This window comes from Salmo salar, chromosome 18 (genome assembly GCF_965601325.2).
Source record: "Salmo salar chromosome 18, fSalSal1, whole genome shotgun sequence".
Taxonomy (NCBI): Eukaryota; Metazoa; Chordata; class Actinopteri; order Salmoniformes; family Salmonidae; genus Salmo; species Salmo salar.
This window is the reverse complement of record NC_138308.1, coordinates 24,657,678-24,785,000: the sequence shown is the minus strand read 5'-3', so window position 1 is coordinate 24,785,000 and position 127,323 is coordinate 24,657,678. Positions and strand designations below refer to the sequence as shown.

The window sequence follows — 127,323 nt, the reverse complement described above, 5'->3', positions numbered from 1 at the left end:
CTCTCTTCTCTCCTCTATATCTCCTCTCTCTCTCCTTTCTTCTCTCTCTCTCTTCTCTCTTTCTTCTCTCTCCTCTCTCTGTTCTCTCTTTCATCCCTCTCTCTATTCTCTCTCTTCTCTCTCTCTTCTTCTCTCTCTCTTCTCTCCTCTCTCTCTCTGTTCTCTCTTTCTTCTGTCTCTCTCTCTCCTCTCTCTCTCTCTCCTATTATCTCTCATCTCTCTCTTCTCTCTCTATCTTCTATCTTCTCTCTCTCTTCTTTCTCTCTCTTCTCTCTGTCTTCTATCTCCTCTCTCTTCCATCTCCTCTCTCTCTTCTCTCCTCTCTCTCATCTCTCTTCTCTTTCTCTTCTCTCTTTTTTTATCTCTCTCTCTTCTCTGTCTCTTCTCTCTCTCTGCTCTCTCTCTACTCTTTCTTCACTCTCTCTCTTCTCTTTCTCTCCTCTCTCTTGTCTGTCTCTTCTCTCCTCTCCCTCTCTCTCTTTCTTCTGTATTTCTTCTCTCTCTTCTCTGTCTCTCCTCTCTCTTATCTGTCTCTTCTCTCCTCTCTCTCCTCTCTCTTATCTCTCCTCTTCTCTCCCCCTCTCCTCTCTCTCTCTTCTCTTCTCTCTCTCTTCTCTCCTCTCTTCTCTCACTCTCTCTTCTCTCTCTCTTTTCTCCTCTTCTCTCCTCTCTTCTCTCTCTCTTCTCTCTCTCTTCTCTCTTCTCTCCACTCTCTCTTCTCTCTCTTCTCTGTCTCTCCTCTCTCTTATCTGTCTCTTCTCTCCTCTCTCTCTCCTCTCTCTTATCTCTCATCTCTCCCTTCTCTGTTTCTCTCCCTTCTCTCTTTCTCTTTTCTCTGTCTCTCCTCTCTTCTCTCCTCTTCTCTCCCCCTCTCCTCTCTCTCTTCTCTCCTCTCTTCTCTCCTCTCTTCTCTCCTCTCTTCCTCTTTTCTCCTCTTCTCTCCTCTCTTCTCTCTTCTCTCTCCTCTCTTCTCTCCACTCTCTCTTCTCTCCTCTCTCTTTTCTATTCTCGTCTTATTTAAGTAGGTCTATCATGTTCAATTGGACAAGTGTTAAAGTTGTTGCTGGTGTTATAGACAATATGAAAAAGCCTATGCACTATTTTTTTGTGTCTCCTACATTGTCATATTGGGTATAGAAAATGACATACATTAGCCTACAGTGGCATATGTGGAAAGTTTCCAGTCTTTTAAGGATTCCTACCTTCGGAAACAAATATGCCAACAACTTCTAGGGAGTATGATGTCATTACGAACATGTCAGACACATTTTGCATATTAAGACCAAAGATCATCTCCATTATCAGGAGACAGTGTCCCCTGTGACAGAATAGCAATTAGCTCTACTTGCGTGAGGAGCAGTCTCATTACCTGTGTGTCATAGTGGACGTGCAGGGCTTGAGACAGTGTTTAAAGGGCTTCCCCTTGCTTTATCACTATCTACCACAGCCCTTGGATCAACAACCCTGTCACATGTAAACCTACAGACATCAGCCAGGTGTCATTTACACCAACGGAGGGCAGCTTGCTGAGAAGAGAGGAAGGGGTTACTGTCCCAAGATGATCCCTTCAATACAGTGGGGTCTTGAGTAGGTGGAGAGATATGTCATACATATTTTCAGTCTATACATATGGGCAACCCATAACTCAAGATTCACAAATGATTAATAGCCTATCTAATGAACCTCCTATACACTGGCTACAAATGGGCCAACTTTAAATAGACAACTCTAAATGGACAACTCATGGCACTACATATATAGTGCACAAATCATTTATAAACAGTCATACTACATAAAGGATGCTATAGGCTAAGGAATATGTCTTATAAAGCATCCTGAAGCACATGCCTAATTTAGGGTTTATGAAGGCTTCATGAATGTGTTGTTTACCTATACGTATTTTTCAACAATAACAAAAAAACATGTACGTAGATAAAGCACTTCGATCAATTCAAGTTTCCATTTTTGCAAAATGTTAGCCCAGACTATAAAAGGATATAGAACGATAAATGGCTATAGAATGATAAATTAATATACTTAATTTAACCAACTGATCCAACTTTCCTAAGGAACGCTCCACTCTAAACCACAGTGCCAAACGGAAGTCGCTCGTCTCGTATGTTTCTGTGTGGGCTTCTTCCTTGGCACGACCCGATATTTCATGAACCCCAATTTAGCGGATGTATTCCATATAAGTAAAAAGAGGGTGTCGTCTATTAAACCGGATAAATCCATTTTTGGTGAAGTGTTACCGGAATTCCTGCAAGCTTTTGGCAGCATACCGATTATTATATTGATAATAAAATAGGCCATACATGTGTTAATATTTACTCAACTTAAACAGGCTAACAACAACGATGCAAAAATATAAGTAATTTTGGTTATGTATTTTTTTTATTCATTGACAAGTGTTCTTTGATGTCGTCATCAAGCCTGAGGCCCAACCCTAGCCCAACCTTTTCCCTTATTAACCACCAAGTCCTTGTATGGTCAGTGACGTTCGGGACATTCAGAGACTCCCTTTAAATGCATATTACAATATTGCATCCCCATAATATATCGAGATGAGATGATATTTCCCATGCGTAGGGGACACATTATGATATGGCAGTGAATACAGCATTAGAGAGTTTTTACCATGACAGCTGAAGGTTATATACTGTGTGCGTAAAGGCGCGTAAAGGCTTGAAGCGCACAGTCTTGTCAAAAAAATGACAGCTAAAACCATTGACAAAGTTTGGTTACCCACCAGTAGTTTTATACGAGACATTCAAGAGGTAATCTATTCAATGGAAGAGGAAATATCCGCATCATTGCCAGAGACGGGAACTGGGTTAAAAGGTGAGTCATATTGGAAACAGCGCGGCCAATTGGGTGAAACCGAGGGGGGTAAGAATTCATTTAATATATTTTTGTTAAATATTCATTTCTATTTTGCTGTTATGGCCAATAGAAAAGAAGCCATATGTCCTCATCAACTTTACAAAAACTTTAGGATTAAAATGCATTATTAGTCATATTTGAAATTATCCTAAATTGAGGATAATCCATATTATTGGTCAATATTAATCAAGTAGATGGTCTGCTATGGTAAATCAATGTATTTTTTCTAAATCGTTATGTGACTTCAAACCTCCTACATACCCATTACAAAACCACAAAGTGGTGCGCAACCGCGCGAAAAACAAAAAGCGTTAAAGTAAAAACCCTTGCGTAAAAGCAATAATCAGCGGTTTTTGGACACATAACTAACATTTATTTTTCTTTGCTTCGCAGGTGACTGTTTTAGTGAAGAAAAGGGCACCCTCGAGTTGACTTACCACGGCAACTTTACGCAGCCACCGCGCACTCAGGCTGTGGCATACACCGGGAAGTTCTCGATCAATTCTAGAGGTGTAGGAGGATACTGGAGTCCCGGGGGTGCCATTAACGTAGCTAGTGCTGACATAAGGGTGGCAGCTTCGTCCCTGGTGTCTGCTTTGCCCTCGTCTGAACCACCAAACCTTTACGCAGGAACTGTGAGCTGCACCATGGCGCAGAGTCAACACGATATAAACCACATGTATGCTACGCCGTCTTACTCTTGTACCGGGGAAATGTACCAGGATCAATCAACCTACCTGGCAACGTCGACCTGTCCCATGTCTTATCCACAGCCGTCATACTCATCCTATACATCACCAAAGTCGACAGTGGACAGCGCACTCTTAAACATCATGCCTGACTACAGCGGGTTCTTCCAGCCAAACTGCCAACGAGACATCCAGGCATTTCCTGACAGGAAAGCGTTACCATATTCACTGGACTCTCTGAGGGCTCCACCACCTCTGACACCTCTGAACACAATAAGGAATTTTACGCTTGGGGGACCTGCGACAGAGGGCCCCTGTCCACCAAATCCCTATAACACTCCGAATTTACCCCTGAGGCCAATATTGAGACCGAGAAAGTATCCAAACCTCCCAAGCAAAACGCCTGTCCATGAGCGACCATACCCTTGCCCAGCAGAGAGCTGCGATAGGAGGTTCTCGCGGTCGGACGAGCTGAGCAGACACGTCAGGATCCACACAGGGCACAAACCCTTCCAGTGTCGGATCTGCATGCGCAGTTTCAGTCGCAGCGACCACCTCACTACACACATCCGGACACACACTGGAGAAAAACCCTTCTCCTGCGACCACTGTGGAAGAAAGTTTGCCAGGAGTGATGAAAGAAGGAGACACACGAAAATCCACTTAAGACAGAAAGAGAAAAAGTCATCATAATGAACCAGGCAGAATGTTTTTTAACATTCAGATAAATGATGTTTCCCTGCAGCACCAAGTAATTAAATAATATCCTAATCAAACATTCACACAGAATTTAGCAGACTAGGGTTAATTAGGGTGACTAATGCATTTGGATATATGGTGCTGAATGAATAACAACATAAACGGACGGAGCTATCACATTTATATTAGGTATAGAATACATTTTTCATAACTTAACTGTAAATGTGCACAAACACAAGTGCTCAGTATAGAAAGTGTTTAAATAGAGTAGGTGGGGAAATAGTCACAGAGATGCTGAATAACAGGCAAGCAGCAAGACTCAGCTCCAACACTGAGGGGTATCAGCCAGCAAGTAGCCTCACTTTTGCCAGTGTTGAGAGACTTCCCACAATAGATGAGACCATGATGGGTATTCCTGCATTATAGCTGGAAAAGGAGTGCCATGACCAATATCACCGAGCTGAGTGGTCTGGCCAGGGGCGTGTGTGTTCTGTATATTATCCTCACATCCAGTTTTGAGAGTGGGGGGTTAGAGTCCCATGTGTAAAAACTGGATCCCTGTACTGTCAAGAGAGACAATTAAGAACTGAACTGTTTAAGTTTTCATTTTTTTAAATCTCCTGTTACTTGTTGGATGAAGATGAAAGTAAAATCTGTGTAAGATCATTACAGAAAGTAACTAAGGGGAAATACGTTTATTTTACATGCGTCATTTTACGTGTTTTTACACACTGAGCATTGTTCTTTAACTGACTTGATGCTTCTTGCAATAAATGTAGAATGTGTTGTCATTGGTGACAAAGATAACTGCTTGTTTGTGTGTTTGTTCATTGTTTCACAAATGCATTCTTAAACCTAATCCAAATTAAATAACCGGGCAAAGGACATGGTTTATTATTTAAAAAAAGAAATCCACTTTGTGTTGTAGAATGTTTTTTTGTTGTCTAATTTTGGTCATTTGAAAGTAGACTATAGGCTACTGTATAGGTCAAGGTTTATGCTGTAAAAACTCCAACTGTACAGTGAGCTACGAGTCACATTGTCCTTCTGAGGTAATACCCAGTATGTCCACAAGAGGCCCCTGGGCCACAAGCAATGAATTCAATAGTGCTCTCCTAAAAGCACAGCACATTGAGCCAAGCTCCCAAAATGATGAAGCAAGCAAGGTTAGTATGGGTTTTAAGTTTAATTAGGGAAGCTCAATTAATGAAGCAATTTATAAAATGGTCATTCAGTAATCCATGTCCCATGGGACTAACTCAAATAATGGAGTTTGATCCAATCGAAACATGCTTAGAGCAAATCATGGCTTTTGACATTTTAAAGTGCTTGAACACCACCATTTAGTCAGTGCATTTTTTTTTTTATCTACCTTTGTTTTATTTTGAGTAATGTGTATGGTTTCAGTTCATTTCAAGACATGAAATGCTTATCAAAAATTCACATACATTAGAGATGATGTGCAAAGATCACAATTTATCAACTGCTTAAGTACTTTCATTACAGGCAGAATGCTTAGTCCAACTTAGGATAAGTGCTTTTAGCTCACAAGACATGTTTTCCCATTACACAGCACTGTGACACATCCCATTCCATAATCCATCACTGTAGGAATCATGATCGTCACACATTTACATATTGTTTTCACATGGTCCTGAGAATCAATGGTTCACAAATCAATTCAGCGTTCATAGCTAGTGCGCTTCAGATCTTCACTTCAGGGCCGGGGTATGGTTCACCACCACACCAGAATTCAGAAGGTTGGGATACTTCCATCAGCCAAACTTCTTTTTGACCCTCTGCCTTTTTGTCCTCAGAATCCGAGGCAGACTGCAGAACTTTGTAATAATGACAGTCTCTCCCGTCGTCTGGATCATATGGGGGTGCCAAAATATCGAGGAAAGCGGTGGGCCCATCGACTGCATCGATTTGGTGAAGGTTGTTTCGGTCAGGGGTCAAGATACACGGTCCGCTTTCTTCTGTAAACTCCCCGACAGACCCGAGTATCGACCTCAGCGCACCTCTCTGAAAAGGTAGCAGGGGAGGGTTGAACTGCGTGTCACTGGCCACGCTAGTTGATTTGTCCAACCTGTCAAAACAGGTGATCCTGACCTTGCCATACAAAACTTTCAACATTCCGTACATTCCCGGGTGGTCGTGCAAGGGGATGGAAGCACCGCTCTTTAGCAGAAACACCCCCATGCTGAATTCGTCTGTCTCGCATATGTGCATGTATGTGACCGGGGGGTTGTGTGGCAAAGGCGTAGAAACGCTGTCAACTTTCCTTGGAGCTATCTTCAGATCCGCAGCTCTGATTTCGGTCATGAGGCTTTGGAGTTTACATTGATTACCCAAAAACGCTTTATCACCGAATGAAGACGGGGTTCTAAAAGTTACAAGCGCCTGTCTAGCAATTTTCTGTACGATGGAGGTCATGTTGTCTCGAAGCATGATCGCTAACTAGCCCGTGAAGCGCTGTCCTGTAATTCTACACAAGTCTCGCGCTTGCTAGCTTTAGCAGCAGGCAAGGGCTTCAAGCACAGCTGCCGATGATTCTGCCTGCCTCTCTCTCCTTGATAATGATTGATTAAACCCAGTGAAATATGACAACTTCACATTCAAATGAATAAAAAAATAAAGAAGAAAGTCTAATACAATTTTAAGTGAGGGGTACACTGCCTGGCACAACCGCAAATGTATCTCCCATCACACCATTCATGGATATCTTTCACACACGTCCGCAAAGAAAATGCTTCGTACGTAACGCGGGGCATCATGGGAAATGTGGTTTAATAATGGACTGTATTAGTATTTATCTTCCCCCAAAACACATAATTATTAGATAAAAAAATAATGCATATGAAATGTGTATGCTATTTTTTATGATACTGTTTTCAATTACACGTCTTAAATAATATATCATTGTGAGAGATAATACTATTACTTAATTATGTACTACAATAACCAAAATACCATTCCTCATCTCATTAAAGGGGAACAGCAGTGAGGTTCTTGACCTTTCTACGTAAGTTTACTGATTCTGGACCATACAGAGAGCAGCAGTGCCAGCAGTTTAGTATGAGTACGCCTACCATATAAGGCCTACCATATAAGACTAAACTCGTTTATTATTCTATCAATGGAAAAAGCTGAGCAGCATTAGACTTTGAAAGAATGGTAGAATTTCCTCCGGAAAATAAGAGGGTCTATTAATCTCACCCAGCAGCAAGCCCAATGTAGGTTATGACAACCGAATTGCCTTTTAACAATTTGGCCACCCAAATGTATTTTATGAATCATGTGTGACCTGTCGTGGAAGCTATTTTGCATGTTATCTAAAAAGAGTGACAGATGGTGGCACATTTGGTAATCGTTCCTCATCAGGTTGTTTTTTGTTCTTTCGCTCCAGAATTCTCAATATTCAGAGCACGCACACACACACCCATGACAGTCAACTTTAAAATCTAAAAATAGGATACACTCATGTATAGGAAATTAAACAAACGCCTCCGTCCATTCCCTTGTTCCTCTTCTTCTTGGCTCCCAGATCAGCGTATTCCAGCAACAGATCATTTTATGCATAGCCTAACCACATTATAAATGGGTTTTGCACCCTTGATTGAATAGGTTGATACCCTATTTGGGGTTTGTGTGAGGTATCAACTCAATGGAAGCAGGTGGAAACTCTGGAGAGCTAAATTTAAAGCAAAGCTTAGCAAGAAGCATAGTTAAAGCAAGAGGACTCTGTCATGCCTCCTTGCTTCCATTGTGGTGTTTCTGTCCAAGCAAAACAAGCACGATTTATATATGCAAGAAGCTGTTTATTTCTGGACTTGTTTTGCCAGCAAACCCCACACGCCACTTGTATATTTATCACTGTGTCTTAGAAATTCTGCGAGAGCAGCAGTAGCATCTTTGAAAACAACATCAAGGTTATGCTTCTGGGCCTGCAATGAGTTGTGGAGGACTCCACTTGGCTTGATTTGTTGTGAAACAGCAGTATGGTAATAGGGCATTGTTGCAGTTAAATTACATAGGACTATTTGGGGTTTGATCTTAAACAGATATCCACTGTGCTTTGGCAAGACTAGCCTATATCCCCAAAAACTCTTCACATCAAATGCTACACTTGGGCAATAAACAGGATTGATGTTTTCCAGAATCACTCTCAAGGTCATGATGGATATAATGTGCTTAGAGTTGTCGGGTCTCTCAAACCAGAGTCAATGTGTGCTCTCCCGACACTCCGCTGGGTATTTGCAGGAAGCAGGGCTGTTGTACAGTCTCCACACATGCTATCTTATCCCTAAGGATGAATAAGGAGTGGCTAACTGCTAACTGACACAGTCTTATTAACAACTTCTACTTATAGCCCCAATCTTTGTTAGTGAACAGTTGGTCCCAACAACAGCATTTTTTTTATTTTATTCATTTAACCTTTATTTTTGCCTATGCAAGTCAGTTAAGAACAAATTCTTATTTTACAATGACGGCCTACCCCGGGCCAAACCCTCCCCTAACCCGGACGACGCTGGGCCAATTGTGTGCCACCCTATGGAACTCCCGATCACGGCCGGTTGTGATACAGCCTGGGATCGAACCAGGGTCTGTAGTGACGCCTCTAGCACTGAGATGTAGTGACTTAGACTGCTGCGCCAATCGGGAGCCACTATAAGGTAGAGGGCTTGAGAGGACCGATCAGTTATTATTACACTGACATTGTATTATTACACTGACATTGTACTATTACACTGACATGGTATTTTTACACTGACATGGTATTATGACACTGATACTCGGGGCAACATCAGTTGACAACATTGGTTTTGTCTCCTTCTGTTACCACAGTTTATATGGAACATATCAATTGTAGATACAGTGCCTTCAGAAAGTATTCAGACCCCTTGACTTTTTCCACATTTTGTTACGTTACAGCCTTATTCTACAATGGATTAAATAAACAAAACAGCTGAGCAATCTTTACACAATACCCCATAATGAAAAAGCAAAAACACGTTTTTGGAAAAACAAAAATACCTTATTTCCATAAGTATTCAGACCCTTTGCAAGGAGACTCAAAATTGATCTCAGGTGCATCCTGTTTCCATTGATTATTCTTGAGATGTTTCTACAACTTGATTGGAGTCCACCTGTGGTAAATTCAATTGATTGGACATGATTTGGAAAGGCACACACCTATATAAGGTCCCACAGTTGACAGTGCATGTCAGAGCAAAAACCAAGCCATGAGGTCAAAGTAATAGTCCATAGAGCTCCGAAACAGGATTGTGTCGGGGCCCAGATCTGGGGAAGGGTACCAAAAAATGTCTGCAGCATTGAAGATCCACAAGAACACAGTGGCCTCCATCATTCTTAAATGGAAGAAGTTTGGAAGCACCAAGACTCTTCCTAGAGCTGGCCGCCCAGCAAAACTGAGCAATCGGGGGAGAAGGGCCTTGGTCAGGGAGGTGACCAAGAACCCGATGGTCACTGACAGATCTCTAGATTCCTCTGTGGAGATGGGAGAACCTTGCAGTAGGACAACCATCTCTGCAGCACTCCACCAATCAGGCCCTTATGGCAGAGTGGCCAGACAGAAGCCACTCCTCAGTAAAAGGCACATGACAGCCCCCTTGGAGTTTGCCAAAAGGCACCTAAAGACTCTCAGACCATGAGAAACAATATTATCTGGTCTGATGAAACCAAGATTGAACTCTTTGGCCTGAATGCCAAGCATCACGTCTGGAGGAAACCTGGCACCATCCCTATGGTGAAGCATTGTGGTGGCAGCATCATGCTGTGGGGATGTTTTTCAGCGGCAGGGACTGGGAGACTAGTCAGGATCGAGGCAAAGATGAATGGAGCAAAGTACAGAGAGATCCTTGATGAAAACCTGCTCCAGAGTGCTCAGGACCTCAAGTTCACCTTCCAAAAGGACAACAACCCTAAGCACACAGCCAAGACAACGCAGGAGTGGCTTCGGAACAAGTCTTTGAATGTCCTTGACTGGCCTAGCCAGAGCCCAGACTTGAACCCGATCAAACATCTCTGGAGAGACCTGAAAATAGCTGTGCAGAGAAGAATGGGATTAACTCCCCAAATACAGATGTGCCAAGCTTATAGAGTCATACCCAAAAAGACTCTATGCTGTAATCGCTGCCAAAGGTGCTTCAACAAAGTACTGAGTAAAGGGTCTGAATAATTATGGAAATGTGATATTTCAGTTTAGAATTTTTTCTAAATTAGTAAAACATTTCTAAAAACCTGTTTTTGCTTTGTCATTGTGGGGTATTGTGTGTAGGGAAAAATCTATTTAATACATTTTAGAATACAGCTGTAATGTAACAAAATGTGGAAAAAGTCAAGGGGTCTGAATACTTTCAGAAGGCACTGTAAATCAGATAAAAACAACAACTCATTGACGACAAAGTATTCTAGGGTGAAGGGGGGCAAAATCTTGCATGCACTACATTCTGTCAACAGAGAAACATTTGAAAAACGCTATTGAATGCAAAAAAAGTCATATTTGTCATCACTGATTGTCTTTCTGACTTTGTTTCATGCTTAAGAATCCAGCCCACTGGTTTCATAAAGCCCCTTAATGTGTTTACACAGCTTCCAAGGAAAACAAAGGTTCTGGCCGGAGCCTTGGATCCAAGCTGGCCTTTCAGGGAGAAAAAGAGGAAGAGGGATAGAGAGAGGGAGGCGGGGAGAAGATTGAGCTTAAGATTTGGTTTGCAAGTGCAGGGCCTCCTGGCCCCAATCCACTAACAGCTCATTCTCTCTGCTTGTTTCCTCTCGACATAGGGTCCCTGCACTGTGACCAGGGGACTCCGAGGACTTGGGCTCTGTTACTAATGGGGCTTGTTTCCTATTTGAGAGTTTTATTATCTCTGGCAGAGGAATATTCAAACATTCTCGCTGGCCAGGCCCACTGACTTCATATGCTCGATTTCATATTGTCCGTTTGAGTTCGTGTTACAGGGTGAAAAGTTATGATTGAGCAGATATTTAGACTTAACCAAGGTGGCTTTATGAATCCTATAGTCAAGGTGACATATAAATAAAATTATAAATACAGAGCCAACGAGATACTGATATACACTATACACTACATTACCAAAAGTGTGTGGACACCTGCTCATTGAACATCTCATTACAAAACCATGGGCATTAATATGGAGTTGGTCCCCTTTGCTGCTATAACAGCCTCCACTCTTCTGGGAAGGCTTTCCACTAGATGTTGGAACATTGCTGTAGGGACTTGCTTCCATTCAATCACAAGAGCATTAATGAGGTCGGGCACTGATGTTGGGCGATTAGGCCTCGCTCGCAGTCGCCGTTCTAATTCATCCCAAAGGTGTTCGATGGGGTTGAGGTCAGGGATCTGTGCAGGGCAGTCAAGTTCTTCCACACCGATCTCGACAAACCATTTCTGTATTGACCTCGCTTTGTGCACAGTGACATTTTTATGCTGAAACGGCAAAGGGCCTTCCCAAACTGTTGCCACAAAGTTGGAAGCACATAATCCTATAGAATGTCATTGTATGCTGTAGCGTTAAGATTTCCCTTCGCTGGAACTAAGGGGCCTAGCCCAAACCATGATAAACAGCCACAGACCATTATTCCTCCTCCACCAAACTTTACATTTGGCACTATGCATCAGGCAGCGTTCTCCTGGCATCCTCCAAACCCATATTTGTCCGTCATACTGCCAGATGGTGAAGCGTGATTCATCACTCCAGAGAACACGTTTCCACTGCTCCAGAATTCTCCAGCCGACGTTTGGCATTGCGCATGGTGATCTTAGGCTGTGTGATCTTAGGCTTGGCCATATAAACCCAATTCATGAAGCTTCCGACAAACAGTTATTGTGCTGGCGTTGCTTCCAGAGGCAGTTTGGTAGTCGGTAGCGAGTGCTGCAACCGAGGACAGATGATTTTTACACGCTAGGCGCTTCAGCACTCGGTGGTTCAGTTCTGTAAGCTTGTGTGGCCTACCACTTCGCAGCTGAGCCGTTGCTGCTCCTAGACGTTTCAACTTCACCATAACAGCACTTACAGTTGACCAGGGCAGCTCTAGCAGGGCAGAAATTTGACGAACTGACTTGTTGGAAAGGTGGCATCCTATGACAGTGACACGTTGAAAGTCACTGAGCTCTTCAGTAAGGCCATTCAACTGCCAATGTTTGTCTATGGAGATTGTATGGCTGTGTGCTTGATTTTATACACCTGTTAGCAACGGGTGTGGCTGAAATAGCCAAATCCACTTATTTGAAGGGGTGTCCACATACTTTTGTATATATAGTGTATGTTTAGAATGTCACTTCCAAATGGACTGCATGAGTTTCAGTGCACACAAATCAAGTCCCTGTTAAATGTATGAAGCAGAGTTGAGATGATAATGTCAACGGCTGGCATATGGTGAAGGTCCAGCGATAAATGGTAACACCACACAATCAACTTACTGTTGTCAAGCAATGTGTAGAAACATAACCTATTTACATCCCATTTCTGTCAATCAACATGATTTGTCATCAGGAATGTTATTATTAGTTACGGTTAGCCAATGTGTTGGTACATCATTCGTGTGTGTCATCGGTGCGTGTGTGAGGGGAGAAGACAGGATTAAAAATAAGTGTTGGGTGAGTAAACAGCTAAATGTCCCTCATCCGAGCCACACATGACTCTTGGATAGAATGATGAACATGGTCAGTTCCTTTTTTCACATTGGAAAGCAGCAGCGGTATTACTAATACTCCTCGTAATAACAAGTTATGTAATTTGTCTGACAGGTATTCCATTTTCATGTACACATGTTCTATTCTCTAATAATCAATCCACTAAGCATTGGCTTTCATTTCTGTTCAATTTATACTGAACAAAAATATAAAAGCAACATGCAACAATTTGAAAGACTTTACTAAGTTACTGTTCGAAAAAGGTAATCAGTCAATTGAAATACATTTATTAGGCCCTAATCCATGGATTTCACATGACTGGGAATACAGATGTGCATCTGTTGGTCACAAATACCTTAAAAAACAAATGGGTGGTAACAGTATCTCTGTGCTTTCAAATTGCCATCAATAAAATGTAATTGTGTTCGTTGTCCGTAGCTTATGCCTGCCCATACCTTAACCCCACCATGGGGCACTCTGTTCACAATGTTGACATCAGCAAACCGCTCGCCCACACGACGCCATACACGTGGTCTGCGGTTGTGAGGCCGGTTGGACGTACTGCCATATTCTCTAAAATGACATTGGAGGCAGCTTATGGTAGAGGTTAACATTAAATGAACAGCTCTGGTGGACATTCCTGCAGTCAGCATGCCAATTTCACACTCCCTCAAAACTTGAGACATCTGTGGCATTGTGTAGTGTGACAAAACTGCACATTTTAGAGCCTTATATTGTCCCCAGCACAAGGTACACCTGTGTAATGATCATGCTGTTTAATCAGCTTCTTGATATGCCACACCTGTCAGGTGGATGGATTATCTAGGCAAGGAGAAATTCTCACTAACAGGGACGTAAAGAAATTTGTGCACAACATTTTAGAGAAATAAGCTTTGTGTGTGTATGGAGAAATTTGTGGATCTTTCATTTCAGCTCATGAAACATGGGACCAACACTTGTTCAGTGTAGTTTGAAAGGTCAACCTGATACATAGAGGTTGACATCAGCGAAGAATCCACTGCATCCATGATGCAACAATTAACAAAATGTCCACATAGTTTTAATGATGACAACTCAAAATGTAAGTATTGCTCATCTCTACCATATCAGTGTTCTGTATTGTGTTGAGAACAAGCCAGTTGTGAGCTGTCATTTTCCAAACACTAGTTTTCGATGAGAGATACAGTGTGTAAGTCTTGGAGGATCATATCATTCATTCATTCATTCTGCACCAGGCCAACAGCCATCCCCACAGATTTTAAAGATCTCACCCTGACCTGTGAACTTCCTGCCTGGACAATTGCAAAGTTTTTTTCTTTCTCTTTTCTATGATCCATCCACAACACTTTCATTCATTATGAGATTTTGAACTTGCCAACCTTTTCATGGGAACTGAGAGAAAGGAGAGGGGACTGTCTCACCAATTGCCCCCCCAAAAGGGACAAAGCAGCCCCTCATAAGAATCTCATTCAAAATGCAGTTTTGTGAATGGATCAACAATTATAGGGCATTCAAGGGTTCGTTTGGAAACAGTGTAGAGTAGGCAGATATGAATCAAATAGAAAAAGTCTACAAAGGACTTGCCTACCATGAATCCTGTCTTATTATGTTCTCGCAATGTTGACAGTATTGCAATTACAATGTAGCAACTACAGTGCATGCTATATGATTTTATGGGGAAAACTCTCTTACTCAAAGTTCTGTCACTCAAAGAAGGGGGATGGATATATATTTTTATGTAACATTTTGGATATTTAATTTCAGGTTTTCACAATCTACCAAAAATCTTTGTTAGTAGGGTATGGGTACGAGTATATCAATCTTTGCTAGTCAGGTACATTATTATAACTGTAGCAGGGGAGACACTCAGTGGGCACCAGTGAGTATTGCATGTTTATGTGGCACTTCCAAAAACAACCATTTGTGTGTGTTACAGGCCAAGGCTTCCCAAACTCGGTCCTGGGTCACCCAAACTAGTTTTTTGGCCCTACACACAGCTGATTCAAATAATCAAAGCTCAATGATGAGTTTGAATCAGCTGTGTATAGGGCAAAAAACTAGGACTAGGGCTCCAGGACCAGGTTTGGGAAATCCTGTTATAGGATATGTTTTTATATATTCCCAAATAATATGTTCTGATAAACTGACATCAACTTCTAATAATCATGACTTCCCAATGCCTCTTAATTACACACTATTGTGGTCATTTAATAATTAAAACAGTGTTCATACATTCATTTTTGTTATTTCATGTGACAGCTCATTACACACACACACACACACACACACACACACACACACACACACACACACACACACACACACACACACACACACACACACACACACACGCGCACGCGCACACACAAACTCCTTGGTGTGCATGGATGACCAAAGCTCCAACCACTACACACAGAATATGAAAGGGCACTGGACAAAGGGCTGACGTCAAATGAACAGTATTTTGTGACGCACTGTTCAAGTGAAATGAGAGCGACCTATTAATTCTCAACAAGACTAGCCTGTTCTCTCCATCTCCAACCTTTAAACTACTCACAGATTTGCATGCAGGATGAAAGATTTCAATTTCCACTCTATACACTTCTGTGAATGATCATGCTTAAGTGCTTTATTGATGTAGAGTAATATGGTGTTTCAAGTACAGTAGTAGCTTAATATCCCACCATCAACACTGCTCTTGAATCTCTAAATGTCACCAAAGATGACTGAAAAGACAGAAATAAATCCACACTACAAAAACTACATAGGGAGAACAACCATATGCTATGTATACAGGAAATCAATCATTTTCACATCTGAAAACAAAAGTCTGAGTAATTTGTTCTTTAATCTTCATGTCACACATCAAACCATCAAGTTTAAACAAAAGTAGTATAATTGTTCACAGTATTGCATTTTGCGCAGTGTTAGACTACAGTGTTTCAAGTGAAGGCACAAAACAAGATACTATTCTTGCAAATAAACCCGCCTACCTACAAACATAAACCAGGGAGACTAGACTTGAAATATAACAGTAACACATAATTAAACTAACTTTATCTCTGGTCATATTCAACACCTGAATCCTCCTCTCTCTTTCTGATTGTCTAGTGCTAGCAACAATCTCCTTATGAGACCCATAAGCCCCAAAGTGCTCTTTACTCAATTGTGCAACTCTGTTGCCATTAAAATAAACCTTGTTCTGCTACAAAAGTACATAATGCATTTGCTATATAAGGAGCATGCTCTCACAATAGACAATAGCTATGCACCTAATGCAAATGACTTTCAAAATGCAAAAATAGACAAAGGTAACGAACTGAACACCTGCAACAAAAACGTATTTGAAGCACACACAAAGTCACTATATCACAGTCTTGAATCTGATTCAATGTATAAGCAATCCGTTAACCACTTTTGATGACTTTTTCCAGGGCCCTCTATGCATTGTCAAAATCAACATACGAGACTCTGATCTTGTTCAATAGACATTCCCCATGATCTACAATACGTAAACTTCCAGTGTGAATGGCCGGTGTGCCACAATTTCATTATGAAATGTCAGAAAAATATCCAAATGAACAGTATTGCTCAACATTCAATATCAAAGCCAAAAAATAGGACTTTGTCTACACAAGGATTGCTGCCAATTTGCAGCAGGTAGCCTAGCGGTTAAAGCGTTGGGCAAGTAATTAAAAGATCACTGGTTCAAATCCTGAGCCGACTAGGTGAAAAATCTGCTAATGTTCCCTTGAGCAAGGCACTTAACCCTAATTGCTCCTGTAAGTCAATCTGGAAAAGAACGTCTGCTAAATGACGGAAATGTAACCAAATTGTATCTATGATCCTATGCTATCCATTCATGTTTTTGGTATCTTTATATATGAGAATTAACCATTGATATCAGGCCACACCCGGCCATGATTATAGACACCGGTGTGTCCTTTGACACTATATAAACTAGTCACCCCGCAGTGTTTGTCATTATACCCTGACGAAGACAGCTTGTCTGTCAAAACGTTGGTTATTAAATTATTGCATCTGAGCTCCTAGAGTGTCCTTTAATTATTCAAGTGTTCTACTCCGCTAGCCAGCATCTCACCTAAATAGGTGTGCGTTTCTTTCACCTCTAAATGACGTAAATGTAACTATAAAGCTATGTCAATTCCAGTCAATTTAGGAGTTCCATTTTGAAAATAAAATAATTTTTCAGAATTTAGACTTCAACCGTGGTCTACACAGCAGCACCAAGTAAATAACAGTAACTATAAAAAGATTGGGTATATTCATGCATTTGCTACATTGCCTTCATTTCCCCATAAAACTACATTTCACTTTGAGACATCCAGTAGCTCTATAGAAAATATCAACAAGATTAACAAAACATACAGTTACAACAAATACCAAAGAGATATGTTTTATTTTGATTTCTTTCTAATATATTCTCATGGTTTGATGGAGTGCAATGACTTGTAAACATCGATACTACTATATCACAGCAAATTAGGATGCATGATTTCATAAAACAGGATTTCATTAAAATGTACCCTAACATTTTACTTGACACTCAGTGTCATAACACGATCATAACCATGTCATAACATTGTCATAACATATTTAGACCTGTTGTAACATACAGTGCATTCGGAAAGTATTCAGACCCCTCGACTTTCCCCAAAAATGTTACGTTACAGCCTTATTCTAAAATTGATTAAATGTTTTCCTCATCTATCTACACACAATACCCCATTTTAGAATAAGGCTGTAACCTAACAAAATGTGGAAAAGTCAAGGGGTGTGAATAGTTAAGAATAAGAACACCTCCTCCCAGCTACTCACTGCACTGAGGATAGGAAACTCTGTCACCTCCGATAAATCCCCTATAATTGAGAATTTCAACAAGCATTTTTCTACGGCTGGCCATGCTTTCCACCTGGCTACCCCTACCACGGTTAACAGCACTGCACCCCCCACAGCTATTCGCCCAAGCCTTCCCCATTTCTCCTTCTCCCAAATCCAGTCAGCTGATGTTCTGAAAGAGCTGCAAAATCTGGACCCCTACAAATCAGCTGGGCTTGACAATCTGGACCCTTTCCTAAAATTATCTGCCGAAATTGTTGCTACCCCTATTACTAGCCTGTTCAACCTCTCTTTCGTGTCGTCTGAAATTCCAAAAGATTGGAAAGCAGCTGCTGTCATCCCCCTCTTCAAAGGAGGGGACACTCTTGACCAAAACTGCTACAGAACTATATCTATCCTACCCTGCCTTTCTAAGGTCTTCGAAAGCCAAGTCAACAAACAGATTACCGACCATTTCGAATCCCACCGCACCTTCTCCGCTATGCAATCTGGTTTCAGAGTTGGTCATGGTTGCACCTCAGCCACGCTCAAGGTCCTAAACGATATCGTAACCGCCATTGATAAAAAACAATACTGTGCTGCCGTATTCATTTACCTGGCCAAGGCTTTCGACTCTGTCAAATCACCACATCCTCATCGGCAGACTCAATAGCCTTGGTTTCTCAAATGATTGCCTCGCCTGGTTCACCAACTACTTCTCTGATAGAGTTCAATGTGTCAAATCGGATGGCCTGTTGTCCGGGCCTCTGGCAGTCTCTATGGGGCTGCCACAGGGTTCAATTCTTCAATTCAATTTCTCTGTATACATCAATGATGTCGCTCTTGCTGCTGGTGAGTCTCTGATCCACCTCTACGCAGACGACACCATTCTGTATACTTCTGGCCCTTCTTTGGACACTGTGTTAACAACCCTCCAGACGAGCTTCAATGCCATACAACTCTCCTTCCGTGGCCTCCAACTGCTCTTAAATACAAGTAAAACTAAATGCATGCTCTTCAACCGATGGCTGCCCGTACCTGCCCGCCCGTCCAGCATCACTACTCTGGACGGTTCTTACTTAGAATATGTGGACAACTACAAATACCTAGGTGTCTGGTTACACTAAGCTCTCCTTCCAGACTCACATCATACATCTCCAATCCAAAGTTAAATCTAGAATTGGCTTCCTATTTCGCAACAAAGCATCCTTCACTCATGCTGCCAAACATCTCTCGTAAAACTGACCATCCTACCGATCCTCGACTTCGGCGATGTCATTTACAAAATAGAATCCAATACCCTACTCAATAAACTGGATGCAGTCTATCACAGTGCCATCCATTTTGTCACCAAAGCCCCATATACTACCCACCACGGCGACCTGTACGCTCTCGTTGGCTGGCCCTTGCTTCATACTCGTCGCCAAACCCACTGGCTCCAGGTCATCTACAAGACCCTGCTAGGTAAAGTCCCCCCTTATCTCAGCTCACTGGTCACCATAGCAGCACCCACCTGTAGCACGCGCTCCAGCAGGTATATCCCTCTGGTCACCCCCAAAGCCAATTCCTCCTGCCAAAGACTGGAACGAACAATAAAAATCTCTGAAACTGGAAACACTTATCTCCCTCACTAGCTTTAAGCACCAGCTGTCAGAGCAGCTCACAGATCACTGCACCTGTACATAGCCCATCTATAATTTAGCCCAAACAACTACCCCTTCCCCTACTGTATTTATTTGTTTATTTATTTTGCTCCTTTGCACCCCATTATTTCTATTTCTACTTTGCACTTTCTTCCACTACAAATCTACCATTCCAGTGTTTTACTTGCTATACTGTATTTACTTTGCCACCATGGCCTTTTTTGCCTTTACCTCCCTTATCTCACCTCATTTGCTCACATTGTACATAGACTTATTTTTCTACTGTATATTTGTTTTACTCCATGTGTAACTCTGTGTTGTTGTATGTGTCGAACTGCTTTGCTTTATCTTGGCCAGGTCGCAATTGTAAATGAGAACTTGTTCTCAACTTGCCTACTTGGTTAAATAAAGGTCAAATAAATAAAATAAATAAATAAATAGTTTCCGAATGCACTGTATATAGCATTATTTTATGGCTAGTTATGACACCTACATAACAGTGTCAAAACCCACCACACAAGGCAAAACATTCTGTTACACCCGAGCCTACATGTCAACAGTATATTTATGTTACAGTGTGTATACATGCGTTTTTTAATTGACCATATCAAAATTATCATTGTAATTGCTCTGTTGCTGATGACTGGGATGGATGCAGGAGCAGATTTCAGGAGCAGGACAAGACACCCACGTTTTGACTGATGACTGATATAAGGTAATGTACGTGATAGGCCTATCTTGCTTATATGAGTCTGATGGTCATAATGCTTTTTGACAGTGTCATAAAGTGTATTTTCTTAGTCCAAGTAAAGTGACACAGGATGCTCATAATGCTTCATGAAATTGTCAAAGTGTATTTGTTGAAAAAACATGACCGTAAAAAATGTATAACAACAACAAAGTATCAAACTAAAGGGAACTTCTTGGCAGGTTAAAACAAATTTGAATAAGGCAATATGTCACAACAGGTGTAAATATATGGGTCAAGACAGTTTTATGACCACATTATGACAGGTTATGACAAGTTATGTCAGCTGTTATGACATTATGACTGTGTTATGACACTGGGTGTCAAGTAAAGTGATACCAAATGTATATTTTGCTTCATTCATCTAGTTTCCATTTATTTTTTACAAGAGAAAGGATGACCCTTCACACTTCAATTTAAATGTTGTTTTTTAATATGTGTGCTTGTTAGGCCTGAAACAAAAAAACTGCCTCTGACCTACCAGATCAAAGTGTTTTGGTTGATGGAAAAAATCTCAGGCCTTTAATTCAAAGTATGCATCTCTGTATATTAAAAAAGAGGACCGTGATATGGAACCTTAACGCCTGTTATGAAATATGACAAGGCAAGCATGATCAGCCTGTTGTTGACAACAACAGCTTTAGGCTCTGTGCTTGGCAGACACAGCTGCATGCTCAGGTACCAGGGTGTTTTCATTTCATAGACTTCTACTGGAACTCACTACTGTTCCTCAGTTCACAAACCTAGGCCTACAGTATATGATTTGTGAATAATTTAATTACACTAATATATACGGTTAGGTGCAGAAGCGCAATATAGACCTGTAAACCTGGGCTGGAATAAAATACTACTTTGTATCAGCTGTTTTGTGCCCATCTAGTAAAAACATTTTTTTAAACATTGTGTTTTCTTAGATTGACACTAGTCAACAGTATGACTTAATACTAATTAAAAGAAAAACAATAAGGATCAGAAATACCTATCCATCAAGTTACTACAGTACTTCAAAAGTTGCAACTAGGACAGTAGATGCCTCTAGGACAAGAGACTTCATTGACTACATATCAGCGGTCAACACCATAGAACCCTCCAAGCTCATCACTAAGCTCAGGTCCCTGGGACTGAACACCTCCCTCTGCAACTGGATTGACTTCCTGACGGGCCGCCCCCAGGTGGTGAGGGTAGGCAACAACACATCTGCCATGCTGACCCTCAATACAGGGGCCCCTCAGGGGTGCATGTTTAGTCCCCTCCTGTACTCCCTGTTCACTCACGACTACGTGGCCGCGCCCAACTCCAACATTAAGTTTGCTGATGACACGATAGTGGTTGACCTGATCACCGACAACGATGAGACAACCTAGCGGGCCAGGAGCTTCAAGTTCCTCGGTGTCCACATCACTAAGGAATTATCATGGTCCATACACACCAACACAGTCGTGAAGAAGGCAAGACAACGCCTCTTCCCCCTCAGGAGGCTGAAAAGATTCGGCAAGGGCCCTCAGACCCTCAAAAAGTTCTACAGCTGCACCATTGAGAGCATCTTGACTGGCTGCATCACCGCTTGGTATGGCAACTGCTTGGCATCCGACCACAAAGCGATACAGAGGGTAGTGCGTACATCCCAGTACATCACTGGGGCCAACCTCCCTGCCATCTAGAACCTCTATACCAGGCGGTGTCAGAGGAAGGCCCTAAAAATTGTCATAGACTCCAGCCACCCAGGTCAGATTGTTTTCTCTGCTACCGCATGGCAAGTCTGGAACCAACAGGACCCTGAACAACTTCTAACCCAAACCATAAGACAGCTAAATAGTTAGTTAAATAGTTAGTCCGGGTAGCTATTGATTATCTGCATTGATCCTTTTTGCGCTCATCACATACGCCTCTGCTACCGTTTATCATCTATCCTGTTGCGTAGACACTTTATCCATACCTATATGTACATACCTACATCAATTACATTGTACCCCTGCACATAGACCCAGTACTGGTACCCTGTGTATATAGCCAAGTTATTGTTACTCATTGTGTATTTATAAATGTTTCTATTATTTCTTTTTTCCCTCTCTGCATTGTTGGGAAGGGCCCTGAAGTAAGCAATTCACTGTTAGCCTACACTTGTTGTTTACGAAGCATGTGACAAAATAAGATTTGAGAATGGAGCAAAAACCAGCGTACACATGGCCATAAAGACTTTGATGCAACCCTGCTCAGTATTAGCTATACATTGAGTAAATACATATCATATATTACATTCATTTGTCGGCCCTGGTCAGGTTACCTAGTCCTCAAATCCAGCTGATTTGCTGCACTGGGTCCAGACTTCATCTCTGCGATCAGGTCTGAAGTAGCCAGAGTGACCCACTTTCCGTCCTACCTGGGAGGGGTGCGTTCTACCTTCCTGGGGACAGGACTGTGACAGCTGACAACCCGCTGACCTAGAATCAGAGGACAGTTCAACAAACGTCAGACACGAAACCAATGCTTCAACAAACAGCAGGCAACGATGACAGACTCAGGATTAGTGGAGAAGATAAAACGTCTCATGTGTAGAATCATTACTAATGAATGAGGCTGACAAAATCTCATTGGTGACAAGGGATCCATATGTATAATTTATATGTAACCATGTACTAACCTTTGAAACTGGAAATGTAGGATTATAATCAAAGTGAGACACTAAGCCATGGTCAAAAACACATGGGCCTACTATGGAAAGTGTAGATCATGTATATCAACAGTAAAACATCTAGTTCACAAACTTGCCTGCTTTTGGGGATTCTATGAGGTCTGTTTTCAGCTGTCTGGTGCTGCAGGGGAGATGAAAAGGATGTCAGGTATTTATACTGTTTACACCCAAGCGCAAAAGCTGATATTATCCAGTTCTGAAATGTTTGGTAAACTATCATGTTTCCCTTTTTTAGATCAGTAGGGAGGACGGAAGAAAACACATTTGAAAGGCTATCTGTATATTCTGTTTATTGTGACAGCACCATTTCACAGAGTCAAATTCCTGTATAGGCAAATGTATTTGGCAAATAAAGGTGATTCTGATTCTTCTCAATTCCCAAACTGAATCTGGGATGCCAATTAGGATCAACAGTTCTCACGAGGGTTCAAATGTGTAACAATTATGATATCTTCTACTCTCTCCCTGACAGTCTTTCCATGGCCATGCATGACAAGCGTAAAACCAAAAATGTAATAACAGCTACCACAGAAAATATATTTGCCATTGTAAACATATTGCCATCAGTAGTAGGGAAAAAGGCTTGATATTGTACAGTACCATGTAATCTGTGTAGTTTGGTGGACTGGGGGAGCTCTGATAGTACTCCAGTAGCCTCTCAGCCAGGGCGATGCGTTTGAGCAGGTTCTCAATGAAACTTCGGATCCGAACTTTACCACATATCTCATGCTGGGTGGCAGCCTCAAGGAAATTCTGAATGGTGATGACTTCTCTATAAAAAATTTTTTTTTTTTTTTTTTAAAAACGATACAAAATGAAAACATGAAGGGAACAATGAGGAGAGTAGCTAGTAACATACTAAAGAATGTTGCTACTGCAATGATTACAGTCTTACTCCACTTGCAACAGCAACAATATAAGGAGTTACCAGATTAGTGTATTGGTAACTGTTGTCTGGCATTTGACCTCATGGTTAAGATTGTGACTAAAAATACAGTAAGTAAAGGTTTAGGTTAAGATTGAGTTACTGGCTCAGACACTCACTGTTCTCGCCTCTCCAGCTCATACTCTGACTCCTTCAGCTGCTCCTTCAGCGTGGCAATCACCATCACGGCCACGTCCACCTGCCGGCTCAGCGCCCTCTCCTTCTCCTGTACCTCCTGCCTCTCCTGCTCCAGGTGCTGGAAGAGGGCACGCTCACACAGCAGCTCTGTGTCCGTCTTGGCAAGCTCCGTGCTGACCCTGTGCAGCCTCCTCTGCATGGTGCTGTCCACTGCTCGTAGGACCTTGGCCAGCCTACACTGGAGCGACATCTCCTCGGTACAGACATTCCGCTCTGGAAACACTACCTCAAGCTTGCTGCCTGGGTCTGGAGGTTCGTCAAATAGAAAGGGGGAAGGGATATGATCTGTCCCAGGGCTGGACTTGTGGATTTTGAGACCATCTTTACTGGCCTCTTCCTCCTCCGTCTTTATCTCCTCAGCTGCCTGCGTCCCCACACTAGGCATACGACACCCCTCTATGCAGATAGTGACCTCTCGTGTGTCACTCAGGGAGCGTCCGTGCAGGGCTCTCTCTGGGTGAGAATGCCCCCTGCGGGTCGGAAGGCTCAGCTCGTGCATGGTGTGGTAGTAGCTGTGGCTGTATTCCAGGTGGGCTCTCAAGGAGGCCAGACTACGGAACCTCTTATGCTCCCCACACCGAGGGCACCTGAATGGGAGCTGGGGGTCAGCAGATGCCCCACAAGCCTGCCCATTCTCAGTGAAGAGAGAGGTCATCCTGGCACATACCTTCTGCTGCATTTCTCCTACGACCTGGAAGCCAAACACATAACGGCTGATATGACTTTGATATAAGTAATCCAACTACAGCAGACTTATGATAAGGCTAACACCTCATGCATACAGCACTCAGCTATATTACTGCAATGGATTAATATTCATATTATAGTAGGCTATTCTATCAAATCAATCCTACATTTGTTTGAATCAAAACCATTGACTATGTTTGTCCCTATAAAGATGCTCTTCAATCAATGTCACCTAACCGACAAATACCGTCGTAAAATAAAAAGGCCTGCAGATCCCCATCAACAACCAGCCAACAATAGATGACAGTGACAGTAATATGGGTTGCTGTTACCTGGTCTGAGCATTTCATAATATTCTGTATGTAAAAAATTCGAGACACTCCATTTTAGTATATGTTGCGATTTGTATGTATTAATTTGTGGATGTCCATCACCAATTTCGTATATGTTACAAATTACAATTCGTATAATGTTACGAATTTGTAAAACGTATGGTATGTTACGAATTCTAGTTAGGTGACTAGTTGGCTAACATTAGCTAGCTGGCTAACTTTACCTAGTCTAGGAGTTCGAAATCGGGGTTAAGTTTAGGAGTTAGGTTAAGGGAAGGGTTAGAGAAAAGGGTTATGGTTAGGGTGAGAAGGGTTAGCTAACATGCTAAGTAACTGCAAAGTAGATAAAAGTAGTAAGTAGTTGAAAACTTTAAATGCTAAAGATGTCCGTGATGAGAGTTGAACTCGCAACCATTGGGTTGCTAGACGTTAGCTATACAGTGGGGGGAAAAAAGTATTTGATCCCCTGCTGATTTTGTACGTTTGCCCACTGACAAAGAAAGGATCAGTCTATAATTTTAATGGTAGGTTTATTTGAACAGTGAGAGACAGAATAACAACAAAAAAATCCAGAAAAACGCATGTCAAAAATGTTATAAATTGATTTGCATTTTAAAGAGGGAAATAAGTATTTGACCCCCTCTCAATCAGAAAGATTTCTGGCTCCCAGGTGTCTTTTATACAGGTAATGAGCTGAGATTAGGAGCACACTCTTAAAGGGAGTGCTCCTAACCGCAGCTTGTTACCTGTAAAAAAGACACCTGTCCACAGAAGCAATCAATCAATCAGATTCCAAACTCTCCACCATGGCCAAGACCAAAGAGCTCTCCAAGGATGTCAGGGACAAGATTGTAGACCTACACAAGGCTGGAATGGGCTACAAGACCATCGCCAAGCAGCTTGAGAAGGTGACAACATTTGGTGCGATTATTCGCAAATGGAAGAAACACAAAAGAACTGTCAATATCCCTCGGCCTGGGGCTCCATGCAAGATCTCACCTCGTGGAGTTGCAATGATCATGAGAACGGTGAGGAATCAGCCCAGAACTACACGGGAGGATCTTGTCAATGATCTAAAGGCAGCTGGGACCATAGTCACCAAGAAAACAATTGGTAACACACTACGCCGTGAAGGACTGAAATCCTGCAGCGCCCGCAAGGTCCCCCTGCTCAAGAATACATATACATGCCCGTCTGAAGTTTGCCAATGAACATCTGAATGACTCAGAGGACAACTGAGACAACTGGCCTCCATCAGTCTTAAATGGAAGGAGTTTGGAACCACCAAGACTCTTCCTAATGCTGGCCGCCCAGCCAAACTGAGCAATCGGGGGAGAAAGGCCTTGGTCAGGGAGGTGACCAAGAACCTGGCCATCACTGAAGGAGCTCCAGAGTTCCTCTGTGGAGATGGGAGAACCTTCCAGAAGGACAACTATCTGCAGAACTCCACCAATCAGGCATTTATGGTAGAGTGGCCAGACAGAAGCCACTCCTCAGTAAAAGGCACATGACAGCCAAAGGCACCTAAAGGACACTCAGACTGTGAGAAAGAAGATTCTCTGGTCTGATGAAACCAAGATTGAACTCTTTGGCCTGAATGCCAAGAGTCACGTCTGGAGGAAACCTGGCACCATCCCTACGGTGAAGCGTGGTGGTAGCATCATGCTGTGGGGAGGTTTTTTAGCGGAAGGGATCGGGAGACTAGTCAGGATCGGAGGAAAGATGAACGGAACAAAGTATAGCGATGCTTGATGAAAACCTGCTCCAGAGTGCTCAGGACCTCAGACTGGGGCCAAGGTTCAACTTCCAACAGGACAACAACCCTAAGCATATAGCCAAGACACCGCAGGAGTGGCTTCGGGAAAAGTCTGTGAATGTCCTTGAGTGGCCCAGCCAGAGCCCGGACTTGAACCCAATATAACGTCTCTGGTGTGATCTGAAAATAGCTGTGCAGCGACATTCCCCATCCAACCTGACCGAGCTTGAGAGGATTTGCAGAGAAGAATGGGAGAAACTCCCCTTGATACAGGTGTGCCAATCTTGTAGCGTCATACCCAAGAAGACTCAAGGCTTTAGTTGCTGACAAAGGTGCTTCAACAAAGTACTGAGTAAAGGGTATACTTATGCAAATGTGATATTTCCATAAAAAATGTTTTGTTGTAAAACCTGTTTTTGCTTTTCATAATGGGGTATTGTGTGTAGATTGATTAGGGGGGAAAAATAATTGAATCACTGTTAGAATAAGGCTGTAACAAAATTTGGAAAGTAAAAGTATGAATACTTTACGAATGCACTTTATTTTGACTATTTTCTACATTGCAGAATAATAGTGAAGACAAACTATGAAATAACACATACGGAATCATGTAACCAAAAAGGTGTTAAACAAATCAAAATATATTTGAGATTCTTCAAAGTAGCCTCCCTTTGCCTTGACAGCTTTGCATACTCTTGGCATTCTCTCAACCAGCTTCATGAGGTTGTCACCTGAAATGCATTTCAATTAACAGTTGTGCTTTGTTAAGTTAATTTGTGGAATTTCTTTCCTTCTTTATGCGTTTGAGCCATATTTCGTTAAAGACGAAGTATATACTATGCCAAGAACAGCTTAAATAAGCAAATAGAAATGACAGTCCATTATTACTTTAAGCCATGAAAGTCAGTCAATACGGAACATTAAGAACTTTGAACGGTTCTTCAAGTGCAGTCTCAAAAACCATCAAGCGCTATGACGAAACTGGCTCTAGTGAGGACTGCCACAGGAAAGGAATACTCTGCTGCCGAGGATAGGTTCATTAGAGTTAGCGGCATCAGAAATTGCAGCCCAAATAAATGCTTCAGAGTTCAAGTAACAGACATCTCAATATCAACTGTTCAGAGACTGTGTGAATCAGGCCTTCATGGTCAAATTGTTGCAAAGAAACCACTACTAAAGAACACCAATAAGAAGAGACTTGCCTGGCCCAAGAAACACTAGCAATTGGACATTAGACTGGTGGAAATCTGTCCTTTGGTTTGAGGAGTTCTTATTTTAGATTTTTGGTTCCAACTGCCATGTCTTTGTGAGACGCAGATTAGATGAACGGATGATCTCTGCATATGTGGTTCCCACCATGAAGCATGGAGGAGGAGGTGTGATGGTACTTTGCTGGTAACACTGTTTGTGATTTGTTAAGAATTCAAGACACACTTAACCAGCATGGCTACCACAGCATTTTGCAGTGATACGCTATCCCATCTGGTTAGCGCTTAGTGGGACTATAATTTGTTTTTCAACAGGACAATGACCCAAAACACACCTCCAGGCTGTGTAAGGGCTATTTGACCAAGGAGATTGATGAAGTGCTGCATCAGATGACCTAGCCTCCACAATCATCCAACCTCAACCCAATGGAGATGGTTTGTGATGAGTTGGAGCGCAGAGTGGGAACTCCTTCAAGACTGTTGGAAAAACATTCCAGATGAAGCTGGCTGTGTGCAAAGCTGTCAAGGCAAAAGGTTGGCAACTTTGAAGAATCTCAAATATAAATTATATTTTGATTTGTTTAACTTTTTTTTGGTTACTACATGATTTCATGTGTTTCATAGTTTTGACATCCTCACTATTATTCTACAATGTAGAAAATAGTAAAAACCTTGAATAGTAGGTGTGTCCAAAATTCTGACTGGTACTGTATGTGTATTTTAATGACATTCTGCGATTGTCATTAGGCCTACACTTGTAGCCTGAATTGGTGCATCCACTGTTGTCCATGGGCACCTCGGTCTCGGCCGCTTATCTCCGCTTTGTCGACCGTGAGCGTCTCAGCCACTCATCTCCACCTTGACAAAATGTAAGTGGTGTCCTCAAACCACAACGCAATTTGGTGCATATACCACCCAGTTTCCATTCAATTTGCAAATTTTTCATGAGGCTGACATGCAGTAATGTTCAATAATGGTGTAGTAGCCTATTTTTTGAGGCATGTATTAATTGTGATATGCTCATGTTTTACCGGTAAGGTGTACCCCCACTATTAATTTGCAGGGACACAATACCAGACCACCTTACTTTCACCCCTGGTCTTATGTAAGCTTACCAAACTTATCATACTAATTTGAATTACCCGGATGTACGTTTACTATGTTACGTCTAGTCTATGAGATCAGGCTGGGTTGACAGCAGACTCAAGCACATGCAATTCAAGTATTTAGCTAAGCAATGATACATAACGGCATTCAATATTAACTGTGTACAATAGCTTATGTCGTACATGTAACAGGTAATGTTTTATGTAGGCTAGTTATTAGCTAACGCTGCTAGCATCTCTTCCTACCCCATGCATGGCTCACCAGGACTAGCTAGCTAGCCAGGCGGCTGCTGCCGATACATAGCCCCATATGGTGTTTAATAAATGTACAACATGATCTATTTTAAGCTGTGTATACATGTAATCTCGTGTGCATATAGTTTACCTGTATTTGAATAACAGTGTCATGCCAAAAAAAGAATTCCCCCTGCGAACGCTTTTGAAAATGTTAGTCAGTGAGAGTAATGAGCACAGCCTCCCCAACTTCCTTTATAGTAGACGCGTCTGGGAAGCTGCGGAGGGAAAGAATACTAGCTAGTGACGATCAGCTACAAAATATCAATGGGAATGTTGCTAGTAAATTGCTACAATGTCGCGTTTAATGGATACTGAAACAGAACAGTAGCGTTGCACATGATGGCATATATAACGGCGCAAAATAAGTTTTTGTTGAATGGAATAAATAGTCATGTAATTGTACAAATTGCCAACTAAGTTAATAAATAAGTAATTGTAAATTATTAACTGTCAGGCCATTGAATTATTATTGTTGTTTGTATCCCATAATGTGCAGCTCAGACAATTCGGCGTGACCACTCTCTGAGACAGACGGGGTATAAAATCAGACCATATCTTGGTAAAATGCATGAATCAATGTAATGTTTCACTTATTACTTGGAGGTAAAACACATACAGAGAATTTCAAACACACGCCACTGTTGTGGTTATCAGACATCCTAGAATCGAATTTGAAATTCGAATTTGAAAATGGTAGAATCCAGTTTTGTTTGGCAGCGGAACGCGTCATCACTGAATTGATAGGAAAAGCACTGGGGGCTTGTCTGGACGAATGGCGAATATGGACTATCAGCGGGACGTTCAAAATTTCAGGAGAAATGCAAGTGCTAGGTCCTCGTGTTCCTCTCTCGCAATGGAGATAAAAAGAAAGAAGATAAGTGAGAGCACTGTGTTCTTGCAATCAAAGGTAATGTGCCAGTTTGTTTGTTGTCAACCGATTAGCTAACTACTAGGCTAGCAAACTGACGTTTTTCTGTAACTGATGCCTGTCTAACGAACGCGTCAGCTAGCTAACGTTAGCTAACAACTAACGTATCCAGCTGAGTTTACGATTTATTCTACATAGCGTTACAGTAGTGTTATAATTTGCGCTCCAGCTAACTAACGTAAATGCCGAAATATTAGTGGTTCGCTAACTGTTCCGATGCTTTCTTTTATGATCACTGATTTTGTAAAACACTGGCCTCCATTCAATCTATGTGATACGTTACTAAATCCACTCTGGCCCTGTCCAGAAACAACCCAGCCTCGCTGTAGCCAAGTTATGTCATGTTAAACGTCATCTCCACGATATGTGGAGTTTCACTTGGCTACATAGCCTGTCTAGGCACTTATACTGACACTTATAGAGATGTATACTTCCTTCTGATAGTGGCTATTTCTGAATAGGACCTAGCTAGCAGCAGTGGTGTAAAGTACTTAAGTAAAAATACTACTACTTAAGTAGTTTTTTTGTTGTTGGTATCTGTACTTTTACTATTATTATTTTTGAGAACTTTTAATTCCCTACATTCCTAAATAAAATAATGTGCTTTTTACTCCGTACATTTTCCCTGACAGGCAAAAGTATTCATTACATTTTGAATGCTTAGCAGGACAGGGAAATGGTCCAATTCACACACTTATCAAGAGAACATCCCTGGTCATTAATACTGCCTCTGATCTGGTGGACTCACTAAATACATCATTCATTTGTAAATTATGTTGGAGTGTGCCCCTGTCCATCAGTAAATTAAAAAAAGGAAATGGTGCTGTCTGGTTTGCTTAATATAAGGAATTTGAAATGATTTATACTTTTGCTACTTAAGTACATTTATCAATTACATTTACTTTTGATACTTAAGTATATTTAAAACCAAATACTTTTAGACTTTTACTCAAGTAGTATTTTACTGGGTGACTTTTACTTGATTCATTTTCTATTATCGTATCTGTACTTTTGCTCAAGTATGACAATTGGGTACCTTTTCCACCACTGGCTAGCAGATTGTATCGGGCTATGTTGTTAAAGGTTGGTCGAAAAATCTCTGCTACGGCAAATAGCACCTGTCCTGTGACGGCTAATGGAGCGTCACATAGCCCGTTACAGTATGTTAGCTGTATAGATTGGACCCTTTTCTCTCCTACATAACTTTTCAGTGGCCATGAAGAACACTTCTGCTTTGCATGTTTATCGAAACGTTCATTTTTTTTTGCTCTATTAACAAACGAATGTTCTTGCAGGCAAAATGCATGAAAATGTCTACATATGAAAGACACTCATGAAATTAAAGAGGACATGAATTTGTTGTACATAAGACAGATTTCTAAGAAACTACAGGTGACAAAATAGAGGAGAAAGAGATTCAGGCTAAATAATCAGAAAACAGTGTACTATTTATAGCCTATACTTTCTTTAGCCTCTACCCACCATCAGATGTCTGTGGTGTAAACAGAAATTACAACAAATGATTTTGTCCTTTAATAAACGTCATCATAATCCCTATGTTAATGGTTTATTTGTTGTCTTTCCTCTTGTGTTCTAGCAAAGACCACCCAACATGCCATGCACATCAAACCCTGTCAATCTTTTGTCTGCCCAACCATACATTTGTGTCATGTTTTGAGTTTCTTTATTTCAGAGGGATTAAATTCTGTTTCAAATGAGTGTTTTCGAACCATTTAACATTCTTCACATTTTGTCTTTGCTCTATTGACTTGCCTTCCAGTATCCCTCGTTCATCAAGATCTGTGTCCTCCCCCCTCTCTCACCCAGAACCCATCACTGTCTCCTGTCTGTGACATGTCACATCCTTTAGCTAGAGGATATCACCAAACTCCTTAGCTACCTGTCTCCTGTGAATCCACACTATTGTAATTCACTCTATTACTATGGTGTTATCCCCCTCCTACAGGACACTAACATGCAGGAGAAGATAGACTTTGAGATCCGCATGCGGGACGGGGCCTACAAGCTTCTGGTGGCCAGCACCAATAGAGAGCAGATCCTGATTGCCTCCAAGAACCTCCTGACCTGCAACACTCGGGTCAAGGCCTACATGACAGAAATGCACAAGGAGAACCACGATATGAGAGTCGCATCTCAGAGGTAAAGATATCGAACCTTCTATTGTCTGGTTATGTGTGTTTTGTTTGTGGAGTCATGCTCCGTAAGTGAAGTTGAATTTCTAATGTGTTTTGTGTGCCATAGATTATCAGATCGAGTTTCAGATGATCGTGTGGCCTGCAGAGGAAGAGTGGCCTTGTCTGGTAAGATCCTTCTCTTTTTTTTGTCAGAAGGGAACAAGGGCTTTCCTGTATCATACGTTTCCTTTTGATATTCATGAAGATCATTAGATATTTGAGCCGAGCCGCTTGTCTTATCACTGTTGTTGGAAAGTATACTGGGATTCTTCCATTTACTGACAGGTTTGTCTTTGTCCTCCACTGTAGGGCTGCGCATACCGTTGATGTGGAAAGACTCTGACCACTTTAATAACAAAGGGAGTGAGTAGATTGTCATTTATAGTTTTCAGTGAAGGAAAAGGAAAGCAACATAGGAGAAACTGACGCTCTGGAAATTCACTTCAGTTCATTGAGACTGAACCTAATAACTAAAGCAATTCTCATATACAAGCCATGTCCTTGCCAATATTCAAAATATGTATTCTGAGTCTGGATGTAGTTATGGTTGTGAATCCTGGTTTTAGGCACGCGGCGGGTTGCCATCTTCTGCCTGATGAGAATTGGATCTGAAGTTTTTGACACTGAGATGGTGGTTGTGGACAGATCGATGACCGATGTTTGTTTTGAGGGTGTAACAGTTTTGTAAGTATTCACCACAAATACAAACTCATATTGTTGAAATGGGATACCTTGGTTCTATGCCTATGGGACCCTATCATCTTCTCTCCAGTCTCTTGTTAATGATGCACTCCGGGATCCAAATTTTGTAACGTATTGCATAAATTGGATTCGAAACATATCAAACGAATTACAAAGTTCGTATGATATCATACAAATTGCAAAATTCGTAACATATCATACAAAATGGATGACGTAGTACACAAAAAAACAGGGACCACTTTTGGCTTGTGAGCACCACTATCAAAACTACTGGCTGAAATTATACAAAAGTTTGAGAATGCATCTTTAAGTGTTCTGAATTCGACATTTCCCTACTGATTGACAGTAACAGTGTTGGGCCTGCCTTCGAGCTGAAAGTGGAGCTGTATAGCTGTGCCATAGAGGAGGAGACCATCCTGGTCAACACCCCAAAGAAACTGGCCAAGAAGTTACGCAGCTCATTCGGCAGGGCACCTGGGAGGAAACTCTGCCCCCTGCTTGAAGCTGGAGACCCCGATGCTTTCCTGCAGTCCAACCCAATACCCCTGTACGTGAGCTGTACAGTTAAGGCCCAGAGTTTTCCCTGGTCAGGAACAACGTTGGGTGCTGATTATATGTAATGGGTAGGGCCCAGATTTACTGTACTGTAGTCACCCCTTTTGGTTTAGCAGTTGTTGCCTTTTGCCTAGTCAGTCATCTGGTTAGTCTTGTATGTTAAATCACTTTGGGTCTCTGTCTGTCCTTCCTAGGGGGGCAAGGTACAGCCTGCTGGCGTACACCTCTCTGGGCTTGGCCTGGGCCGATGGGGGCTTCCAGTCCCATTCTCTCATAGTCCTCCAGGATGGTAAGAGCAACACTTCATTGGACATTCCTATATACCGCTTTGCGTTAAAGATACATTTCATTGCATGTTTTTGGCTTCAGAAAGGATTGTCACAATATGTCTTGTTTGGACTGTTTTCTCTTTAGCTGAGTCGTCCTCCTGGCTGCCCCTCTATGGGAACCTCTGCTGTCGTCTAGTTGCCCAGCCCGTCTGTATGACCCAGGACATGATGAATGGCTATCTGATTCAGCAGGTGAGCTAACTGTTATCAACTCTCTGACTGCTCCCTGACAAACTATAGAGTACCCTATCTGGCCCTGCCAGTCAAGCCCTGATAAGTAGAGCTAAAACCTTCTTTAGTCATCTAACATACCATTCTATGGCGTAGATGATTAAACCAATGTCTTACCGTAGCTCAACACATAATACCCATAATAAATAATAATTGTCTTCTATTCCAGCAAAGTGTGGAGGGGCTGTCCCGGTACTGCAGCCTGTACTGTGTGCTCAGGGCTGGGAGTCTGTTCTGCTACTACACCCCTGAGGAGATTACTGCCAAGGTGGAGCCCAGCCTTGTCATACCCACCAACAAGGTAGACGTTGCCATGGTAACCGACCCAGATGATTGTGATAGAACAGCACATAACTGTTAGTTTTCAGTTTTTCATCCCTTGGCTCTCCTGCTGTTTCTCTGTCCAGGACACTAGGATCCGTGTGGTGGATAAGGGCCCTCAGAAGAGGTCCAACAGTCTGACCATCACCAACCCAGTGGTGGGGGGGGCTCTGACCAACATCTTCACAACTGACAGCAGGGAGGAGCTGGAGGACTGGATGGAAGCATTCTGGCAGCACTTCTACGACCAGAGTGAGTGTTTGGAAGAGTTAGCAAAAACCTTAATCTCATGCTGTTACTTTCACAGATTTAATCCAAATTGTATATCTCTACCCAATGCTCTGATCTGATTTATCTTCTCTCCCAGGTCAGTGGCAGCACTGCTGTAGTGAGCTGATGAAGATTGAGGTTACGTCACCAAAGAAACCCCCACTCTTTCTCACCAAACAGGCTGACTCTGTCTACAATGACCTGAGTAAGTCCAGTGCCCTGAACCTTTGACTACATATTGTCTTAGATTTTTCTGATATGCAGTTTTGGGTGAGAAAATACGACTTACTTATTTTTCAAATGAGCCCTGCAATAAACACAAATTAAATATAAAATGCAGTCAATCAAATAATAAAGAAATCAAATATTAATACAATCCATCACATAATCAAATAATCAGTCAGATCATGTGAACTCCTCTGAAGAGGTCACTAATTAAGTTTCTGTAAAACTGCCTTACAGAAACCAGTGTTGGCACCTTTTGGCTGTCAGACACTATTTATATACTATATGATTCATTTAGTCAATTTTCCCTTTTGTTCTAAAGGTATAAATTCTCCTGGGAAGTTTGAGAGTATCACCGACATCATCCACAACAAAATCGAGGAAACAGGGGGCCACTTCCTCATTGGTGAGGAGGAGGCAAGGGAGCCTCCTAAATGGTCTACTCTGTTTGACGGGTCCATCCCCATGGTGGTGCAGAAGAGTGTTTTGTCTCCGGGCAAAGAGAGTCCCAGCCCAACTCCCAGCGCTGTCTCCAACGGCAACAAGAAGAGGCGTGCCCCGCCCCCACCTGCTGACAAGCAGCCTTTCGGCCTCCCGCCAGCCAGACCCCCTCCTCCATATCAGGAGAAGGAGAACGTTAGGGCGCGAACCAAGACGGGACGACCCTCGCTGGATGCCAAGTTCTCTGCCATCATCCAGCAGCTGCAGAGGAACCCTGGTGGCCTGTCCAGAAAGAACGCCCCCCTGGGCCAGATAGAGCCTCCCCAGCAGGACTTGGAGTACCCCCAGACTCCTGATGTCCCCCCCAGGCCTGCCCCCGTCCCTGCTCCACGCAACAAACTGAGCAAGTCCTTTAGGGAGAAGATGAACCCTAAAGCCTGGTGACTGACTGAACAAGGGACCTCACCTGGGACTAAAGACTGAAGCCAGGGTCGCCAGTGGCCCAAATATGCCTTTTAACCTTTACTAATAGGACCTATTTGGGTGTTTTTAGGGACATTTCTTAATGACTAAGCAACCTTCCTTTAATGAAACTGTCTTATTCCAATGTGTGTCCAATTACTCACTGTAGGAATATTAGCATGTATGGACTGCAAATACACTTCTGAATGTGGGACCTTAGGGATAAATAATGTTCTCTTGGTTCTTTTGACATGGTGTACCTAACCACTATGATAATAGACTATGATAATAGTCCTTAATGCATTGGCCTTTCTAACCAGAATATATCACTGAAACAATATATATTGAACACTTATCAGAGACACAGCGAATAGTGGATCTAATGTAAGCATTGCATGAAATGATTTTTTGGCCAGTAGAGGAGAAAATGATTTCAGTTTTGCGCTGCACTCAATATAAGCAGTGGCCTGAAGATTGAAATGGGACATGACACTTTCTAGCGGCCCAAACTAATGCACAGTACACTGTGGCCTGAGCCAGTTTTCACTTTGTTTTCTATTCTCTTTTTAATAAGTAGAGCGACAATGGGTTTTAAGGAACTGTTTTGGAATTGTAGACGTATCATTATTGTACCAAATAACTAGCAATTTATTTAGTAGTTAGCACTTGTTTAGTAGTTAGGCTAGCATTTGCTAAAATACACAGGATTTCAAAGCACCTTGCTGTTTGTCGTTTTTTAATACAATTTAAGTATTCGTTAACCATATTCGGTGGAATATGTTTAAAGTTAATGGTTATACTAGAGATTTCTGATTTGTTATTGTTAAATGTGTATTGTTGATGGTCTGTGTAGCCCTAACGTATTCGATTCTTGTTTCCCTCTCATATACTGTAAGATATCTAACGGTCTTTGATGTTGTGGATTAAAACCCATTTCTACTACTTTTTAAAATGTTTTTAACTTTTTGTTGATTTGGTCCAACTAATGCTTAATGTGAGCTTTGACTTTAGACTGTTGACGGTCTTGTGCCATTTACCAATGTAAAAACTAGTAACCAAAATATCCTCCGTCATAGTGGAGTTGTACCAGTAGGTGGCGGTAACACCTTAAGCAGGCTAAGCACATCCACACACTGCAGCAAATGCCGTATAATCAGTTCTGGGTAACGTGACTCAAATCACTTTTAGAAAGGGCAGACTCACTAATGTAACATTGCATATAACTATCTGATATAAATGACCACTGCAGTCTGTTTTAATGTGAATAATACTGCTTGTCCTAGATAACAGCATTTGAAGATAACACCCAATATCAGCTAATACCATTCTAATATAAGGACACTTCATCACTCCCTAATCCGACCTAGGTCTGTACTTTTAGAAATACCGAGAATATCTCTCAACTGAAAACATATTACCAGTCTGCATACAGCCACTATTAATGGAAACACAAAACCTTTCTTTGAATTATTAGCAACCTTCTGTTCCAGACATACTGTCAGCAAATTGCATTAAGATGTTATGTATATGACCAACACTGGTAAAACGCCTTGGAATAGATTTGTAGTTGGGTCTACATGACATTTCAATATTTCACAATGAATCTCAGGAAATGAGTTCCATTTCCCAATCCCACCCATCTGTGGTATAGTACCACCACAATTAAGGGGAGAAAGACATTCGTAGATAGTAAAATATTTTAATTAAATATACAGAGGATCATATAATACAAAATGTTTTTCTTGTTTGCCAGCTGAATCATTGGTAAACAGATGGCACATAGTATCAAAAACACTTTAAAGAAAAACAACATGGAAACAATGTGGAAAACAAGAACACAAAACAAGCAAATAAAAAAGTCCTAACTTTAGTGTTCAGATCTAAATGTAAGGTGACCTGTGACATCTAGATTGTGTAACCAGCTGTATGCATTTATACTATTTACAGATTATAACATATTACACATGATAACAGACAGTCAAAAGTCAACAGTATTTACATTATTAAAATGTCAGACAGAGAAAGATGCCAGAGAATGGATTTGAATGTTAAGGAACTTAAACGTCAGTTACTGACGCTGCTGAGGCAAATATGACATTAAGAGCATGTAATTGTGAATGAATGTTTATCTTAAAGGAAAAAACTCCACCCAAAAAACTATATTTTGCTATTTGTTTCATTAGTCCATTGTTGATATAGTCCCAAAATGTTTTGCATTTCAGCAATCAAGTTTTCAAGATGTATAACATTAAAAATACAGAAATACGCAGCATCATATGATGCGAAATGCATCATAACGGCTGTATTCCTGCATCTTGCAAGTTGTATATCTTGAAAACGTGATTGCTGTCATGCAAAACATGTTGGGACTATATCAACAATGAACTAATGAAACAAATAGCAAAATATAGTTTTTGGGTGGAGTTTTCCTTTAAGTGTCTGCTCAATCTCAGTCGATTGGCTTTAAAACAAATTTAAACAGCAAATGTGTTACCTATATTTCACATGTTCCAAATACCCATTAAAAGCAGTTATGATGGTTGTTAACCCAGACCAGGTGCTATTATTCCTCGGGCGCTACACGCTGCCTTTTGATCACTATGTCTGGCAGTGGCACATAAATCTATTATAGTAGCCATTCTCTACACCAGTGCTTAACTATCCCTGTGCTAAACGGTAACTATGGTACTATACAATTACAGTCCAATGAGTTTGTACTGCAATGTGATGATAGAATGGAACCTTATAACTGTAATAATAATAGATTTATTTTATATAGCGCTTTCCATTATACAGATAATCTCAAATACGCTTAAAAACAAAAAACTAAAGTACATGCAGTTCTTGGGCTGGACAATGGTCTTCAACAGAGGCTGGCGCGTCCAGGTCACATCCAACTCCGGTGGGCTGCACATACTGTAGGCCAAGCCTACAACAGTCTCCTGAAAGTCAGTCATGATAGAAAACTAGTGCTGCAACCCCTAATCGAAGATTAAGAAAGGCACAGATATTCACAAAGCAATAATCTACAAGACACATTCGTATTTATCATGCATTATGCTGTTGAATGAAGGAGGCGCAGTAAACAGCCTTAGACCAGTGATGTTTCAGAGCTATGTCAAGATAAGAGCTGTCAGATGTCACAGTAGGCAGCATCAGTGACTCATGTTAAGCGCAGTATAAATACCTTCTGTTCAATATATTAATGTATCTGGGTCACTTTCCCACCTCTCAAGGGTCAACAAAACATTTTGAGAGAATGTTCCTGACAAACGATACGACTTGCCTTAAAAACAACTGATGAAAAACGTCAAATGTGGTTTCTTCACAGCTTGGGTGTTCTGATGAAAATGAGCTGTTATCTACATACAATACCTCAGCACCTTGTGGTTTTGTACAGCACCTTGTTTTAACACAGTCATTTCTAAGACGTGTAGTGGTCTAATACATGAACACAAACAGGCCACAGCACCACACTAGAGAGCTGTAAACAGATCCAGAACATTGATTGAAGGTGGAGTAGCCGAATGCTTAACAGTTGCATGAACTTTTCCGATGGTAAATCTTGTGAAAATAGTTTATTTTAGATAGTCCCCTCATGTTTTTAAGTGTTTCAACCTGATAAAAATCCCCAGAACACATTTGGAGGATGAAGTTGTCGCATTGCAGTGATTTGGAATCCAATCCTTTGGAGACCCAGCAAATATGATTATCCCCCTGACATGCATGCCAATGGCTTTTCTCTGTCTCCCTCCACACTCAAAGATAATAAGAACCTGACTGTTGAGTGAGAGAAACAACCTGGTTGGTGAACACAAACACTACATAGAGTGCAAATTTATCCAAAGTAACTAAGTGGTGATACAGTGCAAAAAACAAAAAATACACAAAAATGGAACTGTGTGCCTGACTAAAGAGTTAATCCACCATCTACAGTTAATCAGTGTTGTCATGCTTACTGAAGAATAGAACACTAGATCCCCTGTCCCAGGGTGAGACGGTTAAGCTCCATGTGGGTCCATCTGTTAGAGTCTGGTGCTGGGGTGCATGGAGGACAGCTGTGGGTGGGTGAGGGTGGACAGGGGGTACAGGTGGTGCAGGAGGTCCCCGTACAGGGCCGCCCCCCCAGGGTGCCTGTAGAAGTGGTGGGGGCTGGGCTGGGAGGCCATCAACTGCCTCTGTAGCATCATGGAGTGGAAGGCTAGCGGAGGGACCAGAGGGGACACGGCTGTCTGGCTCTTCAGGTACTGGAGGTTGTGATGGAGGGCGTCCTGCATCCCGGGGTACATCCCTGGGTAGAAGGGCGCGTGGGGAGGGTAGGTGTGGCCCTCGGGAATGTGGCTGTGGAGGTGGAAGTGGACGGCGTGCGCCGGTTCGGCTGGTTTGAGCTCCTCTCCCTGTGGGTCGCCTCGGCGGACAGAGCCGGCGGGGTGCATGGGGGTCACCACTCGCACCTTGCGGTCTGGCACCCCCTCGTTCTCTAGTTCCCCCAGGCTTCTCTTACTGGGTCTAGAGGCACCAACAGTTTCAGCGTGGCCTTTAGGGTTGAAGAAGGGCTGAAGGGGTTCCAGGTGTTTGGTGGTAGATATAGTCATTGGAGGGACTCTGCACGCTTTGGGGTGACAGTCTAAACTCTGGTGCATCATGGGATACGGGAGACCACAGAAAGAGGGCTTTGTGAAAGACATCCTTTGAGAGACAGGCTTGGAAATACTGAAATCTCGAGGTTCCTCTTCCATTAGTCTATCCCCATGTGTTTGTGTCCTCTCAGAGAAGTGGGGAGCTCTGTAAGTCAAACATTCTCTGTCAGAATTGTTTGAGGTGAATACCTCGCTGCTCTGGCGTTCCCTGATAAAATGTCCATGTTTGTCTCTGTTGGGATAGCTGTCCATTCGCTCTTGACTCAGACAGTTCTCTGTCTGCCGGTAGAGGTTGTGTAAGTGAGGGGAGGAGTAGCAGTCACCTGCGTAGCCTGGTGGTGCCTGACTGGGCTGCTGCTGGTGCATCCGTGTCTCCCCTGCGTTCTCCTCTCCATCCTGGGTCTCAGTCCTGTGGAGGTAGGGGTGCCAGGGGGGGTGGAGCTGGGGCTGGAAGTGGCTCACTCTGCAAGTGAAGGGCTCAGACAAATCCCCCAGAGGACTCCTCTCTTGCTGGGGTTTGATGCTCTGGGCGTGCTGGATGACAGAAGGCCTGAAGATGGGAGCCATCTCTGGGCTATCTGGCAGGGAGTCCTGCCTCAGTTTCACCACCTCTTCAACACAACTGTCGTTCACATCACCCACGCTGGCTGACGGAGTGGGAGGAGGAAGAGGAGGGGAACTGAACGAGTAATGATTTGTCTCACAGACTTGGGAGAGGAGCTTCTTCTTGGCTAGTGGAGACATGACCCCCAGGTTGTCCTTTGAGTACGCTGTTGGCATGGGCATGTGACACTGATTCATCTCTTTGTTTTTACTGGGGGAGTCCTGTTTGTCTGTGATTAGCTCTGTGGAGTACTGCTGCAGTGGGGGTGGGCTCTGCTTACACATGGGCAGCACCTTCCCCACCCTCCCACCATGTCCATAACTGTGACTGTCTGTGTCTTTAGCTACCGTAATGTCAGGTTTGCTTGTGTCAGGTAGACTGCTATACCCAGGTTTACTGTTGTTGTCCCAGTGGTATGGATATGGGGTCTTAGACAGGGTTCCATCAGCTTCGTCCCTTTGCTCAGGGTTGAGTTTGTCTGACTGTGGCTGGTGGGGATGTCTCCACTCGGACAGTGGAGACAGTTCACTGTGGAGGACAGGTGTGGCTCTGTGGCAGTCTGCGTTGGGGGGATTCAGGCGCGATGTTTCCTCCTCGCTCAATGTCTCCTCTTTCTTCAGGGTGAGTTGTAACTCCTCCTCTTCAGGCTCTTCTCTGGGCAGAGGATCCTGCTTAATGGCTGCTGGCTCCTGGTTGTCCCCTTTCTCAGATACCTTAGTGGGAAAACACATGCCATACTGTTATTCTTTTTTGTGTGTACTTTTTACTCCTTTTTCTCCTGAATTTCGTGATATCCAATTGGTAGTTACAGTCTTGTCCCATCGCTGCAACTCCCGTACGGACTAGGGAGAGACGAATGTCGAGAGCCATGCTTACTCTGAAACACGACCTTGACACACTGCTTGCTTAACCCGTGTGACACAGCCTGGGATCGACCCCGGGGCTGTAGTGACACCTCAAGCATTGCAATGCAGTGCCTTAGAGAACTGCACAACTCGGGAGGCCTCCATACTGTTATTCAATACATAGACATGATGCGTGTGTGATGTTAGCATATGTTATCTTTTCTAAGAAAGAGTGTGTGTGAACCAGTGTTTGTGAGAGCCTGAGACAGACGGACAGAAAACTAGTGGGACTGACCTGTGAGAGTTCCTGGCTTTTTGCAGTGTCCCCTCTCTCCCTCTTCTTCCTGGCCCCCTGCCTCTGGTGTAGTCCACCTTTAGGTCGTTTCGCTGTGACCCCTTTGTGTTTGGCACCCCCCTCTTGGGCCCCATGCTCCTGTTTTTTGGGTTTTGCTGAGGGGAGGGGTTTGTCTTCCTCTCCTTTGGTGTGCCTCTCGTAAGGTAGCAGGAGCCTGGAAAGGTCAGAGTGGAAGAGACTGAGTTAACCTAAATCTGACACAAAGTTAATATGGATTTATCACCTCTTACCCTGCCCATGTAGCTGCAACGTAACATGTCAAAGAATCAACAAGTCTTTAAAGATTCATGTTTTTTTTCTTTTATATTTTTACCCCCAATTTCGTGATTACGATCTTGTCTCATCGATGCAACTTCCCAACGGGCTTGGGAGAGGCAAAGGTCGAGTCATGCGTGCTCCAAAACATGACCCGCCAAACCGCGCTTCTTAACACCTGCTCGCTTAACCAGGAAGCCAGCTGCACCAATGTGTCGGAGGAAACACCGTTCAACTGACTACCGAAGTCAGCCTGCAGGTGCCCAGCCCACCAGAAGGAGTCGCTAAAGCGTGATGAGCCAAGTAAAGCCCCCCCGGCCAAACCCTCCCCTAACGACACTGGGCCAATTGTGCACCGCCCTATGGAACTCCCGGTCAGTAACGACACCCAGGCTGTAGTGACGCCACAACACTGCGTTGCAATGCCTTAGACCGCTGCGCCACTCGGGAGGCTAAAGATGAATGTTTACATGCAAACCACCGTGGGTCTGGGAATAAAAAATAAATCAATTTATAAGATAACTCCCCCACACAATAATGAAAAGCTCCAACTTATATTGGAAGAGGACATTCGCTCTAGGAAGTTATATTAAGATTAAATGGATACTTCGGGAGTTTGTCAATGAGGCCCTTTATCTACTTCCCCAGAGTCAGATGAACTCGTGGATACCATTTTTATGTCTCTGCGTCCAGTTTGAAGGGAGTTGCTAACTAGAACTAGTGCAATTGCTAACTAGTGTTAGCATAATGCTAACAGTTATTACTTCCAGTTATTGCACTAACGCTAGTTAGCATTGGCTTGCGAAACTACCTCAAACTTAATACTGGACACAGAGACATAAAAATGCTATCCATGAGTTCATCTGACTGGAGAAATAGATAAAGGGCCTCATTGACAAAATCCCGAAGTATCCCTTTACCAGAGATGCTAGGCCTACAACTGTGGCGTAGACAAAGACACATAACTTCAACCTTCATTTTGACACTTGACTGACCAGAGTACACAGTGGTGGTGGATGTGAGTCAGTTAGCATAGACTAGAGAACATGCTGCAACACAGAGCTGGTATGTGCTGAGAGAGCTGGGGAGCCAACTAACACCTGGCACTGAGCCAGCAGATGAGGCAAGGCAGAGGCCCCCAGTCAGGGCTTGTTAATCTTTACATCACATTACCGTGGAAACGGTTAACACACTACAGCTGCTAGACTAGAGTAACTAAAGAACCATCCATTCTGACTAAGCTGTGCTGTTGATGAGACTAATTACAGGGTGGATTGTGACATGAAGGGGGTTATTATTCCCAAGATCTTTTCAAATGTGTGAAACAAAATATGAACCAACAAAAATACTGAGAAAAACATGTTGAATAATACTGTACAGGTGGAACACCACAAAACAGAGTATCAAATATTAAACAGAGGTAGTAGCAACCAGTGATGGAATGTTCAATATTATTTGGAAAGCCTCGCCCATAACTTTAAGGCCAGCTATTATAACAACAATCCAAATGCTATTTGGAAATAACTTCGCAAACCTTCTCAAGGCATAGAATTATTCTCATGTGTGCACATAAAGTTGTTGCTCAATTTCCTCTTTAAGGGACATTGTGGTAGAACAAACAAGGAATCATGCATGAGTGGTTTGCTTCTTCTTCACAAAGAGAAATGCCTTTAAGAGTTGAAGTGGCTCAGTGGGAATTTAGTTATTTTTTCTACAAACCAAACTGCTGGCAGCAGAGGCAGTAAAACTACATTTCATACAGCTGGCACCAGGCCCCAGGCCAAGAAAGGAAATATACAATTAAATGTGACTTATTTGAAAGAGGGAGAGGGAGGAGAGAAGAAAAGACAGATGTTAATGTAGTGAAACAATTATTCACCATAAACCACTGCACCGTTGAGAAATAATGTGGTGAACTCGACGTGACTAACTATATAAATAGGGTGAGGAAAATAGTGAGTAATTTCATATACACACTGTCGAGCTGCTCTCACGTTTCCAATCTGTGAGGAAACCATCTGCTGTAAGATTGAATACCATGCCATGCTAAGTTTGGCACCTAGCAATACCAATTATAAATCAGTATCTATCGGCAGACATGGATGAGAATGACATAATCCGGCATTTTTGTGTTGGGAGATGAAGACCCATTGTCTTATATCTGGGTAAGAACATGACTGCTTTTCCCTATATCAATTCTCAAGAATGCCATTGAGAGGTGAAGGTACCGTCCATACTGGTGTGGTTATCACACCTCGGTGGAACATTCTCCTAAAGTCCATGTTACATCACACAAAGTGTTAAACTCAATATTCCAGACACAGTATCTTGTCATTTAAATTTTATTCTGAAATTAACTAAAAATAACAATGTTCTTTTGGCACGACAGGGTGCTTGATTCTTTTCTGCTTCTCTGTTGCTGAACAGTTAACTATGAAGAGTCACACTATAAATAGCACCCGCTCTGTAAAAGACTCACTGAGAGAATAAGTACAGGGAGAGCATATAACATTCTCCTGATCACATAATACAGTAATGGTAATACAATATGACTTATGTAATTTCCTGAAAGCAGGGTGCCTGGGACAGTCTACAATCGAGAGGCCATGAAAGGAATTCAGTCCCCTATGAAGGCTCTTTGGACACTAATAGGTTACATTTATGTAAATATAGGGATTTCTCTTATATAAATCCTTGGTGGAGTTCAAAGCAGAAAATGTGTCTCTGAGGAACACTTCTAGTAATGAATATGACACAATATCAAAATCAAATGCAAGGTATTTTCTTGCACACTAGAGGGCAGAAAGAGCACAACATGACAGACATGGAAAAGTCAATGAGGGAATAACTCAATGAGGGAACAAGAGCTTACATTTTGGCGAGGTCAATAAATACTTAACTTCCGGTTGTGGCTATTGAGCCTTTCTTTACATGAGCAGCCATTTTCCATGATGTTCATAGTACATTCCAGTATGCAACCTAACCAGTAATAAAAAATACAAAAGTTAAATAGGCAAAAGAGACAGACAGGTCTTTCTCTTTCATATTGGAATGTAATTAGGCTACAACTACATGTCTTAATATAATGTAGGCCTATTATTGTAAGATTCTTTGGAAATCAATACAATTGTAATTCAGTGACAAATTCAATTAAGCATGTGCGTCCTATTAAAATAATGGATTTACATGCCAAACAAGCAACTAAGCAATAACATTATGTTTTTAAAAACAATAAGCTGGTCTTTCATCTGAGTTAAAGGGGGATTGGTTTGTGGAATCCAGGAAAGGCCAAGTCACCAAAGTGGTGGAAAACCCCTGCAGACTATTCCATTAAGCACTTTTCCTGGTGCTGAAATTAATTTGAGCTGGCGCTCTGTTTATTTCAGAGGCTTTCTTAAAGGCCCAGAGCAGCCAAAATCATGATTTTATATGTGTGTTTTACATATACAGAACAGTCAAAAGTTTGGACACACCTACTCATTCCAGGGTATTTCTTTATTTTTTACTATTTTCTACAATGTAGAATAACAGTGAAGACATCAAAACTACGAAATAACACATACGGAATCACGTAGTAACCAAAAACGTGTTAAGCAAATCAAAATATATTTTATATTTGAGATTCTTCAAAGAAGCCATCTTTTGCCTTGATGACAGCTGTGCACACTCTGGGCATTCTCTCAACCAGCTTCATGAGGTAGTCACCTGGAATGCATTACAATTAACAGGTGTGCCTTGTTAAAAGTTCATCTGTGGAATTTATTTCCTTTTAATGCGTTTGAGACAATCAGTTATGTTGTGACAATGAAACAAAGAGAAGATAGCCCTATTTGGTAAAAGACCAAGTACATATTATGGCAAGAACAGTTCAAATAAGCAAAGAGAAATGACAGTCCATCATTACTTTAAGACATTAAGGTAAGTCAAACTTTGAAAGTTTCTTCAACTGTCTCTCATGAGGACTGCCACAGAGGATCAGTTCATTAGAGTTACCAGCCTCAGAAATTGCAGCCCAAATAAATACTTCAGAGTTCAAGTAACATACACATCTCAACATCAACTGTTCAGAGGAGACTGTGTGAATAAGGCCCTCATGGTCAAATTGCTGCAAAAGAAACACTACTAAAGGACACCAATAAGAAGAAGAGACTTACTTGGGCCAAGAAACACAAGCAATGAACATTAGACTGGTGGAAATCTGTCCTTTGGTCTGATGAGTCCAATTTGAGATTTTTTGTTCCAACCACTGAGTCTTGGTGAGATGCAGAGTTGGTGAACGGATGATCTCTGCATGTGTAGTTCCTACCATGAAGCATGGAGGTGTGATGGTGTGGGGGTGCTTTGCTGGTGACACTGTCTGTGATTTATTCAGAATTCAAGGTACACTTAACCAGCATGGCTACTACAGCATTCTGCAGTGATACACCATCCCATTTGGTTTGCGCTTAGTGGGACTATCATTTGTTCTTCAACAGGACAATGACCCAACACACCTCCAGGCTGTGTAAGGGCTATTTGACCAAGAAGGAGAGTAATGGAGTGCTGCATCAGATGACCTGGCCTCCACAATCACCCAACATCAACACAACTGAAATGGTTTGGGAGAGTGATGGAAAAGCAGCCAACAAGGGTTCAGCATATGTGGGAACTCCTTCAAGACTGTTGGAAAAGCATTCCACATGAAGCTGGTTAAGAGAATGCCAAGAGTGTGCAAAGCTGTCATCAAGGCAAAGAGTGGCTACTTTGAAGAATCTAAAATCTAAACTATATTTTGATTTGTTTAACCCTGTTTTGGTTACTACATGATTCCATATGTGTTATTTCATAGTTTTGATGTCTTTACTATTATTCTATTATTGTATACAACCGTTCAAAAGTTTGGGGTCTCTTAGAAATGTCCTTGTTTTTGAAAGAAAAGCAATTTTTTATGTCCATTAAAATAACATAAAATTTATCAGAAATACAGTGTAGGCATTGTTAATGTTGTAAATGACTATTGTAGCTGGAAAGGGCTGATTTTTAATGGAATATCTACATAGATGTACAGAGGCCCATTATCAGCAACCATCACTCCTGTGTTCCAATGGCACGTTGTGTTAGCTAATCCATGTTTATCATTTTAAAAGGCTAATTGATCATTAGAAAACCCTTTTACAATTATGTTAGCACAGCTGAAACTGTTTTTCTGATTAAAGAAGCAACAAAACTGGCCTTCTTTAAACTAGGTGAGTATCTGGAGCATCAGCATTTGTGGGTTCAATTACAGGCTCAAAATGGCCAGAAACAAACTACTATCTTCTGAAACTCGTCAGTCTACACCAGTCTCAACATCAACAGTGAAGAGGCGACTCCGGGATGCTGGCCTTCTAGGCAGAGTTCCTCTGTCCAGTGTCTGTGTTCTTTTGCCCATCTTAATCTTTTCTTTTTATTGGACAGTCTGAGATATGGCTTTTTCTTTGCAACTCTTCCTAGAAGGCCAGCATCCCGGAGTCGCCTCTTCACTGTTGACGTTGAGACTGGTGTTTTGCAGGTACTATTTAATGAAGCTGCCAGTTGAGGACTTGTGAGGCGTCTGTTTCTCAAACTAGACACTCTAATGTACTTGTCCTCTTGCGCAGTTGTGCACTGGGGCCTCCCACTCCTCGTTCTATTCTGGTTAGAGCCAGTTTGCGTTGTTCTGTGAAGGGAGTAGTACACAGCGTTGTGCGAGATCTTCAGTTTCTTGGCAATTTCTCGCATGGAATAGCCTTCATTTCTCAGAACAAGAATAGACTGACGAGTTTCAGAAGAAAGTACTTTGTTTTTGGCCATTTTGAGTCTGTAATCATATCAAATCGAACCCAAAAATGCTGATGTTACAGATCCTCAACTAGTCTAAAGAAGGCCAGTTTTATTGCTTCTTTAATCAGAACAACAGTTTCAGCTGTGCTAACATAATTGAAAAAGGGTTTTCTAATGATCAATTAGCCTTTTAAAATGATAAACTTGGATTAGCTAACACAATGTGCCATTGGAACACAGGAGTGATGGTTGCTGATAATGGGCCTCTGTACGCATGTGTAGATATTCCATAAAAAATCAGCCGTTTCCAGCTACAATAGTCATTTACAACATTAACAATGTCTACACTGTATTTCTGATCAATTTTATGTCATTTTAATGGACAAAAAAATGGCTTTTCTTTTAAAAACAAGAACATTTCTAAGTGACCCCAAACCTTTGAACAGTAGTGTGTATATATATATAATTCTCAGTGTATATATATATATATATATATATATATATATATATATATATATATATACATACATACATACATACATACATATATATACACACTGAGAATTCAAAAAACACTGAGAATTCAGTGAGAATTCAAAACATTAAGAAATCTCTTTCCATCACATATACTGACCAGGTGAAAGCTATGATCCCTTATTGATGTCACTTGTTAAATCCACTTCAATCAGTGTAGATGAACGGGAGGAGACAGGTTAAAGAATGATCTTTAAGCCTTGAGACAATTGAGACATGGATTGTGTATGTGTGACATTCAGAGGGTGAATGGGCAAGACAAAATATTTAAGTGCCTTTGAACGGGGTATGGTAGTAGGTGCCAGGCACACCGGTTGGTGTCAAAAACTGCAATGCTGCTGAGTTTTTCATGATCAACATTTTCCCGTGTGTATCAAGAATGGTCCACCACCCAAATAATATCAAGCCAACTTGATAAAACTGTGAAATATATTTATAAACTGGGTGGGTTCGAGCCCTGAATGCTGATTGGCTGACAGCCGTGGTATATCAAACGTATAACAAGGGTATGACAAAACATTTCTGGTTACTGCTCTAATTACGTTGGTAACCAGTTTATAATAGCAATATGGCACCTCATATGACGCAACGCGGAATGCCTGGATACAGCCCTTAGCCGTGGTATATTGGCCATATACCACACCACCTTGTGCCTTATTGCTTAATTATGCCATGGCATTGTTGAATACTCCTTTCTGATTGGCTTGAAGGGCATTCTAGAGTGTGCATTATTTCCCTATAATGCACGATAGATTTCAATGGCTATAGTTAATTTTTACAAGTTTTGTTTGCGCTGCTTTTGAAAGCAAAAGTCGAATTGAAAACAGTATTGCGTTTGCTGAATTTGATTTTCATAACAGTTTGGTTAGCTAAACTAGTCTGTTTGTTTGGTTACCACGGCAACTACTGTAGCTACACTACATGGCCAAAGGTATGTGGACACCTGCTCGTCGAACATCTCATTCCAAAATCATGGGCATTAATATGGAGTTGGTCCCCCCTTTGCAGCTACAACAGCCTCCACTCTTCTGGGAAGGCTTTCAACTAGAAGTTGGAACATTGCTGCAGGGACTTGCTACCATTCAGTCACAAGAGCATTAGTGAGGTGTTGGGCGATTAGGCCTGGCTCGCAGTCGGAGTTCCAATTCATCCCAAAGGTGTTCGATGGGGTTGAGGTCAGGGCTCTGTGCTTCAGAACTTAGTGGTCCTGTTCTGTGAGCGTGTGTGGCCTACCACTTTGCGGCTGAGCAGTTGTTTTTCCAAGACATTTCCACTTCACAATAACAGAACTTACAGTTGACCGGGGCAGCTCTAGCAGGGAAGACATTTGACGAACTGACTTGTTGGAAAGGTGGCACGTTGAAAGTCACTGAGCTCTTCAGTAAGACCATTCTACTGCCAATGTTTGTCTATGGAGATTGCATGGCTGTGTGCTCAATTTTATACACCGATCAGCAACGGGTGTGGCTGAAATAGCCGAATCCACTAATTTGAAGAAGTGTTCACATACTTCACCTGGAATGCTTTTCCAACAGTCTTGAAGGAGTTCCCACATATACTGAGCACATGTTAGCTGCTTTTCCATCACTCCGCGGTCCAACTCATCCCAAACCATCTCAATTGGGTTGAGGTTGGGTGATTGTGGAGGCTAGGTCATCTGATGCAGCACTGCATCACTCTCCTTCTTGGTCAAATAGGCCTTACACAGCCTGGAGGTGTGTTGGGTCATTGTCCTGTTGAAAACAAATGATAGTCCCACTAAGCGCAAACCAAATGGGATGGCATATCACTGCAGAATGCTGTAGTAGCCATGCTGGTTAAGTGTACCTTGAATTCTAAATAAATCACAGACAGTGTCACCAGCAAAGCACCCCCACACCATCACACCTCCCCCTCCATGCTTCACTATAGGAACTACACATGCGGAGATCATTCGTTCACTTACTCTGCATCTCACAAAGACACAGCGGTTGGAACCAAAAATCTCAAATTTGGACCCCTCAGACCAAAGGACAGATTTCCACCAGTCTAATGTCCATTGCTCGTGTTTCTTGGCCCAAGCAAGTCTCTTCCTCTTATTGGTGTCCTTTAGTAGTGATTTTTGTTGTTGCAGCAATTCGACCATGAAGGCCTAATTCACTATGTCTCCTCTGAACAGTTGATGTTAAGATGTGTCTGTTACTTGAACTCTGTGAAGCATTTATTTGGGCTGCAATTTCTGATGCTGGTAACTCTAATGAACTTATCCTCTGCAGCAGAGGTAACTCTGGGTATTCCTTTCCTGTGGCAGTCCTCATGAGAGCCAGTTTCATCATAGCGCTTGATGGTTTTTGAGACTACTTGAAAAAACGTTCAAAGTTCTTGAAATTTTCCTGATTGACTTACCTTCATGTCAAGTAATGATGGACTGTCATTTCTCTTTGCTTATTTGAACTGTTCTTGCCATTATATGTTCTTGGTCTTTTACCAAATAGGGCTGTCTTCTATACAGTGAGGGGAAAAAGTATTTGATCCCCTGCTGATTTTGTACGTTTGCCCACTGACAAAGAAATGATCAGTCTATAATTTAAACGGTAGGTTTATTTGAACAGTGAGAGACAGAATAACAACAAAAAAATCCAGAAAAACGCATGTCAAAAATGTTATAAATTGATTTGCATTTTAACGAGGGAAATACGTATTTGACCCCCTCTCAATCAGAAAGATTTCTGGCTCCCAGGTGTCTTTTATACAGGTAACGAGCTGAGATTAGGAGCACACTCTTAAAGGGAGTGCTCCTAATCTCAGTTTGTTACCTGTATAAAAGACACCTGTCCACAGAAGCAATCAATCAATCAGATTCCAAACTCTCCACCATGGCCAAGACCAAACAGGTCTCCAAGGATGTCAGGGACAAGATTGTAGACCTACAAAAGGCTGGAATGGGCTACAAGACCATTGCCAAGCAGCTTGGTGAGAAGGTGACAACAGTTGGTGCAATTATTCGCAAATGGAAGAAACACAAAAGAACTGTCAATCTCCCTTGGCCTGGGGCTCCATGCAAGATCTCACCTAGTGGAGTTGCAATGATCATGAGAACGGTGAGGAATCAGCCCAGAACTACACGGGAGGATCTTGTCAATGATCTAAAGGCAGCTGGGACCATAGTCACCAAGAAAACAATTGGTAACACACTACGCCGTGAAGGACTGAAATCCTGCAGCGCCCGCAAGGTCCCCCTGCTCAAGAAAGCACATATACATGCCCGTCTGAAGTTTGCCAATGAACATCTGAATGATTCAGAGAACAACTGGGTGAAAGTGTTGTGGTCAGATGAGACCAAAATGGAGCTCTTGGGCATGAACTCAACTCGCCGTGTTTGGAGTAGGAGGAATGTTGCCTATGACCCCAAGAACACCATCCCCACCGTCAAACATGGAGGTGGAAACATGCTTTGGGGGTGTTTTTCTACTAAGGGGACAGGACAATTTCACCGCATCAAAGGGACGATGGACGGGGCCATGTACCGTCAAATCTTGGGTCAGAGCCTCCTTCCCTCAGCCAGGGAATTGAAAATGGGTCGTGGATGGGTATTCCACCATGACAATGACCCAAAACACACGGCCAAGGCAACAAAGGAGTTTTTTAAACAAAGAAAAACCCTAGAATGAGTAAGTGTGTCCAAACTTTTGACTGGTACTGTAGGTTTGAATAATACCCCAAAAATTGTGAAAAATATGATAATGCCCTTTTAATGAAAGAGCTATTTGAAAAGACCGCCTGACAGTTCAGCCTGTTTTGGTCGGACGGAGTTTTGGCCTGCCTTGTGACATCACCAGGCGATAGATTAGTTAATAGAACAATAAGAAAGAGAGTTTCAAACCTCTCTGCCAACAGCAAGTTTTCAGTTTTCCCCTCCCCACTCACTCCCAGACAATCCTAGCTAAATTCTTGTTTGAGAAATTGCTCTTTACTAAGACACTATTTTTGTTTCTTTTTGAACATTTTAATTAAAAAACGATCACAGTAAGGTACTTAATTGTTACCAAGACATGATTTTTAGATAAAAAAACCGCTGCATTTGACCTTTAATTCATTAAAGGAATCATATCTTGAGAGTTGATGGACAGGCCCATAGGCTGCCAAATAATTTACAGGAAAGAATGATTTGTATTACAACCTCAGGAAGAGAAGAAGAAGTAAAAGAAATCGAATCCATATTCATCATCACCATGTGTTATGATTAGGCTGCTTCAAAGAACTGGCAAAACAATAACTCCTGTCTGTGCAAATGCAAATATCGATCTTCAGAGCCAAATCAGAGTGGGATAAACGGTCATTGTTCCCTCAGCTCGGGAAAGATTTGGCTCCAAAGCCTTTCTTTTGTCACTTCAAGTGATCCTGATTCATGCCGTTAAACAGGGCGTTGAAGGAATACTAAACTAGGGCCTTTTGTCCAGTCTAGAAATACCAGATCTAAAAGTGACCTTTACCATTCCCCTAAGGCTAAACTGCATTAAACTGTCCACAGCAAACCTTAATCATGACAGGTGTTGAGCAATGGACTGGTAAGTGTTTGGATTAACTGCTAGATACTGTATCATGTCTGCAGTTCACTATGTGGAATATTATGTTCTTTGATCCAATCTCAACATTAGGACCAGATTTATAATATGATGAAAAGTCTGTTCATCATTAAGTCCTATATGAAGAAATATCTAATTAACTGTTCCTAAGCCAAAGGCAAGAATGCAACAACAACAAATCCTCTGACTTGTTATCAGTATTTCTGAATGTCTAACTGCGCAAGTATGGCACCATTTGCAAGCCCCTAATTGCAAAAAGCACTAGGTTTAAAAGCCTAGTATATTTCATGTGGGTAAGTTATTTCTTTATTATGGCAGGTGGATGAGGGAGAGCAATCAAACGTCATTCATCTGAGTGCTATCACAGCTGTAATCTGTCCCGTAGGTTTTTCCTATAGCAGGTCATTTAATCAGGCTGTTACAGCAATGTGTCTTTTTAAACTCATGTTGTAAGATTCGTAACTAAATAATATGAACACCATGGCATAGCCAAAGAGACCAGTGTGTTGCATAGAGGAACTAGATGCAACGCTGAGCAAGGGCTTTATTTAGGATTGAGTCTACTCTAACATGATCCACGGGGTGGCGACTGGCCAAGGTTTTCCAATTTGTTATGAGCCTATACACTAAGGGATATATTTTCAATCTGAGGTGCAGCTTGAGTGAGTGCAGAGGCACACCAATACCACGAGGAATACATACAAGAATCAATAATATCGTCTGCAATGTATCCAAAAGAAACAAACCCAGCATCCAAACCAAATAAATATTTACAATCTAGTGTGCACATCTGGTATTCATCAGTTAATAACTGAAATTAGCTGCTGTATTAAAAAAGAATGAGTGGAATTCCTTGTTCTTTGTTATACTCGGTACAACCTCTGAGAAAATTATTCTCAATTGCCTCCACTGTTGCCATGGATATTTCCCCCCTGCAATTACATAAAAATGCCTATGCACGGCAGGCATTAATTCTGCATTAACACAGGAGCTATTAGAGTAACAACATGTACGGTATAAATGTACTGTTTCTGTAGCAGCAGCAGCAGCTCACATAGAAAGTGAGAGCTTAAATAACTAACGGCAGCTAAAAGGCATTGACCTGTATAATCAAAGAATTAGCATGAAGTGACATGCAGGGAGAGAATGCAGCAGTCTATTTCAAGGTTATTGATGCCATCTTTTCATGACCTCATTTTTAATTCAGGGAGCTGAGCTCTGACAGCTAATCTTGGGAAACGGTTTAAATAAATATCATTAAAGCTTTCCCAGCTGGAGCTTTAGACCTTGGGTTGGATGTTAAATATTGATTTTTCCCTTTAAGCTAATGAACAGTAGAATGGCTGCAATGAGCAACTTTCCAAATGACAAGTACCTCAGGTTATCTTGTGTTCTGTTCGTTTTATGTTCTCTACTGCCCGCTGCTCAACACCATAAATACAGTCATTATTTCCATCTTTATCATTCAAAATAATGTCTCCAAGGCAACCGTTTCAGATGACTTCCATTGAAGAGGAAAATGGATAATGTGGATCATTTCAAATTAGAGTCAGGGCTTGGGGACATTCAAAGTCCCGAACAAAAGACCAAGATGAGTGCGTTCAGTTAATCTAGTGCAATTACAACCGAAATGTTCCAATACCAAATCAAAAGACGTTGGGAGAAATGCTGCATGCTCCAGTTTAAATTCCTCATTGTGTTTTCAACGCTGAGTAATCATTAAGAGAAATAAAAGATGCCACCAGGGACCAAACATATACTTCACCAAACCCACAAATGGGGTCATTTATCATACACTTCCAAGGGAGAGAGAATAGCTTTGTTTGCTGAGCTAATACAATGAGGTTAATTGCCCTCCTAGCTACTGGAATAGAGAGCCTCAGCTAAAATTCTCATCCCATGGTCTGTCTGGATTCAGCTGAGATTTCCCGCTCTCTTTCTGACAGGGTGATATTCACTGCAGTGGAGATATTATTGGTTTGTATTGATTCAGCACAATTTCCCTGCTTTCTGTGGCTCTATTGAGAAAGGCCAGCAGTAACACTTCACTGGTCCCCTCTAGCCCCCTGTGCTGTGTGCTGTGCTGACACTGTCTATACCAGTCCTCCTAACCATGCAGGGCTGTGAAAGGGCTTTTAATGGCAGAGCAAATACAGCTCCTTCTGGCTGCGCAAGAGGTTTAAAGCTGCAGTGCTATTTTATATAATTCAAATACTGTATCCAATTTTGTATGCACTCGTACATAGAGCATAGATAAACCTACACATAATGACTGAGCAATTCAGCCTGACTTTGTTTGTCATTTGCCTAGGTTTATACACATACTCACCCATATGCATGCATGATATTGCTCTGCATGCCCCTCTTTTGACAGGTAAATCTGTTCCATAGCATTGCGGAGGCATGAAAATATCAGCCTGGGGGGGGGGGGGGACGACGGTTCAGAGACGACTAGCCGTAAGAGGAAAGCTTTATGAAAGAGAGGTTATCTTGTATTAAGCACGCAGCATTTGTTTAACCTTGAGAATGTGTGTGTGCATGCATAATATCCTCCAGTCTCCCCCAGGATCATATCTGTTTGCTGTTTGCTTTGGTTCAGGGACCCTCTCAATAATAAAGGCTGGTTAGAGAGAGATGTGTGACTGGTTTGGTGAATATAGTTGTGCTCTGTGTTAGTATGCATGGAGCAGCAGGGTGAGAGAGTGTCTGTGGGCACGGCTTAGGACATCATGTCGAGATAGGAAGGAAGCCTTACTTCCCTAAGCAAAGTTGACATGCACCTGATACTGAGGCTGAGAGTAGCATTCCTCTTCCTCCACTGCATTAGGAAAATGGGACAGCGCTTTGTTAATAACTCACCTCTCGTAGTGTCTTCGTGTGCATGTGGCGGCACTTGTGCTTCCTGGGTTACCACCCAGCTCATCATATACATTTTTCCACTGTCGGCGAACTGTGATCTGAGAGAGAGAAACTGATTTTTATAACGCTGTATCATATAACATAATAAAATGCTGTAACAACATCGTTATAGATGCTAGTCATTTCTCCGACGTGAGTGGATAACATTAACAAAGTTATTCAGTTTGCTACAGAGACTATAACACTACTGTAATGCAAAACCATCTCCATAACATGCCGCCAGCTGTAGCTGGCAACCACCGTCTGTACCACAGCAAGGGACAGAGGGAAAAGTACAGTACAGTGGTATATATGCATTAAGATGCCAGAGTGACGAGTTACACCATTAAATATATACTCAAACCAACCACACAACTTCCTGCTCACAAAGACAGCAGCAGGCATGAAAGACTGATAATCATCCGCAGATAAAAAGGCTTTAAAAGGAAAAACATCCCGATTACATGACTAGTTTCCTGTTTATAGTTTGCGGCTCGTCTGTCTGTATGACTATATGTGGCAAATGAACTAACCGGCATTCGCAATGCGTTTACTCTTCACATCAAAAGACGTAAAAATGTTGGAAACACTTCCCACATTAGTACTGAACAAATGTGGAGTAGGCTGCCAAGTGAAATGTCCCTGCTCTGCTGTCTCACTGTGTATAATAGTGCACTTTATTTTAGAGCCTGAACATGGGAAAAAATGACAGACTTCGCCAATTTCCTTGACATGGGAGAGTAACATGTGTTTTCCACTTAGAGGGGGTTTAAAACAACGGCATCATTTTGCAAAATGTGGGCCTGACCAAGATTTTTGGAGAAAAACACGACTGAGGCAGCCTAAAGAAAATAAAAGTTAAGTATGGAGCAGGACATATGTAAACACTTACCAACTCATATCCTCCGAGTTTCTGAGCAGCTTGAAACATAGTCCAAAGGTTTACTGTTAGAGGGACAACAAACAGGGAGATCAATGGTATTCAGCTAGATCACCACATACAAAGATACTGTCACATAGCTACATAAACTACAGGTAGATACAGCCTGACACCTAGCTAGCTCTTGTAACAATTCAGCTGAAGGGGATTTGAATAAAGACCATTATGAGCATCTGGTAATACTTAACATTTTAGCACTCATTAACAATGTTGGCACAAATGCAAATGCAATTTTGCATAGAATTTTACATGCGAAGATCCAATGACAGACGATATCAAATTGATTATAGGTATTGTGCAAAATAGTGATTATAATCAAAATACAACAAAGACAGTATATTTCCCTGCAAACAATTAACCCAGGTTATTGTAAGATTTTCCAAACGATGACATTGGTATCTGCTTTCTGTAACATCATTGTTTAACATTTTTATATGAAGACCTATAAATAAGGAAGGCTCGCCTAGGGAGAAATCCATCAAAATTCAATCTCTGCGTACACAAAGGCTTGCATTTGTCAAAATGGCATTTTCCTATCTCCGCATTTGACAGCATTGATTTTTCCTCCCTGCTCTTCCGTGTCTGTTGTCAATGCACTGGGAGAATTACAAAGGAAGCTGGTGGGTTCTATTTGAACTGCAGAGAGTAGTATTGTGTTTTGCAACTGGATAGCAGCTATGGCTTATTAATGGGGTTGTTATGCTTCGGCTGTAATTACCACAACAGTGAGCAGAATTAGGAAGGACAGAAAAGGGAAAGAAAATGGGAGAATAGTTCTTTCTTAGATGACTTGCTCCCTGTTTTTTCTCTAATTCACTCTATTCAACCTGGCATTATCACAACGATAAGCATGACAAAACACAATGTACACTAAAACAGACATTCAAACAGGCAAATTAGAAACAAGGCATAAAGAACCTCTCTAAAGGCAGCCTGAAATAATGCGCATCCCCTCCCCGCCGCCCCACCCAACAACACGCATACCAATTCCCTAACTCCCCACCCAACAACACGCATACCAATTCCCTAACTCCCCACCCAACAACACGCATACCAATTCCCTAACTCCCCACCCAACAACACGCATACCAATTCCCTAACTCCCCACCCAACAACACGCATACCAATTCCCTAACTCCCCACCCAACAACACGCATACCAATTCCCTAACTCCCCACCCATCAACACGCATACCAATTCCCTAACTCCCCACCCAACAACACGCATACCAATTCCCTAACTCCCCACCCAACAACACGCATACCAATTCCCTAACTCCCCACCCAACAACACGCATACCAATTCCCTAACTCCCCACCCAACAACACGCATACCATTTCCCTAACTCCCCACCCAACAACACGCATACCAATTCCCTAACTCCCCACCCAACAACACGCATACCAATTCCCTAACTCCCCACCCAACAACACACATACCAATTCCCTAACTCCCCACCCAACAACACGCATACCAATTCCCTAACTCCCCACCCAACAACACGCATACCAATTCCCTAACTCCCCACCCAACAACACGCATACCAATTCCCTAACTCCCCACCCAACAACACGCATACCAATTCCCTAACTCCCCACCCAACAACACGCATACCAATTCCCTAACTCCCCACCCAACAACACGCATACCAATTCCCTAACTCCCCACCCAACAACACGCATACCAATTCCCTAACTCCCCACCCAACAACACGCATACCAATTCCCTAACTCCCCACTCTCCAATTTGCGACCAAGGCCATTCAAAATGTGCAATGTGATGTCAAACTGTACCAACCTTGACACACACTCCCAACCCCCTCCCTGTCCCATTTCTTCCTCACACTCACTTCCATCGCACATTCAGAATATGGTACCAACACTGGGAATAGCTGTTTACCCAACTGAATGGAAGATAATGAAACCTCTTTTTGTCATGTGACCTTTTCTTCCTCTGAAGTCCATTTATCTTACGTCCTGTGCAGCATCCAGGCAAACTGCTAAAGCTAAATAAAAGAAAATAAGCCTCCTTTCTGGTGGAACAGATAAGAAACTTTGAGCCAGAGCTATAGCCTTGCACTGTGTAGAATATGCCGTTCAAATAAAAGGGGATAGATTGAAAGATTCATTTACAGTATTTTGCCTCTATCTACGCTGCGCTGTCTGCCCTACATTGTGCATTAGACGAAGTGGAATTGGTAGCTCTGTGTGCATTTCAGAGCCAATGGCTTAGAAAGGAAGATGTAATTGAATGGCTTCTGTTAACAATCACACAAAACGTGTAGGAGGCACATCAAAAGAGGACAGGAATACATGTGTATACCGTTCAACAATCCAGTGCTTTTAAACAGTCGTTATCTTAATTATAAACCACTCATGAAAGAAAATACCAGAAACACAATTTCCATAATAGGAAAGTTTTGCTTTGATAAATGAGGCTATTGCAGTGGCTGAAAGGAATAATGAAAGCTGATTGCGTCTGAGCATATTTTGAATTAGTTATGTTTTTTTTAAACAGTCATGTTGCCAAGGACGAGTTTAAACTGCATTATTGGGGGCTTTAATGAGAAAAGCATTATGATGTTGCTTGGTTTGTAATTCAGAACATGTACTGTATGTAAAACAGTTGGCATTATGCCTCGATACAAACGATGCTGCAGACTCAGTAACTACCGTATGCATGCATACTGAGCCACTCTCATACCATCTCAACCACAATGACCTACTTAAGAACTGCATCTTTGGTGTGCAGATGACATCTCTTTCTAAATATATACATGGGGTTATTTGTGAACCCGGAACTTACATTAATGTAAAACTTGTATAGAGAGAGTAACGTACAATACAAATTGCGTATTTTCGTATAGAGTGAATGCACCACAATGACGCATGGCTGTGCCAAGAAAATAATATTGAATGACCATTCTTGTATGGTTCTATATATAAGATATCATCTTCCCTAGCATGTGAAGCCTCATTGTTGAAACATCTGAGCGAGATGTGTTGCATGCGACGCTCTGACAGTGTGAGTAGAACCCTTATGAATGCACATATAATGCTTTTGACAGGTGTGTGAAGATCATATATCCAAAGCTTATATGAACATAAAATAAATATATTTCACTCACTCTGCTTAAATCCCAGGAAGGGGATCCTCTCAATAGGTGTGTCCCTCTCTTTCATGTACTTGTATAGGGCTACTAGGAAGGCCTGCTCGTCTGCACCACTCTCTTCTGATTGGTTCTCTTCTGGTTCTTCTTTCTCCTCCTCCACCTTCTCCTCCCTCTCCACCTTCTCATGCTTCTCCTTCCTCTCCACCTTCTCCTCCCTCTCCACCTTCTCCTTCCTCTCCACCTTCTCCTCCCTCTCCACCTTCTCCTCCCTCTCCACCTTCTCCTCCACAGATGCCTTTTTACAGATCCTGGGTTTGGCTGTTGTGCCCTTGCTGGTAGGAACTGTTATCTTGCAGTTAGGTTTTACCTGTAGGAAATAAAAGAGTGGAAGATGAAGGGCTTACACTCGACGTGAAGTGTGTGTGTGTGTGTGTGTGTGTGTGTGTGGGTGGGGGGGGGCTATTTAATAATTCTGTCAAAATAATTATATCCCCCACTGAAAAAAAAAGATGTCATCCATACAAATTGCGACATTTAAAAATTGAATTCAATCAATATGAAGTAAACTGAAGTGAATGGCGAAGGTGCATAAAGATGGAGGAATTCAGATATTTATGGTAAGTACATGGTGGCCGCCATCTTTATGCATGTCCGCAATTGAATCAAATGTTAGGTGGGTTGTATACCTTGGTGGGAGACTTGTTCTCTAGGGTGCTGGGTTCTTGGGGCCCCTGAGGCCCCTGACTGTGACCCTGGGAGTCCCTTCGCTGGGACACTGACAGCTTCTTCTTCCGTGGCCGACCCTTCAGGTTAGGGGCTGAGAAGATGGGGGAAAAACACACGCTGGTTAGTATCCTAGAGGCAATGTTTCTGGGGAAAGGAAGGCAACCACACACAGAGCCCAGGGAAAGAAGACAAGCAAGCTGATTCTTCTGGATCATTTGTGTAATAAGCACTTAGCAAATAAACATTTCCTTTCTATGTTGCAGGAGTGTAGCGTTAAAACTATATAAACAACTGAATAGCAATTCCCATCCTGTAAAGTTAAATCTATGAGAACACTAGGTCATGTTGTTGCACAACACATGCACCGATCTAATCATTATTCCCATTATTAGTTTCCTTGTAACTTGGTGATTTGAGACCTTCAACATTGCTAACAAGACATAAACATGTTTGATTGGACTTCTTTGTAGGCAGATAATTCCACAGTATACATTCATTACACCATAAAGTATTTAAAACCTCCAAAGTATTTGAACGCCCACATTTTACATTGAGCAACAACTGTATTGTAACACCTTGGCAGACTGCCTTCCCTGGTAACAAAAACAATGATAAACTCGAAGGAGAGAGGAGGCACTCGATTCGAGCCAGGTTCAGTCAAGTAGTTCAAAGAGGCATTTCGTGTGCAATTACAATTAAATCATGTCCAAGGTTAGAGGCAGCCAAGGGGAATAATTTTTTGCCAGATCAAATTCTCATCAAGGTTTGAAGGAAAAAAAACTTAAGCAAAACAAAGCCCAATGAAATCGAGGAGGAAGTAATTACAGGAGGTGAAAGCTATTGTGACTCAATGACCTTTAACTTCACGTTCTTTCCAAAACAGCCAGGGAAAAAGGCAAGGAAAATTACACCAAGATCTGCAATCAGCTTGGTAACTGCAAGTTTTCAGGCTACTTGGCTTTGCTGTACTGTATTTTTTCTCTCTCTTTCTTTCTCTCTCTATAAAGTTGAAGTCTTATAATAACATGAAATCCAATAGTGTGCATAATGGATGACTCATGAATGGTAATGCAAACGAGCTGACCTGAGCTCTACCTCACTTAGATTTGTTTTTCACCATGTATCATCAGTTTAAACAAGAGATTTCATATCTAGAACAGGCCTATGTAGGAATAACCCACTGGGCACAGAGGTCAGTTCAACGACTAGTTTTGATTTACATTTGGTTGAGTTGTCAACTATTGTGAATTCAATGTGAAATCAACAAAAAATATCACCATGACATTAGATTTCGGTTCAAAGTTGGGTGAAAAAAAATAGGAAATGCCTTTACGTTGACTACTTTTTGCACATTGATTCAATGTCATCACATACATTTTTGGGGTTGTAATGACGTGGAAACAATGTTGAATCAACCAGTTTTTGCACAGTGGGACGTGACTAAATAATCCTCTTGATGTGGGCCTTTTTTAGAAACCAAATCCGTAAACTCATGACATTGAGCATGTAACTCAGAGCGTATCGCGTAAAAACACTTTATGTGCGGTGCACATTTCACAGGTCAAATGCTGCAGATGTGAAGACTGGGAGTCAAAGGTTACATGCCCTTTATGATGACTATGGCTGAGATTCACAGATTTCCAGGTAGTGCTTTTAGAAGTGCGTTTGATTTACACTGCAGTGTGTCCAGGATTGAGGAGGTTGACACTTTAGAAACTGATAATGCAATTCATTCACAATTTATAACGTGTGATTTGGTTATAGTGCAAACCATTTTTCTGGGGCAGAACTAATCGTGTGTGTTAACTCCTCTGACTACATCAGATATTTGTCTTTGAGCTGATGCCATGGGTTTGACATGGATCTGCGGACATCTGTGCTAGTTAAAAAAAAAACATCACAAAGCTCCCCTCAGACTTTCAGGATATCGACTTCAAATGAGCCTCAAGGTCAAGTGGAGAAATGTGCGGAATCCTTTTATTATTCTGGGCCTGGATGCCACTGATCATGTTCCTTGATGGCAGTTAAATAAGGAACCCTCCTCACAATAACACACATGCATTATGTCTACTCTGGCCTTTTTTGGGTCAATGACCTGACTTAAGGTTGAATATGAAGGTTGCTGGTTTAAACCCCTTGAGGAATACACAGATGTTTAAATGGCCAGCTGTAAAAACTGGCAGAGATTTAGAGTGCAGGTCGAATACATAAGTTACCTTGGATAATAGCTTGCTCTCTTGGCATTGGCAGACATAAAGTAACCCCTTGGGGCAAATCCATCATTTCTGTCAATGAACAGGACCCCCGAGGCATGAAAGTCACAAGGAATTCAGCAGCGATGCAAGCTGACAACTTGATCTTTTGATGCAGTCCAACGCTCCTCTTAACGTCTGACAGTACCTTGTCTAATTTCTCCAATTCAATTAAGGGCTAGAACTCCATTATCATTCCGTGGACGGCACGTTTGAAAAAGCCCTTAGACACCTCCGAATGGTTTCTGAAGTTCCACATAGACAGCGCTGCCACAGGATCTGAAAGACTCGTCAGCAGTGGACATTCATCTGACAGATTTCCTGAGATTATGCAGCAATGAATAAAAAGAACACTGTAAAAAAATGGAATAACATTCAATCTAAATACTACCATGATTATGTCTTGATAGCTTGAAATTATAGATTTCATACACATACTGTACTCTCCTGTTTTGAACAACACTATTTAAATCTGAGCTGGCAATGGTAGAGCGATGGTGCAATATAACACTAAAATGCTTCCTCGCTAAAATAGTGCTGCTGCAACAACATCTTGTGAAATGCTGCTGTACTCAGTGAAATAAATCCACAACCACATACAAATTAGTTGCCCTCTTTACTGAAGCAATGCTGACGCAAGTGCCACTTTGACTTTCTTGGTCCAAAATAGCAACTTCTCTGTTTTTATTCCTACATGACTATGAAAGTAAATCAGGGGAGGGCCTATATTTCATTGACGTACAAATATGCTTTTGAAAGTCCGACATCTTCCCAACAAAAGGGAGAGATGGTTTCACTACAACCCTGTGACCCAAATGAGGCCAAAGTTCATACACAGAGAAGGGAGACACAGTGAGAAAGCCTGTTAGTTGCAGAACAACTTCATGTTTTGTCCTTCAGAAAATCCCCTCTGAGCACCAGTGTTGTTTAAAGTGCAGAGTACTATTTGAACAACAAAACAAGGCTAATGTCCACATAAAGTTGATTTATTTTTCAGAGAGGACATTAGTATGTGGTGAGCTAACACATTTGATCTGTGTTATTAAGTTATGAACAGCAGTCAGCGTCTGACTTGTCTGACATGCTAATAATTCTCACTCTGGCGTTTGACAGCTACGCCCCTCGTGTAGCCTCAGGCTTATTTCCATGCCTAGTCATTTAGAGAAAATGGTCAGAACATCAGATGCATCAAAATTGAAAAGATACGTTCTATTTACAAAAGAATACAAATTGTTACAGATGACACAGTTTTCAAAATAAACAGTATACAGGGTTTATTTATTATTATAATCTTATAGGAATTTAAGGTTTTTAAAAATGTATTTCACCCTATTTGTAGACGTTGCATGATAGTCGTGTACACTCGAATATTTGTAAGGTTCCCAGAAAAAAGTATTTGTTAGTGAAGAGGCCATGTAGAATATAAATGCAACCACGGCATAATACATCATTTAGTTGCTGAGAGCTATTCTAAATTTAATGAAGAATGTGGTTTGCTTATTCTCAGTGAACACTGGGGACGTTGAAACACAACACATAATGCCAAGCATGCAATCACTCGTTAGTGATTACTGTTCTACCTGCTCACTAACCAGAGAGAGAGAGAGAGACAGAAAGAGATTAGGATGGAGGAAGCGGAAGGTGGTTGAAAGAGACAGGATTTGCATACATATTTTTCCTTTTTCATTTCCATTATTTCCACTTTTAGTGAACAGCCATTATTCATGATTCACCCATTATTCAAGCATATGTACAACTCTACAGCAAACAACCTTTCTTTTTTTTAAATAACAGCACATAAAATCCCTACTGGAAGCAAACTTTCTGATTGTGTATGTTTTTCCTGACATTTTCACAGTCACTGAGTCTGATGTGTTTGAAAGGGGGCTCTAACAGAGGGCAGCTCACTACTCCTGACGCAGGTCAGGACACAGTATTACATGTACTCTAGGATTAAACAGACTTCTACAAATGAGCTAAATCCCCCAGTGAACAACAGCCTAAGGTGGGGCCCACCCAGCCTTAAGGTCTTAACCTAATGTTTACACAAGTATATATCTCTCTTCCATATACATTGAGCGTACAAAACATTAAGGACACCTGCTCTTTCCATGACAACGACTGACCAGGTGAATCTAGGTGAAAGCTATGATCCCTTATTGATGTCACTTGTTAAATCCACTTCAATCAGCATAGATGAAGGGGAGGAGACAGGTTAAAGAAGGATTTTTAAGCCTTGAAACAATTTTATGTGTGCCCTTCAGAGGGTGAATGGGCAAGACAAAAGACGTAAGTACCTTTGAATGAGGTATGGTAGTAGGTGCCAAGCACATAGGTTTGACTGTGTCAAGAACTGCAACTCTGCTGCGGTTTTCAGACTAAACAGTTTCCTGTGTGTATCAAGAATGGTCCACCACCCAAAGAACATCCAGCCAACTTGACACAACTGTGGAAAGCATTGTAGTCAACATGGGCCAGAACCTTGTAGAATCCATGCCCCGACGAATTGGGGGTATTATTAGTATTAGGAAGATGTTCTTAATGTTTTGTACCCTCAGTGTATGCAGGTTGCCTTTGATCCTCATTTAGAAATGTCACACAGTGAGGGTAACATAGAGAGGCGTGGAGTAAGGGAGATGGGGGCAGCACTGTGATTTTATAAAAATGTATTTGATCTTTATTTGATCTTCTCTCATCCTCTGGCATTATGTTTCACATGTTATTCACCAGCCAACCTCCTAATTTCCAACAAATTGTGTATTATGTGGTCCTTTCCATTTCCTCAAAGACGATTCCTTCAGTACGCTGACTGACAGGGGAGGATGAGTGATCATTATCTCTCTAACAGAACCCGGGCTTTTTTGCATTCCTATAGTCTTTGTAACTCATATAAAGCTTTGCCTTTGGATTTCCTTTCATCTCTGTGGTTTACTTATACTGCAGGAGCTCAGAGATGTGAAATATAGTGTGACAAGTACAGAAGTATGCTAGTAAGTGCACAGTGGGTCGTTTAGGTAGTTAAACAACGTGACAGCTTGTTATCCCTTCAGAGCTTAATACTGTATACTGAGATGGCTTCCAATTGCCTCTTTATGTAAGCTAACGACTATCATAATGCTCTTATCAAGGAAATTAAAAATACAACAAATCTCCATTTGAATAACAATAAAAGTCAATGCAACAATAGCCATTTTCAAATGCTCAAATTTCAATATGTGACAACCGACAACACCCTCTATCCTTTTATTTTGTCACAAGAATTTGTAAATTAAATTCTGCCACCATCCTCGATAGGTCACATAAATTCAATGTGAAATCGATTCTATTTCTGGGACTTGTATAACCGCACACAGCAAATATAATTACATGAGAAAATGATTGCTATGCCCAACAAACGTCAACTGTGGAACATTAAAAACCTATTATCAAAGGGAACAATTTGCCAGATATAACGTGGAGGGCAAATCTAGCCATATGTTTATGAAGATGGGGACCAAATGCCAGGTAGTAATTATCAATCATCATCAAAATCCAGTCAAAACAGCAGGTTGCCTGGACCCCAGTCCCCATGGCAACAGGCCCACATCGCAGCATGTATGTTTACAGGAAATGAAATAGTGCCTTTTCAGTTGAGCCTCTTTCTTCCCTACCTCACAGGTGAACGCAGCATTTAACTACATTGTCCTTAAAGGAAAGATCCACCCAAAACCAGTAATTCCTATAATGAACAGTGTTAAATAACACTAATATGTGAGAACAATATTCTTTGTGAACAAATGTTTAATTTTGGCATTGTAAGGTTGGTAGCAACGTGAAAATCTTTGTGGAAATCTGTTGCAACTCAAGTTGACTACACAACCCACAATGCAATGCTCTCTCTATGCTCTGGCCATAGAGATCCTATAGGTTGTTATCAATAAAATGTCACAATAAGGTGCAGAGTGTTCGATTTGCCTGCTGGCGGGCAAGGAGACCCCCAGCTTTGCTAAATCCATTGACAACTAGATGCCGTTTTCAAGGGATTGGCAAATAAATGGTAACTATTTGGTTGTAATGGTAACTATTTGGTTGCAATGGTAACTATTTGGTTGCAATGGTAACTATTTGGTTGCAATGGTAACTATTTGGTTGCAATGGTAACTATTTGGTTGCAATGGTAACTATTTGGTTGCAATGGTAACTATTTGGTTGTAATATCATCACCTCGATCTTGAAGAGCATAGTCAGAACTACACATTTCTGATTATTCCATACAAAACATTTGCGCACATTAAGCTATCATCAGAGTTATACAGCAAGTAATTGCATGCACCAAAGTCAACATGATCATTAAACATCAATTGATCATATAACTTCAGCTATGTGAGGGTTGATTCACGATATCTCTAAATATTGGCCACCATTAACTGGATATTTGAGTGATATAAAATAAAAATGAACTATTAAAGTATGAGTGGTTTAGGTTAATTGCTGCTGACAGACATGATAGGCTACATTTTTTATTTTATTATTTTAAAAAAAAAATTCACCTTTATTTAACCAGGTAGGCCAGTTGAGAACAAGTTCTCATTTACAACTGCGACCTGGCCAAGATAAAGCAAAGCAGTATGACAAAAACAACAACACAGAGTTACACATGGGATAAACAAACATACAATCAATAACACAACAGAAAATCTGTATACAGTGTGTGCAAATGAAGTAAGGAGGTAAGGCAATAAATAGACCATAAAGGCGAGTAATTACAATTTAGCAATTAACACTGAAGTGATATATGTGCAGATGAGGATGTGCAAGTAGAAATACTGATGTGCAAAAGAGAAGAAAACAAAAACAAATATGGGGATGAGGTAGGTAGTTGGTTGGATGGGCTCTTTACAGATGGGCTGTGTACAGCTGCAGCGATCGGTAAGCTGCTCTGACAGGTGACGCTTGAAGTTAGTGAGGGAGATATAAGTCTCCAACTTCAGTGATTTTTGCAATTCGTTCCAGTCATTGGCAACAGAGAACTGGAAGGAAAGGCGGCCAAATGAGGTGTTGGCATTGGGGATGACCAGTGAAATATACCTGCTGGAGCGCATGCTACGGGTGGGTGTTGCTATGGTGACCCTAGCATTACTCACCATTGCGACCTGTATGCTCTCGTTGGCTGGTCCTCGCTACATATTTATCGCCAAACCCACTGGCTCCAGGTCATCTATAAGTCTTTGCTAGATACATTGATTGATGGACCACATCACATTGGCTAGCTAGCTAATAACAGATCACGTTAATATGGCTAGTTAACAAGCTAACTTTCAGGGGATAAACTAGATGGCTATATTGTTAGATTTGCTTGCCATTTATAGTGGTAATGACAGAAGTCCGACTGACAACTTTGACAATGTCAGGCTCTTTCCAAAAGCATAATCTCTGATGAAGCAAGCTAAATATCACATATTGCTATCTAGCAACCTACATGCCAAATGGATACGCTACCCTCAAGTATCTGAAATGACATGATAATTGATGTTTACTGATCATGAAAAGCATGCAGTTACTTTCTGTATAACTCTGATGATTGAGCTTTTAAATGTGGAATAATCTGAACTGTGTTGTTCTGACTATGCTCTTCAAAAGGTGGTTTTGGTGGAGCTGGGTGTCTCCTTGCCTCCCAGCAGCCAAATTGAACACTATGCATGATATTGTGATGTTTTATTGATAACGACATATGAAATTACTAGAGGAGCTATGTCATAAACCAGGGATCATCAACTAGATTAAGCCGCGGGTAATTTTTTTCTTGAGCGGATGGTTGGGGGGCCGGAAAACATAATTGCAAATCATTTGTAGACTGCAAATTGACAGCAATAATCCCAAACAGATCAAATATTTTACTAAAACATCATAATTTCCAACCTTCCTTACATGTTTTTTTTTTTTGCACAGAAAACTTGAGGGGAGACAAAAAAAAAACGAATAAAGACCGCCAGTTAGGAAACCCTGTCATAAACCCTCAAAGTTCCAGAATGGGGGGGAAATGGAAGCCTTATTTTGTACTCAGGGCACCATTAGGAATGAAACCCTGGTCTCAATTGGGCTATCCTGAATAAATAAAAGTTAATACATTTCTTGGAAAGCTGTGAATGATATTAAACATCTTCTCGTTTACTTTTTGTATTTTTCGTCTTTTTTGTGTATATTTCTATTTATTTTCAATCTCTTTTCAATTTTAAAATTAAATATACCTTCTGGTAACCCACCTCACCCAATGTGACACAGATACACTATTTTTTAGACCTTATAGCCAGACCCTCCATCAGAAGCTAGCCATCAGAAGCTAACCAGTTAATTAGCTACTAGCTATTTATTCATTGTTAGCCACTGCTAGCGGCCTTTACCTTCTGCACAGACACCAGCCGTTTGTTTTAGGCTGGATAATACTTGCCAGCCTGCCAGTATCGGACTGTTTTCTCCACTACAACGCCGGATTTCTGCCGTACACCCTGGACCATCACTCCTGATCATCACAGCTAGCTAGCTGCCACCGAGTGACCCAGCCCCGAAGCTAGCCCTGAGCCAGGCCCACCTCCCGGCCTACTCTGTGATCACTCGGCTACTCAGCCGATGCCTCCTGGACTCTACCCCAACACGGCTAGAATCACCTACTCCACCAGATCCTTGCCGTAAACTCTGGACCTTTGCATCGGATCATCGCTTCTAGCTAGCTGCTACTGAGTGGCTATAGTGGCTAATGCCCCTGCCCCGAAGCTAGCATCAGTTAGCCGCGAGCCAGGCGCATCTCCCGGCTAGCAAACAAAATTACTAGTACTACAATACCTCTTTCGCCATCTGGCCCGGACCCATTGTCGACACGGCGCCCCGCCGTACCACCACGACTGGTCCGCCGACGTAACTCCATCCTCTGTGCCCTCAACCAGCCTTTGCCGGACGTCGGAGCAGATGCTTCTACTTACCCCGGCCTGCTAACTTTAAACGCTGTGTCTCCCGCGTGCTAGCGTAACGACTACCCCGCGGCTTCCCTGTTCCATCTATTGCTGTTCACTGGACACTATGATCACTTGGCTAGATAGCTGATGCCTGCTGGACTGTTAATTAATCACGGTACTCCATTTTGTTTATTTTTGTTTATCTGTCGGCCCTAGCCTCGAACTCAGGCCCTGTGTGTAGTTAACCGTCCCTCTCTGCCCATTCATCGCCATTTTACCTGTTGTTTTCTTAGCTGATTAGCTGTTGTTGTCTTACCCGTTGTTGTCTTAGCTAGCTCTCCCAATCAACACCTGTGATTGCTTTATGCCTCACTTTATGTCTCTCTCAAATGTCAATATGCCTTGTACACTGTTGTTTAGGATAGTTATCATTATTTTAGTTTACTGCAGAGCCCCTAGTCCCACTCAACATGCCTCAGATACCTCCTTTGTCCCACTTCCCACACATGTGGTGACCTAACCCAGCATAACTAGCCCGTCCAGAGATGCAACCTCTGTTATCCTCACTCGGTTCCTGAGTTTACCTCCACTGTACCCGCACACCACCATACACCTGTCTGTACATTATGCTCTGAATCTATTTTACCACGCCCAGAAATCTGCTCCTTTTATTTTCTGTCCCCAACGCACTAGACAACCAGTTTTGATAGCCTTTAGCTGTACCCTCATCCTACTCCTCCTCTGTTCCTGGGGTGATGTGGAGGCTAACCCAGGCCCTGCGTGTCCCCAGGCACTCTCATTTGTTGACTTCTGTAACCAAAAAAGCCTTGGTTTCATGCATGTTAACATCAGAAGCCTCCTCCCTAAGTTTATTTTACTCACTGCTTTAGCACACTCCGCCAACCCTGATGTCCTTGCCGTGACAAAATCCTGGCTTAGGAAGGCCAACAAAAATTCTGAGATTTCCATACCCAATTACAACATTTTCCATCAAGATAGAACTGCCAAAGGGGGAGGAGTTGCAATCTACTCCAGAGATAGCCTGCAAAGTTCTGTCATACTTTCCAGGTCTATGCCCAAACAGTTCGAGCTTCTAATTTTAAAAATTAATCCCTCCAGAAATAAGTCTCTCACTGTTGCCGCCTGTTATAGACACCCCTCAGCTCCCAGCTGTGCCCTGGACACCATATGTGTATTGATTGCCCCCCATCTATCTTCAGAGTTCGTTTTGTTAGGTGACCTAAACTGGGATATGCTTAACACCCCGGCAGTCCTACAATCTAAGTTAGATGCCCTCAATTTCACACAAATTATCAAGGAACCCACCAGGTACAACCTGAAATCCGTAAACATGGGCACCCTCATAGATATTATCCTGACCAACTTGCCCTCCAAATACACCTCTGTTGTTTTCAATCAGGATCTCAGCGATCACTTCGTCATTGCCTACATCCACTATGGGTCCGCGGTCAAACGACCACCCCTCATCACTGTCAAACGCTCCCTAAAACACTTCTGCGAGCAGGCCTTTCTAATCAACCTGGCCCGGGTATCCTGGAAGGATATTTACCTCATTCCGTCGGTCGAGGATGCCTGGTCGTTCTTTAAAAGGAATTTCCTCACCATCTTAAATAAGCATGACCCTTTCAAAAAATGTAGAACTAAGAACAGATATAGCCCTTGGTTCACTCCAGACCTGACTGCCCTCGACCGGCACAAAAACATCCTGTGGCGGACTGCACTGGCATCGAATAGTCCCCGCGATATGCAACTTTTCAGGGAAGTCAGGAACCAATATACAAGTCAGGAAAGCAGAGGCTAGCTTTTTCAAACAGAAATTTTCATCCTGTAGCTCTAACTCCAAAAAGTTTTGGGACACTGTAAAGTCCATGGAGAATAAGAGCACCTCCTCCCAGCTGCCCACTGCACTGAGGCTAGGTAACACTGTCACCGCCGATAAATCCACGATAATCGAGAATTTCAATAAGCATTTCTCTACGGTTGGCCATGCTTTCCTCCTGGCTACCCCAACCCCGGCCAACAGCTCCGCCACCCCCGCAGCTACTTGCCCAAGCCTCCCCAGCTTCTCCTTCACCCAAATCCAGATAGCAGATGTTCTGAAAGAGCTGCAAAACCTGGACTCGTACAAATCAGCTGGGCTAGACAATCTGGACCCTCTCTTTCTAAAATTATCCGCCGCCATTGTTGCAACCCCTATTACCAGTCTGTTCAACCTCTCTTTCGTATCGTTTGAGATCCCTAAAGATTGGAATGCGGCCGCGGTCATCCCCCTCTTCAAAGGGGGTGACACTCTAGATCCGAACTGTTATAGACCCATATCCATCCTGCCCTGCCTTTCTAAAGTCTTCGAAAGCCAAGTTAATAAACAGATCACTGACCATTTTGAATCCCACCGTACCTTCTCCGCTGTGCGATCCAGTTTTCGAGCTAGTCACGGGTGCACCTCAGCCACGCTCAAGGTACTAAAAGATATCAAAACCTCCATTGATAAAAAACAGTACTGTGCAGCCGTCTTCATCGACCTGGCCAAGGCTTTCGACTCTGTCAATCACCGTGTTCTTATCGGCAGACTCAACAGCCTTGGTTTCTCAAATGACTGCCTCGCCTGTTCACCAACTACTTCTCAGACAGAGTTCAGTGTGTCAAATCAGAGGGCTTGTTGTCCAGACCTCTGGCAGTCTCTATGGGGGTGCCACAGGGTTCTATTCTCGGGCCGACTCTTTTCTCTGTATATATCAACGATGTCGCTCTTGCTGCGGGTAATTCCCTGATCCACCTCTACGCAGATGACACCATTCTGTATACATCTGGCCCTTCTTTGGACACTGTGTTTACTAACCTCCAAACGAGCTTCAATGCCATACAACACTCCTTCCATGGCCTCCAACTGCTCTTAAACGCTAGTAAAACCAAATGCATGCTTTTCAACCGTTCGCTGCCCGCACCCACCCGCCCCGAGTAACATCACTACTCTGGACGGTTCTGACTTAGAATATGTAGACAACTACAAATACCTAGGTGTCTGGTAAACTCTTCTTCCAGACTCATATTAAACATCTCCAATCCAAAATTAAATCTAGAATCAGCATCCTATTTTGCAACAAAGCCTCCTTCACTCATGCTGCCAAACATACCCTCATAAAACGGACTATCCTGCCGATCCTTGACTTCAGTGATGTCATTTACAAAATAGCCTCCAACAGTCTACTCAGCAAATTGGATGCAGTCTATCACAGTGCCATCCATTTTGTCACCAAAGCCCCATATACTACCCACCATTGCGACCTGTATGCTCTCGTTGGCTAGTCCTCGCTACATATTTATCGCCAAATCCACTGGCTCCAGGTCATCTGTAAGTCTTTGCTCGGTAAAGCTCCGCCTTATCTCAGCTCACGGGTCACCATAGCAACACCCACCTGTAGCATGCGCTCCAGCAGGTATATTTCTGTCACAGTATCCACAGAAGGTGGCGCCCCTCCTCGGTCAGGCGGCGCTCGGCGGTCGTCGTCGCCGGCCTACTAGCTGCCACCATCTATGTTTCTGTGTTGTTTGGTTTTGTCTTTCTAGGTCTGCACCTGTTCCTTGTTTGTAATTAGTGTGGGGGTATTTAGTTTGTCCGTTTTGTTCAGGTATTCGTGCGGGATTGTTTTGTGTCTGTTGAAAGGGTTTTCGTATTTCACGCTGCCCGTTTTTGTGGAGCTGTTTGTTTATTGTTGCCGGGTTGCGCCCCGTGCGCTTTATTGTTTTGGAGCTGTGCTCCTGTCGGGTGGGTAAGCGCACTCAGCTTACGTCTGCATCTTTCCCCTGAAGGTGTTAATAAACATCTTTGTTTTTGGGACCTCCGTCTCCTGCCTTTTGACTCTGACCCTTTCCGCTACCTGATAGTTGTGACAATTTCACTGGTCATCCCCAAAGTCAACACCTCCTTTGGCCGCCTTTCCTTCCAGTTCTCTGCTGCCAATGACTGGAACGAATTGCAAAAATCACTGAAGCTGGAGACTTATAGCTCCCTCACTAACTTTAAACATCAGCTATCTGTGCAGCTAACCGATCGCTGCAGCTGTACATAGCCCATCTGTAAATAGCCCACCCAATCTACCTACCTCATCCCCATATTGTTTTTATTTACTTTTCTGCACTTTTGCTCACCAGTATTTCTACTTGCACATCACCATCTGCTCATCTATCACTCCAGTGTTAATTTGCTAAATTGTAATTACTTCGCTACTATGGCCTATTTATTGCCTTACCTCCTCACGCCATTTGCACACACTGTATATAGACTTAATTTTTTCCCCTATTGTGTTATTGACTGTACGCTTGTTTATTCCATGTGTAACTCTGTGTTGTTTGTGTCGTACTGCTTTGCTTTATCTTGGCCAGGTTGCAGTTGTAAATGAGAACTTGTTCTCAACTAGCTTACCTGGTTAAATAAAGGTGAATAAAAATAAATCCAATTATGATACAATATAGTACTTGTTGCATTTACAACTTGTCTAAGTCCTGTCATTAACTGATTTCAGCCAGTGTATGGCTGTTGATTGACTGCATCGTAGCAAACTAACAAACATGCATTGCAGATAATTCTCCAAATTTTACACAATATCTTATCACAGCACTGGCAAACCATGGTTGACCAACTCCCTGACCAAAATGGCTGACCTTTATCCCATCATATGACGGTTCATGTCCATTCTAGTATTCTAATTCCTAACCCTATACTCCAAGTTGATATTCAGTAATAATAAGGAATTCCCCTTGACCGGCCCACAAATTGGGGAAAACAAACATTCTTGCACATTGACCCCAGTGTAAAAGACCCAACTTTGTAGTACATTTTTAGTTATACAGAAATAACAAAACATGCCGAAAAGCTGCTGTGTTGTTCGATTTACTTGTAACCAGGTCAGAAATCCCGACCTACGGTTCGCAATGCACCCATGTAGGGAGATACAGCCTGCGAGAAGAGCCCTGTGGCTTCAGGCTATTTGGTGTGGTTTAGTGGGAAATTGTGGGGAGCAGGTGTCCAAGTAGGCTACACGTAACTATAGCTCTGTGTGTGGAAAACATTTCCTCACTGGTAAGGTATTTAACTTGTTTAGTATAGTCCGTTTGTAACTCCATTCACTACTTGTAGCTGTATAGTCTGTTTGTGTTGTTGGTCTTGGCTAGCGTATTGTTCCAGTTGGTAGCTAGCTAGCACTCACTCACATGGCTGCTAACACCATCATGAAAAGGGGCATGAGGGAAGCCCTACAATATAACGTTTTTCCAAGTAGTGAGAACGCTTGGGAGCAGGCAATGTTGAAAAGTCATCTTTAGACATGTTGTGCTTTTCTTCAATGTAGTTTTGTAATTGACTAAAACAAGCAGACAACAAGAAAATTGCGTTTGAAAAAGGTTACGTTTTTGCTGTGAGCCACTGAGGGAAACCTAGGTAACAACAGGTTGTTTTCCCCACAGGCGGCCTGAGCCGTGACTTTCTATCTAATACCGACTGTGAGTATGGAGTTGGCTGGCTAGCTAGCTAGCAAACGTAGCTACACACAATAATACGAAAGTCAATATCAGCATGTGAAGTAGCTAGTTAGCTGTAAAATTGCCTAAACAAACTGCACTATCAATTTAGGAGTCTACAATCTCACCATGTTCAACCTGCAGATTGTGTGCTTCGCATTGGAGTCTGACGTTTGCAACAGCACCATGCAATGCACCCTGGACTGAAGAGGACAAATCTGATCCACCCTCTGTTAAATTACACATATCTCGAGGTAGGAATATCTAAAAATAAATATGATCAATGGCTCATTCGAGAGAAGACCTCCCGCATTATGACATCAGACAGTATTGAAATCTGACCTGTATGATAGACGTTTTTGCGATCTAAAAGTAATCTCCCTATTAAGTTCCAGTGTAGTGAGAGCGTCTTTTACACAATGCTACGTCATACTGACTGTATTTTTGCCTGCGTGAACAGCTAGAGCTCAGATACACTCTTAGAAAAAAGGGCTCCAAAAGGGTTCTTCGGCTGTCCCCATAGGAGGACCCTTTTTGGTTCCAGGTAGAACCCTTTTTTTGGTTTCAGGTAGAATCCTTTTTGGTTCCATGTAGAACCCTCTGTAGAAAGGGATCTTCATGGAACCCAAAAGGGTTCTACCTTGAACCAAAAATTGTTTCTCAAAGGGTTCTCCTAGGGGGGCAGCAGAAGAACCATTTTAGGTTCTAGATAGCACCCTTTTTTCTAAGAGTGTAGAGCATCACTCGGAGATGCCCAAAAATGATATAACATTCAAAATGGGTGAATCTTTCCTTTAAGAGGGCATACACACTTCCTTTATGTCCACTACTATTCCATCTGGTTGGGATACCCTGTAAAACCACACATTTCACTGCACCTATCCAGTGTGTGACAATAAAACATCTTTATTTTATTTAACCACAGAGTTAAAGTTAACAGCCCTCGAAGCTCCTGATACAGCTGAAGACACGTCTGTAATATCTGGATGTTGTTTAATAATGGCCCTAAGGTTTATTATGTTCCCCTGCGAAGACCAATGCTCTTTTCTGTTGTCCATGTCTCTGTCCCTCTGTTTCAGCTTTACATATAATACATGTCTTCGTGTAGAACTACTTTCCATGTCACAAAGGCTCAAAATACTTCTTAGATAGCATAGTGTCTACTGTGTGTCATTTTAAAATGTTGTGTGAAAAGAATATTTGTGTCACATCTTACCCAACAACCCTCTGATACATCACTTATACCGAATAACCATGGTCTTTCATCCTCCTGGAATAAATATGAAATTCACTTTAAGCAAGATCCGCTAATTAACATGATTAGCGAATAAACAAAAGCAATTTGAGCTAAAATTATCAGAAGTGCGTATGAATTTGCCTTGTTTATTATTGCTGTCATTTGCCACTGCAGCTTTATTTGTGCTGTGTTGTGTATGCACCCCTTGGGAAGGGAACATTACTCTTTCATCAGATCAAATGAAGTGAAACGGAGTGATTCCAGGAAGAGCCAATTAAACTGTTCAAAGACGTTTATTATGGTGAGGATTATGAAATCATTTTCATTGGGTGGAGTGTGTTAGAGGGTGTGAATGTGTGTGATTGTGCTGAGCAAACTCATAAAGTAGCAGTGCTTGAGTGTACACTAATACACTCAAAGTACACTCAAGCATTGAATTGCCCCTATACCATTCTCACATGTACAATACCATACATTTAACTTAAACGTACAGTTTAACGAGCATTCTTTAATCCTGCTCTTTTAAAATGATGCATATATAAATCTGAATTTTACTTAAACACACTCAATTTTTCCCTCTGCCTTTCATTCTCGCTGTCCACTTTCCTCCTCATGTGATACACTCATGATCTTTGCAGCGTGCCATTGGGACTCATTAACAGACATCATTCTCCAAACTCTGCCAGCTTTAAACCACAACCAAGCTGACAAGCAGAGTAAGGAATGATCTGAACTCTGACCTCGAAAAAACTTGACAACATCCCCGTGCTCCATTTAGATCCAGTCACAGTGTGTGATTTGAACACACCAAGCGCTCTGTCCCCACCCCACCATACATCTCCTCTGCCCTGTCCCATTAAGAAAGATACAATAGTTGCTCTGTTGTCAAAAAGGAGGAAAATATCAAACAGATACATTAATAGTGTCATGTTCTAAAAATATAAATCTGAGCAGTTTACATACAGTAGAGTTCAGATTTGCCTTGTGCCTTTGAGTTGGCAGTGTCACTAAATGGCTATTGTTTAGAGAGAAGAAAATCCCTTTTAAGGATGAAAGTCAAGCCTAACAACACACAGAGGGGCTGTCCCAAATACGGCATGTCTTTCTGTGAGAGCGAATGTAAAACAGACAAAATTACGTAATGTGGGATTTGCTAAAAACGGGCTAACCTTCAAACGTTTCCAGATTATTGATATTGACAGAGTGAAACAAAAACGAAATGGGTCTGGCTGGGACTTTTAAAAATCAAAGAATCTGTTTCATATATAACTACCCAGCAGTGGAGGAGCTCAAGACTTATGCTATTCATTACCGGGAAAAGAGAAATCACAGCGACCTATAAATAAATGAATGCATGAATAAACACACCCATACATCAATAAACCATAATGCATTCCAATGGATTACGCTCCAGTTACATTTGATGGGATTGAGTTAACCAAAGAGCTATTGTGACGACTTTGTCAAGTAAAATCTTTGAGCATTAAACTGTGGTGGTGATAAATAATACATGTATACTCATTTCAAATAGGTCAGGGCATGCTTTTCCACTACCTATTGTCTGTTTGTAGGGTAATTTATTCCTCTGAGAGATAGTGAGATGTTTCCCTCGCTGAATAACACAGATGCCTTCCTTCTTCATTGTACCGTGATGAGGAAGTAGTGTTAGTAAGAGTGATGCTATTTACGATACTCATAAACGATGTTCAAAAATACCAACATTCCTCTATTTGCAAATATGATAGGAGCAAAAGACTGCCCACACAACGCACTTAAAGGGGAAGTTCATCCATTTTTGCATGTGGCCTTATTTTCACTCAAACTTCCCATTTAAAATACAAACTTCAAGGGTGTGTAATATCATCCCTCGTGACTCATTGACTCCAGGCCCCAGCATGCTACTCCACAACCTCTATACGATGTGTTGTGTAGGAATTAAGCGACTTCAAGAGCCCGTGAAAGTCCTCTCCTTCCTCTCTCTGTCCAGATAAATCATACCTCTCCAGGCTGTTTAATGTACAGACAAAAGGCCTGTAATAATGTGCATCTGGGCAGCTTGTTTCTGATTAGGATACAAAACGAGGGATATTATGCTTCACCACACAGTCATGCTATCAGTGGACTGAAAATGCTTTTAGTTCAGTACCAATGTGAGATTCTTGAACATGACATTTTTTTTCTTCACATGCTTAAATCCTTAATCTAATGTTTCAATGATATGGCATTTGGATGATAAAAAATGCATGACAATTCCAAATTGATGGGAGGTTCAGAAAGATAAGAAATTTACATCTCTATGATTACCCAAATACATTAAAACAGTGGCAGCTATATAGCCTGATTTTAGCTTTGGAAGAAAGGTTTCAGAGCAGGAATTCTTCCAATCTATAGGGGAGCACATGTTAACAGTTTAGCAGGATAAAAATGGGCCTGTCTTAGGCAATCTCCAGCTCTACTGGGATTCAGTGGAGGGGAGTGACACAGGCACACAAAGGAAATCACTCCTTTATCAGTGTGTTTATATTCTGCTCTCATCCTGGCCATGCTACAGTGCTTTTACAGGAACATTTACAAAGTTTACACTCCAGAGCGAGTGCCCTTCATTTCACAATACGATAAAAATAGAATCTCTTTAGGATCTTTGCATCTGGGTAGCATTAATATCCAGCAATAAATCTTTCCCCCCGAGGATTACTAAAAGGATTCAGATGGATTCCAGAAAATGTTCCACTTTAATAAACGTAAAACCCCAAAATCTGAGCAGAAACATTTCAAACAGGCAAACAATAACAACAATTTTTGCACAAAAACATATAGATTTGATCTCCTTCCCAGACATAGCAGTTTGAATAAAAGACTAAAACGAAGGAATGAGCCTGTAGTTTCACCTCAAACATAAGTACCTCATCAGCTTTCAAAACACCGTTTATTTAAGCAATGGGTATTATGTTTCTCAGAGGTGGGGACAGGGAGGGTAAGCAACATTATTACTTTGTCGCAGGAAAATAAGAAGAACTTGTCTCACAATATTCTCAACGCATGGTTCCACTGTTGCCAGGCATGTAATTATACCAATGTTCAAGACAACATGTTCTCTCACAGCATATTCCAACCACAGAATTACAATTTTAGTATGATTACCACAGAGCAAAGTTAATCTTACTGCCTCTAACTATCTCCCAAGAGGAAATGTTTTGGAACGCTAACATTTCTTCAAACCTTTCTTTGTAGACTATGTTATGTAATGACTAATTTTTCTTCTGTCATATCTGTGTGGTTGTACAGAAGAGTATGTTCACAGAAAATATGATAATAATTTGCAATAGTCACATTGTCATCATCCTCTCCACAGTTTGGTAGAAATGAGGCTACATGAATATGGAAATAGGAAGTAAGTACATGATACTAAGTGACATCATGTCAAGCTGCCCTGCTATTACACGGGCCTTGAGTAACCAAACCAAAATAAACCCTTAACGTTCTCTAAATGACAGTGGCACTCCTTAGTCCTCTCTAGATAGCAGCATTGTAATTATTAGCAGTGTTCCAGTAGTTCTGCAGTGACACAAATGACATTCTGTCCACACACCGTGAGGTGGCTGTCAATTCCCTTGAATAAAAAAAGAATGTCTGTTAAATGGGCAATGCTAGCAACGCTAGAAAAAGACTTGGCCAGTGTTAAAGGTCAGGATTAGCATTGGAAAAGCATAAATACAATCGTTTCCAGTCACTTCTAGCTTTAACAACGGCCCATTATTCACTGCCCCTGGCACTTGACCTAATACAAATCTGGATTAAACATGGGTGAATTTAATGTCTCCTAATATGAATGAAACACACATTAATGTGGCGTACTGAAAGAAGTGGTGTTTACGTAATGACACTTCAGTCAGAGAGTGAAAAAGACTTGTGCCTGAATGCGGTGTGACACTTACATGTGCTGGCACAATGAGCCAACAGTATGAGCAGCAGGAGAATGTGAGCTTGCTATTCATTCATACCAGATTTTCCTACGCATAAAACAGTTTCCCCTCACCTCCTCGTTTCTCTTTTAAAATTCAATTACCCACACAGACAATCTTTCCAAATGTTTTACCTGTTCCACAATTACGGCGAGTTAAGCTATAATTCAAAAGGTCCAATGAGTTAAGCTATAAAAAAAAATGGGTTAAAGGCAGCCGTTTTTATCTCAATATCAAATCAATTAAGTACCTTACTGTGATTGTTTTAAATCAAAATGGTCAAAAAGAAACAAAAGCAGCTTTTTTGCAAAGATCAATTTCTCAAGAAATTAACTAGGAATGTCTGCAAGTGGTCTGAGTGGGGAAGGAAAAACTGAAAACTAGATGTTATTGGCAGAAAGGTTTGGAACGCTTTCTTATTGGTCTATAGGTCGTTATCAATAAAACGTCACAATATGGTGCAGGGCATTAGATTTGGCTGCTGGGGGTTCACCAAAACCATTGACAACTACCTGCCATTTTCAAGGGATTGCTGAATAACTGTTATAACTATGCTTGTCGAACATCTAATTTCAAAATCATGGGCCTTAATATAGAGTTGGTTTCCTCTTTCCTGCTCTAACAGCCTCCACTCTTCTGGGAAGGCTTTCCACTAGATGTTGGAACATTGCTGCGGGGACTTGCTTCCATTCAGCCACAAGTGTATTAGTGAGGTCGGGCACTGATGTTGGGCGATTAGGCCTGGCTCGCAGTCGGCGTTCCAATTCATCCCAAAGGTGTTCGATGTGGTTGAGGTCAGGACTCTGTGCCGGCCAGTCAAGTTCTTCCACACCAATCTCGACAAACCATTTCTGTATGGACCCCGCTTTGTGCACGGGCGCATTGTCATGCTGAAACAGAAAAGGCCCTCCCCCAAATTGTTGACACAAATTTGGAAGCACAGATCCTATAGAATGTAATTTTATGCTGTAGCGTTAAGATTTCTCTTAACTGGAACTAAGGGGCTTAGCCCAAACCATGAAAAATTGCCCAAGACCATTATTCCTCCTCCACCAAACTTTACAGTTGACACAAGGCATTCGGGCAGGTAGCGTTCTCCTGGCAAACCCAGATTCGTCCATCAGACTGCCAGATGCTCCAGAGTCCAATGGCGACGAGCTTTACATCCCTCCAGCCGACGCTTGGCATTGTGCATGGTGATCTTAGGCTTGTGTGCGGCTGCTCGGCCATGGAAACACATTTCATGAAGCTCCCAACAAACAGTTATCGTGCTGACGTTGCTTCCAGAGGCAGCTTGGAACTCGATAGTGAGTGTTGTAACCGAGGACAGATGATTTTTCCGCGCCTTGCGCTTCAGCACTCGGCGGTCCCATTTTGTGAGCTTGTGTGGCCTACCACTTCACGGTAGGCCACACAGCTCCTAGACTGTTCCACTTCACAATAACAGCACTTACAGTTAACCAGGGCAGCTCTAGCGGGGCAGAAATCTGATGAACTGACTTGTTGCAAAGTCACTGAGCTCTTCAGTAAGGCCATTCTACTGCCAACGTTTGTTTATGGAGATTGCATGGCTGTGTGCTCGATTTTACACACCTGTCAGCAACAGGTGTGGCTGAAATAGCCGAATCCAGTAATTTGAAGGGGTGTCCATAAACTTTTGTATATATAGTGTATTTGGTTTTAATATCATCACCTCTTGAAGAGCATAGTCAGAACAACACAGTTCAGATTATTCCACATCTAAAAGCTCAATCATCAGAGTTATACAGAAAGTAACTGCATGCTTTTCATGATCAGTAAACATCAATTATCATGTCATTTCAGATACTTGAGGGTAGCGTATCCATTTGGCATGTAGCTAGCTAGATAGCAATATGTGATATTTAGCTTGCTTCATGCTTTTGGAAAGAGCTTGACATCGTTAAAGTTGGCAGTCGGACTTCTGTCATCACCACTATAAATGGCAAGCAAATCTAACAATATAGCCATCTAGTTTATCCCCTGAAATTTAGCTTGTTAATTAGCCATATTAACGTGACCTGTTATTAGCTAGTTAATTTGATGTGGTCCATCAATCAATGCAGCCAATCGTGACTAAAAACAATGTTGAAAAGGGGATCATGTTAGCTAACTTCACTTGGTAGGCCTACGTTGGTTGGAGAAAAAAACACATTAGGTCGACTTACCACTATATTTAGCCAACTGTGCAAAGTTTCTACCGGTAGCTTGCAAAGTAAACATTACCAGCTAACAGTACATTGGCAAATGCGCCCTTCTGCTGCTTGACAGGCAGAACCCACAAAGGATAGGAAATAAACCTAAACCACTCATACTTGGCAGGTATAGTTCACTTTGAATTTATATTACACAAATATCAAATTAATGGTGGCCAATATTGAGAGATGAAAGAGCTAAATGTGCACAATTGTTTTTCCTAGAATAATCAGAACTGTGTAGTTCTGACTATTCTCTTCAAGAGCTGATGTTATTACAACCAAATAGTTAACAGTTATTTAAAAAATCCTTAAAAATGGCACGCAGTTGTCAATGGTTTTAGCGAAGCTGGGGTTGTCCTTGCCTCCTAACAGGCAAATCAAACGCTCTGCACCATATTGTGACGTTTTATTGATAACGACCTATTAAGTAATTTACCGCCTGATGTCACTAGGGAGGCCAAAACTCCATCCCACCAAAACAGGCTGAAATTTCAGTAGGTCTTTTCAAACCGCTCTCACACTAAAAGGGAATTAATATAATTTTCACAATTTCAGAGGCTTATTCCAACCTCATACTGTAGATATATATATATATATATATATATATATATATATAGGTATAACACAGGAAAATCACTGGGCTGCGCTGGGCCTTTAAACAAAGATTATCTTAAGGACAGATGATAATCATCAGTATGGTGTGTTTTGCAGTGTTGGGATCAGTTCCATTTCAATTCAGTCAATTTTGGAAGTGAACTGAATCATCTCAAGTCCACATAGGGAATTTCAATTCAAGGTCACAGAGACTTTCAATTCAATCCATCCCTCGAAGTGACTTGAATCAAAGTGGAAGTGACCTCAACCCTGTGTGGTGTTCAGTCGGTGCAAAATTGGAGAAAACCTTTTTAAGCAGAGCAGGTGCTACCTGCACCCTAGCATTTTGGGACTTACCGAACTCGTCGCAGACACTCTCGTTCTGCAGCAGGGTGGGGTGTTCAAAGGTGTCCCTGCAGTAGAGGATGCGTGTTGTGCTGTGTAGGGAGGCGATGCCGCCCAGAGCCAGCACGGTGTGGTTTGTCAGCAGGACCGACGGCTGCTCTCTGAGCCGGGCCAGGACAGAGCGGTAACGGCAGTACTGGGGATAGCTCAGCACCAGAACCTTCCTGCCGTCATCTTCCTGACCTGGAGCAAAACAATATTTCAAACAAACAGTCAGCCCTAGTTCCAAACAAATATAGTTTAAACCCACCCCCACCCCCTGATAATGACACATTTCACTTGAATACGGGAATGTGTACGACTTTATGTATGACATATACTGATAATAGCAGAGGCAAATGTCAAGACAACTAAAAGATCTTCACATCTAGATTGGCAGGTGTTAATAAGCAACTTATAAGTAAATTCAAGCAGAAGTTTTCACAGGATTGCTCACTTTAGGAAAACAAGCATGTAAGAAATGCCCCTTAAGGCAGTCTTGTCTTTCAGAAACAAGAAGTTTAGGTAGAAAATGTGTTAACCTGGTTAGAGAGAACCTCAGACAATCCATCACAATTTTTTACCTTTATTTAACTAGGCAAGTCAGTTAAAAACACATTTTATTTTCAATGACGGCCTAGAAACAGTGGGTTAACTGCCTTGTTCAGGGGCAGAATGACAGGTTTTTACCTTGTCAGCTCGGGGATTCAATCTTGCAACCTTTCAGTTACCAGTCCAATGCTCTAACCACTAGGCTACCTGCCGCCCCAATCTATAAGCATATCATGCAATTGTGTGACAAGAAAAACAATATACTTTATAGTGGTGAAATATACTAGTATTGAGCCCAAACAAGTACTGTTAGCCGTGAAAGAATAATATATACCCCTTTGTCCATCTAAGCATAAAAATCCACCATGTATGCAACCCTCGTACAGAAAAGTAACGTTGAGTTGGCCAAATTGGTAGACCAGTACAATGGAAACCTTACACACATAGAAATGAAACACTAATTGATCATCCCCTCTCTCTCCCTACTCCTCACTTTCACTCTCTTCCACTCTGCATACAGTATAAGTATAGACTGAAAATGTTGAATAATCCCTGGGTGGCATTTCTTCGCACATATCCAGCCAGAGGTGTAATCCATAATGAGGTTTTGAATGTAGGCATTCTATAGTAGCACCTACTCAAACATTCCACAATATAACAATGAGACTTTTAATATGAAGTACCTGTACTAGGTTCTGGGCGATATGGAGAATAATTCATATCATAGTTATCAATATTATTGACAGTGTTGATGATAATAATTTATATGAAATATGATCTGAATATAAAATGAGCATTTCTATTGAACAGGGTTTGGTGGCACACCTTCATTTGACACCATTTGCTCCAATTTGGTGTCCGCAGCCCAGCCCTATTAGGTACCATAGTCCAATACAGGTACCTTTCACAGACAACAGAGCCAGGTAACTACACATTAATAATACTTCAAAAGGCAGGCAATGAAAGCCCCCATCCTCAAACACACACAGCACAGATGTGTGTTTCTGTGGTTGTATGCAATTACTGCTTGGTGGCACATGGTTTGTTTCCAAATGTCAAGGATTCTATTTGAACTAGCCAACTATGGAACCTGGCAATCTCCTGAGGGCCCTCCCAGCATTCTTTTGATTAGATTCAATTTGGGGAAGAAGCCATGGGGGATTTACTGTATAGTAGGGCTAAGTGTGTGTGTGTGTGTGTGTGTGTGTTGGTTCTTCTAACCTTGTGGGGACCTAAAATTCCCAAAAGTCCCCACAAGGATAGTAAAACAAGAACAATTCTCCCTCGTGGGGATATTTCCCATGTTCCCATCAGGACAAAGGCTATTTTAAGCTTAGGGGTTAGGTTTAGGGTTTGGGTGACAATTAAGGTTAAAATTAGGGTTAGGGTAGGGGTTAGTGGTTAGGTTTAGGGTTAGGAGTTATGTTTAGGGTTTGGGTTATGGGTTAAGGTTAGGGAAGGGTTATGTTTAGGGGAAAATAGGATTTTGAAAGGAAATTAATTTTAGGTACCGACAAATATAGAAGAACAAAACGTGTGCGTGTGGTGTGTGCAAGAGAGTGTGTGTGTAATGCAATGTAATGGTATATAATATAATGGAATGGAATGTAATGGTATATAATATAATGGAATGGAATGGAATGGTATATAATATAATGGAATGGAATGTAATGGTATATAATATAATGGAATGGAATGTAATGGTATATAATATAATGGAATGTAATGGTATATAATATAATGGAATGTAATGGTATATAATATAATGTAATGGAATGTAATGGTATATAATATAATGGAATGTAATGGTATATAATATAATGGAATGTAATGGTATATAATATAATGGAATGTAATGGTATATAATATAATGGAATGGAATGTAATGGTATATAATATAATGGAATGTAATGGTATATAATATAATGGAATGGTATATAATGGAATGGTATATAATATAATGGAATGTAATGGTATATAATATAATGGAATGGTATATAATGGAATGGTATATAATGGAATGGTATGTACACACTTAATGTCCCTTTGTTCATCAAATCTGATCTTTTCAAATAAAGGATCTTTACATACAAATTTGAATTGGCTGGGGCCTTAGCTCTGTCACTAGAGAGTTGAAAGACGGAGAGAAAAAACATTATGCCGTTTCTCTTTCTCTCTCTTTACTAAAGCAGCTGGTTTTGACAAGCAGCCTTTAGTGTAGGACCTAGAGGCCCTTCTGTGATGATTAAACTACCATGTAACGTATATATATATATATATTTTAAATGGATCGTCAAGTCATCTCAAAGCTAACATACACAACAGGGTCTGTATCATCAGCATAAACACAATGTGACAGGATGTCATCATAACCATTCAAGACAGTTCATTACTATTCATAACCGAGGACATATAATAGTGTATTACAAAATATGCTATTCAACCGTAATTATACAGCAGATGGATTATAGTGCCTGCATAAGCAAGTGCAGAACTCCAAGACAACTCAAGGTCAAGGTCAGTGATTCTGGGATATAGGCCTACTATTTATAATACTGCTGCTTCCTGCATCACCATTACTCTGAACAACCATAGGCAATGAGAGCTTTTTTGCTTTCCACTTCTCCGGTCAATGCTAGCAACCCTTTCAAACATAATTCTGGGTTTCCTTCAAAAGAGATTACATGATGAAGAGTAAAAGAACATCTATTTTCCAACACAGTCTCCAAAAAACGGTTTTATGCTAGGTAACAGACCAATGTATTAACGAAATTGGTGTTGTATGGCTTACATTTCAAACAAGCTTAAAATTGTTACACCAGGGAAAAAAACTATTTCAAACACTGTGAGTGAAGTTCTGTTCACTGAGGCAAAAATGCTGAAAACCATTATTCTCATACTGTCTTTCAGTCACTAAGTCCTAAATCACTCACTCGGCTGAAATTTGCTGTTGTCAACATTTCCACATCATCTAACCAGACAAGGAATTTACTGGAGCCTAGTGTTATGAGGCAATAGCGACACGTTGATATCTGTTCTTACAGTAGGTACCGCACGGATATCAAAACAAAATGTAAAGCTTATCAAAGTACAGGGAATAAACTAGGGAAACTGGACAAGGAGACTATTTTGTATTCTCTCCCCATCCACTGCCTTTTTTGCTGTTCAGCTCTGTATTGATTTCAGAGGTTGCCCTGTTTCCATTTACCCAAGACTCCTTTCATAATGTATAACACCTCTCTGATTCATCCGCCTCTCTTTCCTGCAGCATCTACGGTTTTCATATAAAGGACGTGACACAGAGAGCTATATGCAGGCTGGCTCTCAAGCTGTTTGTCTTTATTGAACCAAAAAAGCATGGCATCTGCCAGTAATAAATATTGGACGGAATGCAAAAAGACAATCATATTTCAGTAACGACTAGCTTCTCCTCCCTAGGGAGATTTTTTTTTTTATCCCTTCATATTCATGACGCATAATGTAGCCACCATGATTCAATGGGCTCCAATCAAGTATTGACTCGCCTCTTCACAACAACCCATAATATCAGTTGCATCAAAACATTTCCTGGTTTAGATCAGCCTTAAGATAACTATTAGTCGCCATTATATTCACAAGGCATATCTGTAAAGCCTTCAAAGGGAATGGTATTCTCACAAAAGGGCACAAATGCCCAGAGGAAATGTTCTATTAAAACTGTATGAAGGAAGGACAGCAGAGGGCTGCTCTCTCGGCAAGTTGGTTCCTGTTCTTAATTATCTAATGGCACTAAAGTGCCTCTTTCTGTTCTATTTTTTGGGGGGATTGGAGGGAGGGGAGGGTGTCCCGAAACAAAAAAGAAACGTTTATATAATTTTCACCTCAATTTATTCAAGTGTGCTGCGCAAGAATTTAGGCCAGCTATATGCGTACAGAAAAAAATGCAGCACAATTGCTCTGAACACTGTTCTTAATTTGGTTCCAGATGTTCTCACAGTTTGCATTGAAAAATTGCAATAAACGACATTTTCAAAAACATACTCCCATTTCAAATGGTTTAGAAAAAAAACAAGAGCACTTTCCCTGAGTTGATTTATGTGATTCTATTACATTAAACATTCCTTCCCCTAAGCGGGCTCTGCTCCCTAGCAACAAGCGCTAGCAGCTCTAATGTCGTTGGCATGGGGCCAGTGTAAGCTGTCTGTGTTATTGATTGCTAGATTGAAAAGTTTGCATTTAATAGGCTCTGTAATACATGATAAAATTATTCAGAGCTCCTTGCGCCAAATTGGTTCCTTTGACTATCAAAGACTATGGCGGTTACAAACAAGGCAGCATCCCAATGTTCCAGAGGTCTTTTAAGCCTGAACCAAATTATAGCTTCAACCCTGCATAACCACAATCATACTCCAAACATGAGACCCATAATTGTATATACCAGCGAGGTATTACTGGTAGGAACAAGAAAGTCGACTTAGACAAGCAGAAACAGAGATTTTACAGAACTGACAGTCAATAGCTATTGTCTGTGGTAAACAGGCCTCAACATTGCACCTTGTTCTTTGTTTTATTCATCCAGAGAGATTAATGGCTCTGTTTGCCTTTCCCAATCTAGATATTGCACTGTTGCGCTGCTCCTCATTCACAAATTATTAACAGTGGCCAGGCTGTTACATAGAAAACCTTGCCCAAAGGAGATTTTCAGTGTAAATGACTAGTTCTGAGGATGAAAAGAAGGAGATTTTCAGTGTAAATGACTAGTTCTGAGGATGAAAAGAAGGTCAGTGGAAATCTGAGGCATTTAATTCCACTATTTCTATGTCTAAATCTAAAGGCCTTTTCTCCCAGATGATAATATACAATCTCTTCTGATGGACCGACCTTTCCATTTGTCACGCGGCGTTGTTCGACACAAACTCAATTGAGCAGCTGTGATCTTGGATCATAAAGATTGTGACTGAGTTCCTGGCCTGTGCATTCTCTATGCATTCTGGAATAAAATGGATGTGATGTTTCCTTAAAATGTACCTTTAATGGGACACAGAGTTCCCACTTTAGTTGAGGTTTACATGGGAAGGGTAGAAAACTATTCATCTGAAGATTGGGAATTGGGTCAGAGGGAATTACATGTCATTCCTGACGAAACTTGCTGTGTATATTTCCTCAAAGCCCCCCATTGTAAATCATGGCAGACCACTGAGGGGATACAGACATAGAAAGGAACATGATTTAATATGTTTCAGTTAAGGACAGAAAGGAAAGGGGAGAAAACAACAGGCTATTCAGGACATGCATGTTTCCCATTCTAAGGACTATAATGAGAGAGGACGAGGTGGGGGCTGTCACTCAACAGAGCCCATTGTGAATTCCTGTCATTATGTAAGAACCTCTCATTTCAGCAGATCTGTACAGGGAAGCTTAAAATAAACAGTAGATAGGCTAAGCCAACTGGACCTATTTAAATAATTACATCCAGTACAATGAACAATTTACATGGATTAATGTAAGAACAACTACTGGAACATTTATTTCTACTAACGGAATAATGACATTAGTGCCATATTGATAAAACAAAGGTTTTTTTGTTCCCCAAAAAACCTTGAGGCGTTACATTTTAAAATATCCTATTTGCCCCTCTGCTCATATTGATGTGTAACACAACACACAAATAACACTGACAAACTTCCTCAAAAGATCCACTATCTATGCCTCAAAGAAACTGTTCACTTTTTAATGAGTTTTCACAACAATGACTGGGGGAAATGGTGGAGAGTAACAGAGCTGCTGAATAATACGGATTTACCAAGTGGCCAACACACAAAGGACGGAAATGAAATAACTGCCAGGACAACAGGACGGAAAACAGTCTATGAACTAGCCCTATGCCTTTCTTTGTTCTCCTGGGGAGAAGTATCATACTTTTTAAGAAACAACAAAACATTTCTCAAACTGTCCAAAAGTACTTCCCGAATTGGGTGATATTATCCTCATGCAATGTAACACTTGTATGGGCAAACTAACCATGCCATTTAAAATATGCACATTATTCAAGACGATTTACGAATACTGCAACTTGTGGTTGATGTTGAAACTTTTTTTAAACAATGTCAGTGGAAAGGCAATAATTTAACCTGAGTTTGACAGCCCTAATAACCCCCCACTGACAACAATTCCATTGTTCCTATGCAGTGAATATGAATGGTAAAGCTGTTTTTGCAGTGTGGGTTGCCCGCAGTGCAGATCTGATTGAATTCCAGGCTGTAACTGTAATGTGCACAAAAAGACTGCAACTGGAGCAGCTTGAAATGCATTCATAACACAGATGGACTAATATATGTTCTCATGAAATATTCAAGGACATTATGGTGGGATGATTGGCTGGCAATAAAAACTAAAGGGTAAGGCATACTGACTCAACAAGCCTTGGCAACCTATCTAATAAAAGCCACATTGTTTATTCGCAAGCAAAATGAATACCCCCAGGTTGAAATTAATAATGTCACTATGATGGCTTTAAGAGAAGGGTATGTGTGTGGGTGGGTGTCTGAGTATTTGGGTCTGTCTGTGCGTCCATGTTGATGTCTATTTTTATAGTTTTTTTCTGCTCGACTTTAACAAAACTAATCCAATCAAGGCAACCAGATTAGGGAATATTTGAATGGTATAACGCTCCCTCTATGTCACTAGCATAGCGTGTGAGTGTTATACTAGCTGTTTGGGATGCCTTTTATGTTCTAGGAGAGGTCACATCAATAACAAGTCTGTTGTTTCAGAGCCAGTTAATGGACAGACAAAACCCTTCACTTCCTCTGTGAGGTCACCCCTGGGATCCAAACTCATTGTTTAACAATCCACCAGCAAAGCATCTCACCCCCTGGAGCACACAGGCAAAAAACAGCTGGAAATTACACAAATATTATCTGACATTTTGAAAGGACTAAATTACTAAACCGTTTTTGCCATCGGAATCCAAATTTGATTACAAAGCACATGCCTGCTAGGACGTGTTTTTCTGGCCCATTCAAATTCCAGGCATGCTCAAACGCTCCCCACATCTAATAGATTTTTCCACCCCGCCACACAATTTACTGCTTACACGTTTAGAATTTTTTGGCTTCCGGCCAAACTTCAGTCAAGGGAATTAATGATATGAGCAGATCAGTGAGGGAAAAACAGCTTGTGATTCTCTCTCCAACAGGTCTGAAAATAATGAAGAGAACATGCCCATAAACCAAAACCCACTGCTATCAGAGTCACACAATCAATAGAACACTCCATTGAATTACTTCAAAAGCTTTGGATAGTTCCAAGAATTAGTTTGAGGAAATTGCATAGGGGAGAGAAAATGACAAAGGGAGCGTACGGCATCTATCTGATTAATACACAGTTGAATGAAGAATATGCTTTACAACAAGACATTCTTTCATTTCAAATCCATGCCTTTGTCTATCGGATCACAAAATATTTTTCATGGTCGGTTTTCTACCATAGTATAATAGAAAAGCAACATCAACTACAATCATATGTATATTTCCAGGATAACTCAACCCAGTGAAAGAAATCTGTTTTCTATTCTCTTTATCATTCTGCGGGTCTGTGTCAGCATAAATAATTTGGTGAACTCTGAAAGATGCTGCGAAGGTTATAATCCATCGACTGCGTCAATTTAAAATATTCCAACTGAAACATTTTCTGAAGATTGCCAGTGGCTGCATCTGGACAGACATAAATAATGTATAATGCGTTATGCACTGGATTCATTATATTTCTATGGGGCACCTGTGAAACATACCATATTCATTCTAGTAGGAATGTATATGTTGGCACAGTGTTGTTAACTAGAAAGCAGCATGGTTTAATTTGCTTCCTGTAAATCATTTCATCATCGACCTCCAGCTAGGTGAGAAGTAAGAGAGGGGGGTAGAGAGTCAAAAATGTGACCTTGCACAATCCCTGTCATCATGTCACAGCACAAATCTTGCTGGGGGAAGGAGCGGCAGTTGTGAATGATGAATCATGACTAATGATCCACACATGTTCTCTCTTTTCTTCTTGCTCTCTCTCTCTCTCTTGAAAGCAAGTCTAAAAAGTGGTAGAGATGTTCTATGTGCTATATTCCTATGCTTCCCGTTCTTAAGTTTCGTTTTTGCGTCTTTTACTTTCGGTTTTGTACATCAGCTGAAAATGCTATATTTTATTTTATGGAAAATATATTTCACAGCAGTTGAGATGGTACAATGATGCTCTACACCTACACTATACTTGCTTTATTTGTCACAGAAACTGAAATTAGGCGAACTATTCGATTTCTTTCAACCAGGAAATGGCGGAGCATTTCTGCATAGAGCATCTTTAACGCCATCGATAAGAGACATTACTGTGAAGCCGTATTCATCGACCTGGCCAAGACTTTCGACTCTGTCAATCACCACATTCTTATTGGCAGACTCGACAGCCTTGGTTTCTCAAATGACTGCCTCGCCTGGTTTACCAACTACTTCTCTGATAGAGTTCAGTGTGTCAAATCGGTGGGCCTGTTGTCCGGACCTCTGGCAGTCTCTATGGGTGTGCCACAGGGTTCAATTCTCGGGCCGACTCTCTTCTCTGTATACATCAATGATGTTGCTCTTGCTGCTGGTGATTCTCTGATCCACCTCTACGCAGACAACACCATTCTGTATACTTCTGGCCCCTCGTTGGACACTGTGTTAACTAACCTCCAGACGAGCTTAAATGCCATACAACTCTCCTTCCGTGGCCTGCTCTTAAACGCAACTGCTCTTAAACGCAAGTAAAACTAAATGCATGCTATTCAATCGATCACTGCCCGCACCTGCTCGCACGTCCAGCATCACTACTCTGGACGGCTCTGACTTAGAATACATGGACAACTACAAATACCTGGGTGTCTGGTTAGACTGTAAACTCTCCTTCCAGACTCACATTAAGCATCTCCAATCCAAAATTAAATCTAGAATCGGCTTCCTATATCGCAACAAAGCATCCTTCACCCATGCTGCCAAACATACCCTCGCAAAAATGACCATCCTACCGATCCTCGACTTCGGTGATGTCATCTATAAAATAGCCTCCAACACTCTACTCAACAATCTGGATGCAGTCTATCACAGTGCCATCCGTTTTGTCACCAAAGCCCCATACACTACCCATCATTGCGACCTGTACGCTCTCGTTGGTTGGCCCTCGCTTCATACTCGTCGCCAAACCCACAGGCTACAGGTTATCTACAAGTCTCTGCTAGGTAAAGCCCCGCCTTCTATCAGCTCACTGGTCACCATAGCAGCACCCACTCGTAGCACGCGCTCCAGCAGGTATATCTCACTGGTCACCCCCAAAGCCAATTCCTCCTTTGGTCGTCTTTCCTTCCAGTTCTCTGCTGCCAATGACTGGAACGAACTGCAAAAATAACTGAAACTGGAGACTCATATCTCCCTCACTAGCTTTAAGCACCAGCTGTCAGAGCAGCTCACAGATCACTGCACCTGTACATAGCCCATCTGTAAACGGCCCATCTATCTACCTACCTCATCCCCATACTGTATTTATTTATTTATCTTGCTCCTTTGCACCTCAGTATCTCTACTTGCACATTCATCTTCTGCACATCTACCATTCCAGTGTTTAATTGCTATATTGTAATTACTTCGCCACCATGGCCTATTTATTGCCTTAACTTACTTCATTTGCACTCACTGTATATAGACTTTTTGTTTTCTTTTGTTCTACTGTATTATTGACAGTATGTTTTGTTTATTCCATGTGTAACTCTGTGTTGTTGTATGTGTCGAATTGCTATGCTTTATCTTGGCCAGGTCGCAGTTGCAAATGAGAACTTGTTCTCAACTAGCCTACCTGGTTAAATAATGGTTAAAAAAAAAAAAAAAATGGTAGGAACATACAATAGATGGCTAGATGCAGATATTGATGTCACAGTTATATACTGTATGTAAAAAGCTCTAATGTAAAAAGACAACATCTAAAGCCATATGTCTTTTGCCAGATGTCCTGTACGGTAGAGAGCCCATATCACGTTATTCTTGTAAAAACACATTGAGGTTGCTCCTATGTCTATCTTCCATAGAAATTAGATCTTGATCAGATAGAACACAGTTGGTCCATTCAACACCAGATTATATTCTTACAATCTCTGTATTCCTCACTGTATTACACATCTCTCCGTTTCCTGTCCAGTCCACTGGAATAGAACAACAAATTTCGACAGGCCAAAAATTGGGACAGTTCTCTTAGGGATGGATGGAAATGAATGTAAACTTTCCCTGCTAAAGCGGCATGGTGGAATTGGTTTATTTACAGCTGCAGGTCCAGATAAGTGTAATATTGCTCAGCACTCTAGAATGTGGAGAGCCTTGAAAACAGTTCATTCTTCCTCAAGATGGCACTTGAATTATAACAGCAATCTCAACTTGCTTCACACTGTTAAAAATCACTGGTCGATGCGGCGCTATAGCTAGCAGGCAAGGCAAGGGCACTCTTTCTCTAATTAATGACAGTGGAGACCTCTGTTTCCCTATCCTTTGCGAACAGAGCACGTAGCTTAGTTGCTATAATATCGCATCATATAATTCACATGAAGAACAATAGCACTGTGATCCTGCTATTCATGACACATTTGTAGAGAGCATTTTTTATGCTTTCCATGCACTGTACTTCTCATTGGCTGTCTGCCAGGAAACATTAGGATACACTCACATAAAAAAATGCTTCCCTTAATAACAATAGCACACTGTACTACCCTTTAGTGCACAATTGATTTCTATGTAACTCTGGCAGTATCCTGTTTTTTTATGAATAAATGGCTCAGATATTCAAGATCCAGAGAGGACATCCACGTATTTATAACAACAATTAGCTAACAGATCATTCATGTTATGAGTAGAACTGAGCAGGCAGGAAAGCTCTTCCCGACAATAAGAAACTCATTGGGTTATAAATGATCATTTCCCAAAAAAGGGCAATAACGATTCAGAAGCTCTAACAAAACCTACAAGGAAAGCGGCAGGACACTCAATGAACACTTGCAATATCTCTTTAATTCATATTTAATTTCAATCATCAGTTCATCACAGCTATATTGCTATCCAAACCAAAGCTCATTGGAATAGCGTGTCCTTGTTGAATGATCCCTCTCTTATCGTTAGAGAGACAACGGCAAGCTGGCAGGGGTGGGAACACATGCCACAGGGCTAGGGCTGCTGGTGCCCTGCCAGGGGAGTTCTGCTGACCTGGCACATTCAGCAGGCAGCCTGGGAGATACTCCACTGGAGGGACAAGTGCATTTACACACAGCCTGATGGAGTCATTAACGGCCACATCACTCATTAGCATCATACAGCCACAGAGAATATTAGAAGGTGACGAGACTGACTGACATCAAATAAATCTATACAGCTGTTTTTATCCCTCTGTTATTTCCTGTTATGACTAATACACAATCACTACACACACACACACACACATAGACATAGAGCACTGACACACATGCATACACACGCACACACTGACACACACGCGCACACACACTATTGATTCCTCATGTTGTAGAACGACAAAGCGGCCATTATTGATTCTCCAATCCACTTTCTCTTTAGAATCTAACGATATAGAGTGTATTCAAGGGCAATATAACACTCAAAGGCAAAAACAAGCAAGCTCTCCAGCTACTAAAGGATTTATGAATCATCCACATCCCCCAAACAATAACAACTATCAATAACACATTCTGAAGGGGACTTTTCTCTATTTTGTTGCTTGTTTCAGTCATTCTCTAGTCAAATGTTTCTTTGGTAATGGAAAAATTATTTATTGCAAAACATTACAGCAGTATCTCTAGAATGTTCCAAGAATATGGTGATGATGTTGGGGCCCATCCCAAATTGATACAACTATGTGTGACTATACCTTATATCTTGTATTGATGTCAATGGGAGATTTTTGCAAAAAAGTTGAAGTTATCTGTAGTCAGTATTCTGTTAACTACGAATAAAAAGAGAAACCCAAATAGAAAAATATGAAATTGGAGTTAGAGAATTCTGAATGTGTCATTAACATTCTATGACAATTTTGCTGCTTCACTATCATCTGAAGGGGGGAAAACATACAATTCTTCAAAGGGAATATTAAGTCCTTCACATTTCTTTTGTTAAATAAACCTTGTTTTATATCGGCAAGGATTAGCATGACTCATCAGCCTCCTTCATATCTTGTGATTCATGTTCTTTTTACTGCAGCAGTGAAATACCACAATGCAGCTATCAAATACCTCAACGACATTAATGGTACAAATTAAGGATGCCAGAGGTTTGAGGCAATTATACAGGAATGTACATGCAATTATAACTGTAACATGAGCAAAAATAAATGCATAATGAAAAATGTTTGATTGGTCATAAATGTGTTAGTGCATTCATGTGGTTCTAACAGTGATGTGTAATCCAAACTGGTAACTATTTTATACAAAGCCTTCATCTATAAGAGGCTTACAAGTATTAACAAATAGTTACAATTCCATGTATAACTGAAATGTTATGGACAGAATTCTAGTACTTATTCTGACTACTAATAGACAGACAAACAAAATAGCTTGAGAGACAGGAAAGCAGTTGTCCTCACCCAATTGAGCCCTCTCCCTTTGGATGTCTCTGAAGTTGAGGCCGCTGGTGAAGGTGCTCTCCCTGTATCTGTGGAGGGCCTCTCTGCGCCCATTGGCACCCAGCTCCCTCAGGACAGAGGGCTTCAGAGGCGCTGCCCGCAGTCCGTGGGACCATCCCGAAAACTCTGGGACTGTCCACTTCACCAGGTCTTCCAACCGAACAATCACCTTCTCTGACACAGCAATGACCTCGTGCTATAAGAGAGACAAGAGAAGGAGGGTAGGGAGTGTGAGGTCAGGAGGGAATAAAATTACAGGGATATGTCAATTCATAACAACATCTTAAGACTATTATAAGAGTTACTATTAGAGATGGGGTCATACAGACGTAGGATCTTAATTTGAGCCAGTTTGCTACAGCAGGAAAATAATCTTGCAGCAACAGGAATGTGAATTATCATTATATTATAATTAATTTACTTTTTTGTAGTGGTTGATACATTTTTCAAAAGGGAAAATCAAGTCTGAAATTTAAAAGTGGAAATTACAAAGCCTTTTGAAACCTCTAATACACTACAAGTTTTACATCTCCTGTGATCAAATTAAGATCCTACATCTGCAGCTTGCCATGGTAACCAGGGTGAACTTTTCTAAGCAACCTTTTGTTCAAATGTAATACTCTTGAGAGTCTACAACCCTTGAACAAGTTGTGTTCCTGGTTCTTTCAACCCTTTGAGGCAAACTAAAATAACTTTTTTGATCTATCCCTTTTGAGGAATTGCAACTCCAATGGAAAAATTGTGGCATAGAAATGTTGAAATGTGGTTCCATTTTGAGGAGTAATGGGCTTGTTATCCGGCCGGAGTGGTAGGAGATTGTTATTAAGCTGCAGAATCTGGAGGACAGATGTGTCCATCTGGAGAAACATGCTTTTTAACGTTTACCTTGCAACAGTCTGTACACCTCTCCCCTGAAGCAACCTTTAAAGGGATAGTTCAGGATTTTGGCAAGTAAGCCCTTTGTCTACTTATCCAGAGTCAGATGATATATTGGATACCATTTTTATGTATCTGCGTCCAGTATGAAGGAAGTTAGAGACAGTTTCGCGAGCCAATCATAACTAGCGGTAACGTAATGACTGGAAGTCTACTGTACTTCCCAAAGATTTTCTGTCATTGCACTAACGATTGTTAGCAATTGCGCTAACGCTAGTTAGCAACTTCATTCAAACTACACGCAGAGACATAAAAATGGTATCCACGAGTTCATCTGACTCTAGGGAAGCAGATAATGGGCCTCATTGCCAAAATCTCGAACTATCCCTTTAAGCATTCACACGCACACACACACACACATACAGTGACTTTATTACGTTTCACACAGAGTAAATTTGCACAATGCCAGTTCCACACCGCTAACAAAACTGAGTTAATCAAAAACAAAGCTGTAAATAAGAAAAGCTGTGATGGTTAGCTTCCTATATCTGTGTCTTCTTAGTAAATAAACATGATTATATAAACTCCTATAATGTGCTGTCAAGTGGTGGTTGGTTGGTGGTTGAAACTGTTTGCTGGCATCATGACTGTCTTCTTTTTAAAAGGAAGACATTTAAATAACAGAACTCCATTTTAGTACCAATCAACAGCAGAAAGTAGAAATTGTTAAGCAGTGATGCCTGCAGCCAAAAACATCCTCTGGAATTCTTCTTGTGCTTTGATACAGTTGACTAAGTAAACATACTAAACTGGTAACTCATAGAAGTATACATTATATTTAATACTACATTACTCAGAAGATTTCACAATGGATTTTCTACAGTTAACATCTTAGGTCTTGAATGAGTGTCTTCATAACATACCGTATAGCAGCGGTTCCCAAACTTTTCTGGCCCGCGACCCCATTTTGATATTTAAAAAAGTCTGCAACCCAACCATGTAAAATTAAGTTATGTAATCAATGGCCAATATTTACTTTGGGCTATGACAGTCTATTACAAATCAGTCTGACAGTATTTTTGACAGTATTTCAATATGAAGACGATATGGTTTGAAGTGACTGAAATACATCAGAAAGGTATTGGGAAGTTCAGAAGATCATCAGGCAATAATGTTGTATGATCTGTGTAGAAGTCTGATTTAGTGCCTGGTCTTGTCCACTCGGTTCTAACGGCTTGTTGGCAAACTAGAGGGAAAAAGTATGTACATACGTGTTCCTGAGGATCTTTCAGTGAAGGGGTCATAATATCTTGTAGCTTAAACCATTCAAAAGATAGAGCCACATTTGTAGGAAGAAAACAGAAACCGCTCTGTTTATTACAACCACATCTAGCAGCTACCGGAGGTTACTGACGTAACCCCGGTTCTATGAACCAAGCGCAAAATTTCTCTCGCAACCCCACTTTCAAATCAGGCGACCCCTAGTTTGGGAAATCCTGCTGTATAGTTTCCTCACAGAAAGAAAAATTTAGACTGCATGTTTCCCAAACATCATTGAATTGTATGTGACGTGTGGGTGTCAAACTGTCCTGTTTTGTGATGTGTTTTACTTGAGTGCAACAGGTGATTGTCATTCAACAGCTGTCATGACATTATATTATGAGTTCAAAAACACAACACACATTTAAATTCTGTGAAACACCCACACTGAGTTACCATAAAGAGTTAAGGTACTGATATTGGAAGGAAGTGGAAGATAAAACCACCAAGCTGCATATAGGTCAGAGGTCTCTGTAGGCTACCAATGGGAAGATGTGACACTTCAAATAAAACAATTCACAAGAGAGGTTGTTGCTATATCATTTTTGCAGACTGCAAATAAAGGTTGATATTGTGACTAGGCTTACAACAATCTCAGTGGTTTATGGAGCAATAATATTACAATGTGATTTATTACAGGTTCATGATAGTACAGCAAATAGTACAGCAGATATGAACCCTTTTTTACTTTACAACAAATAATGCATGAGGGCTTATATAACATGTATAGAATGTCAACTGTGTAATTGGTAGAAAGGTGTGCTTTTATGACTTAAAATTCAACAATTGTGCTATGATTTCATGATCTCTAAATGTCCATAAAATCCATATTATTCCATATCATTCTGTGAAAAGAGCACCACAGTACTTGAACAGTAAGGGACATTCCTAAATGTCACCATTGTAGGGCAAAGCGGTACATTTGTTGGACAGGCTTTTCAGTTAAGAGTCAGAGTCTCACAGGCAGCCCCTGTCATGCTGCGAAGGTTTCAGTCTGGTGGCTCAGGGGGTCAACCCAGGAATTCCTTAGGCCAAAAGGAGATTAGTAATTGAGTAATGGACATGGTGACATGAACAATGCTCTTTGGTGCACTAGGCTGAGAGAGTGAAACGCAATATGAGTTCATTATCTTTCCTCCTCAACACTGACCTTGGATACAGTGTCTCAAAACAAACTCAACCATCTAAAAATGAGCACAGGAGAGGTTAGGGTCTGATGTATTCTACTGAAACTATTTTAAAATAGAACTTGGTTAAATATTTGTTATATGTTGTTACAATTTATATGCCTGCAAGATATTGGCCATAAATGATTTCTGCCATAAACTATAAGCAGCTACTATTTTGTTTTGTACAGTGTGTAATTTCAAAAATACTTTAAACACACACAGAACTGAATACTATTTGACTTATTTTGACTGTGGGGTGTATAACCACAGACTAAATCATATTAGGCTGAAGCAGTGCTATGAGCATTCACTAAAGAATAAAAATATGCTAAGTACATTCTCTGGAAACAGCTCATCTGTGGTTTCAGTCCTCTAAGGTTATAATGATCCACTATAGCTTGGGGCTTTAGAGTCATGCATTATGGGAAATGTGTTTGATGTTAAAGTGGTTTGTCAATGACAAGGTGTAAACCAATCCAAAGAGCACCAATTCTTCATGTGTTGAGGGAAAAAACACTGTATATCATTACATATATCACAGAATAGCTGCATATAAGAACACATTTATGTGTATGGAAATAACACAAACCAAAATGATGTGTTTTTTTACTTTGAAGTGCATGACATTCAGTTTAAATTACATTTTAAATTATCCCCAGTACTGCCCTAAAAACCTGACAATAATTTACATGTATTTTCGAAACGCAAAAGGAATTCACTTGAGGGCAACGTTTCCGACTTAATGGCTTGTTCTGCAGTGGAGGGATAGTTTTCACCCCCCACCCCCCCACCCCAGCCTAAATTACTGACATTGTTGGGTGAATAGGGTGACTTGGTATCATGCTCACTGACCAGTATGAATCTTACATAAATCCATATAAAATCTTCTATTGAGCTATTGGTTGTATATCTGGACTACCAGATAACATAACTGAAAAAAACATTCCTATGGCTAGAATTACTTTTGCAAACATACTCCCTCCAGGAAAATCAGAGAAGAAGAAAATAAACAACATATAATCTGATTTCCCTATTTACAGGTCCCCAGCACTCAAACACCACAAGCATGGATATTTGCCATAAACCAAAGCTGATTCTGGACAGATGCCACCATTTCTTTCTACTGCAATCAATACAACTGCTGCAGTCACTGCTCTCATACCTCACTGCTTTGTCATTTACAGGAATAGAGTGCCAAACAAGAAGTGACATCACAGATAATAACAAATTATTAGTGTATGAACAGGAAATACCAGACTACTTGCCAATGTTCTATTTCCACGATGGGTACCTTAAGCAGTACAACGATAAGGCCCAGGCAATTAGCTGTAGCAGCACTGAAATGGTTGTAGCCGTAAGTGTTATCTAAAAAAGCTCTCTTGAAACATGAGCCAAAAAAAGACAGCGTATTGAGCCAACATGTACCGGAGGGGGGCGTTGAGGGCAAGACTTAATACTGTGTCACTGCTTTGCAAGAAGCGGTTCTCAGACCACAGAATGCAGAGACGCAAATAGAGGTTGTATCATAATGGGTGCGCCACATAACACAATGCCTTTATACATAGCATGCGGTCAGTCTGTATGGTGGAGTAGAAGGGTTGTCAGCGAAAGCAAAATGAGCACAGTAGGACATGGGTTTCTCTTGTCCCTGCCTACACTGGGAGGGGCAAAGAGCATACAAATACCCAGGCCTGAGGGGAAATGACATAATATGTTGAGCATTGAACTCAAGAAGGGATATCCAGAGAGATTTATAACCTCCTTTTATCCCACTGAGAAAATGACTTGTTATTGTATTCATGACATGAGCACATTTGTGCTGTAGATAAGTAGTCTTACACGTACCCATTAGTCAGAGGCTATAACTACCACGTATATCTTACAAACTGAAAGCTGTCTCGGGCTAAGCGGATTTGCATATTAGAGCAGTCATAAAATAAAGATCATTAACTGACTGGTAATAACTGCAGCCAGTTACTTGTTTGAGTAAAATTCCAATGTAATCTTTATAGGGCAATTTGCTGAGAACATCAAGTTTAAAATCACATTTAAGGGGATCGTCGGCATCAACATCACACTTTTAGATGTCATCGTATGTTGTGTCATACTCTACTTCAGCTCTGCTCTAGGCTATTGCTATAACTATCAATTTCCAACCGCCAACACTCTGGAGTCACTCTGTCCTTTGATCTTGGAAGGAGTCAAATAATATTGTCCAGATATCCAATCGTGTGTGATGTTACCACTTTGCAATGCAAATCAGGCTTCTCAAGGGGTGGGGCTGACTTGTCCCTTATTGCACAAGTGTGTTTCTTAATGATGGACTGTGCATGCACTCAAAGTATTTACAAAGTCATTACATTGTGTTAAAGGCTAATGCAAAGTAAGGATTTGGATGATTCTAGTTGAGTGAAGAAAATAAAAGGTTTCAATTACATGTATTCATAGCAGTGTCCACTATAAGGAAATATGATAGCTACTGCATTACACAAGAGGACCATCAGCAGGGGAAAAGTCGGTTTCTATGTTTGCATTGCTAATCAAATACAAACTAGGCTTTGTCCTTCCTAAATGACAAATGCAACCGCTGGCATATTTCATGTGACCTCAAAATCAAGTCAGAGCATAGTGAAATGTGTTTCGGTAGAATTGCCTATTTGTGTAGGCTACAGTAGCACATAGCAAATGTTTGATTGTTTTATATACCCCACAATAAATGAATATACAAAACCAATATTTGTCGCTCTATGCGGTTATGAAATGTGATACAGGCGTCATATTTAGCCACTTAACAAAATACCTCAGTTAATCATATTGCCAATGGCAACATATCAGACTACAGTAAATCTTATTTTGTAACGCTTTGTCTTTTCGACCTATCTTAATCTCTGGATAAGAGGGCAGAACGTTTGAGCTGACAACGATATCACATTGTTAGGAATGCGAATGATTTCATGGAAATTATGCAAATGATGAACAAGTTAGACGTGCTAGCACTCGTCTTCAATAGGTTGTGTGCGCTTACTCAGCAGCCATTCATATGATATGATGAAAGATTATATTTATGGTGTTGTTGAATCGAAGCGTTTTGATCTCATATGCTTTACCATTTCGCAATTTCAGTCAATATCACCGTTTGACACGCACCATGAAGAAATAAAATGACATAGCCTACGCGTTGGACTTGTAGGGGATTTTTCTTCCCCTAATACAATTAACCTCATACAGCGCACGAGCGTTATTACGCACAGCTGGATACGATTGAACTGCACATTCAGCAGTTGACACAATGAGGAACAAATAGGCTAAGCAGTCAATAACAATGTAATAGACAGACACATTATGCAGTTTGCGATGGATCAATGTGGCTATCACATAATGCATGCACGTTATACAACGAATGACCAAAGAATGCAGAAAATGCCACATCGATGTATCAACAGAATGTTTGAAGGTTATTACCTCTCCATGACTAACTGTCCTTCCCAAGGGAGTATCTTCGGGTAAGAAATAAAGTTTTGAGCTTGATAAAAGTTGCTTAGTAGTTCTTTCCTCCCACAACAGCTGTAGCTCCGCTATGCAAATTGGATCTCCGGGTTTACATTTTACGAAGAAAAAGTCTCCGAGGGACAGAATCCTTGGTTTACCGTCCCGGTGAAATTTAAAAGCCTTGTAGAATATGTATGGTCCGTGTAAACCGCAAGACGAGCCTACCCACTGTGGAGAAAATAGCAATAAGCAACTTAATGAATGAGTTATTCATATTCAAAAATGTGGAAACATTGAATGGGACGACATGCGCAATGACTTTGGCTTGACAAATCATTAAATTACGCACAAAATACCACCTGCATCTGATTTTAGGACTGATTTAGAACCATGTAACTATATATTTACTTATTGTAATATGATGTAAAAACAACAAAAACACCAAAGAATTGTAAATGAGCTGCAAACACAAAGGTTTGTCTCCATATTGTTAATATCATGCGAAAATAGAATATGTTGGTGTATGATTATAATGTTACCTTGAGTGAGTTAGGCTCCATCTCGACGTTCTGAATTGATTAAACTCAACACGCTCTCCAAACTTGTTGGCTTGAATGGATTGCCGAAGGTCCTGAAAGGACCCTATATTTATTTTAAGTTTAAAAGCTCTTTGTGGATAATATTAAACACTTACAAAAATATTGAGTTGCTCCTAAATTACCAAATGCATGGCTTTTGTTGCTGTGCATAAATTAAGCTAATAAGAATCAACATTAGATAATATTGTGCCCATAAAACCGTCCCTTTTCAATCAGGAAAACCACATATGTCCATTAATATCATTTGAATTCGACAAAAGTAACTATGAGATTAACACTGTGCATCAGTCTGATAATTTCTCAATAGTGTATTTAAGTTATGTGCAATAGAAAAATATTGTGTTACCTTATAATTTTTAAGAAATGTATTTGAATGTCTATCTCTTCCAGGACCTGTGTAAAGATCGTTTGTATGAAAGAACATTTCTCACAGTAATGATACAAGGGCGCTCGCTCTGGATTCCTCAAAGAAACACTCTGAACTAGTTAAAAAAGCTATCAAACGTTTTCTCAAAGGTAGTCTAATGTGGGAACAAAGTCGTTCGGTTGTGCTCTCGAACGAAGTAGCCTATAAATAATAAGTGACAAATGTTCAAAGACAAATTTGGCCGAGTTGGTAAATCCTAGCGTCACGAGTGCCTACGGACATTTATGAAGCATGCCATTATACTGAAATAACAAGCATAGCCTCTCTTATTAGGTTACAGGCTGTGCATAGGCTATAGGCTAATCTCAATTGTGCTGAGGACCGATATGCACTAATCGATTAGGAGGACTATTATTGTTTGAGATGTGAAACTTGTAAAACATGCCTGGTATTTTTCTACGGTTTTAAAATCAGTTGAACCTTTAGACCGAGAACTGTGTAAGGGAGAGACCGGGGGTAACAATTTTGGGATTCATCTCTTTTACACTGAGGTAGATATTTATTACGATTTGTGTGAGTTTCAAACAAATGTAGCTAAAGGCACTCATACTAGAACAGTTTGTTAATTAACACGATTGTCAATGGTGATTTGACTTACGATCATGAGAATTGGTTATTGCTGATTGAATGGGTCATTCATTCATCGACTCCAGCTGCCAACAGTTTTTTTCATTCGTTATTCACCCTTGCCCCCCCCCTCCCCCCTCTTCGCGGTGAATAAGATCAGAGCAACAGCGACATATGACAAGGGCTATTTTTAAGCGCAGTTTTATGCAGTAAACTCTTTGAAATTATGGAGGCAGGGCGTATTGATCCCATTCCAGTTATCAGCATTACTTTATTTCTTTTCAGAAATTGACTGATTTGGGGAAAGTGACTTAAAGCTTTTAGTCAGTGAGTGGATAAAAAGACACCAACAGATAAAATGACTGACATTATACAGTATGCAGTCCTACTTGTACTGTTGTTGACCCACAATTACATTGTTCCCGTGACACAAAATTCATTTTTTAAGTGTTGCTGTTAATTAGACAATAATAAACATGTTTATGACTACTTTTGATTTCAATGAAAGGTTGCAACTTCTCTGGGAAGACATAATGTGAGTTTTCTGCAGTATGTTTTTACTACAGTGTAGGTTTAGATTGAATCATGCCCTCAGTCTCACTATTCACTATTATCTTTCCTGAATCTCCAATCCATTTAAATGACAAAATCAATGGACCTTTATTAACGACAGAGGACATGAAGTTAATGAAGTTCCTGGTCAATCAATGAGACTACTTTGCCCCTTATCTAGTAATTGAATGTGCCTGTTGTCAATAGAGATGACTCAACAGTGATCACCACAGTGTAAGACAAATTCCCAGTTTGATTTGCTTTGTAATGAAATTAGTCATAAATGTAAATCTTTAATCACAGTAGTTATGAATAATGACTTGAGAGGCAAGATACATTGAAGGATACAACGCTGCCTTATAACACTTTTACTAATAGGATACATTCCAATCTTAATGTATTCACACTGCCCAGGGGTGGCATAGCTTTTAACCAATCCACGAGCCGACTAGGTGTAAAATCTTTCGATGTGCCCTTGAGCAAGGCATATAACCCTAATTGCTCCTGTAAGTCACCCTGGATAAGAGCGTCTGCTAAATGACTATAATGTAAATGTTTAAAAAAAAATGTAACATAACACTAATGGTTATAGAGGATAATTGAATTGTGGAATCACCATTAGAGACATTGACTTTTGGACATTTCTACCATGCTGGCAGAACATATGATAGCAATCATACTGTATACACAGTGCATTCAGAAAGTATTCAGATCCCTTGACTTTTTCCACATTTTGTTACATTACAGCCTTATTCTAAAATTGATTAAATAAAAATATAAATCCTCATTAATCAACACACAATACCCCATAATGACAAAGCGAAAACAGGTTCTTAGACATTTTTGCAAATGTATTAAAAATGCTAAACATAAGTATTCAGACCCTTTGCTATGAGACTCGAAATTGACCTCAGGTGCATCCTGTTTCAATTGATCATCCTTGAGATGTTTCTACAACTTGATTGGAGTCCACCTGTGGTAAATTCAATTGATTGGACATGATTTGGAAGGGCACACACCTGTCTATATAAGGTCCCACAGTTGACAGTGCATGTCAGAGCATAATCCAAGTCATGAAGTCGAAGGAATTGTCTGTAGAGACAGGATTGTGTCGAGGCACAGATCTGGGGAATGGTACCAAAAACATTCTGCAGCATTGAAGGTCCCCGAGAACACAGTGGCCTCCATTGTATTTCCATGTCCTTGAGTGGTCCAGCCAGAGCCCGGACTTGAACCCGATCGAACATCTCTGGAGAGACCTGAAAATAGCTGTGCAGAGACGCTCTCCATCCAACCTGATAGAACTTGAGAGGATATTCAGAGAAGAATGGGAGAAACTCCCCAAATACAGGTGTGCCAAGCTTTTAGCATCATACCCAAGAAGACTTCGAAGCTGTAATCGCATCCACAGTACCGAGTAAAGGGTCTGAATACTTATGTAAATGTGATATTTCCATTATTTTTGGTGCAAAATTTCTAAAAACCTGTTTTTGCTTTGTCATTATGTGGTATTGTGTGTAGATTGATGAGGATTTTTTTTAATGAATTTTAGAATATGGCTGTAAAGTAACAAAATGTGGAAAAAGTCAAGGGGTCTGAATACTTTCTGAATGCACTGTATTCTCTAGAATAGAGTATGGGAGCTACCGAACCCCACAGTAACTTCTTCAGCATGTTTCACTACAATAAGATGGCACCGTACATACATGGTTTACAGTGGTTTATAAGTGGTTTATAAAGATACATGATTTAATAGCCTACTTTATTACACATTTGGGAAGTTATTGTATGGTCTTTGTAGTACCTATATATTTTAGATTGAACAACTCTTTCATTCAAGGACCCTACAGAATCGGAACATAACTTTAAATCACTTATGTCAATAACGGTGAATATGCTACTGCTACTGCATCTGTATCTGTGCTGGGTGTTGGAATAAGCTGACATTTGCATTCATGAATTATGAATGTGCGAGGTAGTTTAGGGCCATGCCCATGACACTAAATTTTTTATCATTGACAGCTAGTAGCTGTTATTATACTAATAATAAGCATCACATAAATCACATACAGTACATTTACATCAATCTCGATAGTGATAGTATTGTGTTTACATGCATTGTGATGAATGTCAAATTATAGCATTTGACAGGTCTCCTCTGTGAGAATAGGTTTATATTGGAGTTTTGTTTATAAGTATCTCCCTCTCCACACAGCCTCATTCAGAAATGCACTGCTGATTAGATATCCCTTTACAATGGGCGCCTGTTTTAGTTTAGGACTATCATTAAAAATCCATCAGGCAAATTTGTTCCTCCACACACGTTCCAGCTGTAACCATAGACTTGGCTTTGTGCTTGCATAATTAAATGACAATGGCATGGGTCAGTAAGATGCATTCAGAACAGGTAACAGGAGACCTGAATAGCGTTGTAGCCTAAGTTTAGCACATAAGACCTTCATTATGAGGTGGTCTAGCATTTCTTACTCGATCATATAAGACCTGTGCATACAGTCTCATATTCCCCATCCTTTGCTTTGGGGGCAGCATGATGAATTGGATTGATATAGCTACAGTGAGGGAAAAAAGTATTTGATCCCCTGCTGATTTAGTTTGTTTGCCCACTGATAAAGAAATGATCAGTCTATAATTTTAATGGTAGGTTTATTTGAACAGTGAGAGACAGAATAACAACAAAAAAATCCAGAAAAACGCATGTAAAAAATGTTATAAATTGATTTGCATTTTAACGAGAGAAATAAGTATTTGACCCCCTCTCAATCAGAAAGAGTTCTGGCTCCCAGGTGTCTTTTATACAGGTAACGAGCTGAGATTAGGAGCACACTCTTAAAGGGAGTGCTCCTAATCTCAGTTTGTTACCTGTATTAAAGACACCTGTCCACAGAAGCATTCATTCAATCAGATTCCAAACTCTCCACCATGGCCAAGACCAAAGAGCTCTCCAAGGATGTCAGGGACAAGAGTGTAGACCTACACAAGGCTGGAATGGGCTACAAGACCATCGCCAAGCAGCTTGGTGAGAAGGTGACAACAGTTGGTGCGATTATTCACAAATGGAAGAAACACAAAAGAACTGTCCAGCTCCCTCGGCCTGGGGCTCCATGCAAGATCTCACCTCGTGGAGTTGCAATGATCATGAGAACGGTGAGCAATCAGCCCAGAACTACATGGGAGGATCTTGTCAAGAAAGCACATATACATGTCCGTCTGAAGTTTGCCAATGAACATCTGAATGATTCAGAGGACAACTGGGTGAAAGTGTTGTGGTCAGATGAGACCAAAATGGAGTTCTTTGGCATCAACTCAACTCGCCCTGTTTGGAGGAGGAGGAATGCTGCCTATGACCCCAAGAACACCATCCCCACCGTCAAACATGGAGGTGGAATCATTATGCTTTGGGGGTGTTTTTCTGCTAAGGGGACAGGACAACTTCACCGCATCAAAGGGACGATGGACGGGGCCATGTACCGTCAAATCTTGGGTGAGAACCTTCTTCCCTCAGCCAGGACATTGAAAATGGGTCGTGGATGGGTATTCCAGCATGACAATGACCCAAAACACATGGCCAAGGCAACAAAGAAGAAGCACATTAAGGTCCTGGAGTGGCCTAGCCAGTCTCCAGACCTTAATCCCATAGAAAATTTGTGGAGGGAGCTGAAGGTTTGAGTTGCCAAACATCAGCCTTGAAACCTTAATGACTTGGAGAAGATCTGCAAAGAGGAGTGGGACAAAATTCCTCCTGAGATGTGTGCAAACCTGGTGGCCAACTACAAGAAACGTCTGACCTCTGTGATTGCCAACAAGGGTTTTGCCACCAAGTACTAAGTCATGTTTTGCAGAGGGGTCAAATACTTATTTCCCTCATTAAAATGCAAATCATTTTATAACATTTTTGACATGTGTTTTTCTGGATTTTTTTGTTGTTATTCTGTCTCTCACTGTTCAAATAAACCTACCATTAAAATTATAGACTGATCATTTCTTTGTCAGTTGGCAAACGTACAAAATCAGCAGGAGATCAAATACTTTTTCCCCTCACTGTAGCATTTTCCAAGTGCTAAACATGTTTTGCACTGGGGTAAGGGGGGTGGTCTCATCCATAGAAATATAATTAGTTATATTTTTATGGTCTCATCCACCACCAAAGTACATTGCTACTGTCACGTCCTGACCAGTAAAAGAGGTTATTTGTTATTGTAGTTTGGTCAGGACGTGGCAGGGGTGTGTTTGTTTTGTGTTGTCGGGGGTTTTCGGTTGTGTTCTATGTTTTGTATTTCTATGTTCTATTTTCTAGTTTTCTATTTCTATGTCTAGTTTATTGTTTTGACCTTCAATTGGAGGCAGCTGTTCCTCGTTGCCTCTAATTGAAGGTCCTATTTAGTAGGGGTGTTTTTTCTATGGGATTTGTGGGTAGTTGTTTCCTGTTTAGTGTTTATTGCACCTGACAAGACTGTTTTCATCGGTCTTTTTGTTCAGTGTTCATTTTTATTTTAATAAAGAAGAAAATGAGCATTCACGTACCCGCTGCATTTTGGTCCAATTCATACGACGCCCATGACAGCTACATCTGTGTGTTATCGATTTTTACTAAGTCCTTCAACATACAAACACAAACCCACTCACAATCAAGTTGAATTATGTTTTGCCATTTTAGATAGATTGTGCTTCTTGTACAGGTGTTTAACCTTGGTTGACATTGCATCAGTGCACAGATTCAAACAACTCAATCTACCATTTCCTACCCTAAATAATAAGATTATACATTACTTCTGCTTGCATTTACTTTTCTTAATCATATAAATCCAGCTCACTATATTTCTCTGTTAAAATCCACCCCCGGAAGTCAACATGGACACGCTCCAGCCACATTTTCACCAACATGTGACCTCGGGTCTATAAGGTTCTATCTGTGCAAAGCATAGTCCTGAGATATTGAGAATCCAAGTTCTCACATCCCAGAACTCAGAACTGTTTTGTAGTGAATATTTTTTTCATAACCCATTAAGGTACTCACTTTAATGGTACCTAAAGTACAGAGTATCCAAATCCTGAGATTTGTAAATCCGTTTTTTTAGGGGGGTGCAATAGCAGATAGAACCTTATGGCTCTGAAATGTCAATCTGGGTTCAACCATAAGGTTCTGTCTGACACTTCTGAATTAGACATGTTCAGTTTTTAAGACGACTGTAGCTATTTGAATACATAAATGACAGAATAACACTATTTTATCAAGATAGAGTCAAAACATCATCAAATACATTAAGAAATGTATAATGATCATCCGATGAATTACCGTAATCACTGAACAACGATGTGACATCATTTCTGCCGGTGTTGTTTTTTGCTTGCATGTCATTATTGCTGGCTAGGTTAGCCTAGACCATATGTAAGAGGGAGATGGCAAAGACATGTGTTCTGATTGGTCCGTCTGTATTTGTTCAGGATTGTAATTGGATTGCAGATAGAACTTTTATTATTATTTTTTTTACTTAAAATGTAGTTTAGAAAAAAATCTAACTTCACAGACATATGAATATCTATTATATGTGACTATCTCTTTCGACACAAATATCAGATAGAACCTTATAGTCCCAACATCTCAAACAGGCCATTGCATCCCCATTAGGGACCGTAGTCAATGTCGTACGTCTAAATGCATCTTACTTATCATCATTTATAACACAAACATTGGATGAAATTATTCTCAAATGTGGTCTGAATGGCTGCCATTATAATGAATTAATTGACTGCAGAATGCAATTTCATATTCACAGCCCTTATTACAGCTGAATTGTTTGATAATGTCAAGTGAGTCGTTTTATTAAGCGTCACAGGAATGTAATCATGCATCACAAAACACATATTCTAGTGAATATAAGTGTTAACATCACTGCAGATGTATTGCAGCGATATAAAATGCAAATTACATCAGGAATGAAAGCACTGCGTAAATCTGAATTTGCTAACTACCTACAGAATACTACCCAACCATACACAGTATCTCTCCATCTGAAATTGGGATTAGCGGAATAATGAATAATGTATTATGCAAATATCTGGTGTATAACTCTAGAAGAGGAGAATGATTGAAGAATGTTGTTGCCTTGATTTACAGCTGCTGGTAAATTGATAATTTACAAGACCCTGATGACTCAAAGACTTCTACTGTGAAAACATCATTAAAAGGAACCATCAAAGTTGACTTCTGAATGCTGCCTTAGTTGTATATATTTTGCATTTTTACTACTCTCTGGCAGCTAATATAATACAGTATACTGTGTATAGATCGTCAGTAGTAGAACCAAAGTCCTGGTGAACTGGGAGGTTGTGGGATTTGAATTTGACTTTAAATGGGGTCACTGGTGGTAAGATTCAATGTCTTTTCATTTCTACACTGAGAGTAAAAAACATTATGCTCTTTCCATGACATAGACTGACCAGGTGAATCTAGGTGAACGAACTATATGATCCCTTATTGATGTCACTTGTTAAATCCACTTCAATCAGTGTAGATGAAGGGGAGGATACATGTTAAAGGAGGATTTTTAAGCCTTGAGACAATTGAGACATGGATTATGTATGTATGCCATACAGAGAGTGAACGGGCAAGACAAAAGATTTAAGTGCCTTTGAATGGGGTATGGTAGTAGGTGCCAGGCGCACTGGTTTGTGTCAAGAACTGCAACGCTGTTGGGTTTTTCAGGCTTAACAGTTTCCCATGTGTATCAAGAATGGTCTACCACCCAAAGGACATCCAGCCAACTTGACACAACTGTGGGTAGCATTGGAGTCAACATGGGCCTTGTAGAGGAGTCCATGCCCTGACAAATTAAGGCTGTTCTATGGGCAAAAATATTAGGAGGGTGTTCTTAATGTTTTGTACACTCAGTGTATATTATACAGTATGTTCAATAAAGTACAAGTGATAAAAATGAGTGGCCTCCTCAACTTCAATAGTCATGTCACACCTCTGTTGGAAGTCTTTATGCAGAATCAATTAAGGTTTTTGTAATAGGTTTAATGAAGGTGGTACATTTCATAGGGAGTGACAGTGATCGGGAAACAAGTTATGAATTATAGCTATAGTCCAAATGCAGAGGAAATGTGAAAACAGTGTTCAGAACAAAGCACATAAGCAAACCACTCAGCATTAATAATTTATCCATTTTATACGGCAATTTAGAACTCACTTGAAGTTGCTATGGTGACAGGGTATTTTGAGACAGCTAATGACCTATGCAAAAACCATTCACTGTAAACTTCACTCAAGCTAAATTAGATGGTAGTACTGCTGTCTAATTGGTTGAGAAGAACATAATCCCTGCTAAGCTTCAGTTTTTCAACAGAGGGCAAATTTAGATCGTTAATATCAATGTTAAACATCTGTGAGCTGTTTACTGTGAGGGAACATGAGCCAAGTAGCAACCCTGAGCCTTGTTTTGATTTCTAATGCTGACAGTATAAGAGTTGTCAAATTCATAAGGATTCAACAAGGAGTAAAGGAAAAATGTACATGGATCGGAATACATGGAACACTATTCTTTACAGCAAATCCCCTCTCTGTCGCTTTATTTCAGATCCCACATTTGAAAAGCTTTGAGGAGTAGCTTTGAGGAAAATTATATTTGTCCAATAACTCTGGAGCCAATGCAGCTGTAGGGCTCGACGAATGAGTCATGTGTTAACCATTTATGTCCAACTTCACCCATGCAAATGCTTGACATGTGTTACTTTATACAGTTTAAACAGAGCCCTGTGACTAGGCAGAAGATCAAGGCCAGTGCAATCAAACCATTAATGCCACCTGCTCACCCTTGACCCTGCTGTTTAAAGAAAGGTAATATAGAAGCAGCCTATTATCTTTACGATGTTCATTTCGGGACATCTATCATGAACCTAGTTCATATAGAGCTAGACAAACGAATAGATGGTTCACTGTAAGGATCATCATTATGACAGGGTCATGTGGTCCTTTGTAGCTCAGTTGGTAGAGCATGGCATTTGTAACACCAGGGTAGTGGGGTTCAATTCCCAGGACCACCCATACATCAAATGTATGCACGCATGACTGTAATTCGCTTTGGATAAAAGTGTCTGCTAAATGGCATTTATTATTATGTGTTGATATACTTTTCAAACGTGTGCTCTAATCTAGATGTCCTTCCCTGAGAAACAGATGTTGTTCATAAATATGTCCTCAGAGAGCTTATTGCTGGCACAACTAATTCACATCAAACCAACTGGCAAATGTGTTGTGGAGTGCTTTGCTGACTATTACATGACAATCAATAGAATTTAAATGAAATACCTCCCATTTACCAACCACTCAACATCTACATGTTTCAAGCAGACAGACCGTCATAGTCCCTGTGCCCAAGAACACCAAGGAACACCAAGGTAAACTGCCTAAATGACTATCGCCCTGTAGCACTCACATCTGTAGCCATGAAATGCTTTGAAAGGCTGGTCATGGCTCACATCAACAACATCCTCTCAGACACTCGACACTGCCCTTTCTCACCTGGACAAGAGGAAGACCTATGTGAGAATACTGTTCATTGACTACAGCTCAGTGGTCAACACCATAGAACCCTCCAAGCTCATCACTAAGCTAAGGTCCCTGGGACTGAACACCTCCCTCTGCAACTGGATACTGGACTTCCTGACGGGCCGCCCCCAGGTGGTGAGGGTAGGCAATAACACATCCACCAGTGTGGTGCCAGGACAACAACCTCTCCCTCAACGTCAGCAAGACCAAGGAGCTGATCGTGGACTACAGGAAACGGAAGGCCGAGTACGGCCCATTCACATCGAGGGGGCGGTAGTAGAATGCGTCAAGAGCATCAAGTTCCTCGGTGTCCACATCAAGAAGGATCTATCATGATCCACACACACCAACACAGTCGTGAAGAAGGCACCACCATGCCTCTTCCCCCTCAGGAGGCTAAAAAGATTTGGCATGATGCTTGAAAAGTTCTACAGCTGCACCATTGAGAGCATCTTGACTGGCTGCATCACCACTTGGTATGGCAACTGTTTGGCATCCGACCGCAAGGCGCTACAGGGGGTAGTGCGTACAGCCCAGTACATCACTGGGGCCGAGCTCCCTGCCATCTAGGACCTCTATACCAGGACATGTCAGAGGATTGCCCTAAAAATGATCAACGACTCCAGCACCCAAGTCATAGACTTTTCGCTCTTCTACAGCACGGCAAGCAGTATTGATGCACCAAGTGTGGAACCAACAGAACCCTGAACAACTTCTACCCTCAAGTCATAAGACTGCTAAATAGTCTGTTAAATAGTTAACAAAATAGCTACCCAGACTTTCTGCATTGACCCTTTTTGCACAAACTTTTTGACTCATCACATACGCAGCTGCTACTGTTTTTGATCTATCCTGTTGCCTAGTCACTTTATTCCTAGTTATATGTACAGTACCAGTCAAAAGTTTGGAAACACCTGCTCATTCAAAGGGTTTTCTTTATTTTTAATATTTTCGACATTGTAGAATAATAGTGAAGACATCAAAACTATGAAAAAACACCTTTGCCTTGATGACGCATTAAGAAGGATAGAAATCCCACAAATTAACTTTTAACAAGGCACACCTGTTAATTTAAATGCATTCCAGATGACTACCTCATGAAGCTGGTTGAGAGAATGCCGAGAGTGTGCAAAGTTGTCATCAAGGCAAAGGGTGGCTACTTTGAAGAATCTCAAATATAAAATATATTTTGATTTGTTTAATATTTTTTTGGTTCCTATATGATTCCATGTGTGCTATTTCATAGTTTGCTGTCTTCACTATTATTCTACAATGTATAAAATAGTAAAAATCAAGAAAACCCCTGGAATGAGTATGTCCAAACTTTTGACTGGTACTGTACATATCTACCTCAATTACCTCGTACCTCTGTACATCAGAACAGTACTGGTACCCCGTGTATATAGTCAAGTTATCGTTACTCATTGTGTATTTATTATTACTTTTAATATTACGTTTTATACTTTTAAATTATTTCTCGTAAGTAAGTAAGCCCGTAAGTAAGCATAAAATGTTACCTGATTTGACCTTGCAGACCCCTTTCCTAAAAGTCAAGGAAATCAATGTCAGCTGTTGGATCACAGAACAGAATTGTATGCCTACAGAGTGGTGCAGCGGTCTAAGGCACTGCATCGCAGTGCTTGAGGCGTCACTACAGACCTGGGTTTGATCCCAGTCTGTGTCGCAGCCGACCGGGAGACCCATAAGGCGGCGCACAATTGGCCCAATGTCGTCCGGTTTAGGTGAGGGTTTGGCCAGCCGGGATGTCCTTGTCCCATCGCGCTCTAGCGACTCCTGTGGTGGGCCGGGCGCATGCACGCTAACTTCAGTCGCCAGTTGTATGGTGTTTCCTCCGACACACTGGTGCGGCTGGCTTCCGGGTTAAGAGAGCGGTGTGTCAAGAAGCAGTGCGGCTTGGCAAGGCCGTGTTTTGAAGGACTCATGGCTCTCGACCTTCGCCTCTCCTGAGTCCGTAGAGGAGTTGCAGCAATGGGACAAGACTACTACTAATTGGAGAGAAAAAGAGGTAAAAGAGTACAAAGAATAAAATAAAAAATGAAGAGAATTGTATGTATTTTTTCTATTAATAATTATGCAGTTACATTCTCCAATCATAATCGGATATGCTATTGAGAATTTGTCATCAGAACTCTCCCTGTAAAACACCAAAATATAATAATTGAACAGTTACACAGTTATAACATCAATACAAAAAAATCTGTGCAGATTGAAAGATTCTACTGTAATTCAAACCTCAACAAATATATTTTTCTGAACTACCCTGGCCAATTCCCCAGAGTTCTAAAATCACACAGTATCCCACAAGACCTCCATAAGGTGGAATCTCCTAGTATTTTTTCCTTGAGGCAAAAGCCCTTGCACACAAAGCAAGTTAGGTGGATGCCCTTTGCTCCTTTACACAAGATCATTCCGTTTTTTTTCCCCTGACACAGTAAATGACAATCTTCATTAGTGTCATTATTATTACTAAATGAAGCACAGAGGAAGCCTTGTTATTGCAGGCGGGAATGTGGCAGCTGGGAAACCTATCTCTGTTTACATATCAGTGGTTTTGTTTCTTTGCTCCGCTCACGATCTCTCCCAAGGAATTATCTGGTCCATTCCAATGGAAAGTACATACCAATGCTAAGTAGCTACCAGACAGGGAATGGGATGTCACTTTAGACTAAAGCTAGATGGGGATTTTGTTCACTAAACTGTAACATACAGTACATTTCACAATCCCCCCAAAATCCTGCTGAGGTCCTCTGTGCAAAACAAATTGGAGCTTTAATATTTATTTTCATTTACAAAGCATTTTACATTTATTCTCAACCCTGTTGTGAATATTAGCAGACACATGTGCCCATCCTCGTGGTGCTGCAATTCTCATTGTAATGTCATATTATGGAAGTTCAAGCAGACAGACAATTTGGAACAAAGACAGGAAAAGTCTGTCCCGTTTCCAAGGTCACTACCCTTCCTACTGTTTCCTCTTTCACTGGCAGGGAATTGATTTGAATTAGAATCAGCTCTGCAGCCAGATAGGCAAAGAGAACATTGCATCCTGTGTGTCTTACCATCCCTCGCTGAATTGAAAGTGGTGAATAATTTCCTTGGGAGCTCTACCGATATTGAATTTGTGTTTGAATATATAAAATAGTAATCACAGTCAGAAATATCCATTTGTATATATTATTCAAATTTGGCTTGAAATATTAAAGGTTCAGATAGAGGCATATTTTGTGATTGGAGGAAAATCCATCTAACCAAGGGTATATTTGTTGTGTTATAAGTGGTTTAAATATGTAGGCCGTATACAGAATGTTCATGCATAAAAAAATCTAATTAATGCAAAGGACCAAAGGGACTTCATCACTTTAAAATAATGATTGCAAGCCGTTGATTTGAATCAAAAGTCTGCTTATATTTATGGATGTCTCAGTCTTACATGTTGTATTTTGATGAATGATTGTATTTCAGGCCCTCAAGGCTGGAAAAACATGAATATTCTTGCACATCGTGGGCTGGGCCGGCTGCAGGCGTAAGCGACATAAGCAGTCGCTTAGGGCCCTATTTTCACATAGTATGCCCAGATAGCAAATACACACTGATGGTCACAACAAGATTCAGTTGTTTAAGTCTTTCATTTCATAATTTGACAGTAAATAGGCCAGTTCTTTTCTTCATTTATAAAGGCGTTGACTGGAACAGGCAAGCTTAATCACACACACTAAAAAGGCATACTGTGCAAACATCTTCATTAGATTATTTTAATAAGTCTGTAATACCAACATGTTTTAAGCAGACTACCATAGTGCCTGTGCCCAAGAACACTAACATAACCTGCCTAAACGACGACTGACCCGTAGCACTCAAGTCTGTAGACATGAAGTGCTTCGAAAGGCTGGTCATGGCTCACACCATTATCCCAGAAACCCTAGACCCACTCCAATTTGCATACCGCCCCAACAGATCCACAGATGATGCAATCTCTATTGCACTCCACACTGCCCTTTCCCACCTGGACAAAAGGAACACCTATGTGAGAATGCTATTCATTGACTACAGCTCAGCGTTCAACACCATAGTGCCCTCAAAGCTCATCAATAAGCTAAGGACCCTGGGACTAAACACCTCCCTCTGCAACTGGATCCTGGACTTCCTGACGGGCCGCCCCCAGGTGGTAAGGATAGGTAACAACACATCCGCCACGCTGATCCTCAACACAGGGGCCCCTCAGGGGTGCGTGCTCAGTCCCCTCCTGTACTCCCTGTTCACTCATGACTGCATGAACAGGCACAACTCCAACACCATCATTAAGTTTGCCGATGACACAACAGTGGTAGGCCTGATCACCGACAACGATGAGACAACCTATAGGGAAGAGGTCAGAGACCTGGCCGTGTGGGGCCAGGACCACAACCTCTCCCTCAACGTGATCAAGACAATGGAGATGATTGTGGACTACAGGAAAAAGAGGACCCAGCACGCCCCCATTCTCATCGACGGGGCTGCAGTGGAGCAGGTTGAGAGCTTCAAGTTCCTTGGTGTCCACATCACCAACAAACTAACATGGTCCAAGCACACCAAGACAGTTGTGAAGAGGGCACGACTAAATCTATTCCCCCTCAAGAGACTGAAAAGAATTGGCATGGGTCCTCAGATCTTCAAAAGGTTCTACAGCTGCACCATCGAGAGCATCCTGACCGGTTCCTGGTATGGCAACTGCTCGGCCTCCGACCGCAAGGCACTACAGAGGGTAGTGCGAACGGCCCAGTACATCACTGGGGCCAAGCTTCCTGCTATTCAGGACCTCTATACCAGATGGTGTCAGAAGAAGGCCCTAAAAATTGTCAAAGGCTCCAGCCAGCCTAGTCATAGACTGTTCTCTCTGCTACTGCATGGCAAGCGGTACCACAGCGCCAAGTCTAGGTCCAAGAGGCTTCTAAACAACTTCTACCCCCAAGCAATAAGACTCCTAAACACCTAATCAAATGGCTACTCAGACTATACCTCAACTAACCAGTGTTAGTTGACTATACCTCAACTAACCCCGTACATTGACTCTGTACCAGTACCCTCTGTATATTGTCTCGCTATTGTTATTTTACTGCTGCTCTTTAATTACTTGTTACTTTTAGTTCTTATTCTTATCCATATATTTTTTAACTGCGTTGTTGGTTAGGGGCTCGTAAGTAAGCATTTCACTGTAAAGTCTATACCTGTTGTATTCAGCACATGTGACTAATATATTTTGATTTGATTTGATTCGATTTTTATTAAAGCACAATTACGTGTATATATGGTCATATCCAAATACTTCTAACGTTCACTGCTAGAATCAATTACTTGTGGGTTGAATTGTCTGTGCAGTATATAGCATGTGTCTGCCTCAGTCTCCCAAGGGTCCTGAAATATTCAGGCCTCAAATTATTGCAATATGTCTCACAGAACAGCATGTCCTTTAATGTAGTCCTATGCTTTTTCCTTTATATAACATTCTAAGTCACAGGAAATGAGCATATCTCTATTCATAGTTGAATGTATCAGTGACTAAGATATGGAATATAGGCCTAATCATTTCTTAAGAACGCCATACTGCAGATGTAATCAGATAAATACTACATTTGGTTATTATGTTAGGTCTTTCTCAATGTCCTCTCTTCCCTCTGACCATAAATATATTTCAAAATACACAGACATGGTCACCTTGAGGGGGCCTAGGCTATCTCACTGGAGCAGATACCATGGCCGTCGTTAATTAAACTCGTAGATGCCAAATGTTAATTAACGTTCAGTAGCGTGTCTGTAAAGTGGTAAACAAGTCAATATAGATGTTTTTTTATTATATATTTTTTTATTGCATGTTAATTTTCAAAATCATCTGATAAGCCATTCCAGTGAATATCTTCTGTGTTATCGAATTTTTCCTTTGAGCCTGTGTATAGCCTAATTGAAATACATCTATCATAATCAAATAATTTATTGCCTAATATAAAAATATATATAACACTAGGCATTTTACATTTTAAGCCCTGCAATGCTGCCCTCTTCAGTACAAAGTTGCACATTTAAATCCCTGACACTTTATGTCAATAAAATTCGATAAAATAAATAAATAGCCTTTTGGTTGTGTACACAACATGTAGCCTAATTGTGTTTTGCTGCATTGGATATCACCAATGTCATGCAATCCATCAAACAAAAACGAGACCCCATTTGGGGAGGAGCGTAAACTTTGGTGGCTGTGTGATTACCGTGCAGGATATTCTGCTGGCAGTACGATCGTGGAATTATTTTTCTCAAAATAAGAGTCCCACTGCAAAGACATGGTACATTTAGGAAATATCGATATTTTTTTGCACTATAGTTTTTCAGAGCACTGCAACTGTCTTTAAAAAAATGAATGGATAATTTGACCCATTTCTTTTTATATATTGTATCAGCATTTATTTTGTAAGTTGAAAGCTATTCTGTAGGCTATATTTAAAGAAATACACTTCTAATAAAATACAAATATATGTTATTGGAATTACTCAATAGAGTCTGCAAAACTTAAATGAGTCTCTGGTGACTCCTTACTTCCACCCACACCTTTCAATGCTTATTGGCTTGTAGAGAGAACTTTTCTACAGGTCTCAACTAAAGTGAGGTGAGACATAATCAGTAGGGTCTCTACGAACCAAATATGGTTCGTTTTTTAAGGGGGCTGTGTTGCACATATGCAGCAGCACTTTGTTCTCCAACCCCTCCATACAGCCCCCAATGCAATACACTGTAATACACTGAGTATACCAAACATTAGGAATTTGTAGAAAATAGTAAAAATTCCTGTCTCACTTATGGTGGGGTGGGAAATACTCAGAAGGGTCTCTACTAACCAAATATTGTTAATTTTGGAGGAGGACTGTATAGTACATATCAAAGGCTAACGACTATCAAATCTCTATAAAATCTACAAACATTGAGGACACAGCAGGGGTTTTTATGAATAATGTAATGACGGCTTTCACAGAATCTCTGTAATCAGTGAGCAAGTACAGTCCTGTGAGTCAGATTAAGATATTTATGTCATGCATCCGGAAAGTATTCAGACCCGTTGACTTTTTCCACATTTTATTACGTTACAGCCTCATTCTAAAATTGACTAAATAAAAAAAGATCCTCATCAATCTACACACAATACCCCATGATGACCAAGCAAAAACAGGTTTTTAGAAATGTTTGCAAATGTATACAAAATGCAAAACAGAAATACCTTATTTTACATACAGTACCAGTCAAAAGTTTGGACACACCTACTCATTCAAGGGTTTTTCTTTATTTTACTATTTTCTACATTGTAGAATAGTAGTGAAGATGTTAAAACTGTGAAATAACACATGGAATCATGTAGTAACCAAGAAAGTGTTAAACAAATCAAAATATATTTACAATTTTTGATTCTTCAAAGTAGCCACCTTTTGCCTTGATGACAGGTTTGCAAACTCTTGGTATTCTCTCAACCAGCTTCATGAGGTAGTCACCTGGAATGCATTTCAATTAACAGGTATGCCTTGTTAAAAGTTAATTTGTGGAATTCCTTAATGAGTTTGAGCCAATCAGTTGTGTTGTGACAAGTTAGGGGTGGTATACAGAAGATAGCCCTATTTGGTAAAGACGAAGTCCATATTATGTCAAGAACTGCTCAAATAAGCAAAGAAAAACGCAAGTCCATCATTACTTTAAGACATGAAGGTCAGTCAATATGGAACATTTCAAGGAAAGTTTCTTCAAGTGCAGTCGCAAAAACCATCAAGCTCTATGATGAAACTGGCTCTAATGAGGACCGCCACAGGAAAAGAAGACCCAGAGTTACCTGTGCTGCAGAAGATAAGTTCATTAGAGTTACCAGCCTCAGAAATTGCAGCCCAATAAATGCTTCACAGAGTTCAAGTAACAACAGACACATCTCAACATCAACTGTTCAGATTAGACTGCGTAAATCAGGCCTTCATGGTCAAATTGCTGCAAAGAAACCACTACTAAAGGACAGCAACAAGAAGAAGAGACTTGCTTGGGCCAAGAAAAATGAGCAATGGACATTAGACCGGTGGTAATCTGTCTTTGGTTAGATTTTTTGTTACCAACCACTGTGTCTTTGTGAGACGCAGAGTAGGTGAATGGATGATCTCTGCATGTGTGGTTCCCACCGTAAAGCATGGAGGAGGAGGTATGATGGTGTGGGGATGCTTTGCTGGTGACACTGTCAGTGATTTATTTAGAATTCAAGGCACACTTAACCAGCAAGGCTACCACAGCATTCTGCAGCGATACGCCATCCCATCTGGTTTGCACTTAGTGGGACTACTGCCAATTTGATTCAAAATACGACATTTCTGAATTTTAACAACGAAAATCTGAAATCAACCTTTTTTCTCAATTATTGTGTCAAAATTGGACATGTAATAAACAACAACAAAATCTATTACAATTTTGGATTTTTGTTTTATGTTTTGTTCATACATGGAAGTACACAGCCCCTCATCAAATATTCACGAGGCTTGAGGGGTGTGTTTACTGCTTAGTTTTGCAGCACAAAGAATAGATTCGATTGTGGGAGTGTCATAGGAAGATACAAAATACTCATGTTATCTAAGATACAGGAGTTTTGAAGCAAGTTCTTAAAATATGAGCGAATTCACTGCCCATTTAACAAAATTCAAGCAGAAACTCACCCCCAACCTGAATTAGCATTTCTTTGTACTTTGCTAGTAGAAACTAAAGACAGGAAAACACACCCAGATACTAATCTAATCAACTAAATTTAAATGATAGGTGCGTACCCCTGTGTCGCTCCTCTTTGAACTATCCACCGTCCAACTAACAAAATAACACAGTTTCCCTGTAACAATACATCCATAACACTTACCATACAATAAAACATATCACAATGCTTCCATCTGGCCACTCTACCATAAAGGCCTGATTGGTGAAATGCTGCAGAAATGGTTGTCCTTCTGGAAGGTTCTCCCATCACAGGGGAACTGTGGAGCTCTGTCAGAGTGACCATCGGGTTCTTGGTCACCTCCCTGACCAAGGCCCTTCTCCCCCGGTTGCTCAGTTTGGCTGGGTGGCCAGCTCTAGGAAGAGTCTTGGTGTTTCTAAACTTTTTCAATTTAAGAATTATGGAGGCCACTATGTTCTTGGAGACCTTGAATGCTGCATAAAGTTTTTGGTACACTTCTTCAGATCTGTGCCTCGACACAATCCTGTCTCGGAGCTCTAAGGACAGTGCCTTCGACCTCATGGTGTCACACCCTTATCTGTTTCACCCGTCTTTGTGCTTGTCTCCACCCATGCTCCAGGTGTCGCCCATCTTCCCCATTATCCCTGGTGCATTTATACCTGTGTTCTCTGTTTGTCTATTGCCAGTTTCTCTTGTCTCGTCAAGCCGACCCGCTTTTTTCCCGTACTCCTGTTTCTTGTTAGTTTCTGTTCTCTAGTTCTCACGGTTTTTGACCATTCTGCCTGCCCTGACCCTGAGCCTGCCTGCTGTTCTGTACCTCTTGACACTGCCCTGGATTACTGACCGCTGACTGCCCTGACCGTGAGCCTGCCTGCCGTTCTGTACCTCTTCACTCTGCCCTGGATTACTAACCTTTACCTGCCATTGATCTGTTGTTTGCCTGCCCCCGTTTCATAATTAACATTTGTTATTTCGAACTGTCTGCATCTGGGTCTTATCCTGAGGTCTGAGAGTACGAACTGGCCATGACTGACCCAGCAGACTCAGACCAGCTCCGCAACGCCGTCTCCTCCCAAGGAGTCAACATTGAAAGGCACGAGGAGTTGCTTTGTGGTCTTATAGAAGGTTTCCAAACCTTGGCTGAACGCCATGATTGTGCGTTGAACACATTGCTGGAGCAATTCCGTGGGTTGTCTGTTAGGCAGCCTACCACGACGGTAACCTCCCAGACCCTCAGTAACCCGGCTGTCATCAGCGCGTCTCTCCCGGCCACCCTGGCTTCCCGAGTACCCGGCTTACCTCCTCCGGAACACTTCGCTGGAAAGTCGGGAACCTGTCGGGCGTTTCTCGCTCAGTGTTCCCTCATCTTCGAGCTGCAGCCCTCCTCCTTCCCCTCGGACTGCTCGAAGATACCGTACCTCATCACACTGATTTCGGGAGTTACTTCAGCTTCGGCAAGACTCTCGCAGTGTGCGATGGATTTCCACACATTGGTGGCTGAGCCTGGAACCCGGAATCGCTGTTCGACACGCTCCTGCACGGATTGCACGGATTGTCGGAGGAAGTTAAGGACGAGCTAGCAGCCCGGGAACTACCAACGGATCTCGACTCGCTCATCGCCTTGACCATCCGGATCGATGGGCGACTATGGGAACGTAGGAAGGAGAGGAGGTCTGGACTCTGCCCTGGATTACTGACCTCTGCCTGCCCTTAACTTGTCGTTTGCCTGCCCCCCGTATCATAATAAACATTTGTTATTTCGAACTGTCTGCATCTGGGTCTTATCCTGAGGTCTAATGCATGGCTTGGTTTTTGCTCTGACATGCACTGTCAACTGTGGGACCTTATATAGACAGGTGTGTGCCTTTCCAAATCATGTCCAATCAATTGAATTTATCACAGGTGGATTCAGCAAAGGGTCTGAATACTTATGTAAAAAAGGTATTTCTGTGTTTTTACTTTAATAAATTTGCTGAACTTTCTAAAAACCTGTTTTCACTTTGTCATTATGGGGTATTGTGTGTAGATTGATGAGGATTTTTTTGAAAACCATTTTAGACTAAGGCTGTAACGTAATAAAATGTGGAAAAAGTCAATGGGTCTGAATACTTTCCGAATGCACTGTACGTTGCGTTTCATATGGTATGTATTCATTTGCGGATGTCCATCAACCATTCCTTATGATATATTAAGAATTGTAATTTGTACGAATTTTTACGAATTCTCAAAATGTACAAAATATTACGAATTTGCTAAACTTACGATATGTTTATCTAAACATAGTATTTGTTATGAATTTTAGTTAGGTGGCAAACATTAGCTAGCTTGCTAACGTTAGCTAGACTAGCGGTTAGGGTTAAATTTAGCAGTTAGGCTAAAGGGTTTAAGGTTAGGGTTCACTAAAAGGGTTAGCTAACATGCTAAGTAGTTGCAAAGTAGCTAAAAAGTAGTGACTAGTTGAAAAGTTGCTAAAATGCGAAAGTAATTAGATTCGAACTCACAACCTTTGTGTTGATAGACATTTGCATTATACTCCACCCATTCACCTCTACTGCCCACCCTACATTAGTTTTTGCCTTAAGTAACTATCTGTCTTAATGTCTTAAGTAACCATCCCAAACGTAAAATATTATCATACTAATTTGATTATCTCGGATTTACGGTTACTATGAGACCAGGCTGTCCCAGCAGCTAATGTTAGGCTGTTTTTAGCTTGCTAAATAAATAGCTGCATAAATAAATAGTTTGACTGTATTGACATTCGCAGCCTTAGTTAGCTAACGTTACATTCGGCAGTTTTGGTCCATAGTATTGAGTGAAACTGAAAGTGCATACTGAATGGCTGGAGGAAGCAAACAATGTACCAGGCCAGCTGCGATTTACAACCTGATAGCAATGTTTGTTAGACTACCAAGAAATGTATCGGTGAATTATATCAATCATGCATTGAACTGCATCCATCTATTCTGCCAACAATGCCTTACTCTACGTCATGGACTAAAATATAACCTATTTTTAGAACCTCTCGCAAAGTTTGTTTTGTAGCATAAACTGGGATTTTTATATATTTTTTACTGTTACTATGATTGTTTGTTTCATATCTGCTAAGTACACTGAAAAACAAATATAAACGCAACATGCAACAATTTGAATTACAGTTCATATAAGGATATCAACAAATTGAATACATTCATTAGACCCTAATCTATGGATTTCACATGACTGGAATAGATATGAATTTGTTGATCACAGATACCTTAAAAAATAGGTAGGGGAGTGGATCAGAAAACCAGTCAGTATCTGATGTGACCACCATTTGCCTCATCTCCTTCGCATAGAGTTGATCAGGGTGTTGAATGTGGCCTGTGGAATGTTGTCCCACTCTTCTTCAATGG

At 41.1% G+C, this 127,323-nt stretch overlaps 5 protein-coding genes across 6 annotated transcripts; 2 read left to right on the top strand and 3 right to left on the bottom strand.

Annotated features, from left to right (window-relative positions):
- The first annotated feature begins 3,402 nt into the window (after window positions 1–3,402).
- On the top strand, window positions 3,403–5,078 carry LOC106577138 (early growth response protein 2b). The gene has a single exon (XM_014154902.3). It carries the CDS (start codon window positions 3,531–3,533, stop codon window positions 4,263–4,265), a length of 735 nt encoding a protein of 244 aa, XP_014010377.2. The 5' UTR covers window positions 3,403–3,530; the 3' UTR covers window positions 4,266–5,078.
- Window positions 5,079–5,638: 560 nt separating this feature from the next.
- Window positions 5,639–7,003, bottom strand: aedo (2-aminoethanethiol dioxygenase). The gene is given in 1 exon segment (NM_001140795.1): window positions 5,639–7,003. A coding segment is annotated over 1 exon segment (747 nt). The 5' UTR covers window positions 6,723–7,003; the 3' UTR covers window positions 5,639–5,975.
- A 15,462-nt stretch (window positions 7,004–22,465) lies between these two features.
- Window positions 22,466–29,851, bottom strand: LOC106577139 (protein ZNF365-like). Its single transcript, XM_014154903.3, has 5 exons — window positions 29,471–29,851; window positions 23,918–24,687; window positions 23,474–23,645; window positions 22,951–22,994; window positions 22,466–22,622 (listed from the first exon to the last, which is right to left on the bottom strand). Exons 2-5 carry the CDS (start codon window positions 24,673–24,675, stop codon window positions 22,466–22,468), a joined length of 1,131 nt encoding a protein of 376 aa, XP_014010378.1. The 5' UTR covers window positions 24,676–24,687; window positions 29,471–29,851.
- Window positions 29,852–30,087: 236 nt separating this feature from the next.
- rtkn2 (rhotekin 2) lies at window positions 30,088–36,993 on the top strand. The gene is made up of 12 exons (XM_014154831.3): window positions 30,088–30,289; window positions 32,277–32,470; window positions 32,573–32,631; window positions 32,815–32,868; window positions 33,072–33,189; window positions 33,554–33,754; window positions 33,957–34,051; window positions 34,177–34,283; window positions 34,492–34,623; window positions 34,730–34,895; window positions 35,011–35,118; window positions 35,461–36,993. The coding sequence occupies exons 1-12, from the start codon at window positions 30,155–30,157 to the stop codon at window positions 36,021–36,023; spliced, it is 1,932 nt and encodes a 643-aa protein (XP_014010306.1). The 5' UTR covers window positions 30,088–30,154; the 3' UTR covers window positions 36,024–36,993.
- Window positions 36,994–37,724: 731 nt separating this feature from the next.
- LOC106577140 (AT-rich interactive domain-containing protein 5B) lies at window positions 37,725–105,097 on the bottom strand. 2 transcript variants are annotated; one of them, XM_014154904.3, is made up of 10 exons: window positions 105,023–105,097; window positions 104,457–104,711; window positions 97,591–97,825; window positions 84,382–84,612; window positions 61,257–61,387; window positions 60,586–60,937; window positions 57,411–57,463; window positions 56,480–56,577; window positions 42,426–42,639; window positions 37,725–41,998 (listed from the first exon to the last, which is right to left on the bottom strand). In XM_014154904.3, exons 1-10 carry the CDS (start codon window positions 105,041–105,043, stop codon window positions 40,067–40,069), a joined length of 3,522 nt encoding a protein of 1,173 aa, XP_014010379.1. In that variant the 5' UTR covers window positions 105,044–105,097; the 3' UTR covers window positions 37,725–40,066. The 2 variants fall into 2 exon arrangements, with proteins under 2 accessions (XP_014010379.1, XP_014010380.1); XM_014154905.3 differs by lacking the exons at window positions 84,382–84,612; window positions 97,591–97,825; window positions 104,457–104,711; window positions 105,023–105,097 and adding an exon at window positions 76,144–76,356.
- Window positions 105,098–127,323: the final 22,226 nt, after the last annotated feature.

Excerpts from the sequence above, each read along its gene's own strand:
- LOC106577139 (XM_014154903.3), bottom strand. The coding sequence starts at position 24,675 with ATGCAGCAGAAGGTATGTGCCAGGATGACCTCTCTCTTCACTGAGAAT. Across the intron at positions 23,646-23,917 it reads GAGCTGGAGAGGCGAGAACA|AGAAGTCATCACCATTCAGA; the intron begins GTGAGTGTCTGA and ends AATTTTTTATAG. Across the intron at positions 22,995-23,473 it reads CAAACTACACAGATTACATG|CACCAGACAGCTGAAAACAG; the intron begins GTACTGTACAAT and ends TCTCCCCTGCAG.
- LOC106577138 (XM_014154902.3), top strand. The coding sequence starts at position 3,531 with ATGGCGCAGAGTCAACACGATATAAACCACATGTATGCTACGCCGTCT.
- LOC106577140 (XM_014154904.3), bottom strand. The coding sequence starts at position 105,043 with ATGGAGCCTAACTCACTCAAG. Across the intron at positions 97,826-104,456 it reads GGACAGTTAGTCATGGAGAG|CACGAGGTCATTGCTGTGTC; the intron begins GTAATAACCTTC and ends TCTCTCTTATAG. Across the intron at positions 56,578-57,410 it reads AACTCGGAGGATATGAGTTG|ATCACAGTTCGCCGACAGTG; the intron begins GTAAGTGTTTAC and ends TCTCTCTCTCAG.
- rtkn2 (XM_014154831.3), top strand. The coding sequence starts at position 30,155 with ATGGCGAATATGGACTATCAGCGGGACGTTCAAAATTTCAGGAGAAAT. Across the intron at positions 32,869-33,071 it reads CCACTTTAATAACAAAGGGA|GCACGCGGCGGGTTGCCATC; the intron begins GTGAGTAGATTG and ends TCCTGGTTTTAG. Across the intron at positions 35,119-35,460 it reads CTCTGTCTACAATGACCTGA|GTATAAATTCTCCTGGGAAG; the intron begins GTAAGTCCAGTG and ends TTTGTTCTAAAG.